The sequence below is a fragment of the Desmodus rotundus genome, chromosome 6, assembly GCF_022682495.2.
Source record: "Desmodus rotundus isolate HL8 chromosome 6, HLdesRot8A.1, whole genome shotgun sequence".
In the NCBI taxonomy this organism is placed as follows: Eukaryota; Metazoa; Chordata; class Mammalia; order Chiroptera; family Phyllostomidae; genus Desmodus; species Desmodus rotundus.
In genome coordinates, this window is record NC_071392.1 from 41,530,489 (window position 1) to 41,674,667 (window position 144,179).

At 36.8% G+C, this 144,179-nt stretch overlaps 1 protein-coding gene across 1 annotated transcript; it reads right to left on the reverse strand.

Annotated features, from left to right (window-relative positions):
- Positions 1 to 30,039: 30,039 nt before the first annotated feature.
- Positions 30,040 to 111,819, reverse strand: GNAI1 (G protein subunit alpha i1). The gene is made up of 8 exons (XM_024559025.4): positions 111,101 to 111,819; positions 60,716 to 60,758; positions 60,480 to 60,621; positions 51,706 to 51,863; positions 47,753 to 47,881; positions 40,925 to 41,054; positions 39,701 to 39,854; positions 30,040 to 32,141 (listed from the first exon to the last, which is right to left on the reverse strand). The coding sequence occupies exons 1-8, from the start codon at positions 111,216 to 111,218 to the stop codon at positions 31,951 to 31,953; spliced, it is 1,065 nt and encodes a 354-aa protein (XP_024414793.1). The 5' UTR covers positions 111,219 to 111,819; the 3' UTR covers positions 30,040 to 31,950.
- Positions 111,820 to 144,179: the final 32,360 nt, after the last annotated feature.

Consider the following 144,179-nt stretch of genomic DNA (forward strand, 5'->3'; position numbering starts at 1 on the left):
TTGTCAAACTCTTAAAGCTCAAAGTAATAGAGAAGAGATGGGTTGAAAAAAAGAAAAGGACGGGGAAGAACTTGCAAAAACCTGTTCTAAATATACTCACTATGTCCTTACAGATGTTTAAGGGGGATGGAGCCTCTCAGCAAATAAGTATAGAAAATGCAAAAAAAAAAGTGCTTTGTTTTGTTTCAGAGCAGAACTTAGAGTATTTAAAACTTTAAGAAGAGTCTCTAGTATGCTGTTAATTTCCAGATTTGTTGGAAAAAATAGTTCTGCTTCCAAATGCCTATCTGATGATACTGTGCTCAGTGGAAAAATTTTATGGGAAGTACTGTGTTTCAGTTATGACCATGAGTGTTCTCATAGTAAAAGGAGAAGGAGATAAGTATTGTGTTTTTTTCAGTATTAAATATTGCTAATACAATATTTTATTGAATTTTCCTGCTTTCTACAATAGGTTTTTGACTGATATAAATATGACATCCTCTGTGGTAAATGTTGTGGTTTAATGAATGTTCTCTCAACATAATCACCTTTAAAATATTTTTGCATTGTGCTTTCTCCCCAGTACTGAATGAGTGTCTACTATATATCTGATATTATCTTAGTGTTACGGACCCAATAGTGAACAATATACTGAACAATATACATAATTGCTGACCTCCTAGACCTCGTGTGTAAGAAAAAAATAATTAGACGGCAATCACCTCTCTACTAAATGCACTCAATATAAAAGTAAAATAATGGACAAAATTTTAAAGCAACTTGAATGTGATTTTTAGCCCCAAGTTATTTTTTTCCAAATTATTACAACTTGTCATGGGGAATGTAAGACTTAATGAAATTAGTAAAAATAAGGATAAAAAAATATTGTGATCAAATCCCATAAGAAAATGAAGATCTGGCAGAATAATAATGGTTAACATAAAGAAAATATTTATTATAATAATAATAGAAAAGATTATTCAGAAGCGAATCATTAAGATTTAATTAGGATGGCAGGGGAGTAGGTGGAAGCTACACTGCCTCCTCCCACCCCAGAAATGGATTCACAACTAAATTTTAGAACAATCCATCCAAGACAGAATAAACAATGGAAGACCAGAACAGAAGTCTTGCAGCTAAGGATTTATAGAAGCCACATCAAAACTAGTAGGAAGGGTGTCATAGAAGTGACATCCAGACTAGAAGGAAGGGCAGAAGACTGCAGGAGGGCCGGCCCTTTGCTGCACGGATGAGTATGTAGAGGGATAGCTAAGCAGCAGAAGTCCCCACTGAGAAAAGTGGGATCTCAACCCTGAGCCAGGCTCCCCAGCCCACAGTAACAGAGATGAGAGGAGGCGCTCACATAACATCTGGTGGTAGAGATCAGTGGGGATTCTGTCCACAAAGGAAGGCAGGTGGAAACTGCTAGAGACTCCATATCAAACTACCCTACAAAGCCACAATAATCAAAATGACATGGTACTGGCATAAAAACAGACATATAAATCAATTAACCAAAACAAGTCCACAGAAATAAACCCAATTAATATTTGCCAAAGGAGACAAGAACATACATGTAAAAAAAATTAATTTGACCATCTCCTTATAGTTTATAGAAGAATAAACTCAAAATGGATAAAAGAATTAAATGTAAGTCACAAAACCATAAAAATCCTAGAGGAAAACAGACGTTAAATTCTCAGACTTTTCTCATAACAATATTTTTTCTGATGTATCTGCTCAAGCAGGGGAAACAAAAGAGAAAGTAAACAAATGGGATTACATCAAACTAAAATGTTTTTACACAGCAAAGGAAACCGTCAAAAAAAAACCCAAAGAGACAACCTACTAAAGGGAAGAACATACTTGGCAATGATACATTAGATAAGGGGTTAATATCCAAAATTTATTTTTTTTAAAGATTTTATTTATTTATTTTTAGAGAGAGGGGAAGGGAAGGAGAAAGAGAGGGAGAGAAACATCAATGTATGGTTGCCTCTTGTGTGCCCCCTACTGGGGACCTGGCCTGAAACCCAGACATGTGCCTTGATTGGGAATTGAACCAGCAACTCTTTGCTTCACAGGTTCGCACTCAATCCACTGAGCTACACCAGCCAGACTAATATCCAAAATTTATAAAGGACCCTTACTACTCAACATCAAAAAAACACCAAACAATCCAATTCAAAAGTGGGCAGAGGACCTAAATAAACACTTCTCCGTAGAGGACATATACATGGCCAATAGACACGTGAAAAGATGCTCAATGTCATTGTCAAATGCAAATTAAAACCACAATGAGATATCACTTCACATACGTCAGAACTGCTATCATTGGTAAATCCACAAATGACAACTGTTGGCAAGGATGTGGAGAAAAGGGAACCCTTGTGCACAGTTAGGGGGAATGAGTGCTGGTGCAGCCACTGTGAAAAGCAGTATGAGGTTTCCTCAAAAGATTAAAAATCGACCTGCCTTATGACCCAGTGATTTCACTTCTGAGGACTCATCCAAAGGGTCCCAAAACACCAATTTGAAAGAATATATACATCCTTATGTTCATTGTAGCATTATTTACAATAGCCAAGCTATGGAAGCACTTTAAGTGCCCACCATAGATGGGGGGATACAAAGTGGCACATTAGAGGTCTGCCTGGAAAACATCCAACCATTGTTAATATAACAGGCATGGTTTGTGCAACACCAATGTCCCCTGGCAGCCAAGGAGAGTAGATTGGAATGCACATGTGTGAACAATGACAACTTCACTATGGTAGTCAGTGGGGATGGTAAATGCCACTGAGTAAGCACGTGTACTGTGTGGCCATCACATTCAAAATGAACAAGTAATGAATCTGCATCAAATTTTGCGTTAAGCTTGAACATTCCTTCACGGACACTATTCGGATGATTCAGAAGGCTTTCAGGGATGTTGCAATGAGTGCAGCACAAGTAGAAGTGTGGCGCAAATGCTTCAAAGGTGGTCAAAAATCTGTTGAAAGTGATCCACATTCTGGAAGGCCTGCAACAAGCAGAACACCTGAGAATGTTGAATGTGTACGGCTGCAATCAACAAAGATCAAAAACTGACAGTGTGAGAACTAGAAGCTAGTCTGGGGATTCCAAAAACTACTGTGTCCAAGGTTTTGACACAGAATCTTGGCGTGAAATGTGTTGTGGCAAAATTTGTTCCTTGGCTTCTGCTACCAGAGCGGAAGAAACATCTTGCTGCGGTTGCTAATGACTTGATTCAAACTGCTACAAATGAACCAGATTAGGTACCCCATGACTTCTTGACTTCTGGCTTTTCCCAAAACTAAAATCACCTTTGAAAGGGAAGAGATTTCAGACCATCGATGAGATTCAGGAAAATACGACAGGGCAGCATATGGTGATTCCAATAAAGGATTTTATAGAATGTTTTGAATAGTGGAAGAGATGCTGGGAGAACTGTGTGAGGTCTCAAGTTGCCTACTTGGGGCCTGAGGTGACTGAGGTGACTGAGGTGTCATTGTCCTATGTACAATGTTTCTTGTGTCTTCTTCAATAAGTGTCTATTTTTCATAGTACCTGCTGGATACATTCTGAACAGATCTCATAAATACAATGGAATATTATTCAGCCACAAAAACAAATGATATCTGGCCACTTGTGACAATATGGATGGACCTAAAGGTTATTATGCTCAGTGAAATAAGTCAGAGAAAGACAAATACCATATGATTTAGCTTATATGTGGATTCTAAAGAACAAAAAATGAAAAAAGAAAATTGAAAGAGACTCATGGATATGGAGAGAGAGCTGGAAGTTGCCAGAGGGGAAGGGGAATGGGGAATTGCAAAGAAGTGAAGGGACCAAGAAGCACGTATTGGCAGCTACAAAATAGTCACGGGAAAGTAAGAAAAGCATAGGAAATATAGTTAATAATATTGTGATAACTATGTATGGCACCAGTTGGGGCACCAGAAATATCAGGGGGAACACTATGTAAAGTATATGATTGTCTAAGCACTTAGCTGTACACTTGAAACCAAACATAATAAAAATATTAAAAAGGGAAAGGACAAAATTGGCCAACACTAAGAAGGAAGAAGATTTGTTCTTGAAGACAGGCATGCGGATCAAGGTATGAATTTTAGACAGGAACAGCTTCATCTGAGAAAAGAAAACTTGGTAATATGTAGTGCACTTGCAGTGTCAGAAAAAAATGAAGCGTTATGTTTCAACTTCAGAAAAAGAAGTAAATAACTAGGAGAGGTATTTGAGAAAGTTGGGAAGCCTTCAAATATATTTTTAGAAATAACTCTCTAAAGTCATTCCATAAAAACCAAATATGGAGGCAGTCATACTCTGTAGATTTTTTTTTGAAAAATACTATACAAAAAGACTCAATTTGTTTTACTCTTCCTTCAACACATTACACATTACACATTGAAATGTAATCTAAATTTTATTAAACACAGTATACACATACGTAGAATTTTAACTTCATCTGTCAAAAAAACATCTAGTCAAGCTTGTTTATCATTATTTATTATGGATTTTTCTCTCTATTTTAAAGGGATTTACTTTAAAAATCTTTTCCATTGTCAATTATTTTTAGATAATTGAAGATTTCCTACACTGGTATTTTCCTAGTTTAAGTGTACATCTGAAAGTTTAGCTCTATATTCTTTCTTAGGCCTGATAGCCCCAGGGAACCCTCCCTTTCCAGCACATGGCCGCACCCACCTCTGGCATTGTCTCAGGCTTACGTCAGGGAGGGAAGTAAGACAACCAAGAGATTAGGAGACTTCTTGCAGACAGAATAAAGACTCAGGCTATGTCAAAGCCGAGGGGTGAAGGTCCATCATCCTCTTTTTCCATAGCCCCCCAAGTCCTTCCCTGAGGGCCATTTGTGACCGTGCCTGTTTTGGGTCATCCCTCCTTTGAGGAATCTTACCCTAACCGGTCATCCACTCAAGGCCAGGCAGGGTGAAGTGAAAGAGGGCAGAGGTGGTGCCCCTGCCAGGGAGATAAGCTTTGTCTCCTAAGTGGCTTATGGTCCTGAGGCCTTTTTACTCAGTCTTAGCCACCGGGAGTTTACAGCTTATGAAACCAGGCAGGGTGGTTCCCAACACATAGACGGATTCTGAAGGTACAGTGGGACAAAATTAATAATAAGCCAGGAAACCAAAGGTAAACTGGATCTGTGCTGGGATGGATAGTCACTCTGCTTATATTTCTTCTGCAGATCACACTTTGTTTTCCTTTTGAATTACAATGAAATATACTCACTTGTCTCTCTCCCATGAATCCTTCTTTCTGCCAGAAAAGAAATTTTCCTCTTTGTCTCTATTCTCCATAATATATTTGTCATCATCGTTACCACCATCATCATCACCATCTCACTCATGATCATTATAATAGCTAAAATTTCCATCTTCCTGTGTGTTGGGTACATCATGTATATTATGTGTAATAATTGATTCAATCCTCGCAATGACTATAGGAACATAGTACTAATGGTATCATTTCATGGGGAAATTATTGTGGTGTGGAGACTAAATAACATTCTCTGGGTCACACGATGGGAGTTGGCAGGACTGGAATCCAGTTTGGGTCAGTTCTCTGTCACCATGCCTCCCCAAATAGGACTTTAACACAGAAGGCGTAAGGAGTCATTTAAAAAGTCACATGCTTATGCTCCTAATTCTAAATATTAATGGGAAAAAGCCTTTGGAAACAAACAATGATCTCAGTACAATGAGTTCTATTTAGACCTCTATGGGAAACCAAAAGCAAACAAAAACAACTATCCACATAGTATGTTGTCCCTTGTCTTTTGAGAACTAAATTAAAATTATTAGAATTGAATTGGAGAAATAAGAGTTAATGGTAGGAAATATGCATTTTTATTTTACTTCCAGTTTTATTGAGATACATATGATTGACATATAGCACGATAAGTTTCAGGTATACAGAATAATGGTTTAGCTTACATACATTGTAAGGTGATTATTACAATAATTTAGGAAGTACAGCCTAATGATTTAGTTTGCACACACTGTGAGATACAATAAGTTTGGTTAACATCTGTCATCTTATATTGAAACAAAAAAACCAAAAGAAAATAAGTTTCCTGTTACGAGAACCTTTAGGATCTACTCTTAACAACTATCAAACATATCACCCCACAGAGTTAATTAGAGCTATCATCTTGCATATTAAAACACCAGTATCTATTCACCTTGTAACTGAAAGTTTACTTTTTGGCCACCTTCATCTAATTCCATCCCCCAATCCCATCTCTAATAACCTCAAATTTGATCTCTTTTCTATAAGTTCGGCTTTTTAATTTTTGTTTTTGTGTTTAGATTTCACATATAAGTGATGTAGTATTTGTCTTAATCTGCTTAACTTTTTTTACTTATCATAACAGACCTCAAAGTTCATCTATGTTTTTACAATTTTCAAATGGCAGGGTTCCTTTTTTATGACTAAATAATATTCCATTGTGTGTGAATGAATATATATATAGACATACACACATATGTGTATATATGTGTGTGTGTATACACTTTCTTTATTCATTTATCAATGGCACTAAGTTGCTTTCATGTCTTGGGTATTATAAATAATGCTCTTATGAACATGGGGGTGAAAGTATCTCTTCCACATAGTGATTTCATTTTATTCATATATATTCCAGACCTGGAATTGCTAGATCACATGGTAGTTCCAGTGTTTGAGGAATCCCCAGCTCTTTTCCATACTGGCTATACCAATTTATAATCCCCCCAACAGTGCATGTTTCCCTTTTCTCCACATTCTCACCAGGATTTAGTGCTTGTTTTTTGATGGTAACTGTCCTAACCAGCATTAGGAGATACCTTAATTGTGGATTTTTTTTTTTGGCATTTCCTTTATGTTTAGTGATGTTAATCACATAAAATATACCTGTTGGTCATTCTATTCAGGTTCTTTGCTCATTTTTAAAATTAGATTGTTTTATTTGTTGTTGTTGCTGTTGTTGTTTGCTATTGAGTTGCATGAGATCTTTATATATTTTCAATATCAAACCTTTATCACAAACATGGTTTGAAAATATTTTTCCACTCCCTAGATTGTCTTTTCACTTTGTCAATTGTTTCCTTTGCTGTAGTTTGATGCAGTCCCATTTGTTTATTTTATATATTTTTGTTTGTGCTTCAGGTGCCATATCAAAAAAAAAAATCATTGCAAAAGCCTGTGTCAAAGAATTTAGCACCTACATATTTTCTAAAAGTTTTATGGTTTGTGGTCTTACATTTACATCTTCAATCCATTTTGAGTTAATTTTTGTGATTGGTGTAGGATAGGCAGTTTAGTTTCAGCCTTTTACATGTGAATCTCCAGTTTTCCCAAAATCTTTTATTGAGGAGAATATCTTTTCTCTATTGAGTATTCTTGGCTCCCTAAGTCAAATATTACTTGACCATATATACATGGGTTTATTTTTGAGCTCTTTTTTCTATTCTATTGATCTATGTGTCTGTTTTTATGCCAATACATTACTGTTTGATTACTATAACTTTGCAATATAGTGTGATGCTTCCAGCTTTATTCTTCTTTCTCAAGTTTGCTTTGACTCTTTGAGGTATTTTGTGGTTTCATATAAATCTTAGAATTGTTTTTTTCTATTTCTAATAAAAAGTGCCTTTAAAATCTTGATAGGGACTGCACTGAATCTATAGATGGCATTGGGTAGTATGGACATTTTAACAATGTTAATTCTTTTGATTCATGAATATAGGATTCCTTTTTACTTATTTGTGTCTTCTTAGGTTTCTTTCATCGATGTCTAATAGTTTTATGGTAGAGATTGTTAAACCCTTGAGTTAAATTTTTTCCTAAGTATTTTGTTGTTTTAATGCTTTGCAAATGGGATCTTTTATTCAGATCATTTGTTATTAGTGTAGGAAAATGCTCTTTAATTTTGTATGTTAACTTTTTATCCTGGAACTTCAGTGAATATATTGATCAGAGCTAGCAGTTTTCTAGTTGAGTCTAGGCTTTTCTGTATATAAAATCATGTCATCTGCAAATAGAGATAATTTAACTATTTTTTTTTAATTTGGAAGCCTTTTTTTTTCATCACTAATTGCTCTGGCAAGGACGTTTAGTACTGAGCTGAACAGGAGTTGTAGGAGTGGGCGCCCTTGTCTTGTTTCTGATCTTAAAAGTATTCAGTCTTTCAACATTGAGTGTTATGATAGATTTGGACTTGTCGTATATGGCTTTTATTATATTGAGGCATGTTCCTTTTATACCTAATTTATTAAAAGTCCTTATCATGAACAGATGTTGAATATTTTCAAATGCTTTTTCTGCATCTCTTAAAATGATTATATTTTTTTTTCTTTCATTCCATTAATGTGATATGTCACATTGATTTGCATATGTTAAACCATCCTTTATCCCTGGGATAAATCCCACTTGATCAAGGTAATTTGCTGCCAAATTCAATTTGTTCATACAGTTGACCCTTAAATATCATGAGTTCGAGCTGTGTGCATCCACTAATATTCAGATTGCCTAAATACGCACTTAAGTGAACCATTTCAACCCACATTATTCAGGGTCAGCTATATTTTCAAGCTGAAATTGTAAATCCACATATTTGCAAGCTGACTTAATTTATACATGTATTTTCAACTGGGCAAGTGGTTGGTTTCCCTAACCCCCAAGTTGTTCAAGGGCCGACTATATTTTATTAAGAATTTTGTCATTTATATTCATCAGGAATATTGCCTTGTAGTTTTCTTATTTTATCTCACCCTTTTCTGGCTTTGGTATCAGGGTATTGGTGACCTCATAATATCATTCTCTACTTTTCAAATTTTTTGGAAAAGTTTGGAAGAATTAATTTTCCTTTAAATGTTTGGTAAAATTCATGAGCAAAGCCATCAGGTCCTTGGCTTTCCTTCACTGGGGATTTTTGATTACTGATTTAGTCTCCATATTAGTAATTGGTCTATTCAGATTTTTTATTTCTTCCTAATTAATTCTTGGTAGAAGATATGTTTATAGGAACTTTTTTCACTTCTTCTAAAGTGTCCAGTATCTTGGCATATAATTGTTCATAGTAGCCTCTTATAATAATTAGTATTTCTGTGGTGTTACTATAATGCTCCCTTTTTCATTTATAACTTTCTTGATTTGGGTTTTCTCCTGTTTTTCCTTAGTTAGCCTAACTAGGTTTGTCAATTGCATTTATCTTTTCAAAAAAACAGCTATCATTGGGTTAATCTTTTCTATTGTTATCCTATTCTTTTTTTCTTTCTTTCTTCCTTTCTTTTCTTTCTTTGCTCTAAGATTTATTATTTTCATTATTTCTTTGTTCTTTTTCTAATCCTTTGTGGCATATTTTGGGGTCTCTTGTTTCTTAATGTGGGCATTTATTGCTATTTACTTCCCTTTTAGAACTGCTTTTACTGTGTCCCTTAAGTTTTGGTAAAATGTGTTTCCATTTTTGTTTGCCTCAAGACACTATTTTATTTCCCCTTTAATTTCTTCTTTGATCCATTGTTTGCCCGGGAAATATTGTTTAATTTCATGTACTCAAGAATTATTGTTTTCCTCCTGTTATTGATTCCTACTTTCACACCATTGTAATCAGAGAAGATACTTGGTAATTATTTCCTTGTTCTGAATTTACGAAGACTTGTTATGTGGACTTACATATGGTCTATTTTAGAATACATTCACGTGTACTTGAAAAGAATGTGTACTCTGCTGCTGCCAGATAGGATGTTCTGTGTATATCTGTTAGGTCTACTAGTCCACACTGTTGGTAAAGTCCATTGTTTATTGATTGTCTGGATGATCTATACATTGCTCAAATTTCTCAACTATTATTGTAATGCTATTTATCCTTTTAGCTGTTTGTTTTTGTTTTATATATTTACTTGTTCCAATGTTTGGTTCATAAATATTTATAATTATTATATCTTTTTGATGGATTGACCCCTTCATCATTATATAATGACCTTATTTTTTTGTTTTTTACCATTTTTACTTTAAAGTCTATCTTACCTGATATAAGTTTAGCAACTCTGGCTTTTTTAAATTTTGGTTATTATTTGCTTGAAATATTTTTCAATCTTTTCACTCTGTACCAATGTGTGTGTGCCTTTAAAGCTAAAGTGAGTCTCTTGTAGGCAGCACATTGTTGGATGTTGTTTTTATCCATTCAGATATTGTTTTATGGTTGGAGAATGTAATCCATTTAAGTAAGAACTTACTATTACCTATTTCTTAATTATTTCTAACTGTTTTGTAGCTCTATTGCTTATTTCTCATCCTGCTGTCTTTCCTAATGTTTTCATATATTTTGGTATCAGTATGCTTTGACTACTTTTCATGTTCTGTTTTATAATAACTATAAAACAGAACATGAAAACATGAAACTTAAATGAAATATCTTAAAATTATAACATCCTGTTTTAAATTACCAATTTAACCTCTATAGTGTTTCTAAACTTTATACTTTTCCCTCCTGCCTCTCAAATTTTAGGTTGTTGCTGTTACGATTTATATATATTATTATATTTTATGCAATAACAGATTATTGTAACTATGGTTATTTTTACTACATTTGTTTCTTAACTTTTATACTAGAATTGTAAGTGAACTATCCACCACCATTACCATATTAGAGAATCTACGTTTGACTCCGTGTTTATTATTACCTGTGAGTTTACAGTATCTTCTTATGTTTTTATGATGTTAATTAGTGTCTTTTACTTCCACTCAAAGAGCTTCCTTTAGCATTTTCTGTTCGATACTTCTAGTGATGATAGCTCCCTCAGCTTTTGCTTGCTCAGGAAAGTCTCTATCCCTCCTTCTCTTTTGAAGAATGACATTGCTGGATATAGAATTTTTAGTTGCAGTGTTTTTTTCTTGCGATGTTTTGAACATACCATTCTATTCTGTTTTGAACTAAAAAGTTGCTGCCTAGAAATCTGCCTATATCCACATGGGGGATTCCTTCTGAATAACCTATCTCTTTTCTGTTTTCTAAATTCTTTCTTCTTCTTGACTTTTGACAATTTAATTTTTTTATACTGTGCCTTTGTGTAATCCTATGTAGGTTCAACCTATCAGGGTCCTTTGGGCCTTGTGGATCTGGATGCCCTTTTCTTTCCCCAGGTTTGGGATGTTATTTGTTAGCCATTATTGCTTTAATTACACTTTCTACCACTTTCTCTGTCTCTTCTTATTTTAAAATTCCCATACTGTGGACATGTATTTTTTTAACTGTGTCCCACAGGCCCCATGGACTTTCTTTATGCTTTTTCATTATTTTTCCTTTTTGCTCCTCTACCTGGGTAATTTCCAATGTTCTGCCTTTGAGGTCACTGATTCTTTTTTCTACATATCAAGTCTGTTTTTGAAGTTCAAGTGAATAATTCAGTTCAGTCATTGTATTTTTCAACTCTAGGATTTCTCTTTGCTTGTTTGTTTGTTGATAGTTTCTATTTGTGAAACTTCTAATCTTGTCATGCATATTTTCCTAATTTTGCTTAGTTTTGTAGTTTACTAAGCTTCTTTAAGAGCATCATTCAGAGTTCTCTGACAGCTCATAGATCTCTATTTCTTTAGTGAGAGTTATTGGAGCTTTATTAATTTATTTTGGTGGTATCATGTTCACTTGATTTTTTGTGACCCTTGATTTCTAACATTGATATCTGTGCATTTGAGTTAGTTGCCTTCTCTTCTACGTTTTACAGGTTCACTTTGCTAGAGACAGTTCTTCATCACTGAGCTCAGTTTGGTGTTCTGGGTGTGTCTACTTGTAATATTCTTGGGCAGATGAGGCTTACTGTTAGGATTTACTTTTGGGAGAAGCCATTGCCTTAGCTCTGAGGTCAGTGGGAGGAGGGGGAAGTGGGTGCTGCTGACTGAGAACAGTTGGACAGGACTGCTGTCTTTGTTCCCTGCCCAACTGAGGCTGTAGGATGCATCCTACAGTTACCTAGCTTCTTTGTCAGGTTTACCAGATGGTTGGGCCTGGATACTATGCTCAGTAGTAGCTGGGCATATGAATCAGCTTCCCTGCTGTGGAGGAATAGCAGAACAGGCTGAAGGGCTTGAATGGCCCATTGTTTGAACCTGAACCAAGCAAGACTGTGCCTTGAATTCCCTGACCGGATGAGGCTCCCAGTTTTTCTTTGCAAGTAGACAAAGCCCGAGCTGTGCTCTCTGTGGTTCAATTACCACTGTAAGCAGGGATGGTAGATGAACTCTACAGTTTCCTGTGTGCTCTGTTTAGGTTCCCTGGTCAGGAGGGCCCTAGGCTGTATTCACCAATAGACGGTTCTACAGACTAGTTTTTCTCCCTGGCCTAAGTGGGAAAACTAACTCCAATCTAAGAAGGGCTCTTTGATTTTGACTCAAGCTGACCCATGCCCCAAGTTCCCCAGCTAAACGGGGGTCCTGGCTTTCCTCTGTGGACAATCAGCTTTGCTTGGCAGAATCTCTGCTTGAATGTTGCTGGGCTATACAGCTTTCCAGGAGTATCAGTCAGGCTTTCTGGTCAGGTAGAGCTGGAAGCTACACTTAGCAATGAGCTGAGTTACGATTCAGTTGCCCTGTCTGGGTGGGGCCCCAGACTTCAGGTCTTTATCTGAAGAACCTGCAACAGACAGACCCACACCCTGTTAAGTTCCATGATCAGATTGCACCACCATTCTGGCTCTGCAGATGAACAAAGCTGCTGGCTCGGACTTCTACTTGGGCACAGGAAGTAGGACCTTGGTCTGCCAAGATCAAGTACTTGTTGCTGCAAGCTCCTCCCCCTTCTCTATTACAATCAGATTCTACTGGTCAAGCCCTGTAGTTTCCCCATAATCTCCCTGGGGAAAAATTGGAATGGGAGCTTCCAAGAAGTGACCCACAATCTAAGGGAACAGAATGTCTATCCTGGATGTTTGTTTTTCACCGGAGGAACTGTTTGCTCTTGGGAGACCTCAGCATGGCGCTGCGCTGGCCTGGGGGCAGGGCAGTGCAGTCAGCTTGTAGCCTCTCCTCTTACCTTTCTAATCCTGTCCACCTTGGTCTCTGTGGTGCCAGGGGTTGCTGCAGCATCACCCTGATGTTCTAGGACCTTCTCATTGGTGCCTTTTCCATGAATAGTTGTTAGTTGTTGTTCTTGTGAGGAAGAGCGTAGTCGGGTATGACCTATGTTGCCGTCTTGGTGACATCAGTCCTGCACTTAAAAAAATTCTTTTTTATTAGAGATTAACCACATTGTCTATATGTGGAGCTGGGAGCTCTATTTTTCTTAAGACGTTAAATGCTTGCCAACTGTCTTTTACAATAACTAAACAGAAAGGGCATTTTTGTCAAAGTTTTAAGAAAAGGAGGGATAACATTTAATTAGAAAATAGGGAACATTTATATACCCTGTTAGGTATATACCCTGTTTGCTAAATCTGAGACAACTCGTGGAGAAGGAGCCCTGGACAGGGGCTGCCAGCTGAGGAGGTGAAGTCTCCTGTTGCTCAGTAAGCAGAGTGACTATGGATTTTGATTATTAGCACACTCCTGCCAAGAGAAATCACAAGCCTAAAAGATAAAGGTGGAGTTTAAAAAATTAGATAGCAAGATTGATGCTGCTGCTTCTTCATGGAAAAGTACTGCTCCAATGTCAGCCGTGGTGTAATTAAGTAAAGTTAGTGTATTCTACTGATCTAGTGATATGAGGGTTAGAAACAGGTAGAATCACCAGAATGAAAATAGAGCTTGTATTAGTATAAGCATGATGATTTAATTTTAATAAATTGATCCCTTCAAAATTAGATGATTTGATATAAAAATATGGATATAAATTTATATGACTCTTAATGCCTTTTTTGAACACAATCATTTAATCAAATAATAAGTTGATATAAAACCTAGTCTTATTCTTCAAATTGTCAGAGTGTCTAATAATTTAGGCTCTTCCAAGCTTAAAAAAGAAATTAAGCATATTTCTAAAATGTGTCTTGATAATTTCATCTAATTACAAATGAAATTATCAACATAGTTCAATATGCTCGATAGTTAACTTTTATTTAGCGCACATTGTGCCAAGTAGAACATTTTCATGTTTCTCGTGGAAAAATTTATGTATATATACTCTCATAAGTATATCAAAAATATGCACATACATAATAACCTTTCTCAGATGGTAATATTAAACTAATGAACTCAAATCCTGAGGGAAGTTTAAGACTCTAGAAAGCTTAAATTTTACAGATAAACAGATGTGGTTTCATTAAACCTTAAAGAACAGATGTAATTATATTGCAATCTTCTGTCTTTATCAAAACCCAGAAGATGAATCTAAGGCCTTGGAATATTTGGTATCCTGTCCTGACCTCAGTTCTGCAAAATATAAAATTCCTGTCCTCCTCCACAGCTCCAGGGAGCCGCTCGTTCTGAAAAAAGTTTGGAATCTTTTTTAATGTATGACTGCTCGGTCAGTCCTGTGGGAGGTGTGGAGGAAGAAAGGAATTTGGCTGGGGGAGGTGAAACATACTAGAAAACAAAATACAACACAATAACAACATTAAAAAAACAACGACTAATGTGATTTGGCTAAAGAACACTTACAGAGATCAGTTAATAATTTTCTAGTGTTCTGATGGATCTACTCTTACTTCGTGTATTGGAACTAAAAAATAAAGATACCGCTAATTAAAAACTCCAGTTTTAGAGTCTTTATTTTTAAAAGTATATCGCCCTCTCTTATGACAGCTGACAGACTTGAAGTGACAATGAAACAGCCCCGTGCCCCACACAGTAAGGACCAAGTCACATCAAACCGAAGCATAAGCATTTAGAACTGGAACAGTCTTCAAATACTGGGTTTTTGTCCATGAAATTTCCTTCTCTAAAACTTGGGGGCTTTTCCATTAAGTGCAAATAGAGTCGTAGAAGAAAAAAACATATTTCGCTTTTCAAATACAAGTATAATGAAAGATGCTTGAGTATTTTATATAGTCCAGCAGCCAAAATGTAAGAAGACACAGGTGAAATAAAATACATACATATATATATATATATATAGTTTAACCCAATAAACCCAAAATAGTAGTTTAATATGTGCACTCCTTTTTTCTACAAGTCTTTGTATCTCTGTGTGCATTTTGCACTAGCGGCAAGTCTCTATTTGGACTAGGTAGTGACATTTCAACTGCTCTATAGTCACACACAGGTAGAGGCTGCTGTGTTAGCACAGCTCTAGTTGGTAAGACAGCAGATTAATACATACACACGCTTCTTTACTGAAGGATCTTCATAGCCCTTGACAGGCTGATATACAGCAGGCACAATGAGATCAACATCTGCTTACACAATACCATTAGGGACCTGCTGAGCCACACATGTGGCACTCTTAGGTATAACTTCTTTAAGCCACAGGATTTTGAAAACATAGCTAACAAATGATTTATAGCCCTGGATTTTACTTCCATTTTTACCATTTGCTAGCTACGAAATATTGTATCACATACTTAGCATTTCTTAATTTGTCTGCTCATCTGAAAAATCAAATGTTGATGCCTAAATGAGAGCATTAGTAAAATGCATGAGGAGAGCCTGGCACATGGTAGGCACTTGTATGCATTTTCTCTATATAGTTATGACATTAGAAGGGACATAGTATCTGTAATACATTTGAATCTATATGTGAGTTTATGGTCTTGAAAAAATTCAGTAAAAATTTTCAGGGTACCCAAGTGAGAGCTATGTTCTATAAGTGCACATAGGAGCAGGAGATCTGGGCTGGGGGTCTCAGAAAGAAGAAAGGAAGAATGGGCACTTTATACCAGCTCTACGCTTTCCTCTCTGCCTGCAGTCAGAGAAACTCTTCAATTATTAGACTTTAGACGAGCTGCCCTTTTAAGAAAATATACACAGTTAAAATTAATTTGTAACCTACTATATTATGAAATTTAAGAATGCAATGAATTGTGTACCTAAGCCTGAAAAAGTTCTATTTATTCGAGGTTAATTGCCTTATGAAGTAGGTTGGTATGAGGAATCATCCCTTATATTGACAGGTACTTATGTTTGTAAAAAAAAAAAAAAAGAAAAAGGAAAATGTATGTTATACTCCAGTGGAGAGCTGAAAAATTAGTTCTGTATAAATAAGATACATTTTTCCTGGAAAGGGCCACATTTGACAGAATTGACAATTCAGAGCTATTTATTTATTTTTTTCTTAAATGAGAACATTTTTATTCATAGAAAAATAGAATTTTAAAGCTGAAATGACCTCAGACATATATCCTTCTTCCATTTATATTTTTATTGAGATAAATTTGCATACATTATATTAGTATCAGCTGTACAACATAAAGATTTGAGATTTGTATATATTAAAAAATGATTACCAGGAAAGGTCTATTTAACATCAATCACCATACATAGTTACAAAATTTATTTATTCTCATGTTGAGATCAATTAAGATTTACTCTCGGCAACTTTCAAATATGCTGTACAGTATTATTAACTATAGTCACCATGCAATGGGTTACATTCCTAAGACATTTATTTTATAACTAGAAGTTTGTGCCTTTTGATTACCTTCACCCGTTTTGCCCAGTCCCCATCCTCTGCCTCTGGAAACCATATTTTGTTCTCTTTATGAGTTCATTATTTTGTTATTTTTTTAAGATTCCATATTCAAGTGAGGTCATATGGTATTTGTTTTTTTGTTTTTTTTCTGTCTAACTTACTTCACTTAGAAAAATGCCCTCAAGATCTGTGTTTTCGTAAATGGAAGGATTTCCTTCTTTTACATGGTTGTTAAATATCCATAACATGGATATTGTTATGAACTTATCATACATCACATTTTCTTTCTTCATTCATCCACTGATGGACAGTTAGGTTACTTTCAAGTTTTAGCTGTGATAATGTAAATAATGCTGCAATGAACATGAGGGTATACCTGGTTTTTCCACACAGTGTTCTGTTTCCTGCAGATACAATATTCGCAAGTGGAATGACTGGATCACATGGTACTTCTATTTTAAATTTTTTGAGGAACTGTCACCTTGTTTTTCATGGTAGCTGCACGAATTTACATTCTCACTAACAGTACACTGAGCTTTCTCTTCTCCTCATCCTCCCTGATAGTCATTATTTGTCTTTTTTGATAATTGCCATTTAAACAGGTGAGAGCTCTTGCGGTTTTGATTCACATTTCCCTGATGATTAGTGAGGCTGAGCCCCTTTTCATGAACCTGTTGACCATTTATATGTCTTTGGAAAAATGTCTATTCAGAGCCTCTGCCCATATTTAAATCACATTGTGTGTGTGTATGTCTTGTTGTTGTTTTTGCTATTGAGTTGTGTGAGTTTTTAAATATATTTTGGATATTAACCCCTTAGCAAATATATAGTTTACATATATTTTCTCCCCTTCCACAGGTTACTTTTTTTCATTTTGTTGATTGTTTCTTTTGCTGTGCAGAAGCCTTTAAGTTTGATGTAGTCCTACTTCTTTATTTTTGCTTTTATTGCCTTTGTTTTTGGTGTCATTCCAGAAAATTATCACTGCTGTCAAGGAGCTTACCACCTACATTTTCTTCTAGGAGTTGTAAGATTTCAGGTTTTATGTTTAAATTTTTAATACAATTTGAATTAATTTTTGTGTACCATGTAAGATAGTAATTCAGTTTCATACTTTTGCATGTGGCTGTTCAGTTTTTCCAATAGCACTTACTGCAGAGACAGCCTTTTCCCCATTGTATATTCTTGGCTCATTTGTCATGAATTAATTGACCTTATAAGCATTGGTTTATTTCTGGGCTCTTTACTCTCTTCCATTGGTCTGTGTCTGTTTTTATGCCAGTATCATACTGTTTTGATTGCAATAGCTTTGTAACACAGTTTGAAATCAGGAAGCATGATGCCTCTAGCTTCGTTCTTCTTTCTTAAGATTTCTTTGGTTATTCAGGGTCTTTTGTGGATTCATACAAATTTTAAGATTGTTCTATTTCTGTGAAAAATTTCATTGGAATTTTGATAAGACTTGTATTGAATCAATAGATTGCTTTCAATCGTATCCTTGCCTGAGGATGTGTTTACTGATTTTTTGAGAGGGGGAGACACATCAGTGTGAGAGACAAAAATTGATCAGTTGCCTCCCATACGCTCCCTGACTGGAAATGGAACCCACAACCTAGCTATATGGCCTGACCAGGATCAGACCTGCAACCTCTGGTATACAGGATAATGCTCCAACCAACTGAGTCACCTGGCCAGGGCATGGATATTTTAGCAATATTAATTTTTTCCAATACATGAGCGTAAAATAGCTTTCCATTTATTTGTGTATTCTTCAATTCCTTTCATTAATGTCTTAGAGTTTTCATTATACAGGTCTTTCATCTCCTTGGTTAAATTTATTCCTCAGTATTGTATTCTTTTTGATGCCATTGTAAATTAATAGGAATTTTTAGTTTCTCAGATAGTTTGTGATCAGTGTATATAAATGTGACATATTTTTTAATATTGATTTTTCATCCTGCAAATTTACTGAACTCATTTATTAGTTCTAATACGCAATAACACTTAAAATATAAAACTGTATATGACTTCTGGCCAAGATGGAGGCGTAGGTAGACACACTGTGCCTCCTCGCACAAACAAAAGAAGGACAACAATTTAAAACCAAAAAACAACCAGAACTGACAGAAAGTTGAACTGTATGGAAGTCCAACAACCAAGGAATTAAAAAAACATTCATCCAGACTGATAGAAGGGGCAGAGATGGACAGCTGAATACAGAGAACTTGTGACAAGGCAGTGGCTGGTGACCAGGCAGTCCCACATTCGCATGCAGATAAACTGGGAGGAACAACTGGGGAGCAAGACAGACGGCGCAACCCAGGGCTCCTGCGTGGGGAAATAAAGCCTCAAACCTCTGATTGAAAATACCTTTGGGGGTTCAGGTGGCAGCAGAAGAAACTCCTGGCCTCACAGGAGAGTTTGTTGGAGAGACCCACAGAGTCCTAGAACATACACAAGCCCACCCACCAGGAATCAGCACCAGAAGGGCCTAATTTGATTGCAGGTAGTAGGGAAGTCACTGAAAGCCAGCAGAGAGCAGAGCAAGCACCGTTGTTCCCTCTTGGACCCCTGCCCCACATACAACATCACAGTGCAGCAACGTCGGTTGCTCCAACCTGGTGAACACCTAAGGCTCCACGTAACAGGTGCACCAAGACAAAAAAAAAAAAATGGCCCAAATGAAAGAACAGATCAAAGCTCCAGAAAAAATACAACTAAGCAATGAAGAGATAGCCAACCAATCAGATACACAGTTTAAAACACTGGTAATCAGGATGCTCACAGAATTGGTTGAATATGGTCACAAATCAGATGAAAAAAATGAAGGCTATGCTAAGTTCAGTAACGGGAAAGGTACAGGGAACCAACAGTGACAGGAAGGAAATGGACTCAAATCAACTGTGTGGACCAGAAGGAAGAAAGAAACATTCAACCAGAACAGAATGAAGAAACAAGAATTGAAAAAAGTGAGGAGAGGCTTAGGAACCTCTAGGACATCTTTAAATGTTCCAACATCTGAATTATAAGGGTACCAGAAGGAGAAGATGAAGAGCAAAAAATTGAAAACTTATTTGAACACATAATGGAGAACTTCCCAATCTGGTGAAGGAAATAGACTTCTAGGAATTCCGGGAAGCCCAGAGAGTCCCAAAGAAGTTGGACCCAAGGAGGAACACTTACTAAGACACATCATAATTACATTACCCAAGATGAAAGATAAGAAGAGAATCTTAGAAGCAGCAAGAGAGAAGGATAAAGTTACTTACGAAGGTCTTCCCATAAGACTGTCAGCTGATTTCTCAAAAGAGACCTTGCAGGCAAGAAAGAGCTGGAAAGAAGTATTCTAGGTCATGAAAGGCAAGGAGGTATCCAGCAAAGCTATCATTTAGAATGGAAGGGCAGATAAAGTGCTTCTCAGATAAGGTCAAGTTAAAGGAGTTCATCACCACCAAGCCCTTATTATATGAAATGTTAAAGGGATTTATCTAGGAAAAAGAGGATCAAAAATATGAACAGTAAAATGACAACAAACTCACAGTTATTAACAACCACACCTAAAACAAAAACAAAAGCAAACTAAGCAAACAACTAGAACAGGAACAGAACCACAGAAATGGAGATCACATGGAGGGTTATCAGCAGGTGAGTGGGAGGGGGAGAGAGGGAGGAAAGGTACAGAGAATAAGTAGCAGAAATGGAGGTACAAAATAGACAGGGGGAGGTTAAGAATAGTATAGGAAATGTAGAAGCCAAAGAACTTATATGTACGACCCATGGACATGAACCAAGGCGGAGGAATATGGGAGGGAGGGAGTGTGCAGGGCGGAGGGGAGTAGAGGGGGGAAAATGGCACAACTGTAATAGCATAATCAATAAAATATATTTAAAAAATAAAAAATTGAAAAAAATTTACAATGACAAAAAATAAAATAAAATATAAAAATATATACTGTTCTGTAGGGTCACATGCTTAAGTCCCACTGGCTACCAGAGCCAGGTGATTTAAAGGTGTTTCCTAAGGTTTGTAAACCCTAGTAGGAACAGATTTCCAGCAGGTAGTTGGAACTTGTTGTGAGGGAGAGGGTGAGCACAAATATGGCATCCACCAGTCTCCCTTCCTACAGAATACCTCAGTCAGCCCCAAGATGTGTGTCAAATAAGGAAAATGCTTCTTAGGTTGAAATTCCAGGACAGGCAAAAAGGCCCTTTTACGGAAAGACTGGGGTGTATTTATTTTGCTTTCTCTGTTGTATCCTGGAGGTGGTGTTAACAGGAGAAACCTGGGCGTTCTTGCCAACACAGTAAAGAATTACAGATCATCAAGTCTATTAGTGTGTAAGCTGGGTTCATTAGTGTTACGTTCTCATGGAAGAACATGGGCCTTGCTGAGGTGGGGGTGGAAGGCATAGGTAGGTTCAGGGCATAGTAAGGGCAGCAAGAGCAGGGGTGGCAAGACTATTGGGTCCTTTGTTCTGAGGACTTATAGTTGGCAGGATGGGGGTGAAGAAGTTACATATTGATTGACGGGTAAAGGTGGTACCAGCTTTCCCGCAGTGGGGGGACACGACTACCCAAACTTAGGTATGTGTTGGGGTCTATTTGCCCAAGTCCTTATCTTGCTCCAGACTCTATTTATTCATCTTGTTGTAAAACACATATGTGACAGGAGGCAGTTATTACAGTTGGGGCTTACCCAGAGTTACTTATGGGCTCTTTCTGTAAGCATTAGGAATATCGTAAAACAGATAGTGACCAGAGGCATGCAATTAACCAAAGTTGTTTTATGGGCTTCTTCGGGCACTACGGACCTCCTCCTCTTCCTTCTTCCAGGCCTTGGTATGAATACACAGCTTCAAAGGCTTCTTTCCCACATAGTGGAAATGATGCATAGAATTTCAAGGACTTCCCTCCTCCTTGCCTTGGTTTACTATTCATCTACCTCAGTGATAAAAGGCATTTCCTGGCAACCAGGACACTAGACGCTGGCCAGCAACAGCAGCGCTGTCTCAGAGTTCTTCCTATGCTGTCTCCTGCCTAAGTGGTAACAAGCCAAGATCTGTCTCTCCCATTTGTTACAGCCCCATGCAAGCCCTGCTGGCCACAAGAGACAGATGATCAAGCAGGCGTCCACTGGATGCCAACCACAAAAACTGCAATAGCAGATGCCTATACAAGCTTCCAGCTGGGAGATACTGTGACTCAAGAGTTCAGGGAATGGAGAGTGCAGAGAAAGAGCATGCCTTCCAAGCAAGGTCTGGAGAGGATTACAATTACCCCTTAGATATGTGTTTAATTAGAAACCTGTCCCTAAGGATACAGCTATGAAGACGAGCTAATACGCCTCTTTCACTGAAAGACAGGACCTCAGTTTGTTCTCTTGCTGTGCGCTGGGCAGGGTAGCAGGGTAAGAACTCTTTCTGTTTGTTACAGTGTTGTGGAAACCGTGAGTATAAGCCCCACTGGCCACTTCTGCTAGGTGTTCTACAGGTGTCCACTTGGTGGAACCACAAAAGTTAGGGCTCCAGATAATGTATACACTCCTTTCCTGGAGGTACCAGGCAGTCTGAGCGAGGCAGAGGCAGAGCACCCCCTGGCCTCCCTCCATCCCTGGAGAGTCCTTCATACGTGTGTTAAATTAGATGTTTGCCCCTCAGGTCGATGCTTTAACATAAGCAAATAAGCTTCACTGAAAGTCCAGGGGCTTTTCATTCAGCTGCTTCTGCATTGGGCCCTGGGCTGAGTGAGTCAGTGCACTTGAGCCTTTTAAGAAGTGTTTCTCAGGTCTTGGGGGTCTCACAGAGGCAAACCCTGCTGGCTTTCAGTGCAAGATTTTTGGGGGGCTCATCTCTCAGATGAAACTCTTAAAAGTTGGAGTGTCTGATGTGGGTTTTAAACCCTTTGTTCCTTAGGAGAAGTTCAAGGTGTTGAGTTCTCTCAGGATTGTAGGTCACTGGGCTGGGGATGTATTATGGTGAGATCGTGTCTCGGTTTCTCCTGCCCATCTCTGTGTGGGTTTTCCCCTCATTCACTTAATGTGTACAAGGCACTTAGCTAGTACCCCCCTCGCCTGAAGGCAATTGTTCCATTTGTAGCTGTAAATGGGTGTCCATGGGAGGAGCTGAGGTCAGCATCTTCCTACATTGCCATCTTGAACCAGAACCCAGTACTATTTAACTTAATAAAAAATTAAAGCTGAAGTTGTCTTGAAGTAACTTTGACTTCACTCCTTTTTGATTTTCAAAAGTAAGAAAAGAGTCACAGCTGAAATTACTTTTACAGAACAGAAACAGTTCATTTTCCTGGCACTCGCAGAGCCAAACACCAGACACCGAGAATTGCAGTGGAGAACTATTGACTATTTTGTTATGAATGGTGCCACCCAGGAGAATGGAAAGCTAGTGCTCAAAAGCCCGAACTTCCTGATGGCCTGTAGGTTACAGATTAAGAGGGCAAAATCCCAGGACACTGTGAGTTAGGGTTTTGCTGGGAGCCGACTGGCGGGAGACGAGAAAAGGGTAATGAGTTATTTCTTCAGGTCTTCAGGACAGTTTAGAAGTCAGTTCCAGGTCCCTCTGTCTGGTTTCATGGGAGAGTAGCCAGGGGGTTGTTTCACCTTAGGTCTCAGGAGCTTAAACATAACTTAGGTCGAGATGTTATCCTTAGCCTGCCAGAGGTCCGGACCTTGGGACCACAAGCCAGGTCCTGGCTACTGTCTCTCACTGCTTTGGGGGTTGCTAATCGATTTGCCAGGAGAAAGGCTAAGTCTTTCTGAGGTATACAGACACAGAGAGAAATGATTTCTAGAGAGAGAATTTAAAGGTAAATTTAATCAAAATCATAAGGCCCTTCATTTTCATTAAAGTTTTCACAGAAAATAATTAAAATTCAAGAGTGCGTGACAGAAAATTCTAGGTAATAGCCAATTTCACGTTGGCTTATTTTTCAAGACTAGATTTACACTACAATTGCACAAACATCTGTCAATTTAGTAAAGATTAACTATATAGATCTAAATTAAATTTTTAAATGTTGGTAAAATACAGTATACATATTTAGAGTTTGTACAAGAATAAAAATAATTGTAAGAACCCTTTCATAAATACTGCAGAGGCAAAGGAATTTCTTTGGGTTTTGTTCCTTAGCCTCCCAGGAGTCCTATCTCAGGTACTTCCTTTAGGTGAAGCGTCGCCATGAAATTCAGGAGAAAGCAGCACTTTCTTTTACTAGAACTGGCACTCTATCACCTGCTAAAATAGTAGCTGACATCTGCCTTGGTTGATCTTCTAAGCATGCTTGGCTCCTCACATTTTAAGTCAATTAAAATGCACTCTTTGTTTAAAGAACTACTTTGCAATGGCAGTGTTCCCATTCACTTTGTTGGTATGGAGACCCAGGAAGATGGCCGGTACATCAAAGAAGCTGGAAAGATTTGGACTTATATATGGTGCTCGAGAAGATGTATCACATGGTAGGACTGACTGCCCCAGGCCAGGCCTCCTCCGTCCTGGTTTGCACGATTGCAGCAAATTCATACTTGTGCATATTTGGGTGTTTCTGGACTATTTGAAATGTGTTTCATAACTTTGAAAGTCACTAAAAAAGTCAAAGTAAATAATAGCAGTCACAACAGACACCAAAGCAAGCAGTCACTGGTTAAGAGAAAAATGCCCGGGAAATAGGCCAATGGAGTTGTGAAACATACAACTCTTGATATAAAGCCATTTTTAAATGGAAAGATAGACTTTTCAAAAGAAACTGCGGAAGAAAATTTCCAACACTAACTTTAAAATGGCATAAATTTTCCATATTTTTGGTTATATTTAAATAACCGACAAGTGTCTTGATTAAATGGTGCATTTTTTCCTCCTTCACATTTTCCTATATTAGTATCAAAGTGAGACACTCAGAACATTTAACCGCAAGTTATGACAGATATTTTGTTTTTGAGGCATTTCATCTAAAACTCATATCAACAATTGTTTCAGCCTGATTGTGATTTAAAGGCACCCCCCAAATTAAATAATCTTTATAATCAAATAACAGTAAAAGTTATTGTTTACCACAGGCCAGGCTCACTTCTAAGTGCTTGGCATGCAGTGTGAACTTACTAAATACTGATAAAAGCCATTAAGATTAATGGCCTGATTATTTCCTAGTTTTTCAGATGATAAGAAAGGAGGCAGGGCAAGATTAAACAACTTGCCTGAGGTTACTCAATTAATAAGAGATTAGAGTCAGAACTTGAACCCAGATTGGATGCAGAGCCTAAGCCACCACCACTACTGTATATGTCTGTCTGAAATAACACCCTGAGCAATGACAATGCAAACATCTGTAATATGGCTACAGTAGCCATTAAACTCACTCACACAAGGCACCATGCGTGGTTCTACATACAACGGATCGTGTTAAAAAGTTCATGATAGTTTGTCCCTTAAGGAGCTTCAAATCTAATGGGTGTTAAAATAACATTAATAGCTTTGAGATAGAACATAATAAGTATCATGTGTTTTCAAAGATTTTGTATATTTTTTTAAAATTTTTTTCTAATTGAGATATAATTGACATATAACATTATATTAGTTTTGGGTGTACAACATAATGATTCAATATTAGATATTGTAAAGTGATCACCACAGCAAATCTAGTTAACATGTCGCCATACATGATTACAAATTTTTTTTCTGGTGATAAGAACTTTTAAAATTTACTCTCCCAGAAATCTTCAAATATACAATGCAGTATTGTTGACTGTGGCCACCGTGCTTTGACTTGTTTTGTAACTGGATATTGTACCTTTTGACTACATTTACCTACTTTGCCCACCCCCAACCCCCACCCCAGCAACCACCAATTTGTTCTCAGTAGGATATTTTTTTTGGAAATTCCACATATAAGTAGAATCATACTGTAATTGTACTTAGTTTTCTGCTTTATTTTACTTAGAAAAATGTCCTTAAGATTTCCTTCTTCTTAAGCTAAATTATATATATATATATATATATTCTGAGTAGAAGTCCAGCCATTGTTTTTTTTTAATTATTATTTTTATTGTTTTTCAAGTACAGTTATCTCCAATTTCCCCCATCCGCTACCCCCACCCGACCCACCCCCACCTCCCACCCTCAATCCTACCCACCTTTGGCTTTGTCCATGGGTCCTTAATACATGTTCCTTGATGACAAGAATGGTTTGCGTGACATAGATGTTACCTGGCAGCCAAGGAGAGTGGATTGGAATGCGTAGGTGTGAACAATGACGACTTCACTGTACTAGTCAGTGGGGGGTGGTAGATGTCCTTGTGTGGCCCTGGTAGTCAAAATGATGGAGTAGAGTCCTGGCTGTTGTGGCTTAGTGTATTGAGCACTGGCCTAAGAACCAAAGAGTTGCCAGTTTGATTCCCAGTCAGGGCACATGCCTAGGTTGTGGGCTAGGTCCCTGGTTGGGGAGTTGTGGGAGACAACCAGTCGAGGATTCTCTCACACATGAATGTTTTGCTCCCTTTCTTTCTCCCTGTCTTCCCATCTCTCTAAAAATAAATAAAATCTTTTTTAAAATGAGTAGAGCAATGAATCTGCATCAAATTTTGCATTAAGCTTGAATATTTCCCCACGGAAACTATTCAGATGATTCAGAAGGCTGCAGCTATGGGCAACCGGTGATTGGCAGCTTCATCACAACAAAGCACTTGCTCACGCATCACGTCTTGTGTAGTTTTTTGATGAAACATTAAATCAACCAGGTGACTCAGCCCCTCTGCAGCCCAGATTTGGTGCCCTGAGACTTCTGACTTTTCCCAAAACTAAAATCACCTTTGAAAGGGAAGAGATTTCAGACCATTGATGAGATTCAGGAAAAAAAGAGGAAGCAGCTGATGGTGATTGGGAGAAGTGTGTGAGGTTCCAAGGTGCAGTTTGAAGGGGGCTGAGGTGTCATTGTCCTATGCACAATGTTTCCTGTATTTTGTATTTTCTTCAATAAATGTCTCTATTTTTCATGTTACATGGCTGGACATCTTCTGGACAGCCCTCGTATCACATGCTCTATACCAACTCATCTATTAATGGGCACTTAGGTTGTTTACATGTCTTGGTTATAAATAATGCTGCAATGAATGGGGATGCAGATATTTTCTCTACATAGACTTTTTGTTTTCTTTGGATGTATTACCAGAAATGGAATTACTGGATCATATGGTAGTTCAATTTTAAATTTTTTGAAGAGTCTCCATACTGTCTTCTGTAATCGATATACCAATTTACATTCCCAACATACTTGTACTTACTTGTTTTTTGATAGTAGCCATTCTAACAAGTATGAGGTGACATACAGTTCATCGTGGTTTTCATTTACATTCTCCTAATGATTAGTTATGTTGAGCATCTCATGAACATATTAGACTCAAGTCTTTTTTAAAAAATTTGTTTTTAGAGAGAGGGGAAGGGAGGAAGAGAGGAAGAGACACATCAATATGTGGGTGTTTCTTGCACACCCCCAACTGGGGACCTGACCCACAACCTAGGCATGTGCCCTGACTGGGAATCAAACCGGCGACCCTTTGGTTTGCAGGCCAGCACTCAATCCACTGAGCCACACCAGCCAGAGCTGGACTTTTGTCTTTGAAAAATGTCTACTCAGATCCTCTGCCCATTTTTAAATCTTTGCTATTGAGTTTTATGAATTCTTTTCATATTTTGGATATTAACCCCTTAGCCTATACATGGTTTGCAAATATTGTCTATTTTGTATTTTGCCTTTACATTTTGTTGAAGATTTCCTTTACCGTGCAGAATTCTGTTAGTTTAATGTAGCCCTACTCTTTATTTCTGCTTTTATTGCTTTAGCTTTAAGTGTCATTCTAAAAAAAGCCATCGCTAAGACTGATGTCAGGGTGCTTACCACCTATGGCTTCTGAGTTTTGCGGTTTCAGGTCTTCTGTTCTAATCTTTAATTCATTTGGATTAATTTTTAATCCCTTAATTTTTGTGTGTAAGATAATGGTCCAGCTTTCCAATAGCATTTACTGAAGAGGCATTCCTTTCCCCATTTGTGTTGTTGGCTCCTGTGTCAAATTAACTACCATGTATGTGGTTTATTTCTGGGTTCCCTATTCTGTTCCATTGATGGATATGTCTGAATTTACACCAATACTGTACTGTTTTGATTACTATAGGTTTGCAGTATTTATGTGTATTATACTATATTCTTACAAGTATGCTAGGGAAATTAGTAAGGAAGTTATAAAGAAAATATAATACTTATTGAAAAAAATCCATGTATTAGTAGACACCCAGTTCAAACCCACATTGTTCAAAACTTAACTATAATCTAAAGAAAGTACTATGGTTCAGATAAACTGAGAAGCTGGGAGTCAGGGTAGTTAAATGGCTATTTTAGATATTTTCTGGGATTAAGGTGACATTCTTTGGAGTTTTCCAACAGACATGAAGTCACAAGCCGTAGGTTTAAAACCTTGATCTGATCTTGTCCCAGCAAATTATCCTCTCTGAGCCTTTTTTGATCTGTCTCACAGTTACTGTTGGTTTTCAGCAAGAATCTATGCATTTTAGCCAGGACTTTTCAGTAAGAGGTCGACCTAAACAATGACCTCAAGCATAAAAGGAGTTTTTTAAACCGGTACTGAAATTAAGGGAATTTTAGAAACCAGAACAGCTTTATAAACCTTAGGAATGGGAATGGGGACTATGATTGCTTCTGTTTAGGTCATTTGCCCAGTGACAAAACTGCAGGAGTGGTCAGGACTGAGCCTGTGGGCAGGAAGGTGAGAACTGATTGGCAAGCTAACCAGAATCGTGCAGTTCCCAAAGGGCAGACTAAAGGACAGATGCCATTTGAATCTAAAAAAGATATCACAAACAAAAGTGCTCATACAAAAAATAATATTAATAAACAAATGAATATTCCATGTTCCAGGCATTGTTTCAAGCTTATCAGGTAGTATATAGTATGGTTAGAAGAAAGTGCAGGCTATGTGTTGGGAACCATCCTGCGTGGTTTCAGGAGCTATAATCTTGCCAACAGGCGAAAAGGCCCCACAGCTAGGGGACCTTGGGACCATACTAAGGAGGTAAAACTTACCCTCCCGGCAGGGGCGTGGCCTCTGCCCCCTTTACTTCACCCTGCTTGGCCCCTGGAGGATGGCTGGATAGTCAATGATGGGTAAGATTCCTCAAGGAAGGAACAACCTAAGACAAGCACAGTTGTGAAGGGGCCATCGGGAAGGACTTAGGGGATTATAAAGGAGGGACAAAAGAGTCTCACCCCTCAGCTTTATCATAGTCTGAGTCTTTCTATCCATAAAAAGTCTCCTAATCTCTTGGCTGCCTTGCTTCCCCTGTCTGAGTCAGGCCTGAAACAATGCTGAAGGCAGGGGTTGCAGCCTTGTCCCACAAAGGGCGGTTCCTGGAGAGGGAGCGATCAGGCCTGAGAAAGAATGCATCAAGCCCTGTGAAACCTGCTTTGCTAAGAATGTCAATTTAAACATTAAGGGTCCAAGCACAAAATGTTTCTTTCCCAAGGTTTTATGGCCAATTGGCATCACTCCTTCTACCAGACCCTGATTCAAAAGCACCCCCGTGATCCCAGAAATGTTATCTGTAAACCATACCTCCTTTCTTTGAAATGTATCCCTATGCAAGCTGAACTCAATAAAAGCCCATTTAGACAGAGACTTAACACCTTTCTCCTCTGAAACTGGTCAGCCTTTCCTCCCCAAGCAGATGGCGTCTTGGTAGAGATTCTCATCAGTGGCAGCAGGGGAGCTCTGTGGGTGGAGTCCCCCCTCCCTCCACAGCTATGCACAGAGCACTATTTGGATGTAGTATGGGAGAAAAGTGGGTATTGTATGCCCAGATGATGAAGGGCCTTGAATGGGAGACTAAGTTAGATTTGATTTTGACAAGTCAGAGCCTATGCAGGTTAACACACAGAAGATACCCAGGCACAGTTCTGTATTAGAATAACTAACCTGGATTAGAGAAGGGAGAAATGGGTGGTGGGGGATTTCCTTAAGAAGCTATTCAAGTCAAAGTTATGCAAGGACCTGAACTCAGTAGGTGGTCATGAGAATAGATAGAAAAAATAAACCTACCAACCAGTCAACCACATGTCAGAAAGTGGAAGAGTAAAACTGTGAGCAATGGTGGCTGATTAGAAAGAGAGGTAAGGGCTAAGAAGAGCTCCCAACAGCTAAAAAGCTCCACAGCGAGTGATTACATGAATGATGGATGGTACAAGTAGGTAAAATGGCAAAGTCAGGGGGTGAGAAGGAGAATTCCGGCAGGCAATTCCAAATGTGACACCCTGTCTCATCAGAAAACTTGGGGCAGTGAAAAATTAATCTTCTAGAATAGATGAAATTGCAAAAAGCACAGATAAAAAACAAGTGAACATACTACAGACTGATACTTAAAGACTAATGCAAAAATGTGTGTTTAGCCAACAGGTTTATAAAATTTTAAAAATTTAAATTTATTAGGATTTATTAGTAACACAATTACACAGAATAAAGTTTAGGAATTCATCAATTATGATCACCAATATGTGCTTCTTTGTGGCTTTTTAAACTGTATTCCTCATGATTCAAATTTATTCAGTACAGTTGAATTTCATACATAGCTTCACAATATGGGTATTACAGTTCTCCCACTGGTAAAATTAATAAAAACGCATCTTTCATGAAAGGCACATAAAGAATCTAAACTAACACACTTAAGGAACTTTGATAACTTTGAATTTCTTTACATTAGAAAGAAGGAAAACAAATACCCAAGATGAAACATATAAATGTACTTTGTGGTCACCCACCCACACACACGTACACGTACTTCAACAAATATACTTCAACAAAATGACAGCACATGACTAAACTCAGAAACTACTTATCCACGGAGCTTACTGAAAGGCTTTTTCAAGATGAGTGAAAAAAGGCAGGGAGGGTGGGGAATGATGTTCATTTTCAGAAACGAGGTCACAGGACATCATGAATAATCAAAAGAAAAATGACTACTGAAGTTCAACAGCTAGCTGATAGGTAACACTTATTTGAGCATACACACAATCACTGACTTCATTAAATACTGGTACTCATCTTCTAAGTGTAATTGCCTGTTTCACTCTCAGAAATAACAGCAAGATTTAAAAACAAGTAATATCAACTCAAGCAAGGAGGATATTTGAATTATTGAAGGGAAGAAAGTAATTTTAATATAGTGTGATGATTAAATTTGAAACTAGTTACGTATGAATTAAAAGCTTGCATTATATCAGCAGCAGAACATTTAAAGATCTTTCTTATTATCTTCCAAACAAAGAGCTATCATATATGCTAGGTACAAGGGACTTCCCAAAGGAAATACACAAATGAATGTCTCAAAATTCATTATGCTGACATATTTTTTACCCAAAAATGCTCTCATCATCCACCTAAACTTAGTTATAAATAAAAAGGTAATTATTTAAATTGTATAAAAATTAATCTGGCACCACCTTTAAGGCAATGCCCGAATACCATCCAAATATTAAAATTCAAAGTGAAAACAAACCAACTGAATAAAAATTAAGTATTTATAAGTCTAAGATAGTATATCCTCAAAATATAAAATTTTAGTTTTTCAAACCAAATCTAACGTAGAATCAGATTAGCATGCAATCTTAAAAGAAAAAATAAAATGCCTACAATGTTTAAATAATCCAAAGGCAGATATATTCATCCTCTTTAAGAACATTTCAATAAAGCATTAAATTTAAAGAACAAATCATGTTATTAAAATAGTCTGTGCAATGTTTGTACAAATAACATTTTTATGATTACAAGATTATCAAGATAAGGGCTTCAATGTTCCCTAATATTAATTACTGTATTTAAAAACTTACAGGGCATGAACATAAATAAAGCTGTTTAAAACTGGAAAACATGGTAATAGTCTGTCACTGACTACAAAGTACTTAATATTTCTGTTATTTCCAAAGCAATCACACTAGAATTGTAAGTTGCCGCTCTTAAAACCTAAAAGCAACGTGGAAACCCATAATGTGGAAAACCAAAGTTATAAATACATGTAATACATACATTTGCATATTTACACTTACGCAGAAATCCTCAATATACTAGAGCCCAGCTTTAACACTGCCCTTAGTCTCACACTGCAGGACCACGTTTCACACTTAAGAAAGGCCTTTTTTTTTTTTTTTTAATTTCAGTTAAAAAAGAACAGAACAGAACAACTTTGGTCAGGTCCAGATGTGTTTGCTGTATACTAACTACATTCTGTGTTGCTGCAAGACTCTAGTCTAAAGAGATCCACATGTAAGTACTCATTTGGTTTGAAAATACATTTAACCATTCACTGCAACACTTAGAAGAGACCACAATCTTTTAGATTATTTTTTATGATGACATCTGTTACGGCATCAAAAACAAACTGCACATTCTTAGTATCTGTGGCACATGTGAAGTGGGTGTATATTTCTTTTGTGTCCTTTCTTTTATTGAGGTCTTCAAACTGGCATTGAATATATGCAGCTGCCTCTTCATATGTGTTTGAGCCTAAGATGAGAAAAGGAAAAGAACAAGTTAAAATGAATATACCGCTAAGAAAAATGGACCTTATATATTGAACTCAATATATAATATTTGGACTCTATAATTGTATTTTTCCTTATAGAATAAGAGAAACTACTTCTTCTAAATGAAAAATACCCAGTGTGAACTACCTTTAACTGACTCTATGTTACCTTTAAAAAAAAACTAAATCTCTGCTCCTGCTTCAATCTCCAAATGCCAGATCCCCTCCTTTTTCATATTCCTTGTATTCTACTTCCCAACCACTCAGTTCCCTGATGGTGGCATGCTATTTCAGATGTAGTCTAGTGCTGATCAAAAAATGCTGGTTGACTGCGGATCAGCATTTTTATTCCTTTTTCTATATATACATTAATGAGCATTTCTCACCCATTTTTCATTATTAAGAAATTGTACAAAGGCCCTGGCTGGTGTAGCTCAGTGGATTGAGCATGGGACTGAAAACCAAAGGGTCACCAGTTCGACTCCCAGTCAGGGCACATGTCTGGGTTGTGGGCCAGGTCCCCAGTGGGGGGTGTGCAAGTGGCAACCACACATTGATGTTTCTTTCCCTCTTTCTCCTTCCCCTCCCTCTAAAAATTAATAAAATATTTTTAAAAATTGTACTAGGGTCTACAGTGTAGTTTATGGCTATGAGGTTACAAAAAGTGAATGGTATGTTCCTGCCTTCAGGTAACTGACTAAAGACTTCTGAGTACAAACACTCCAGAAATTCTCTGGCAGCATCTAAAGGTAATCACACACACACTCTGTGACCCAGCAATTCAGTTTGTAGATGTGCCCTTGACATATAACATATAAAGACTTTTAATAACAGAACTTCTATCTAGTTTAGGCAACAACCCAGATAATAAATTCCAGTATATTCGTAAAATGAGCTGCTGTACAGTAATGAGAAATAAGAATGAAAGCACTATTGCTACACACAACAACGTGGATGAGCTTCATTAACACAGTTAATCACATAACGCCAGGTACAAAAAGACTATATACTGTATGACTCAAGTGATGATTAGAAAACAAAGTTGTTTGATAACCATCAAGATTAATCAATGAGGGTAAGTCATAATAATGGTTATTGTGTGTAACTGGTGGGAGGGGCATGATGGGGCTTTTGGGAACCTCAAAATGACCTGAATGGTAAATATATCAGCATTTTTACTTTTAAAAACTCAATAAGCTTCACATTAGTGTTGGTTGGTTGTGTATCTATGTTTTTTTACGTACATATATGTTACTTCATATGAAACAAAATTGTTAAATCTCTCTTTTGCAGTAACAACATTATTTGCCTGGCTTTCAAGGTCTCTAGTGCCCAGCCTGCTCAGAGGATCTGCACTCTGAGACCCTCTCGTCCACATCCCAGGCTCACCTCATGCCATGAGAACCCAATATTCAAACTGCCACCTGTGTTCCTGCAGCCCTTTCCTCCAGTTAGTTTGCCAGCTGTTTCCAATTATCCTAGCTACAGTAAACACGCTGTAATAAACACGGGCACGCAGATAGCTTTTTGAATTGATGTTTGTTTTCTTCAGATGAATACCCAAAGGTGGACTTGGTGAATTATGTGGTACTTAAATGTTTTTAATTTTTAAAGAACATCTGTAATTTTTTCCATAGTGGAGGCACCAGTTTACATTCCCACCAACATAACAGTGTACAAGGATTCCCTTTTCTCCATATCCCTGACGACCCTTGTTGTTTCTTGTCTTTTTGACAAGTGGTGCAGGTATGAACTAATAGTTCATTGTGGTTCTGATACGCATTTCCCTGATGATTGGTGATGTTGAGCACTTTTCATTGGGCCTGTTAGCCAGATGTATGTCTTCTTTGGAAAATATCCACTCAGGTTCTCTGCCCATTTTTTAAATTGCTTTTGAATGGTTTATTTATTGACTGATTGTTTTATGCTATTTAGTTGTATGGGTTCTTTGCATATTTTGGATGTTAACCCCTTGGCTGATACATGCTTTGCAAATATTTTCTCATTCCATAGGCTGCTTTTTCATTTTGTTGGTTTCCTTTGCTGTGTGTAAGCCTTCTAGTTTGATGTAGTCCTACTTTTTGCTTTTGTTGCCTTTGCTTTTGGTGTCAACCTGAAAAATCTTTACTGATATCAAGGTGCTTACTACCTGTTTTCTTCTAGGAGTTTTATAATTTTAGGTCTTATGTTCAAGTCTTTCATACACCTTGACTTAATTTTTGAGTACAGTGTAAGATAGTGTTCCAGTTTTCTTTTGCACGTGGCTGTCCAGTTTTTCCATCACCATTTATTGAAGAAACTGTCTTTTTCCTAGTGCATATTCTTGGCTCCTTTGTCACAAATTAATTGAATAGATATGTGCTGGGTTTCTGGGCTCACTTTTCTGCTCCACTGATTTCTGTGTCTGTTTTAATGCCAATACCATACAGTTTTGATTACTATAGCTTTGTAAGAGTCTGATTATCAGAAAGCATTATGCCTCCAGCTGTGTTTTTTCTCAAGACTGCTTTAGCTATTCGAAAACTCTTGTGGTTCCATACATGTTTTAGGATTTTTCATCCTCTTTCTGTGAAAATTCCATTGGAATTTTGATAGAATTGCATTGAATCTGTAGATTGCTTTGGGTAGGATGAACATTTTTTAACAATATTCTCCCAATCCATGAGCATGCAGTATCTTTCCATTTATCTGTGCCTTCAATTTCTTTCATCATTATCTTACAGTTTTCAGTGTAAACTCTTTCAGCAACTTGGTTAAATTTATTCCTAAGTATTTTGTTCTATTTGATGCAATTGTAAATGGGGCTATTGATTTCTTTGACAGTTCATTACTAGTACAGAAATGCAAGAAAATTTTGTATATTAATTTTGTATCCTAAAACTTTACTGAATTGTTTATTAGTTCTAGTAATTTTGTAGTGGAGTCTTTAGGGTTTTCCATATGTAATATCATGTCATCTGCAAATAATGACAGTTTTTCTTCTTCCTTTCCAATTTGGATGTCTTTTACTTTTTTTCCTTGCCTAATTCCTCCTCCTAGGACTTCCATTACAATATTGAATAAAAGTAGCAAGAGTTAAATTCCTTGTCATGCTCCTAATCTTAGAGGAAGTAAAACTTTTTAGCTCTTCAGCACTGAATATAATGTTAGCTGTGGGCCTGTCATATATGGCCTATATTATGTGGCAGTACATTCCCCCTATCCCCACTTTGTTGAAAGTTTTTATCATAAATTGATGAATTTTGTCAGACATTTTTCTGCATCTAATTTTTACACTTTTTTGTTAAGGTGGTATATCATATTGATTGATTTGAAGATGTTGAACCATCTTTGCGTCCCTGGAATAAATTCTACTTGATTATGGTCTACGGTCCTTTTAATGTTCTGTTGAATTTGATTTGCTAATATTTTATTAAGAATTTTTATATTTGTGTTTATCAGGGGTATTGACCTGTAATTTTTTTCTTACATAGTTCTAGTCTGATTTGGGTGTCAGGGTAATGGTGCTCCTTTAAAGTGAGTTTGGAAATACTCTGTCCTCTTCTACTTTGGAAAAGTTTAAGTAGAACTGGTATCAATTCTTCTTTAAATATTTGGTAGAGTTCACCAGTGAGGCCATCTGGTCATGGACTTTTTGTTTGTTGGAAGGTTTCTAATTACTAATTCAATCTTTTTTACTGGTAATATGTCTGTATAGATTTTCTATTTCTTTGTGATTTAGTTCTTGGGAGGCTGTACATTTTTAGGAATTTACCCAGTTTTTCTAGGTTGTCAAAATATATTTTAACTCTTTTAAGTTGCTAATAGACAACCATATATGTTTACAAATAAAATTCTAGTTTATTTTATAAATCATAATAAGGTTGGTATTCTGAAATTCTAAAGCACCAGTGTTTTGTTCAAACAGAAGGTAATGCAACCACCATAACAAAAATACAGGGATGGGCAAAAGTAGGTTTATAGTTGTTCATATGGAAAATAATATAATAATTAATAATAATACAAGAAAGAACTCTATGTTCTGTATAATCGCAACTGTAAATCTACTTTTGCCACACCCTGTATGTTTTTGGAAAACAGCTTTCATTCAGCGCCTAGCTCAATTTCATGTACACATGAGGCCTGTCCAGAAAGTACCCAGCCAGCCATAATATTAAAAAAACAGACATTTATTGAGGAAGATACAAGCTATAAGAAACATTGTACACAGGACAATGACAACTCAGTCCCCTTCAAAGTAGGCACCACAGGACCTCACACAGTTCTCCTGACGTCTCTTCCACCATTCAAAACACTACAAAATCCTTCTTTGGAATCATACCATCAGTTGCCCCGTGGTATTTTCTTGAATCTCACTGATGGTCTGTAATCTCTTCCCAAAGTTGATTTTAGTTTTGAGGAAAGCCAGAAGTCATGGGGCACCAAATCTGGGCTGTAGGGGGGCTCAGTCACCTGGGTGATTTGATATTTTGCTGAAAAACTCTGCACCAGACATGATGCATAAGCGAGCATGTTGTTATGATGAAGCTGCCAATCACCAGCTACCCATAGTTCATTTTTGTCATATTACATCTCTCAACTGATGAAGAACATTGAGGTAGTACTCCTTAATGTTTGGCTTCGGGGGTATACTCATGAGGAGTAACACCTTCCCAAACAAAAAACACAGTTAACATGGTTTTGATCTTGCTGTGATTCTGCCACGCCTTCTTCAGTTGTGAAGAATCAGGCAACTTCCATTGGGATGACTGGGCCTTCGTTTCTGAATCAGAGCCGTAGACCACAATTTATCTCCGGTTATGGCATTCTTGAGGAAATCTGGTTCACTGGTAGCAGTTTGGATCAAGTCATTAGCAACTGTAGCATGATGTTCCTTCTGCTCTGGTAGCAGAAGTGGTGGAATGAATTTTGCCACAACACGTTTCATGCCTGCGTCAAATTCTTGTATACAGTAGTTTTTGGGATCCTCGTATCAGCTTCTATTTCTCTGTCAGTTGTTGATCTTTGTTGAATGCAGCCCATACACGTTCAACATTCTCAGGTGTTCTGCTTGTTGCAGGCCTTCCAGAACATGGATCGCTTTCAACAGATTCTCAACCATCTTTGAAACATTTGTGCCACACTTTCATTTACGCTGCACTCACTGCATAGTCTCCGAAAGCCTTCCAAATCATCCAAATAGTTTCTATGGAGGAATGTTCAGCTTAACACAAAATTTGATACAAATTTGTTGGTTTACTCACTCAGTCATTTTGAATGTGATGGCCACACAGTATACATGCTCACTCAATGGTGTCTACTGCCCCCACTGACTAGTACAGTGAAGTTGTCACTGTTCACGCATACGCATTCCAGTCCACTCCCCTTGGCTGCCAGGTTATATCAATGTCATGTAAACTGTTCTCATTATATTAACAATGACTGGACTTTTTCCGGACAGACAGACCTCTGGGTTTGTCCCAAGAGCAACAAGATTTATGAATGAACTAATTAAGCACATTCCTCAATCTAATATGATTTTAAGTCTTAAGAATGGTAAGGATAAGGGCTGGGGGAGAATGTGATAGTCATTTTCTAATGTGTGATAGAACTGTCCTAAATAAAGCTAAGTACAGATGATAATGTGGTTCAAAAATGGAGTATGAGAGGTTGATGACATAATTCAAAGGGAGATAGAGAATTGAGAAAAACAAAATACACTGAGTTTAGGTTGAGTTTCAGGTACTAAAAACATGTACATTCTGAACAAGTAGTTGGAAATGTAAGCCTGATGCTCTCGAGAGAAGTTGGAGTTGACGACAGAGTTTAACATAGTGAGAATAAATACGACCGTGGAAGAACAGAGTGTGAAAGATTACAGATCTGCAGCTGGAATGTGATGAACTGCCAACATACAGATAAAAAGGAGAGAGATGCAGAAAGGAAATAAACTGAGTAGTTGAAGGCTACATTGGGTTCTTCTACAAAAAACAATAGTCATAGGAGTTAAGAGTTGAGGCTGAAGCAAGAGGTAACTGAGCCACTAATTAGGGCATGCAGTGAAGATTAAACTATTATACCAACACTGGGAATGTGAGGGAATTACATGACATCTCTTTTTGTTCAAAAATTCTGAGGTTAGTGATTCCTATTAACTTGACAACATAAGGAGAATTCTCACATATACCTGGTAAAGAGCGAGCTAACAAGTTTATTCCTTGTTGCTCTGAAATCCCTGTAGGTATGTGGTATTTATGGATTCATTTGGGTACTCTGGTAATATTAGCACAAAATGGCTACTTCGTAATAGAAAATGACAAAAATAAACTGAAAGATGAAAGGAAGGGCAAAAACTAAGCCACCTTGATTCTGGATAACTTTAATCTTGGAATTAATACTATAAATAATTTTATTCCTAATAAGCTCTAAAAATGCTTCTGAACAAGGTGACTCAGGATACTATGACTTTCAAAAATAAAACAAAAGTTTTAAACTAAGAAACTATGAAAGTATTTGAAGTATACCTTTGCAATATACAAAAGAGGGCTGTAATAATTAATGTGCTTATATTTATTGAAGAACTACCTCCCAGCCCCCGGTTCCAATGAGAATTTAATTAAAGTTAGTCTGCTGGTTAATGATTCGATAGACTTAGGTCTTCTCTTAAGTCACAGGGTTGTTTTAACATCATCTATGAAAAGGCAGTAAATACTTATTGTACAATTTACTCAATACAAGACTAAATTTTTGTTTATAATCAAATTCTTGAGATTTATTTTAAAACAGCAAGGATGGGGATAACTTGTATAAATTAGCTAAATTAACCAAACTCTTCAGAATATTTAGATTTAGAGATATGATAAACAAGTAGTAGTCAAACTTTTTTTTTAAAGCACCATTCTCTTCATTAAAATCAAATCTTACTCAGATGAAAGCTAAGTTACTCTGCTTTAATGAGAGAGAAGTTGTGTGAGTGCGTGCGGGGCAGACATGTATCTTCATTCCTTGCACCCACTTTCAGTAACAGCAGTCCAGGAAATGTCCAAAAACTAAACTAAACCATAATAATATTTTAGAACTTTTCTGATTTTAAAGACAACGTAGTGAGACCCAGGTAAATTAACTGCCTTGTTCAAGATCAAAGAGCTAACTATGGAAAAGCCAGGACTGTACCTCAGGTCTCTTTTTTCACTGCAGACCACTTTCCATAGTAGTTAAATCAAAGTACCATTAATCAATATTTCTTATTTCTTGTGCATCACACAATACTGGACACAAGATCTGTTAACTAGATGAAGGAATCAATATTGTAAATTTACGAAGACATGAAGTCATCATAGAAAATTACGTGACAGCTTCTCCATAAAATGTTATTTTCAATAACTTAATCCACACCTCAAGTAATTACTTGTGCTTGAATGTAGTCTGATAAGTAATTTCTCTTAGAGGTAAGAATTATTAAGCTGGGGGATTCAAATCAACAACTGAAATCTTGCCATAGGGGAATTTTCACTTGGAAATTATTATTGACTTGATGAGTTATTTACAGAGAGTAAAATACCTGCATATTCTGGATAGCATATAGTGAGAGGGCTCTTTTTGATTTTTTCTTCGAAGAGATCCTTCTTGTTTAGAAAAAGTATGATAGATGTTTCTGTGAACCACTTGTTGTTACATATGCTGTCGAACAACTTCATGCTTTCATGCATTCGATTCTATAATAGAAAATATACAATCAGCTTATCATAATGGCAAGGATTTTGAGAAATACTACTTTTAAAAAATAACAAAGGTTGTAACAAAACAGAGCTTAACTGAAAAATAGATGACATACTAGAAAAATCCGTTTCTGGCATTAAAGAACAAGCACACTGTGATTTTAGGAGATGACATCTACATCACTCATTACTTTGGGCCTGCAGCCAGTGTTCGCCAAGTGCCCGCCATGCGTCACTATGCCTGGGCCTCTCCTGCGGTAGGACCTTGCAGTCTAGGCAGGCCAAGCGTAAGTACTTGAAAACATCTCATTATTACAGAGTTTAACGAAGCTTCCACTAATTGATAACTAGAGGTTTTAAAGGTTAATAAATTAAACTGAGTAAGCTGAGACTCAATTAGCCCAACACCCTAAATATAAAGGTATGCTAGGGAAGGAAACCTCCACTCCTGTTTCCTCCTTCTAGTGTCTGTGGCTTCAAAAAGGGCCCTGACGTATTTCATAGTGGCAACATGAGAGCAATGGATGTACGATGATGCACTGAACCTGCTACACTGTGGCTACATATAAAGGATTTAAAAAAATAGGAAACTGACATTTCTATCATCTTTCTCAGTTTGTACTAAATTTAAGACAACAGAGTTTTAAGTTTCTCCTTAAAAATATTTCCCCCAGATGAAAGATATACTGAAATATATCTGAAAACTACATGGTGGTGCAATTTATAACATGGATCAAAGATTACTGAGCTGGAGTTGGCAGAAGTAGTATGAAAATAACTTCATTTTCATTCAGTATGTAGATACTATCGGATATAGAAAATGCACAGTTAAGCATATAGGCTTGAGATGAGATTAACTCTTTATGTTTTTCAGGATCCACCTGTGCTTCTTTAGTGTAATTCCCATTTAGTATGGAAACAGAAAAGTTAAGAGAAATGAGCCAAAACTTTCAAATAATTCAAACATTTAGCAAGAATTTCTCAAGAATTTTTTCTTAGAAAACCCCCTGGCAACATCTCCAGCTTCTCATATTTCACGCCCAATCTTTAAAAGCAGTTGTACTTGCCATTTCTTCATCCTCGGCTAGAACCAGGTCATAGTCACTCAGCGCCACACAGAAAATGATGGCAGTCACTCCTTCGAAGCAATGAATCCACTTCTTCCGCTCAGACCTCTGTCCTCCCACATCAAACATTCTGTAAGAGAAACATAATGAGTTGGACATCACATTAAATGTCCAAAAGCTCTGACTTCTACAATTTCAACAAAAATTGCAGAGAGAATGTGGAATGGGAAGAAGGATAAAAGGGCTTTATGGGAGGAAAACAATTTCAGAAATTGGCTTTCACAAATAGAAAGTCTGCTGATTTTTAAAATTTGTTATCAAAGAGAGGGTATCTAAAACAAAACCAAAAACCCTAAAATACCCTAAAAAACAACATATTAACATATAAGAATACTTAGAACAGACAAATGCATATGAATGGACTGCACTATGTATAAACACTAGGAAGTCACACAAAGCAACTAGGAAATGCAGAGAGAATACAGTGTATGGACTTGCCAACGTCACAAAACAATAAAGGCAGAGGACTTGATCCCCTCTTTCCACTACAAAATGGTGTTTTCTCCCTGAGGCAATATGAAAGAGAAACCATTCCAGGTAAGAAAAAGCTGAACAAGCAAGTCACATTTAGAGGGGGGCCAAGAGGTTGACTAAATTAAAAAGTAAAACCAGGGTATAAAAGAAAATGAGAAGAAATATGAGATAAATGGGTAGTCCTAATGAATAGTCTTAAAATTAGAGTAAAAAGTCAATTTTTACACACTATACTATGTAGACCATTGTTGGTTAGTGTACAGGGTAGCAACACAATTAAACAGTATAAAGACAATGATTGTTTCCTCTTTTTCTGGTAAAAGTTTAAGTCAAGCAAAAGTTGAAATGTACATAGAGTATGTTATGCAACCTAGCAATGACCACTTATGTAATGGAGACACTGTGCACACTGGTACATTTTTAAAGGCTCCATTTATCTAGATGGTGCACTAATTAAAATAGTCCCTATTTAAATCTCACGCAGCAAAAAGAATTTTCTCTGCAGAGCAGTACTGGCCTATAAACTAGTATTGTTAATTTTATCATCATTTAAGTGGCCTTCATTCTACTGGTTTAGCTACTAAATTGTTCATTAGGTTTAAGAATGCTATATAAAAATGATTCTACCATATGATAAATAAAATGGGTAAGGTACAAAAAGAACAGCTGGTAATAAAGATCAAAGAAGAAATAATACTAAAATGATTATACATTTGTTAAATTGTGAAGGAACACAATCTGAAAGAAATTTACGAAAAAGGTAATATATTTTAGGTAACTTCTCTGATCAGATGTCACCTATTTCCTGACCACTCAATATACCAGAACAACCAAATGACACCATCCCACATTTTCCCTCTGTGATGGTGAGTTGTATGTGCCTATTTGGCTAGGCTATCACACTAGTTACTGAATCAAACATGAATCTAGGTGCTGCTGCAAAGGTATTGTATAGTTCTAGTTGACATCTATAATCGGGTGACTTTGAGTAAAGGAGATTATCCTTGATAATGTTGGCAGACCTCGTTCAAGCTGTTGAAGGGCCTTAAGAGCAAAAACTGAGGTTTCCCAGAAGGAAAAGAAGTTCTGACTCAAAACTGCAGCATCCGTTTCCGTCAGAGCCTGCTGTCTTATCCTGCAAATTTTGGACTTGTCAGCCCCAGAGTCATGCGAGCCAAGTCCTTGAAATGAACAGAATCTACTAGTTCTGTTTTTCTGGAGAACCTTGACTGATACAATTTTAATACCCCGAGTGGGGTGCTGCTATACGAGGTCTGTCCAGAAAAGTACAGCCATTGTTAAATATAATAACAGTTTGCATGACATTGATGTTACCTCACAGCCAAGGAGAGTGGACTGGATGCGCATGCAAGAACAACAACAACTTCACTGTACTACTCAGTGGAGACAGCAGACGCTCTTGAGTGAGCATGTGTACTGTGTGGCTGTCACATCCAAGATGACTGAGTGAGTACAGCAATGAATCTGCATCAAATTTTGCTTTCCACTTGGATATTCCCCCACGGAAACTATTCAGATAATTCAGAAGGCTACAGCTATAGGCAATGGGTGATCGGCAGCTTCATCATGACAAGGCACTTGGTCATGCATCACATCTCATGCAGAGTTTTTTGACAAAACATCAGAACATCTATGTGACTCAGCTCCCCTACAGCCCAGGTTTGGCACCCTGCAACTTCTGGCTCCTCCCAAAACTAAAATCACCTTTGAAAGAGAAGAGATTTCAGACCGTCAATGAGATTCAGGAAAATATGACGGGACAGCTGATGGTGATTGGGAGAATTGTGTAAGGTCCCAAGGTGCCTACTTTGAAGGGGACTGAGCATCAACATTTCTTGTATCTTGTATCTTCTTTAAAAAAGTCTCTATTTTTCATATTACATGGCTGGATACCTTCTGGCAGACCTCTAAAAAACATAAAAAAGTGGAAGTGGCTTTGGAATTTAATAACAGGAAGAGGCTGGAAAAATTTGAGTTACTTGACAGAAAAAGCCCAGATTGCCTTGAAAAGATGATGGTTGGAAACATGGTCATTAAAGGTGATTTTGATGAGACTTAGATGGAAGTGAAAAGGGTAGTAGAAAAATTTCCATCTTAAGAGAATTTATATATCATCATGAACACAATATTGGGGGAGAGATGAATGTTGGGAGATATTTTTGAGGATTCTCTGAAGGAAATGAGAAACACGTAAAAAGACACTAGACAGGAGATAATTCTTTTATTTTTTTAAAGCGGTAAAAACCTTGCTTAACTGTTTTCTAGTTGTGGGTATAAGGTAGAATTTGTAAGAGATGAACTTGGGATATTTCACTAAGGAAATCTCCAAGCAAAGTGTTCAAGGTACAGCCTTGTTTCTCCTTGCTGCTATGGCAAAATGCAAAAAGAAAGAGGGAAACTGAAGAATAAACTATTCAGCAGACACACACACAGAAGAGAAGGCCATGTGACAAAAGGCAAAAATTGGAGTAATGTGGCTGCAAGCCAAGGAACACCAAGGACTACCAACCACCACCAGAAGCTAGGAAGAGGCGAGGGAGGTTTCTTTCCTAGAGCCTCCAGAAGGAGCAGAGCCCTGCTGACACTGCCTGCAAATGCCCAGCCCCCCACAACTGTGGAAGAATACACTCCTGCTGCTTTATGCTGCCGACTTGGCGGTATTTGTTACAGCAGCCCTAGGAAACTAATACATCCCCTCACCTTGCTTTCTTTTTCACTATAGCAGTTATCATCTCCTGAATATTAAATATTTATTTATCTCACCCTCCTTAACAATATAAAGATGAAAAGGTTGTTTATTTTGGTCATTTTATAGCACTACACTGGGCACACACACGTACTTCATAAATATTTTTGAGTAAATAAATGAACTGTCTCTACAGAATATTTTAAAACTTTCAAATAATAACAGACTAGCTTTACCATTTTAAGGACCCAGGTCTTCCAGTCATGCTACTGGAATAGTAAATATGAGAACTTTAACTTGAAAATTAGGTCATCTGACAACAGAAGACATCCCTTCAATTTATTTAAATGAGACAATTTAAATGAGGGTCATTCACATACTGGCCATAAAGAAAACCGTTCATCCAGGCTGGTGCTTGTCAAACTTCAGAGCACAGCAGGGCCAGTGCTGGAGGACGCCAGTGATGCTGCTCTGAGGACCACACTTTGGAGTCACTGGTCTAATTCTTCGGCAAGGGGCAAAAACGACTAAGAACTGATACTACACATGATAGGACTGTGCATACAGCATTACTCATTGTTTCACACACATAGTAAAATTACCTTCAAATTCCAAACTTCTATTTTTTAGAAGAATTAATCAAAACCAGGACAAAATCATATGTTCTTCATATGAAAATATGAGACTTCTGACTAGCACCCAACAGGGACTGAATCTGAGTTTTCTTAGGTGTCTCTTTTGGAGGAGTGGTGGAAGATGGAAGGAACACTGGAGATCCTGAGATGTGCTTGCTGGCTTATCCTCAGACTGCCATCTGATACCATCCCTTATGACCAGGACTGACTGGTACAGAGCTGGTTGCCCATCTAAGGATATCAACCCCATAAAATGTGACATTGCACTCCAAAACCTACTACACATTTATATTACTGTAGAAAATAAACAGGTATTTGTCTTATAATATAATCATTTTATAGTAGAAGGGATGCTTTAATTCTATATTTGGCAAAAATATCATAGTAAAATAAACCTGTTAATTCTTTAAAGCAAAACAATCCATGTATGCCTGCCTAGTCACAGAATTGATAAGATAAATTCTTAAAGAATAAAGTCTTATTGCTTCATGTTGGATTTAATTCCAATCATCCCACAAAAGAAGTGAAATTTAGATTTTACATGAGCAGTTAAAATTAGACAATGAATTACAACACAAAACACACACATGGTAACCACATCCAAGAGTTCCCAGTAGAACTATTCCATTTCTGCCTTCATTCTTCTGAGGCTCATTTAACATATAAAAAGCAAATCTGGAACCCTGTGTTAGCTACGATAGTAATTTAAAAGAATTTCCAAATCCAAAATAAGACCAAGTTTATCTGAAGTTCTTGACAAACCTATGTTTAAGTCAGCAAGTGAAAACAATAACTAAATACACCCTGTGGCATTCTACCTCACCTGAAGAGACTAAACAGAATGAGATAAATGGACTTCTGGAGGGATCATGGTGAGAAACAACTGATCGCAGTACTTGCCTGATACTGAAATGACAACTAAGAAGCTCAGGCTAGCAGGGAAGAGTATGGTCTGGAGTGAACTTTTAAGGTGAATCTAACCAGATTGAAAGTGAATTTACAGTTAGACGGCCTCAGGTACCAAATGACTGACTTACCATTTACCATTGCCATTTCTTACCATTTATAGAGCTCTCACTTTTACATCTTCTTCATAGGAAATAACTCATTTTATGTTTAAACTTCTGACAATAGGCACGATGGTAACACTCTCTGTTAAGAATCTTAACCAGAGATTAAGTGGTTGTGGCTCAGTGGACTGAGTACCGGCCTGTGACCCAAAGGGTCACTGGTTCGATTCCCAGTCAGGGCACATGCCTGGGTTGTGGGTCAGGTCCCCAGTAGGGGACTCACAAGAGGCAAACACACACTGATGTTTCTCTCCCTCTTGTCCCTCTCTAAGATTAAATAAATAAAATCTTAAAAAAAAGAAAAGAATCTTAACCAAGCTTGCCCATTTACCTAATAGCCGCATAGGTCTAAAATTCTTAACTTGCTAACTCAAAACCCTTGCATTTTTCTCTTTGAGCTACATGGTTAGATTAAAACCATTATCTGAACATAATTTAAGTTTGCTACAGAGCATGGTCTTTAAATTGAGATAAATAAATAAAAAGCAAAAAGATCAAAATCTGAGATACACTAGGTTTTAAAGAACCTTAAAGTCTCATTCTAACAGTGAACTCTGTGTAATTAAAATCATTTCATAATTTTAAGATAAATAACAACAGTTCTCAGATAAGCATCTCAAATTATTTTAAATGATATTTTAATGTTCCTGAGTTTGGTCACTTAATACTCTAGAAGTAGTAAGCAAACCAAAAGAAGGTAAATGATTTCAATAAAAGACAATGATAGGCAACAAAAAATGACCTCACAGCTTAAAATATAGGAAAACAGAAAACACAAGCATATACAAAACTGCACCATGTGTTAAAGAGCAAAGTTTACAAGGTCAGATAAAGTCATCACGATCTGCACCTCTGTTTAAGAAGCAGGGCAATGTTTGTTTTTTGAAGGGAAGCTGCCAAGGAAAGTTGAAATTAAATTTTCGTTTTCTGGAAAACTCAATTATATGAACCACTGAATGTGGTATAAATTAGTGACAAATGATAATAACAAGTGTATTTAAAATATGGGAGGGAATCAAAGGAATAGTTGCATATACATAACTATGTTTCCCACAACTTGTAACTGTCAGCTTCTTTAAGCCGAGAGCTGATGATTATGATTTTATTTATCTTTGATTTGGGACCTTTTTATAAGATGCTTTCAGAAATTCTGCTTTATCATCATTACTTCTCAGACCATTAGAGTTAAATGAGGCAAAGTCCAGTAGTATTGGACATACTTTGGAAATTGTTATTGGAAAAAGAAAAACACAGCTCTGTAAATTTGAATGTAATGTTTACCTAAACTCCCCGGAGCCTGGTTCGTTGTAACATGAGCAAACTGGACAAAGTTAACTCCAGCATCCCTCCATTTCTGAAGGCCAATACAATGCAGTGCCTCCCTGCTCAGAACTCAGTAAGTTAATAATCAGTACACTCTAAATAAATAAGCATTTTCATCACATCAGTTTGCATGAATAAAAATTTTCAAGAAAAATCTTTAAAGGATGCTCTTCATTTTTAGTATTTCCCTAAATAAACATATATTATACCAGTAAAAACCCATCTTTCTACCTAAAAATCGATGGCAGTGATTTCCCAAAATATACAGTATCAGTATTTGCTACTTAAAAGTAGAAGCCAAAAACTATTTTTATTTAAATCACTGTGAAAAACATAGGCAAAAGGAATTGGCAAGGCTATTTGTTGTCAAATAAACATAAATATTCCTAAGAATGTTTCTTGCCCTCTTTCATCCCAAAATTCTTCAGTGCAATCATCTGAGCAAATTTTTTTTTATAATTTCCAACTAAAAATTTTTTAAACTTTTTAATTATACTCCTTTTCCTAAACAATGTGTTTTATAACTTACTTATAAATCATATGCTTTGAAGTTACTCACTTAAAGTGAAGATCTTTGAAAGTAAAATGGGTTTCAACAATTCCTGTAGTTTTCACTCGAGTTCTGAGAACATCTTGTTGAGTTGGGATGTAATTTGGTTGAGCTATTCTGTCCAAGTCGTTCAAATAGCTAAAAACATAAACAATAAAACAATATGCTAGTAATTAATATAGTCAATAAATATCATCTAAATCAGAATATTTTGATGCATGCAATATTCCAAGTTACTGGAAGTTACTGGAAGTTTTTATATTCTATGTAATGATGTAATACAACCAATTAAAGTTTTATCTTACACGATTCCCCACTGAAATGAATGTGTTTATACTTCTCCACCACAAAACTCTTCTAACATTTTTTAAATGTTATGTACTTTGTTCCTGAAGGACAGTAATTAGTAATTCTTCTTGTTGGCAAAGAAAACAGACCAATAGTAACTTCTTTAAAAATATCTATATAAACTGTACACCATGCGTTTTTTAAAAAATTCTTTCCTTCTTTCCTTCCTTCCTTCCTTCCTTTTTTTTATGCAGTGCTGTGTTTATGTTCCAGGCATTACTCTTTTCTTGGGGATTTAGAAAGTTAGTTTTTGAGCAGATAGTGAGGAAACTTCTGGCCAGAGGCTAAATTCAATGTTGTTCCTTTTCAACCAGCCTTCAGTTACATATAGAAAAACACTACATGTAAACCTGTACTCTGAATTTTACTGGCTTTCTAAATCAATATTCAAATTTTACTTCTTATTGATTTTAATCACTCATTCAATACTCTGTCAATAATGCCAAATATGTTGATATAAAAATACAGTGGTGAAATACCATGCAACTATTTTGTATAATTTGCATCAAATTATGTAGTACAATCCATGTTATAGAAAGTACATGTATGCAGAGATCAGTATGAACCTGAGTAGTTAAAGAAGGATTTGTGGATAGTGAGGGGTATAAACAGAAATCTGACTGATGAGACAGAAAAAAAGGAACATCGTTTACACTGGGACAAGCAGTAAACCAGTATGGGGGCAGGAGTAGTCACATCCTGTTTCTCAGAAAATAAGGCCACTAGTAGGCTATGCACAACCTAAAATGAGAAGTCTGGAATTAATCCTAAGGTCAGCTGAATGTGGAGAGTATCCCTGCAGTGCTTTGCAGTAACTGGGGCAGAATGTGAAAGACAATTTAGAAAATAAATTTAGGTACAGAGAGGTACCACCTATTGCAACTTTAATTAATGTTATGCTCTGGAACTGTTCCTTAGCCATTTAGAATGGGGTCTTTCAAACAAAAAGAGCTCAATAAATATTTGATTCACTGGGGATGGACCTGGAAAATTACCCAAACACTGAACTGGTAACAAAAATGTTTTAGACAGTAAAGTACATGTATCTGGTGTTGACATACAGGAATACACAGAGAGACAATAGCTTGAATTATCTGTATTGTACTTAATTTAACAGAATCTTATTACCTTTTACTGCATTGGTGATAACCCCCAGTACTTTATCTGTGTTTTAAATTCAGTAGTACAGCCTTACTTATAATCAGTAATGAATATTTCTTGATATTTAATGTGTAAGACACTTGTTTATATTCAATAAATATTTTTCAAAAGGAAAACATTTTTAAAAAAATTCCACATATATAACGTTATACCTTATTGTAGAAAAATCTGACTTAATAAACAAACTAAACAGTTCATGACAAGATTTTACTAACTGTCCCTATGAAATATGGAGCTACTTTATTTAAAATGTTCTGATTGTTCATAAGTACATTTCTTTGCTTAAAACTGCCATAATTGTAATAGTCTAAAAATGATGCTCATTTATATTTCAACAAGACAAAAATAGGCACTGTGAAAAATTCCAATTGTTTTAAATGTTCAGAAATTTAAAGTGTAAATTGGTGGTTAGTCTTAAAGGGCAGCTTTGCAGCATCCCCCATCTCCAGTCAAAAACCGAGAAATACAAATGCCCTGTACTCACTACGAAGAAAAGATTTCTACGACTTCATTCATTCTTGAAAAATGACTCCATTATCTAAGGTCAGAACCACCAGTAATGAAATACTGGGGAGCCAAAGCAATATACAGGGTCCGGCACAAATAATGCTCCTTTTTTATTACAAAATCATAAGCATGTAACTCTGTAGCATAACAATATCACACTCAAGCACACCATATGACATTTTAGGTGAAATGTCCAAATTAAAACTCTAAATTATTACACCATATCATTACCTTACAAACACACTCATGCAGGCGATACTTCTGCCAGACCCTGTATTTTTCTCCTTCATGTCTAAGCATTGTACACAAGAGAGGGTCTTGGTGAACAGACGGAGGACCACCCCAGGAAGACCACCCCATATGGGGAAACATATTTCAATCTATTGTCCCCTACATTACCGAAATAGCTCCTCTTGCTGGGCTCAGCTCAGAGCAATCTTCTTGCCTTAATGGTGATTCTCATTTAGATTGTCCTGCAGGTACTTGCGGTGCCAAAGCAATATTATGATGGCCTAAGAGTTGTGTTCTTGCTCTAAGTACTTTTCCTTCAATGTCTCTTCTAGCCTCTGTAAAGTCTGGTTTATTAACTCATTCATTACTAAGCAAGGGCATATTGAGTGATGGCTGTGAGTCAGGCAATGGAGATAGAACACCAGACAACAACAGACTTTAATGAATTTATAGTATAGTGGCAGAGACAGAAAATAATCAAATAGTCTTAATATAAGTAAAAATTTGATGAATTCAAAATAAATGTAAATCTGTGAGTGTTATGAAAGAAAATATATCATGTTATGAGTACATAAAACAAGAAGGCAAGGAGCTACTCAGTGAGTCAAGGACTATTTCTTAGTAGAAGTGACACCAGCTGGAGAGACAGGCTACATAGTCAGTAAGAAATGTTATCATTCACGCTAAATCATTCATGTAACACGCACAGGGTACTCTGATGTGCAGTAAATGACACACTGTACAATAAGCAGAGTCATGTTTTTCACTGCGGCAAAACATGTATTTACAGAGAGCCTTTAAGGTCTGTTACCATCAATCTAATGCTCACTTGTGTTCCTAAGAGCCAACAGCTCTGTCAAGAAAATGGAACAAACTTGGAAAGTAAAGTGAATGCATGGCACATGTTTTAAGGCCAATTAGATGAGATCGGGCATGTTCAGGGTGGTATGGCCATGGATGTTTTAAAGCCAATTAATGCTACTCATATTATACCCGACATTTTTGAGTATATGTGCCAATTATGTAAACCAATGATTTTTTGTTCTATGTAGATCACCAAACAGAATGTTTCCCAACTAGGTTCTATCACAACTTGCTTTACAAACTTTCTGGGCCACCATCTGGAAAATCAGGCCAGACTTCTCTTCCAGAAAACTACTTAGGTATCTGTAAGCAACATCTAATGCAAAAGGGCACATACAATTCCCCATTTTCAAGTGTAGAGCTATTTACTCAGTGGGAAAATATCTTGGAATCACCATGTGTCCCTTCAAAGGGGGTGCAGTTATTCAAGGTGCCTGTCACTGGACAAGTAACTCTTCTCAGGTACCATTAGTATCATGAAAATAACCCAAATCAGTTACCCTCCCCTTTGGCTAGTCCCAGGCAAAGCAGAGATACACCCACATTCAGACTGAATTTCGGGAAGTTCCAATTACTTTATTGGAAGTATACTGGAAACAGTCTCATTCTACATGTTTCAGTTACAGTTACATAAAGCATAAGTCTCTTGAGACACTTTTGAACACAAAGGAAATAACAACATTGCTATCTGCAAACATACAGAAAAGAAAGTTTTAAAACACTGTCATTCTGAATATCCTGAACTGTATAAGAACGTGTCAGCCAATTCTGCGATAAAATTGACTTGGAGGTATATTTGACTTGTAAGTAATTATTCATGATAGTTTAGTTCTGAAGTTATGACTACTTACTATGCTGCAGAATCATTAAGCTGGTACTCCCGGGATCTGTTGAAGCAGGCTTGTACGCCACTATCTTTCCACAATCTCTTTATAACTCCAGCAAGTTCTGCAGTCATAAAACCTTCTTCAGCAGCTCCAGCAAGCACGAAGAGTTGACGGGCATCATCCTGAACATTCAAGACCATTTAAAAAAGAAAGTAAAACAGGATATTTTACAGATAAAAGGTACAAAGTGGGCATTATAGATAACCAAAAGGGCAAATAAAGTGAATTTCCTTTTTTTAACATTTTTATTTATTGATTTTAGAGAGAGAGACAGGAAAGGAAAGAGAGAAACATCAATTTGTTGTTCCACTTATTTATGCATTTATTGGTTGATTCTTGTATGTGCCCTGACTGTGGGGAATGAACACGCAACTTTGGCATATCAGGGTGATGCTCTCACCACCTGAACCACCTGACCAGGGCAGGAATAATTTTTTTTTTCTCTAACACACCACTTTAAAAAGTTGGCTCATCCAAAAGAGCATAATCTTCAATCAGGGGAGTACATTTTGTGGTTTTGTGATAGCTATCAAGGCACTGGGAGCTAGAAGTATGACTATCCTCACCGTTATTAACCAACCGTCCACTGATGGTCTGTTGTACACTAACGATTATCTCTTTCGAGAAAACAGAAGGAGAATGTATGCTTTGCCACCCCTCCCAAAAATGTGTCTAATGGAATAAGCAAAAATAATTTCCTGAGATTTTCAGAAGATACTAAAGTATGTATACAATAGTCTCCCTTATCTGCAGTTTCAGTTACCCAGGGTTAACTGGGTAACTGTGGCCTGAAAATATTAAATTTTCCCACCCACTGACATAGTCATGGCTCCATGATCCAGGATCACCCGAAGTAGATGATCCTCCTGAAATATCATCAGAAGGTCAGTAGCAGCCTAACGCTGCATCACAACGCCTGCATCATTCTCCTCACTTCATCTCACCACACAGGCATTGTATCCCTTCACATCACAAGAAGGGTGAGTACAGTACCATAAGACTTTGAGAGGTAGAGAAAGAGACTATATTCACATAGCTTTTAATACAGTATATTGTTATAATTGTTCTATTTTGTTACTAATTATTGTTGTCAATTTCTTACTGCACCTAATATATGTTAAACTTTATCTTAGGTATGTATGCATTGGAAAAACAGTATAAACAGGGTTTGATACAATTTATAATTTCAAGTATCCACTGGGGGTCTTGAAAAGTATCCCCCGTTGATAAGGGGAGACTATCATCCATTAAAATCAATGGGCCAGGAGGATGGGGCAGGTGTTTGCTTATGCAGGTACAGGAAATAAGCACAGCTTTGGAATGCAAATAATCATGATGCATATAGAAACAGAATGTAAAATAATTTAAATAAATACTATGTATACAGAGTTAATTAAATGTCCTTAAAATCTGAGATTACAAATATGTGCAGTTATTCTTTGCCCACAGGTAATCAAGTTCATTGGGCCAGTGCTGCCCGAAAAAAAAGTATCATGAGCCGCTGATGAAATTCTAAGTTTTCTAACAGGCACATTTTAAAATATTGAAAAAAGTTAATTTGATAATATATTTTATTTAACCTATACATAAAATACCATTTCAACATATTGGCAGTATAAAATTATTGAGGCATTTCATATTCTTTTGATACATATCTAGTCAGTTTAGACTAGACACTTCTCAGATACTCAATAGCCAGACACATGGGAGTAGCAGCTACAGCATTAGGTAACACAACTCTAGTCTTTGGGTAATCACATAGTTAATCCAAAAATAGGGGAGGTGTGAAGTTGCTACCTTCAGAGATTCTCTTTAGCCTGAGACTTGTAGCTCTATGTTAACTGGGTAGACAATCCCTAACTTTTCTCAAACAACATTTCAGAGTATTATAGTAAATGTTTATAAAATGATGGCACACATTATGATAAGGTGTATAGAAGAGAATTTGGTGACACAGACTAGTAGAGGGTACTAGCTGACAGTATAAATTCATTCTGCTGCCAATTTCTGAAATATTTTCAGATGGAACCATCATGAAAAATAATGAAGTCTCTCGGCATGGGAACATATTAGTAGAGCATATGTTTCACTTTTTAGTAAATCGCAAGAGAAATGGATGTAAGCAACACATGTTATGCAATACACCTCAACATAACATGGTTTCAAGTCATTCTTAGCGCTATTTACTAATTCCAGTAAACAGTTACTCACTTTCCCTAATAATTACATATATATGAGGAATTTCTAAATTTGGTGATTTTTATTAAACATAAAACATAATTTTTCCATCTATTTTAGAAAATTACTTTTCACTTAGTGAGTCTTTAAAGGACTTATCTGTGATGTTAAAAAAAGACATGTTACTTGCCAGGCAACTGTGAATAGCAAGAAAAACCCTTGGATGTAGCCAAGTAAGTGTTTCCAAATTACTAAGAACTAAATGAAAATCAGGTAATTTAGAGAATGTAAGTTCCAGTTTATATAAGGCATGCTTTGGTAATTCAGCAGAAGAAATATAAAATGCTAGCATGTCAAGGGACATAATATGGGGGACACCTGACACACAGAATTTATTCAGTGACAGTACATTTTATCTGAAGCTGTTCCGCACTTAATAAGAATTCAGAAGAGTCTGCCCAGGATAAGGAAGAGACACTTTGAGGGATCATGATGGCCATCTTCTGACATATTAAATAAGGATCACTTAAAGTAAGAAAGCGAAAGATATATCAGATTTCAATTCCAGAAGAACACTTAACAAGGAAAGCTATCTAAAACAAAGGAGGGGGAGTGAGAGATTGCAGTTTTAAGCACAGGCTTATCGATTTTTTCTTGTAATATAGCAGATAGATTTATTAATGAGATTGAGTTTAAACAGAAAACACCAGAAAGCACTTCTATAATAGAAACTGAAAAATATGATAGAGTCTTAAAAAATAGTGACATCCCTGAATTTTTGTACACAAAGATAATATATTGATGTCATGATTGACATATGTAAGGGAATCTTTTGTTTTAATGGTTGAACTCAATTATTTCATTGACCCTGGACAACACATAGGAAAACAGCTATCTGCTTTCTTCAAAGTTAGTGTACCCTTAAGTAAATCCTGAGAACTTCAGAGGAGTCACCAATTCATGGTGGCAATCCCAAACACGAAAGGATTGCTTTGCCTAAGACATACATTAGTGCAAAATGTTTTTTTCTAAAGACACAAATGTAATGAAAGTAAAAAGTAAGTGAAGCAAGGAAATAGGAAGTCATTTTCCTTTTTTCCCATAGCACTGTTTAAAAGGGGTAAAAAGCCTAAAACTAAAATAATCTAAGTTAATTTTAACTAAATTGCAGATGGCAAAAATTCTAAATAAATTGCAGTGAGTATCAGCTTCATTATGTAAAGAGAAATTATGACAAATGTGTTAGTCAAATACAATTTTTATGTATACATTTATAAATCTTGTAAATGTATATTTTTATTTTCAATTAATAAAATAAACAATGTTGAAGTGTTCTTTATATGGACAATTGAATCTGATGTTAAAAGAGATATAGAAATGTGATAATCAATACATGAACTGCAGGAAATAGAAAAATACTGTGCTAGAGGCACATGTTACATTTCAAATGAAAGTATCACTTTGCCACATACATCAATCAATATTTCTCAGAATGAAAAATAATAATCCTATGTCATCTTAGTTCTCAAACATAAACCAGAACACAAAATCGAACACTCACATGGAAAAATAAAAAGTAGAAATAACTAGAAACATTTTGAAAAACCCTACCAGAGAAGGAGAGCTAAAATTATCAATATTAAAAGCCCACAATAGTCTGGTATTAATGCAGATCAACAGGGAAAAATTCCTAAATCTAAACTTACTATATGATACAGGTGGCAAGGTAAATTAGTAAAGAAGAATATGACTATTCAAGAACATTAATAAATAATTAGACAGACATCTGAAGAAAATAATAATGTAGAACAAGGGTGTCAAGCTCATTTTCACCAGGGGCTCCATCAGCCTTGTGGTTGCCTTCAAAGGGCCGAATGTAATTTCAACTCCTTAACAGTTCAAGAGTAGTTACATTTATATAGTCCTAAAATTATTTCAGCCCTTTGCAGGCAACCGTGAGGTTGATGTGACCCCTGGTGAAAATGAGTTAGACACCCCTGATGTAGACCCTTAATCCATACATACAACTAAGTAAGTTTCAAAGGGATTAAAGAACAAATGCAAGAAATGTTAAAATTCACTCCCCTAAAATACTTCTAAAACAGCATGAATGTCTTGTAAATCTTTGGTTCAGAGAGTTTCTAAATTTAAACATAATTCTAGAAATAATAGGGAAGGTTTAAAAGAAATTGAAAAAAACAGATTAAAGGCGAGCAAAATGCAAGAGAACATATAAATTAGTGGGGAAAAGGCTAATACACATGTACTTCCAAACAAGCAAATAGATAATAGAAGCACCAAGGCTCCAACAGGTAAATGAATAAGCAATAGAATAGAGCACTAACATAGAGAAACAAAATTATAGTCAATAAAGATATGAAAAACTAGACAACTATACTAAAAATTGAAAATGTAAGTTAAATTGAAATAAAATTTACTAATAAATTGTCCAGTATTTTTTAAATATAACACTCCTAAATTTTGGCTACTTAGAGTGCTAAGAAAAGGCCCTGCCCTAAATTGCTGCTAGGAAGATAAATTGCTACAACTTTTCTCCAAAGCAATCTGGAAAACCTGCAGACAGACACAAAACTAAGTGAAGAATTAAATTCCAAAATCAGAGGACCAGAAAAGCAGTCATTATGCAGGAACATGCTGAGGCACTGGGGAGAATCTGCTGTTCAGCTATGTCAACTCAAGGCAAGGTTTTTCTGCTCCCTGTAGCCTAAATTATTCCAAGTAAGTACTTGTCAAACTACCTGTGATTAAGGACAGGTCTTGTGTTTGGATTTATTTTCTTTTGTTTCCATGCTATTTCAGAACTAATGCTATTAGAATAATAAAATGGAAATGACATACAGTATAAACCCACTTTCTTAAACTATCAGAGTTAATGTATGAATTACTCCGTCAGAGCTACAAATCTGTCTAAATGCTTACTTTTCTGTACTCATCTTGTGCTTAAGGGCAGAAACTGGTCCATGGCCCATACTTGGAGCAACACTTTTAAGCAATGCAGTGCCTTGGACACGTTACTATGCCCATACATAATTCTTCCCTAATTTCACATTATCAGAATCTAATTTATCAATATGTTATCACTCCGAGATTTAATACTCTAATTCTGAGAAAGTTTTGAAAGGATATTAGGCACAAAATTTGATTGCTCTAAGCCATCCTTAAAAACAATTTTGTTTTCTCTCATTTTAAATGATGAATGTGTAATGTTTTGCAAATCTGGTAATTGGCAAATATAAAGCAAACCACAGCAAATTAGTCAGCATCTCTTAAAATTTTAATTCTTTTTAGTCAATTCTCACTCAATTAACCTATATATTAAGATATAATTCCAATCAAGATACCAACTGGCTTTTTTGGGGTGTTTTGTCTCAACAGAGATGTGGGGAAGCTGATTCTCAAGTTTATAGTAACCTTGATAGTTTGATAAAAGAACAACAATGGGATACACGCTCTTATGCTATCAAATATCAATCAATGCCGAGAAGCAACAGAAACTAAAATAATGTGATTCAGACAGAAATAATAATAGTGGTATAGTTATTACAAATAACCACAATAGCAGCTACAAACATTTACTGAGCATCTATTATGACCAAAATGTGGTAAAAATTGATACTCATTATGTCATCACTCTTCATAACCTTCCAAGATAGATGTTATTATTATTTCTATCTTATTATATGATAAAACAAACTTATAGAGGATAAATAGTGAGTGAGTGATCTGGGAAAGGAAAGAACATATCAATGGGAAAAAAACAATGGAGCCCAGAAATACACCCAATTTAATGATATGGTCACAATTTTCATGTCACTAAGAAATGGAGTATACATAGCATTTGTCTTTCACAATTAAAAAAAAAAGAAATGGAGTATATAATAAATGGTTGTAAGGCAAGAGATGACCAGATGATCAAAATATACTTAGATCCCATGATCTAACCTACCAAGAGACACAAATAACATTTCCAAGTGGGTAAAGGTATAAATCTAAAGAAATTAAACATTCTAGAAACATTCACATAAGAGTAGTTTTAAAATGATTTTAAGGTGAACAATATCTCTCTAAGAGACACAACATAAAAGTCAGAATCGACTGCAAAAAAGATTAAGAGTTCTGTAAGAAAAATACTATTTCGAAAAAGTAAAATAAATATACTCAGAAATATTTGCAAAATATAAGAGGGCTTAATACCTTTAACATTTAAAGAGAAACGATGTGAACAGGACAAGTAATTTAACAGAATTGAATGAAGAATATTAAGAGGAGTTCATAAAAGAAATACAAAAAGAAGAGATTCCCTACTTCACTAAAAATCAGGAAAATAAAAACTAAAAGAGGAACATTTTTCTCAAGAGGTATTAGAAATTAAAATCTTGATAATATCTAAGTTGGTGAGACTCGGTAGACGCTGATGCACAATTTCTAGAAAAGACTATTAACATTGATTTTCTTCTGAAAGGAAATCTGTGGTACCTATCAAAATAAAATATCCAGTTATACTTTAACTCAAGGATAATACTCCAGGAATTAACACTTTATAAATGGAAATATATTCACCCTTCGAATATATTGCCTCTTATTTGTATTATGCTTTTTCCCTGTTTTTGTCTAGAAAATTCTCACATATGTTTCATTACCAAGTTCCAATGCCCTTTCTTCATGCCCTGGACATGTTTTATCCCTCTCTATATTTCTTAGCACAATTTCAAGAGCTTCACAGTATTTGAAAGCTGTGTAGAGGCAAGTCAACAAAACAGAGAGTAGACTATTCAAAACCAAAGTGGGAGCACAAATACATTTGCATGAAGAAGTTAATAACAATGGCTATAGTACACAGAATAGGCTGAAGGTAAACAGTTACTAGGCTACAGCTACAGCCCAGAAAGAGTTGTGTTTTTTCCCCCTAAAAAGCAGAAAATGGCAACATTCTTTGAGAGAAAAATAAAAAAGACGACTTCATAAAAAACTGCTTGTATTGACCTTTCATTACCTCCTTGAGGCTACAAAACCTTCCTCTCTAATCGCATGTAAGATATGAAGCACAATACTGTATATGTGAACTTGATAAAAATTTAAACTATCATAATTGGAATTTGTGTATATTACAATTTATACAAATTCCTTGACTTTAAGTGTAGTTGCATTCTGTGTAAGACTAAGAGCTCAAAAAGCATTTGTTGAATGAATAAATGATAAAAGTTACATACTGAATGGATAGTAGATAAGGCAAAGTGTCTGGATATGATCAAATCTTATTTCATAAATGACAATTTAGAAGAATGTTATGAATTATTAATATTGAAATCTACTTGAAAATTTTACTTCATTATACTAAGCTTTTAAATCTTTGTTTAGAAGGAAAAGCTTAGAAAATTAAAATGGCTCAGTAACCTATAGAGAAATACTAGGTTAACTTATAAAAGCTAAACTATGTTTATTTTATAGATCAATGTATATTTTCTAATGTTGCCTTCATTCATTTTTTCCCCCTATTAAGCAGTAATTGAGCCTCTATGTAAAAAAAAAAAATCAAGCAGACATTAAGAAGACAAAAAGGAGAAGTTATAGCCTCTGACAAAATATCTTCACAGTATTAGTAGGGAGGCAGCACATACCCTTATTGAATTCATAAAATTACAAAGGGACTATAAAAAAGTAGTTGTGGCAATAATAATAATACATCTACTTTGTACAAAAAGTTAAAAATTAAGCCGGAGATTCAGTTAAAGTTTTCTGGGAAGATCAAGTTTTATACCGGTTATTTAAAAAACAAATCAGCAAAGAAAAAACCACACTGAAAAAATAAAACTTGAAATAAACAGATTAAACAAGCAAACAGGGTGGGTGAGAAGAAGAAAAGGAGGCCAGGGCTGCTTCCAATCAAACCGAACACAAGCTGGGCCAAGTGAGGAGGCACAGGCCTAGGTCACCACCAACTTGCAGCACTCTCTCTCATCACATAATCTCCTGGGTTCCAGCGTCTTTACTGATAACTAGTGTGTCTCCTAAGGTCCCTGTCCTTAGCTTTGATTTTCTGATATGTACTTCCTAATAACCAATATTTTCCTATTCTAAAGACATGCAAACTTTTCTGTTTTCATTTGAGATTAGATTGCTTTCTAGCCTGGGCATGAATACAAGTAATTAGATCATTTCAGCATTGCAAATTATAAAAAGCAAATTTTGAAGAAGAGTGCCAGTACAGGCAGTTTACTAAACTCAGTAATGATGACTAAAATTGTTATGGAGATACGGAGGAACCCACTGTCACATGATTACAGAAAATAAAGCAATAGTTAGAGTTGTCCAGATCATCTGCTGGACACGGAGAATATTCCACCTGTAAAGGGATGATTATACAACCTGTGTATTCTTATTTCCCTCACTTCTAAAGCTTCTGATTTTACTCACTATCCTTCTGACTCCTTTTATAAAATGATCCTTAGATAGCTGATAAATCTGTTTGTGGAATGGCATTATTATGCAAGTTGTTCTTTTTACTCATCAGGCCTACTCCAAAGAATTTAATAACTTACCGCCCGAGCTGAGTCACCAAAGTCTATCTTCAACCTTCCCATGGCCCTAATGATAGCAATAATCGACTGAATGGTGTTACTGTAGACCACTGCTTTGTACTGTTTACATTCTTCTTCCGAATAACCAGCTTCGTGGATAATTCTAATGAGACAAAATGAAAAAGAAAATATTTCTTTTGATGGAAGGTTACACTTAAACATAAAAAAACAAATATGATGTTTTAAAATCTACTTACTTCATTTGCTTCACAATTGTACTTTTCCCAGATTCACCAGCACCTAAAGAAAAAAGGAAAATAATATAGAATATGGGAATTTCAACCTCATCACATGTATATCCAACTGCCAACACAGACACACACACACACATTTTATTTCTTTTTCTGTCTCTTACAGTTCAATTTTGTTTGATATCAAAACTATTTTTGTTTTCCAAACACATAGATAACTTGTCAAAATAAGTCCCATTTATTACTTCATAATACTTAAATTCACTAAATAAAACTCAACTGAAAAAAATGTTTTCATTGTTGTCTGTGTATATTCTCCAAATAATTAAAAATTTCAATCTTCTACAACTTAAATTGAAGCACTATAAATTAGTTTTTTTCAAGATTTTGAGCTCCTAATTGGAAGATATTTTAACTGTTTGGCTAATTATCATACTTTAACTTTTGCATCTTGTGATGTAGATGGTGGTGATGTCAGGAAGCCACATAAAATTTTTAAAATATGATATGTTAAAATAGCCACATATCCTGCAATATATGTTCAACCACCATTGTTAAACAACTGAAACACAGCCTACATGATCTGCTGCACCAGAGACAATAGTATACACAGGACAGAAATGTGTCCCCCTATGTTTTTCTCTTTGTCACTTAAGTGACAAGCGTTCCTTAAGCTCATTCTCAAACTTCTCCTCTACTCTCTACGTATACAGGGTCTCTGCCCATTTGAGTTCATACCAGTATGCCTTCATAATGTGGAAGTATTACTAATGAAATGTCCTTTATAAAGTAGAGCCCTCTTATCCCTCACACTTAACAGTTGCTGGTATCTTTATATGAATTAGATTATTTTTTATGCTTATCCTGATTGGCAGACATTGAGAATATCTGTGTATAGGACATAAAACAAATAAGATATGACAAGTCTACTGTTTAGCTCAGTGATTTTTCAACCGGTGTGCCACAAGAGTCTTTAAAACATGTATTACCTGATTATTTAATCAGGGGCACTGACCTCTTTTTCATTAGATTGTCAAATAAAAAAATGACAACACCCAAAGCAACAATAGCCGCCTGGTGTGAATGAATAAAAATTACACCTATTCTTCATCATATGGACAAAAAATATATTTTTTGTGTCCCCAAATTTTAGTAATTTGTTTATGTGTGCCATGAGATAAAGAAGATTGAAAATCACTGTTGGTTTAGTTTCACACTGTCTTTGGCAGAGCTACATACATGGACATACTTATTACCGTTCGACAGACAAGGCTCAGGATTTTCATTATCTGGGCCATATTCCCACTTTCCCAGCCACTACTACAGCGTTTTATGCTCCCAGCATTACTGAACACAATTTGGAGTTCAAAGAAAACCTACCACTGATCATGCTACAAATCTTCACACAGTTTCCATTGTCAGAATCTAATTTGCTCTTCTTCCTCTTGCTACCCTTGTGATCCTTTATCAACCATCAAACTTATCTCCATCAGCCTCTCCTGACCCACTCCCCATGTGATCCTTGTTGCCTCTCTGCACATATTTCCATTTGAATTTTCAGCAGCTAACTTCTACTACACACACAATCAACCAAAAATGCATTTGAATTTATTAAAGCCATTTATGACTGATACAACTGGAATGCCAAACTTCTGGGCTTCAATCTCTTCGCCCCTTTTCCCTTCCAGCTACACAAAGACATACATGCACCCAAATCATCAGAGGAAGTTTAGAACAGGTCATAGTTAAATGTCCTATTTGAAATTCTGTGTGAAAAATACTGCTTAAATTTGACTTTTGATTTGGTACTCAAAATTTTTTCCCAAGATAACAGCACATTAAATAGAAAAGCAGGAGCTGAGTAAGCAATGAGGGTGTTCCTCACCCACAGACAGCTTTGAAACTTTCAGGGCATCTGCCAATGAAAATAACTCCAAGATAAATAACTGGCATTTATTAATCAACAACAGTGTGCCGGCTCTATGAAAAGCACAATTGTAGGCATTACAGCTCACACATTTCTCTCCTCCGAGAGGTCCACCCACGTAACACACCTAGGAAACACCGAAGCAGTTCCCAGCAGGGCATCTCCAAGAATGTCCTGTGGGTTTCTAGGGCACTGTAAACTGAGTCAGCAGCAGGCATGCTGTGATAATGGGACACTATAGGTCCCAGTATCCATACACAGTGGTGGTGATTCCATAGGCATAGTGAACATCAATGAACAGCCAACCACCCACGATCCATTCTGGCAATGAAACAACTCAAAGGCCTAGAGGAAGGCTTCCTACATGAGATAAGCTGGTAAGATTTGATAGCCATACAAGAAGAAAAGATCAGAAACAGTTAAGAATGTGATTAGTACCAGTTAAACTATATATAACACAGACGAGACTTTTTAAATCTTAATGAGAAAAAAACAGAATTTTCCTAGTGTTAGACATTATCTTTAAATTCGAATTCACTTCATCTCTCTTAAAATAACTGGTGGCATGAGACATTTAGCTTACTTTGCAATGAGCATCTGGTTGAAGGCTTGTGGTTCAAAAAATCCTGCGATCTGTTTAATGTTAAAGTGTGGGGATGCTGGATTTTGCCGTGTATAATGTGCACCATGTTTCTCTGTGCATTATACTTGAGATTACTATACCCATGGTGTATAATCATCATACCCATGTATAATGTGCATCCTTATTTTTCCCTCGGAAATTTGGGCAAAAAGTGAGCATTGTACATGGCAAAATTATGGTAGCTTTCTTATTAATCATATTTCCACCGAATTTCTTGCTAGTTACAAGGTCCTCTCTGTGAAATACATATCCTACAGGCAGAAATGCTACAAAAAGAACTTTCAAATCTCAGTGATTTATGTAATTAGTTTTTAATTCTCACTTCTATGCAGAGTCCCAGCAGGAAAATTACAAATGCTGCAGAGTTACGGCTCCACCATTCTAAATACTAGCATTCTTTGCACACAGCGTACAGGAAAGCATTAAAGGTTGTTCTCAAGTCAGCACATTGATGTTTGAGAGACTGGCAGGAAGCAATATTCTAAAAAAAACAAAGCAAGACAAAAACCCTCATAGGTAGTAGAGAGGCAGGGAAGGAAGAAAAGGCTGAATTTTCCTAACAACGATCTGCTAGGCAGCTATTGCTTTTTACCTAAGTCCAGAGGTGGGTTTAAAATGGTGGGAGCAACCTTCTTTCAAGAATAAATAAGGACTATGTAACATATATTGGTCAGGAAAATCAAAGTGTGTGACCACTGCAGTCACTAGGCCAGGCCGGTCAAGGTGACTAGCCCATAAAGTAACTGGCAGCAGCCAGTCACCGTGAAGTGAGTGAGACTTCCGAAGAGCAGGAAGGGAGAAGGTAACTCCCAAGGAGTCAAGAATGTGCCCGATGTGGTCATGGTACGGCAGTAACTATAAAGGCAAAGGTGAAATCACCAAGGGTCCCTCAGGCCTCTACGGAAAAAGTGACTGCTCTAAAGCTAAATCTCTGAGAGCACATATTGAGCACAGCAGGTGCAGAAAGTGGAGCTCAGCATCTGTTGATAAGGCATCACAGAGATGGTGGAAGGGCACAGGAGCATCCCACAGTGACACAGAGGGCACTCACCTGCAGTTAGGGGCCACTCAAACATGGAAAGGGAAATGTATGAAGTTTGGAAGGAGGGGGGTGGCCAAAAGCAAATCAAGATATAAGTAACCCTTGGCTAGATCCTAAGTCTTTAAACAGAATTATGCAATTTACCACTATAAAAATGATAATCAGATTGTACCTGCCCCTGATTTTGTTGAGGAAAAATAAAGAAAATTTAAACTTTTAACTTTTGACCTCTGAAAACACATACTATTTCTTCTCGCAAGAAGATTTTTTATCCAATTCTCTGCTTAGGGTTCTATGTGTCTCATTTATTTCCTGCCGTCAGGGTTGTGAGCTGCCCAACATCATAGGCTGTCCAGCAGCTATTAAAATGCAGATTTAGCCACATTATGTTATGGTGAATTCCTAACACCAGTAGCCTACTTTTAAGATATCCTACTTTTTATGTAGAATTAACAGATTAAAAGTTTGTCATTAAATAAAATTAAGTTACAATTTAGTTTTAATTGGAGTAAAACCAAATTACAAATGCAATTAAAGTCACTTATATTTATCATAGTGTTACTATAGGATTAACAAGATCAACGTCCTCATATTTAAGATAGAAGCAAATACAGTAAGAGTAAGGGTAAGAGTCAGAGTAAGGACAAATATAAATTTAAAATAAGGGGCTTAAGTATCCCTATTTAAAGAAAAAGACTTTCCTTCTTTCCTTTAGAGCATTTATTTTAGAAAAACTGTAAGTAGTTTCTCCACTCTGAAATATTCTTAGGTGTGTAGATACACACACACACACACACACACACACACATACCCACACATGTTTACTTTTGGAAATAAAATAGACCTTTTTCTGTCAGATTTATGATCCAGAATGTCTTTCTCTAGGACCTGGGAGCCACTTCTTTGAAACAAAATCATCAAGAGAGGAGATGGAGCCCCCACCTCCCAGTTTCTGTGGTAGAGCAGATTCCTAACTTGGGAGGACGTCTGCTCTAAGCTGCAAAACTACTTCCTCTCATACAGATATGAGAAGTGCCTTGTCTCCTCTGGATCAGGCCAATTAGCTAACACAGGTGGTCTCGGGGCTCCCTCTTAACAGGTAAAGTCAGGGTGAACTATAGGTGTGACATACGGTGTTATGAAGCCTCTTACTTTAGGATTAGTTATTGTTTATCTTGAAAACACGCATGTAATAGGTTCTATCACCTTGGCTATATAAGGGGATGAGATTCCTTTCTGTAGCCGAAACCTTCAGCGAACTGTCTGAGATGCACACCACACCCTGCTTCAATGCTTATTCGACTATAAAAGTGTTTTCTTTTTCCCATTATCTTTGTGAAGAGAATTTCTGGGTTGGGAGAAGATTTTGTTTCTAATTATAATTCCCAACAGGGGTAAGAATCTAAAAATCTTTTTTATTTAACTACAAGAAGCTCTAAAGTTATAGTTAAATGAATATTCAGGATGGGGCAAAAGTAGGTTTACAGCTATTAATATGGAAAATGAAATAATAAATAATAATACAAGAATAAACTCTGTGTTTCGTGTACTCACAACTATAAACCTACTTTTGTCCCACCCGGAATATATAATTATAGGATATATCTCACATTCTGGGATATAAGAATAATGTGATGGCTGCAAACACCAGAATCCAAATCCTCCAAATGACCCACTTTCTCCAATCTTAACTCCCCATTAAAAAAAGTGACCACCTGAGTCCTAACTGGTATACTTCAGTGGATTGAGCGTGGGCCTGTGAAGCAAAGGGTTGCTGGTTCAATTCCCAGCCAGGGCACATGCCTGGGTTGCAGGCCAGGTCTCCAGTAGGGGACACAGGAGAGGCAACCACACACTGATGTCTCTGTCCGTCTCTTTCTCCTTCTCTTCCCCTCTCTCTAAAAACAAATAAAATCTTTTTTTAAGAAAATGACCGTCTGGGCCATTTATGCCCGAGAAAGGTATCATACTATTAGACTGAGCAAAAACTGTAGAAAAGTCAGTTGGACAAAACAAAGGAGAATTGTGGGCTCTTTCCTGGAAGCCCAAAGAAACCACATACATCAGCTACCTAAACAGGGAAATCAGTGTTTCTACAAGTCTACAGATTCAAAAGGTGAAGGTGAGGAAGGATGGAGGACTGAAGCCCACAAGCATATTTTTGGGGGCCTACAGGTTTTCTGTAAGAATTATTAATTCATTGTTTTTATTTGTATAATGACAAATAATTTAAGAAATTCTGAGTCACTTAAATGAATCCATATGGCTGAACAGAGCCTTTCACAGTCTATACTTGAATTTGTGTTATAGGTGCCTAAGACACTTAAGTACTAAATATTGTGCCTTGTTGGGGACCCATCCATCCACCACTGTATCTGGTTTGGGTGTCCATCACTAGACCCCTCACCACCAAAGAAAGGGTCCTGTGTTTCCAGCTGGCCAGAGTATGTCATAGGGAGTAAAATTCTTTATGCTTATACATCTTATATAAGCCATCAAACAAAATATTTTACATGTTTACATATAATATATATAAAACTTACAAAATAATCACTTTGAATCCCCTCCAAAAAGGGAATGAGATCTAGGCACCAATCACATACCTTCCTTGGCCTTTTGTGTAAAAGAAAAATCACAGCATTAAAAGGATGATGTGAAATCTCCCCCACAGAAGTCCTTTCCCATGACCACATCATGAAAGACCCTGTTTACAGAAGGCGCCAGAACAGAAGGAACCAGCACTGAGAGACTGACAGAAAGCTGGATGAGAGGAGCCTGATGGCACTACTTGAACGTTCAGATGGAGTCATACTCAGAGAGAACATTGCAGTTTACCATCCAAATTGGAACACTTTGAGAGTTAGAGGAGGCATGAGCAAAAACCAGGACTGACCTGGGCAAAGCAGGAAATACATCTCTCTCCACAACTGAAGACAATTACACCTTGATTTCCAAGTGATGAGAGCCAGTTCTAAGTTTGCTTTCTGTGACATGGATCCAAAAAGCATTTGCACTAACCCTGTGCCAAGCAGTATTACTTTAATTATCTTGAGCTAATGAGGGGAAAATAAAGGAAGTTAATGATGCATTTGGGCCAAGTGATGGTCAAATGATAATCACTTTATGCTTTACAAAAGTTACAGAAGTTTAGATAGAAAAAAAATGTAGAAAACATAGTCACACACAGCCCAGTGTGAGAGATATATACTAAATCCAAAACAGTCATACTGCAAGTGCAATTTACTGTAGCCAATATGTCATCATTTATCATATTAAATTAATCTTAATTTTACTTCTGAAGTGATATGTTTATATATACATGGTGTGGCAAAAGTATGTTTACAGTTGTTCATATGGAAAATAATACAATAATTAATAAATAGTAACACAAGAATAAACTTTCACATACAACTGTAAATTACTTCACCCCACCCTATAAATTTATAAAATTGCCTTATTTTATAGTTTATACAAACCCTATATACATGAAGAATTTTGCTCCCAGTGATAGCTACATGCACTTATGAAAATAATTTAGTCACACAAGGTTCTCCTTCATTAGGGAACCAGGTATTGCTTTGTCTAAAACTCAAGTCCATTTGTTCTCATGTTTTTGCCCACCTATTTATGATTTATCACTAGTAAATAGTTAATATATACAAACTTTTAAACTTTTCCTGTGTTGACTTGCAATTTTCCATGGCGCCCTCACATTTCTGAACACATGTGAGCAGAGGCACTGACCAGCTGCCTTTGTTCTCAATCTTCTTTTCAAGGATGTTTCAACAGAGAACAGTCTTGGAAGACAGAAACAACGTCTCCCTCTGGAGCAGAGGGCAGGTCTGTTTACTGCCCAGTATAATAAAGATAATGTATCCTCTGGGACAAAGATCAGGCAGGCTTACTGAACATTATGAAAAAATTGGGGATCCCTAAGTTCAAGGATCTATTGCAACATTATCCACTGCTTGCATAGCTATCGCCGCACTCTCTCTATATTGCCATCAGGGAATTGGGGCTTGGTATATCACCATAATAAATGCCCATTCTCTAGAAAGTGCAATTGTTGTAATAAAGTCCTTTTTGTCTTTGAACCAGAAATCTCATGTCCTCAGACAGCAACCATGAAATTGTTGTAGGCTAACTTGTTAGCTTGTTAGTAGGGTAAAGCCTCAGACATAGAATAGTTCTTAAACATGCTGTTCTGCTCCATTTATAATGTACTCCCAAATTTCTGGTGACTAAGGACACTTTCAGCCATTGTCTCTGTACCTGTACCCAAACTTTTAATGTCTTCCCCCAAATGGCAGTTCAAATAGGTTTGTCCTGTAAATCCAAAGAAACAGAATAGCGGTTCTCAAAGTATGATCTAAGGACCAGCAATATCAGCAACACTTAAAAAATGAATAAGAAACATCTGTAAGTGGAACTCAGCAATCTGTGCTTTAACAATCCCTCCAGGTGATTCTGATGCAAGCCTGAGATTAAGAACCACTGAGGCATCAGAAAAGTCAACTCTTTTATCTTGATTAGTGATCAGAATAATTATAATCACTTAGTTGTCAATCAGCTATAAAAGACAATATATTACTTTTATGAAAAAAAGTGCACTTCCTCCTTTCCCCCCAAAAGTGAGACAGGTAACACTGTTTTCCATTTCTGCAAATTGGTTATTAAAAGCCAGCTGGACTCTCCTATCTACTCTGCATTTAATATGGTGCAATGCATTACTTTGGATAAAATATATGAAGAAAATCCATTTTCACATAATTATGTAAGTTAGGTTAAGGGAGATCATTTCAATAGCACTTACAGATAATTGTGGATAGCGTTCTTTGATTCTACAACAAAATTTGAAAAGAGTACCATAAAGTCTGGTCATAATGCATTTCTATACACTCTTCATACATTGACACTTTATCATCCATTGGTCTATCTTGTATTTGGAATGGATCTCTGACCCACATCCAATATGGAAACTAGTTTACTTAGTTATGCAGAATTGAATGTTGATATGATTTCAATATATAAAAAACTGCCTTTTAATATTATCTATAATTTCATCAGAAGAGGCTTTAAGACTCGGGAGGATGTAAAGCTCCCAGTAGTAGAGGCAAGTTCTTAAAACCTCTATTTATTTATTCATTTTTGGGGGTGCAAAAGCTCGTATTTTATTATTAGCAACAAATACGGTTAGCTGTTTTCCTTGAAGCAATGGACTCTCTGCCAAATTCTCAAGTTCAACAAACCATAATTTATCTACCAGTCATTCTTTCAAGTAAATATGGTATTCCAGAAAAAGAGCGACTAGTTCAATTCATAACTCAATCATACAACTTCTTTTCCTCAAGATAACCAGCATACTTTGGCATATATCGGCACTTAGGGTGTACTTACCATTTGGCCACACAGAGTATTAAAGAGCTATGTACCTAGTGATCTAGATTTAATAAAAATAATGACTTTGAAAACTTTAGCATGTTTTAATCACAAGTACATAGTAGCAAAGAATACAATGAAAACCCATACAATTGGGTGCTACAGACTTGATAAATTGGTCAGTTTGGTCATGATGTTATTCCTTCTGAAGGTACCAAATAATGGAGTCATGACAGAAAAGGCAAACATTTTTGTATTACTATGAAAATAGTTATGAGGGAAGAGAGCCCTTGGTTTTTATCACCATGACATCCCCAAAGCTTACTCCTACACTTAGCAGGTAACATAAGAGCAATAAACATTTATTCACTGGCTGGGTAACAGGAAGGGAGAGCGAGAGTGAGGACCATGAAGAATGTTTAAGAAAAATGTATGTGAAAATTTATATGAACTGTGGAAGAAGGAGAATTCTATTAGAAGACCATGGGAAATAAAGAAAAAGTTGGTGAAAGCTTGTGATTGCCCATAAAACAGGTTCTCTCCTTCTTCCACTTTAATAAGAGTAGTGGCTGGGAACATGGCACCTAGAGACAGTATCTCACCCTCCCTTGCTGCCAGGTGTAAGCCACATCACCTCAATTCTCATCAATGCCATGTACGTGTAAAAAGAAAATGCAGCCTTGGATTATCTCTGTCCTGATGCTTGTATGAACTGCAAAAGAGGAGTGCCTATGGTTTTGTTCCAATGATACCTGGGGGACGGTGGGACAATGAGAAGGCAAGAACTCAGGTCCCGGAATGCCCATGTGAGGCAGAGCAGCTCAGCACTATTTAATCTTAGATTTGTTACATGGGAGACATAAAGTTATCTTCTTTAGGCCACAGTCAGGTTTAGGTTTCTTTGATACAGAGGTTGGCATTTACTCTGATATTTTTAAAATATTGATTAGATAAACAAAACAAACGAAAGAGCGCCCCATCTACAAATTCTTTTTTTGTTCTTTATTCAATCATTTTTATTGTTATTTTATTACACTTGTCCCAATTTCCCCCCCTTTGCACTTCTCTGCCTATCCCCCACTCCCAGTCAATCCCCACACCGTTGTTCATGTCCATGGGTCATTCATACATGTTCTCTGTCCAGTCCCTTCCCTTTCTTTCCACCATTATCACAAATGTTTTTAAAAGTCACCATAAATAAAGTGTAAAGGCAAACTACAGAAAAAGGAAAAATATTAGTTATTAATGAGTATCAAAGTGCAGATTTGCTTAGTTCATAATGAATTAACACTAATTGACAATAAAAATACCAATATTCTAAATTGCAAAAGACACAAACATAATTTATAAAGAAAAACACACATATTTAGTATTTTAAACTACACACACACACACACACACACACACACACACAGAGTTGTTGCCCAGTATCTAAGGAGGATTAGTTCCAGGGTCCTCCTTGGACACCAAAATCTGAGGGTGCTCAAGTCCCCTATGTAAAAGGGGACAGTGTTTCCGCAGGATCTGCATTTGCACAGAGGCTACAGGTGTGCCCACACAGCACTTCATTCACACGGACTCAGCACAGTGCTCAGTGCAGGGCAAATTCTAGTTCTGCTCTCTGGAACTTTCTGGAATTTTTTTTTCCAAATATTTGATCCCCAGTGGTTGACTTCATGAATGTGAAACATGCAGGTACGAAGGACTGACTGTATACATATATTCATGCAAAAAACTAAATATGAAATATACTGAAAATAAAGTGTTGACATCTGAGTAATATAATTGTATTCCTCAAGCATTTCTGTATTTCCAATTTTTTTCATCCTACATAAGTTTTATGTAAAATTGTACAATTTATTTAGAAAACTTTGGTCATATCTCCCCATGATTAAAGTTAAATGAAATCATCTTTAACCTCATTTGCTTCAATCCATGCTCCCATCTCATTACTCATTCTAATCACATGCTAACCATAGCAAATTACTTTTACTCCCAAAAGTTTCAAGATCATTCCTGCCTCATTCCTCCCCCTTTACTTTCTTCTGAGTGGAGCCCCTTATCAACATGGGCACTAAAAACAAAAAAAAAAAAAAAAAAAAGGAAAAGGAAAAAGGACCACGCCACACTTACGCAGGAGAACTCCTAGGGTTCAGCTTTTACAACCAAGGCCATTCCAATTTTCAGGGAACATGGCAACTGATTTGATAAACACTGAACCTGCTAGTTGGCCCAGTACAGCAGGTGGGACAACCACCTAAACCATTACCCTACAGACACTTAGGTAGTAAGAGATTTCAAGATCTGCACTTAGAGGCAGCTCAAGCAAGCAGTGAGATAAAACACCACAGATGTCACTGTAATGGTAGCAGCACCCAGGTGAGAGCCATCACCTCCAAGACCACAGGAGGCAGAGCACGTAAGATCTAGGGGGCTGTACTCTGTCACTGCTACAAGGATTTCAAGTAAGTCATTCTTCCCTCCCTTCCACCCTCCCATGGTGCCCTGCACCAATTAGGGAGAACAGCAGTAGGAAAGAATGACAAATGATGAAACATTTTTACTGGAACACTACATAAAAGGACTGTTTAAATGATCAGACTGGACTAAGGCTTTAGCAATGTTTCATCACTTAGAACATTTTGTAATTTTCCCTACTAAACAGCAAGTAGGGGCCCAGCAGGAGGTAGGTTAATTTTAGGCTACATTAAAATAAAAATAGTGGGAATTAACTCTTGTAACCCTCACTGTTAATACATAAGCAATGGTTTCTAAGCATATTTAGAAAGAGACATGAACATTATACTTTCCCTAGCAAGCACCCCAAATTTTACATACAATCTCCATCTCCTGTTCCGAGGAATTATCGAACCAGACTTGGACGGCCCTGTGTTTCCGAACTGATGATGTGAGCTGATGGTATTCTCTCACGACTTTAAACATTTCCATTCAGGAAATCTCACGTATCATTGACTGACTCTACTGTACTGTACTCCTTAATGCTATTCATTTCTTTCCCTTGCTGTCTGTTCTAGCTTTAAGTTAAAAAGCTTAAAAAATGAAATATTATGCCAATCAACATATACAAAATAAAAGAGTTGGACTTGTGTTTTATTTTGTTATTTGTCTTCCTCCCAAAAACAAAGTTGGATGCCCTGGAAAGACTAAAAAAGCAAGCTGCTAAAAAGGCTATTCAAGTGTGAGACATTGTTAAACAGAGAGGAGAAAACATTTTTAAAATCTGTAAAAATTCTTCATTCATAATCCTTTACAGGTATCTTTAAATTCGCACTTGAAAGAAAGAGAAACTGGAAATTAGGGGCCCATTATGAATATGCAAAAAAGACAACCCTGAACTAGTAAATCGTACTAAAAAAAAAAAAAAAAAAGCCACGATCCTACATCAAAAAATCGCTAAATGAAAAGTATACTTATATATGTTCAACTAAAAGAAAATATTCAAGGTATGTTTGTAATATTTATTTTAAGATTTCTCCATTAAAGCAGGTAGTTTTTGACAGATAAATTCTGATCCCATCAGTAAAGAGGAAACTTACCCATGCATGTCAGCATATTCAACCTCCCAACTTTTTTACTCCTCCCAAAACTAGTTTTCCAAAATGGTTAAATGAGTATCAACTCTTTATTGCTAAGTTTTTAGCACGGCATCCCAAACGTTGTAAGATGTGGACCCAAATGCCATTCATCTTGTCTCTTTTACATACCTGCAGCCATTCTCTAGCCAGATAAGTCTGCAAATTGTCTGTCTAAGCCAGTGGTTTCCAACCTTTTTCATCTCATGCACATATAAGCTAATTTCTAAAATTCTGCAGCATACCAAAAAGTATATTTTTTGCTGACCTGACAAAAATAGGTATAATTTTTACTCATTCACAATTGCCAGCAATTCTTGTATTGGCTGTTGTCTTTTTTTTTTTTTTAATTTGACAATCAAGAGAAAAGAGATCAGTGCCCCTGAATAGTCAGGTATTGCATGTTTTAAAAATTCTTGCTGCACACCAATTGAAAATCACTGATCTAATCCATACAGCCAGAATTCTAGCATTTTTGTATCAACAACTATGTTAGGCAATCAAGTCAAAGTTAAGTAAGACATGGGTCCTGATTCTACGAAGCAGTATCCAAAAATATAGAGTCAAGGAAATAAACAATCATAACATTTTTTTCTTTCATTCAAAGAATATGTATGAAGCAAGCACCACACTACACACTGAGGGCAGAGCAAGTGGGAGTAAGAGTTATCACCCCTGTTGTAAAGAGGGGGAGGAACAGGTGGCAGGAAACACTTCTGATTGGGTGGTGAGGAAGTAAAACATGCAGACAGTTTATTTAAAGTATCAACACCTACTTGCTACTAATGCATCTTTAAAAAGTAATGTATCTAATGAAAAGGAGAAAGTGATAGTAAATGGTTACAGAAAAGTTAATACAATCACAAAAGGCGTACCAGTAACTAACATATAACTCCAGTGTTCAAAAACTACAGACCTCCTATACTTTCAATCGGTCCACTAACCCTGGAATATCCTCTTTACTTTTCTAGGAGAGACATTGAGAAGTGGGATTATGTCTAGAAAGGTGGCATGGGGACTATCAACTCTCCCACTCCATTTGAAGAAAGGCTGAGTGAGGGAAGAATGTTATGAAAGAAAAAGACAAGGAGAAAAAGAGAATTTCTAATAAATACTTGAAGTGTCCTCACATGGGAAGAGAGGTTATACTGTATGACACTCCGGATTGAATTAAAAGCAAAAACAGATAATAAAGGAGCAAATCTGACTCACCAAAAGGAAAAATCTATTAATAATTCAATGCCAATGTTCACTGCAGCACATTTTACAATAGCCAAGTACTGGAAGCAATCTAAGTGCCCATCAGCAAATGAGTGGATCAAAAAACTATGGTACATTCACACAATGGAATTCTACGCAGCAGAGAGAAAGAAGGAGCTTATACCCTTTGCAATAGCATGGATGTAACTGGAGGGCATTATACTAAGTGAAATAAGCCAGGCGGTGAGGGACAAATACCATATGATCTCACCTTTAACTGGAACATAATCAACAAAAGAGAAAAGCAAATAAAATATAACCAGAGACATTGAAGTTAAGAACAATGTAACAATAGCCAGAGGGGAGCGGGGAAAGGATAGTGGGGAGAGGGGTTTTCAGGAACTACTATAAAGGACACATGGACAAAACCAAGGGGGAGGGTGGGAGCAAGGGAGGGAGGTGGGTTTGGCTGGGGTGGGGTAGAGGGGTGGGGGGAAAATGCAGACAACTGTAATTGAACAATAAAATAATTTAAAAATTGAAAAAAATAATCTGATGCCAGAATCTACAAAATATCCTCATCTGTCAATAGAACTGTTATCCCCTCAGTCCTTTACCGTAGCAGGCATATGTATGTATATGTATGTATATATGCCTGCTACAAAAAAATATACTTTTTTCACTATATCTACAGATATATATAGTTTCACTTTATCTATAGATATATCTGTAGATATATATCTAAATATAGTTTCAATAAATGTCATTTTACATCAAGAAGTTAAAAAGCAATGGGGCAACTCTTCATTTCCAACAGTTAACAATATGTTACCATACAACTGACATTTTGTTAAGGGAAGATCTGATATTAGGTGCTCTTACCACAATAAAAGGGAGGAGTGAGGGAGGAAAGGGGAAAAGGGAGGGAAGGAGTAGGAGAGGGGAGGAGGGGAAGGAGGAGGGAGGGAGGGAGGAAACGGGGCAAATACAGAACTCTGGATTATGCTACTAAAAATCATTAGACTAATCTGTACTATCCTGATTCATGCAATTGTGTGAAAAGTGGGTTTCTTGTAAACAATAATTAAAAAAATATAATGAATTTATACATTCTGGCAACAGGCAGTTTCTGTACAAGGTCAAAGTCCCATGAAGATCAATACAAGACAGGCCTTCACTGTTTTTATCATCAGCTCTCTTCACCAAACAAGAGTGAGTCCAAAAATAATAAATAATGGGGCAGCTTTAACTAAATCCCTGCATTGTTCATGCAAAATTTACACAGACACCTAAAGTTTATAAATAAGAAAATAGGGAAAAAATATTGAGCAAATATCAAGTAAAGAAATTTTTCACAATAGGGAATTATTTACTAAAAATGGGGATTAAATAATGCATCAAATCCCACATGATTGTCTAGGACATGGTAAAATGGGTTGGCAAGTAATTGGCACACTAATCAGAAAAAAAATTATGTTAAGCAAAGAGTCTTTATATCATGAGTTATTTAAAAAGAAGAGGAATTATTTGGTCCTAATTTGAGAAAACCTTAGTTTCTAGTAAAACTAGTTGCTCTATCACTATGGAACAAGAAAGAGTAAACTTCTTAAATGCCACCTGGATTTTCTTTTTTCAAAGTGTCTTTATTAAAGCCCTATTATACTTACTATAAGATGCGCCAATTTCAGTGATGTCAATGTTAAATATATTTATCTTAGAATTTATGAAATACATGTCCCCTTGATTCATCCTCACTAATGGATCTAAATGTCAGGGTAGGACTTTCATTAGGGATTTAATTATCATACACTTATGTTTTAAAAGTTCAGAAGACTTTCAGGTTTCTTTACATATATTCCCAGAAAGGGAATCCCTGGGTCATAAGGCAGTTCCATTTTTAATTTTTTGAGGTAATTACAAACAGCTTTCCACAGTAGCTATATCAATCTGCACTCCTACCAACAGTGCCCGAGGGCTCCCTCTTCTTCACATCCTGGTCAGCACTTGTTGTTTGTTGATTTTTTTTTGATGATACCCATTCTGACAGATGTGAGTGAAGTGGTATCTCACTGTGGTTTTAATATGCATTTCTACCCAAAAACCTAATCAAAGGAATACATGCACCCTTTTGTTCACTGCAGCACTGTTTACAATAGCCAAGATTTGGAAGCAGCCCACGTGCCCATCAGTAGATGAGTGGATAAAAAGATGTGGTATATTTACACAATGGAATACTACTTGGTTGTAAAAAAGGTATCTTATCCTTTGTGACAACATGGATGGTTCTAGAGAGCATTATGCTAAGTGAAATAAGCCAGTCAGAGAAAGAAAAATACCATATGATCTCACTCATATGTGGAATCTAATGAATAAAATAAACTAACAAACAAAATAGAAACAGACTCATAGATACAGAGAACAGACTGACAGCTGTCAAAGGGGAGTGGGATTGGGGAACTGGGTGAAAAAGCTGAAGGGAGTCTTTTACCCAGTAGCCCAACCAAAAGATGAAACAAAGAAAAAAAACCTTATAGTCATAGACAACGGAATGGTGATTGCCAGAGGGAAAAGGGGTCAGGAGGAGGTAGAAAAGGATAAAGGGGGGATAAATGGTAATGGAAGAAAACTTGACCTGGGTGATGAACATACAATACAATATAAAGATAATGCATTATAGAATTATACCCTTGAAACCTATATAATTTTATTAACGAATGTTATCCCAGTAAATTCAATAAAAAAGGAAAGAGGGAGGGGAGAGAAAGGGAAAGGGAAAGAGTTAAGACTTAATAAGCATGAAAAGCAACTCAACATCTACAGTCATTTGGGAAATTCAAATCAAAACAACAATAAGATACTGTACTTCACATCTACTAGGAGGGCTAGAATCAGAATCTCAGATATTGGGAGATAAAGGGTTTTGTGGGGGGAGGTAATTAAAATGTTCTAAAATTGAGTATTGGTAATGGCTGCACTACAGTGAGAATATACTAAAAAACATTGAAATGTATACTTTAAATAGGAAAATTGTATGGCTGATGAATTATATATCTCAATAAAAATATCTTTAAAAGTAAATTAAAATTTGGTAATCAATAATTATAATTTTAAAAGTAATTTAACTATGAGATTTTAAAAGCCTGATTGGACACTGCCTTTACCTCCTTCCCATGAAATCATCCTGAAACCCTGCCTAACACTTGGCTCCCTGCTCAGACAAGACCACGCTGTTCTAAAGGAACTTCCATTCTACCTCCCCATCTCTTGTGTAGAACTTCTGATTGCACACTTTGCTGAAAACTAGTGGTTTTATCTAAAACAGGAGTCTGAAGAGTTTATATCTAGCTGACAGTGCTATGAGACAATAATACATTTCTTCTACTTTAGTGGAACTCTAGACCCTCAAAATATTCCCTCAGGAGGAAATTCTAGCCTGTACAGGTCTTTAGTTGCAAAAGTTAGAAGCTTCTCAACCATTCCCACAATCATTTTAGGCTTCATTAGAGAGAGCCAAGAGGGTTGCTGTTTTGGCAAGAGGATGGAAAAAGCCAACCCAAGTGCTGGGTATAGGCCACTGGATCTTCCAACACTGTCCTCACTCAAGTCATGATTCTTGCTCCCTATTTTAAATCTGGGAATATTTTTAAAGAGAAAAATTATTTTAAATTCTGACAAATAGTAAAAATAAGATGAAAAAAGAGGTAAAAAAACTGTGAAAAGAGGATAATGAGAAAACTATTATTTAAAATATTTAAAATAGATAAGCTGAAACCAATACACTGATACAGAATAAGGATAGAAAAAACAATAAACAAAAATAAAGCACAAGAACTGCAACAAAGGAGATACACAAGCCTATAAACATAAAAAAAGATGGTCAATCTCACTAGTCATCCAAAAAAAAAGGTAATGAAATATTTTTAGCCAAATCAGCATGGTGAATTGAGAGAATGGTGCGGGGGTGAGTACACTGGCGTGCTGTTACCGAGGGTAGAACTGTTACAGCCTTTCAGAGGGCAACAGACAGTATATTTCAAAAGCCTTGAACAATGCCCTTGAATAAACCCTAAATCTAAAAACTATGGTTTTTTATAGATCTGTCCTACATCATTTATGCATTTTAACAGCACAAAAACAAACTATGATATAGCCATATGAATATACTTTATATAAGCATTAAAATTGTAATGGCTCTGCATGATTCAACACAAAAAGGTACAGGATGCATTATGTGAAAAAGCAGTCTGTATGGATAAATATATGTAATGGGGTACAGCCAGCACACCCCCAAATGAAGGATTTGAAACAGGGTCCAGAACTCGGGGTGTCCAGAAAATATAAAAATACAGAAAACCCCCCAAGGCAGGCTGCCATAAGGGATGGGACACAGGGAGCACGGGCCATTGAGAATTATCATACCTGATATACAAAAATGGTTATTTTGCATACCAATAGCAGGCTAGCTAGGGAGATGGGCGTGACTTTAACCCATGCTGTAACTGGGAGGCAGCTCCCCTTTACAGTGCCTGTGTAAGAGCTTTGAGATGGTTCACTCCACGCCTTGGGGTCAGGCCTGCCCAGGCTATCTGTGGCAGCCAAGAAAGGCTGAAAATACAGATGTGCTGGGAGGTATAGCTGATTGTGGGAGGAGTCAGAAACGGGGTTGCAGAGGAAGATTCCCACTGGGATTTACCCCAGGCGCAGCAGCCATGCTGGTTTTAACTACGTGGTTTTGGGGTTGGAACCACGAGGCTTAGGAAGTAGGAAAGCAAAATGTAGCATCCATGCAGAGCTCTCTCTTAGCAGTTTGGAAGAATGCAGGAGAGACAATGCAGGAAGGAAAGGAGTGAAAGGACTCTTGCTGCTGGGTCATGAGAAGGTACCATGGGGTTTGGGTCAGGTGATGGTGCTGGGAACCTGGGGAGGCCTGCCAGCTGAGCAGGGATTACTAGGAAGAACCAGAAGCCTGACCAAGCTACGGAATTTTATTTTTTTCTTCCCATGAAACAGTACTCTGATTGGCCTGGTTGGCAAAGGGGAGGAAGAAGGACTGTGTGTTTTTAGGTATTTTAAGGGACTTTGAGAATTTAATGGCAACATTATGCCATTACTCTAAACCTGTATAACTTCTGAATAAAGAGTTCCTTTCCTTTTGACCAAACTCTGGCATTGACAGCCATAATTCCTAACACCTGGTGGCGGGGAAAGACTCCAGTGACAGAAAGACTCTGTATCTAGGCCCCCCCACCACAGGTCCACTCTGTAACATATATACATATGAATATACACATACATAATCAATATCTAGAAGGATATATGCCAAAATGTTACTATTCCTTGAGGCTAGGATTACGAGTATTTTTTTCATTTTCTAATTATATTTACATTTTTTTGGGTAAAATCTTTTTATACTGCTATCTTTATGATAGAAATAATCTTACAAAGAAAACCAAGTAAATAATATATCAAGTCTGCAAGTGCAAAATAGATAAGCCATATGATGATTAAAAAATAAGATTAAAAAGAAAACTAAAATAATTTTAAAACAATTAAAAAATAAAATGTGCACGTATTTAAGAATAAGAATTACTGGAAAAAACAAATTATAAAATAAGGAAAATACTTAAAAAAGTTAAATATCTATTATATTAGATATCCATGTGCAAAAGAAATAAGACGCTTACCTTACACCACATATAAAAATTAACTCAAAATGCATCAAAAGCCTAAACACAAGGGATGAAAGTATGAAACCCTTCAAGGAAAACACAGGAGAAAAGCTTCATGGCATTGAATTTGGCAATAATTTCTTGGATATGACACCAAAAACACAAGTAACAACTACAACAAAAAAACTTAACTGGACTTCATCAAAATTTAAAACCTGTGTATCAGAAGACACACAAAAAAGGAAATGAAAGGCAATCCAAAGAATGGAAAAAATAATTTCAAATTATATATCTGATAGAAATTAATATCCAAAAATATATATATAACTCTAACTCAACAACAAAAAAACAACAAAAAATTGGGATATTTAAATATCTCAATTAAAAATTGGACAAAGAACTTGAACAGACATGTCTCAAAAGATATACAAATGATCAATAAGTACACAAAGACATGTTCAACATCAATATCATTAGGAAAATGCAAATAAAAACTACCTTGGGTTACCACTTTTCACCCATTAAGACGGCTACTATAAAAACAAACAAACAAACCCATAAATAACAAATGTTGAAAAGGATGAGGAGAAATTGAAACCCGTGTGCACTGTTGATGGGAATGTGAAATGGAACAGCCACTATGGAAAGCAGTACAGCAGTTTAAAATTAAGATAGAATTTTTAATTCTAAAAATTAAAATTAAAAATAGAATTACCATATGATCCAGTAATTCCACTTCTGGGCATATGCCCAAAAAATCTGAAAGCAAAGTCTCTAAGAGATATTTATATTCCCATGTTCACAGCAGCATTAGTAACAGCAAACAAAAGATGAAAACAACTGAAAAGTGTATCAATGGATGAATGGATAAACAAACTGTGGGACATATACATGCAATGGAATATTATTCAGCCTTAAAAAGGTAGGAAAGTCTGATACAAGCAACAACATGAATGAAGCTTGAAGACAGTAGACTAAGCAAAATAAGCCAAGTATAACAGACAAATACCGTATGAGGTATACAGAGTAGACAAATTTATGGAGAGGGAAAGCAGAAGGGTGGTTGCCAGGCAATGGAGAGTTACTGATTATTACACAGAGTTTCAGTTTGAAAGGATGTGAAAGCTCCAATGATAGATGTGGTGATGGTTGAACAACAATGTGAATGTACTTAATGCCACTGAACTGCAGACTTTAAATGGTTAAAGTGTTAAATTCTTTATTATTCTTTTATTCTATAAATTCTTTTATTGTGGTATGTTTTACCACAATAAAAAAAGAAATAAAGTGTATCCGGTGTTTGTATGCATGGGTGCTTTTTTCTAATGAACATGACAGTAATCTTAAAAAAAATCTAGTCAATTAGTGAAAAGGGATTAAATACATGTCTAGAGCACTTCTCACATGCACAGGTTCATGGAAGTATTTTTGACCTAGGATAGTTCCTAGTGCTTCGAGTTGCTGGTGAAGTCCCACTGGAGTCGGCACAAGAGCAATGACTCTCAAAAAGGAAGGTGCCAGAAATTGATGACAGCACATTTGGTTGTTGGAGTGACTGGGTGTACTGCTGCAACACACAAAACAATCCTATCAATGAAGCATTGTCCTGTGTTTTGCACAATTTTCTAAAGACCCTCTGGACATCCCTGTTGTTCATAGTCTGAGTCTAGAATCTCATAAATACAAAGACCTTTTCCCATGGCTTTAATATGTACTGATTTTTTTCCAGGAATTCATCTACTGCATATATGGAGAGAAGAATGTATGTTGATCATTTAGAAATTTCAGAAAAGACAAGCTCCATTTCTGATGATCACATTCTCAGCAGCACAAGTAGTTATTAGCCTATGCAGCAAACTATAAATTATTCTACATATTGAAACAAGTATCTGATTTTCATAATGACTTGTTGTAGCTGAGCTTTTACATACTGAAAAGCATATTATAACTACTTTCTTGTATTTTTTAATACATTATAGTTAGGGTATTATACTGGCTGTTTTTTATTTTAATCAAAATTCTATACATTTTTACATTCAATATTTTTTGTATTAGTTTTGAGTGTACAGGATTGTTTTTACTAAGTACACGAAGATAGGTTATTATTCGCAAATTTTGTGTCAGGATATTATGGGGCACATTAAAATTATTTGCTACAAAAGGGGTACTGGGTCTGATAAGGATGCAGACCTTTGCTCTAGGGCTTGTAAAATATGGACCTCTTCTCCTTTGCCACATACCTGACTCCATCTTCAATTCAGAAACCCAGACCTCCATATCTCAAACACAGAAAAAGAGAAGCTAACTCCATATGCTTCTTGCTGTGCTTTACAGACATTTCCCACTGAATGCCAAACACTGCAAAGAACTTGGTTCTCTTCCTTCCTTCCATCCATGTGCAATACTCAGACCACCAGTCACAGATATGGAATGACAAAGGTCATCCTCACATTAGCTGTAAAGCTCGACAAGGCTCAACTCCAAGTTTCTTTCCAATTCCAAAAAGTCTGTGAAGCTACCAATGGTTCTCACGTGACTTCAGATTATGGAACACCCCGGTAAACAGCAATCCATTAACCCACTCACTCTCACCGGCTGTTCATAATGATGCCACCACCTCATCAACTCTCACAGGCAACATGATGCCCATGTGATATACCCCGATGATGACAATAAACCTGTCATGACAAGCTTTACAGACCTCAACTTATAAATCTGAAGACTAAAAAGGAAAAAGCTCCCACAACCTGCTTGGGAAACTATAGCATATTACTTTTAAGAATCACAGACACACACACACGCACACACACACACAATGTATGTACATATATATATTTATTTATTTATAGAGCATTATCTGTAGAAAAACATCCATCTCCATCCACAACCATTGACATTAGGAATAGTGAGGAATGGAGAATGAAACTAAAAACAACTTCATAAACTTTTATAAATATTTATATACATATATAAATATATATCAAAACTCCATAGTTTAAAAATACTAAAATTAAATTATAATATGTAGAGTTACAGAAACAAAATTAGAATGAGAACTCAATATGAATAATCATAAAGTCAACCTAGGATACTAAATTAATATCAATATGCAAATATTCACAATGGGATTATATGTGAGACACTTCCTCCAACAGTGCTCTACACGTAATCTTTACAGTCAAGCAAATGCAAAATGTATTTCTATCACTTACACTATGATTATAAGGATATATCAATTCATTTAAGAAAATTTATCCAAATAGCACCCACCTTTAAATAATTTGGAAGTTTGCTTTTCCCAATGAACAAGTTATTATCCAACTTGACTTACTGGAAGACCCGCATTTCTGTGATCTGAAGTACTTGCTTCTACCTAATGTTTCCTCCCACGTAAACTTGAGGGTTCCCTCTGGAGCAAGAGGTGAATATTTTCATTCTTACCTGCTCAGTGCCCAGTATAACACCTAGTGAACAGTAGTAAGCACTACATCTGTTTTTGCTAATGCATAAAATAGTTACTCTTATTAGATTTTACTATGTGACAAGCACCATGCTAAGCATTTCTCATTCGTTTTTTCAACAATCTTAATAAGCATTATGCCATTACTATGTTATATAATAAACGGTAAAACTGGGCTTACCAAAGATTAAACAAATTGCCCAAGGTCACACCATTTGTAATCAGGGATACAGAAGTCAAAAGGTTTTACATTAATTTACACTCTATCTTTAATTCTCAGTAAATTATAAAGTCATAAAAGTCGAAGAGGATGACACTGTTCAAAGGTGCAGTAACTGTTAAAGAGATATTTGACATATTTGCTTTAATATTTTAATTGTATCAGTGATTTATTTTCAAATCAGGAAAAAATTAGGATTCCCTAATGGTGTTTGTTCTTTGGGACAGATAATAAATATGATCTGCTTAATTATATTCTAGTTTTTAAAAAGTACTTATAGTGAAAACTACCTGCAATTATAGAATAATTTAGTTAAAAGAACTATGAGTAATGAAATATTTAAAAGAGAAAGTAAATGCGTACCATATTCAATTTCACAAGACATAAAAAAAAAATATACCACTGCCTAAACTACTAAACTAGAAAATGACTGGCTTTAAAAATTATTTTTCAAGTATCTCCTACCATTAAAATTACTGAAATATATATGAAGAATTTGTTTTATATAAACATAGTTTTATTTTTATGCAGAATAGCATACCAAACTGCACAGTCACTTTTCCATTAGCAGATTCACGATGGAATGTTAACAGCACTTGAAAAGACAGAGAAAGAATAAGAGTGACTCTAACGCAACAGATCTGTAGATGTGAGGTGAGGTTTGTGAAAAGACAGAATTACTCAGCCAGGAAGGACTTCTAAAGGTCATCTAGTAGCTCTGTTAGCCTTTGGGAGCACGGTAAGACCATGTAAGCCATTGTTGAGAGATGAAAATCTGTTATTTTTAGATTTTAGGGGGAGGGAGAAAATCCAACTTCCTCTACAAAGTCATTCCAGAGATAAACAATATTTAGAATCATAATATTCCTATTTATACTATATACAAATCCTCAAATAGCCCACTTTAAATCCATTTCCTCTTGCTTGGTCTTTATGGACTATGTGAACAGTTGACCATTACAATACATCCTCACATAATTTATAAAGTCTTCAGCTTTCTCCTTCTGGGGAACAAATGCATCTTCAGCTTTTCCTATAAGCTTTATTTTCTAACCTGTTACAAATCCTTTTCTCTGATGCCTCTCCATTATTCTTATAAGTCCAAGCGAAGAAGTAGGCGGTACTCTAATGCTCTGAAATGTCAACCAGCTATTATTAAGTTTTCATTTTTGCTTTTCCAATTGCCGGTATCTTTGTAAGGTCATCCAATGAAAGCTGAGAGATCATGGAGAATGTTAAAGGAGAGATGAGCAAGGAAGAGTAGAAAAATTAGGTAAGATAAAATCAATTTATGACAATTTTGAAGACAATTCATTAAAAAGTACACCATGAGCACTCAGAAATCACTGGCATGAGGAAGTAGCACAGGTTCACTAAAAAAGGTCAGTTGGGTTTTGACAAGATTATTGGAGGAAAAGGCATGACTATCCCTGAGACCTAGGGTAGCTTAATTTCAGCAAGGCTTTAACAATGTATCTCATAACATTCTTGTGCTCAATACAAGAATACAATGCTAGACTCTAGTTCATTTAGGTGGATTTATATCTGGTATCTATTAATGAATTACTATCAAGGTGTGAATAATGTGCTACAAAATGCATACTTTAATCAGGAAGTGGGCAAAATGACAGAAGAAAAACCACTATCTCTAAATATCTCAAAATTCAGTAATAATGGACTAGAACAAATTATCTTCATATGTTAAAATAGATGTTAAGACATAGAACTTAGACTTGAAATGTCCAGTTTCTCAATTATGTGTTACTGGTCTGCACTAAGTAGTTACGTAATGAATTTCAGTGGAATAGAATTAAAAAACACAAAACAGTGATGCAGAATCTACCCTAAACAGACCCTAATACTGAGAACATGTAGAGTTCAAGCCACTGGGTACTGTGCAAATATATCTGGGTTTTGCAAATAAGTATAGGCCCATCCACAAAAGGGCTACTAGATGCTAAGATGTCTGGTGGTAATGCGATAAAGGTGATTACAGAACTAATATTATTTAGCTTAAAAGAGTGAAGAATTCTAGGGTAAGGACCATTCTGTATTTCAAATATCTAAAACCCTTTTAGATGCCCTACAGAAGAGACCTGACACATATGCAGCCAGAGGGAAATGAATATAAGGACCACTGAGACAAGTACAACCAAGTTGCATCAGCCTCCTGTGGGTAGTCTCAGCAACTCAGCTGAGTCTCCCTTGAAGCTATAGTCAGTACTTGGCCACAATCCTTAAATCCAGCTTCACAAATTATTTTTTAAGTTTAATAAAGATTTTGTGAGAAGACAAGGAATAAGTCTTATAGCATACCATGAGGACAGAAACCAACAATATTAGTGCCCCACATCCATTCTTACTTCCCTGAATGTCACCCCTCTCTCTTCCACGCACCCCCTACATGGAGTCTCAAAAATGATCAACCATGCTCAGCCACACTAAATCCTAGGGTGTAGTTGAATAAGGACCATTTATTATTTCTAGCAGGTATCCTAAACATTTCTCCCCCAAGCTCTGTGAACTGTTCAAAGTATTCCTTCAACCCAAGAAGAATTTCTTTCTAGGTGGAGAGACCTTCCCACTGCTACTAAGATGGTACCTCCAAGAGGAAAACCTCTTTGAAAACTTGAAACTGAAGAGAAGAGAATTCTACTGAGTCTGCTTGTGCATCACCAACTCTGGAAGATGTCAGTCTTTTTCTGCTGTCTACTGTGATAACCTAAGCATACAGGTGTATACCCTCGATTTGAGTCTCATAGGAAGAGTATGTGTTTCCTGTTGTACAAAATGAGTATATACAAAACCTTCCTCAGTGAGTTGCTGTAGAATTTAATAAAATACTTTAAAGAACCAGGCAAACTACCTGGCACGTAGCAGATACTCAGCAACTATTAATAAAACGAGATACTTAACAGATCCCTTAGGACAGTGCCTGGCAAATGGTAAGCACTGAATAAGTATCTGCTAATAAATAAAATAATTAAGCTCCTTTCCACAGACTTTCAACCATGGTAAATAATTCCATGATCCAGTAGGAATGTTGCAGGGATCATTTCAGCTTTCTGAAAATGACGATGAACTAAGGGACATCAAAAATCTCTTTAGACTCAACTTCCTATCAGTCTATGATTCAGAGTATTTTGGATTGCTAAATTCACATTTCAGAAACAAACATACCTGACTTAACAAAGAATAACATTATAGATTAACTTGTATTTTTTAACTTAATTTAATAAGAACCAGAGAGTTTATACTACACAGTGATAATGTACTCCTAAAAATATGACATTTAAAGAAATTGTTTCTTGTTCATACAAACATAATTAAGGAGTGGAAAATTTCACTACCATGCTGAGTAATAAATAGTTGACATTCTTAAACTTTCATTCTCTAAATCAATGTCTTCTAACAGATTTCTCTTTTATCATCAAAGCTGTATTCAATTAACTTCTCAAATACTTTTTAAAACATACTGTTGCTGATTTAAGATCTAATTTCCTGGAGGTTAGGGGGTAGAAGGATTGAGTAAAAAGGAAAAAGGCTCATGGACATGGACAACAGTGTGGTGACTGCTGGGGAGGAGGGGTGTAAGGGGACTAAAAGGTAATGTGAAAAAATACAATAAAGATTAAATTTTTAAAAAATGGAATGGCAGGCTTAAGTCATAATGTATCAATAATTACATTAAATACAAATAGCCCAAGTCCATCAATTAGTAGACAGAGACTGGCAGAGTGGATTATAAAGCATGAAAAAAAAAGATCTAATTTCCTTCTCAACATGAACTAATCAAACTAGATAGATATGTGCTTTCATAATGCAGACACAGTTTCTCCCCAACACTCATGTACCTGACCAGTAAAAGACTGCTAACAAGGTTGTAAGAATCAAATGAAATACTAATGTAACAATATTTTATAAACTGTGAAGACCCTCATATATGAATGAGGTTCTTGCAAACTGTATCCTTGGAACACTAATATTATGAAGAATGCCAATAGGCATAATTTGAATACCAGACTACATAATAGAATGAGGCGTGTATTATACTTTCTTTTTCAGGTTACGCAATGCACATTAGCATATTGAAGTATCAAAAGTGCTCTACATTAAAAAATCTGTTAACTTTTAATTCAGCACTTCATTGTAATTAACTGGGGAGATATTTTACTTGGTTTATAGAAATTGAGTATTCTGGAGAAAAATGTTCACAAGATATACTATAGACTATTATGTTAACTATCAAGATATTTTTTTCTGAAAATAGGATTAATAAATGGAAAGAATATAAAAATATACGCCCTGCATTCCTTAGGAAATAGTCAAATTGTTTTACCAAGATATCATCTTTACCAGATTTTTTACATTGCTCTCAAAAATATAATGTGCTACAACAATTCAAGGTAATATTATTCTTCTTAAAAGTATTAACTGGTAAAATCACTCCAGATAATACATTGATGGATAACTAGAAGCCTTGACTTACAAATGTGTACCACAAGTATTTATTTTTAAACTATAATGAAAATCTTTGAGGCCCGCAACCAAAGAGGCTGGAAGCTGTCTGATCAGTTTCCAAACTCTGACTGTACTGAGTTTCTCCTGGACACTTATTTATTCCATGATAGAGATAGCAGAATAAATCCTACTTATATGCAAACCATATGTCTAAAGTACAAAGTTGAGCACAGATCTTGCCTTATAGAATAAGACTTTTTTAACCTATAAATTCTTAGAAGATTACCTACTTCATTCCTCTCGTTTTTCTTAATAATCAAACTGAGGTCAGGAGAACCACAGAGAGGTTGGGCTCTGTGCACAGCTGTGTTTTTAATTTATGCCCTACTGACTGTCGCATGCTCACACCACATGCAAACAGTTCTAATGTTTCCCCCCAACACTTAAAAAAATTGTCTGCAGTAAGCTAATCTAAAAGAGAGCTACCTACAACCTGGGAAAGTCACTTGTGAGGTGCTGGTGGGATCATTCAAAAGAGAAGCAATCATCGTCCAGGAAGGCTGCAAGAAAATGTTCTGCAACAGAGCTGCCTCTAAGCCCCACTCTGTGAGGTAAAGTAATAGAAGGGACTCATTTATTTACTCATGGTTAATGAGTGATCCAACCAACCTAGGGAGGTCAACATTAGCTATAATGTAATGAGCATCTAGTATGTGCCCAGCACTTGACACGTATCTAATCCTCACAACAACCCCTATGAGACATGTTTCCTGCCAATTTCCCAGGCAAGAAGAATCAGTTCCCCAGAAATTTAGAAATGTGCCATGGTCTTCCCATCAGTTAAAGTGTTGAAGTGAAATTCAAACTGAATTCTGCCTGCTGGAAGACCAAAATCTTTTAACATAGAAAAGTGAAACAGAGAAAGTCTATCCAGAGATAACTACAACTAAAGATTCTTGGCTATCCAAATAGGAAACAAAACATTTTCAAAATGTTAACAGCTGAAAAAAGAAGACAGTAAATAGAAATGTCTCAAGTGTCTGCTATGACCACCCACTGAGTGTTATTGCATGAACCTGAGCTGTTATCATTTAGAAGTTAGGCTTTTCTAGAAATTAGAAGACAACATTTCAAAAGAAATAGGAGGGTCAGGAGTGGTTAATCCACATGGTCTGGTTCAAAAACAAAGGACCAGCCTCAGAGGTAAGGTTCTTACTTAGCATGGTGTCAGTCAGCCAAGCCCATCTGGACTTGTGCCAAAATAGGGCACAAGGCACTGTAATAAACAAGCAAATAAAACTTAAAAAGAACTGTTTCACAAAAGTCTCTACGGGAATGTGAGAGCACAAGCACAGGAGACTTGGTTAGGCCATGAGACAGACACCAGCAAACTCAAGTCTTCACACCAGCAATCCCAACATATCTGGGGTGGCAGAAGTTCAGCCACTTCTGCCCTCAACAGCTTTGGAAGACATCACCACCGTAACCACAGCAAGGGTGGAGGGAGGGAATGATGGAGTCCATGTGGAAGCCACGAGCAAAGACAGCTGAGAGATTCTCCCTGATAAATCCCAGGATGGACTGGGAGGAATTTGAAAGAGATGGATTTCCTGAGGCTGGCAAGAGTAGCTTCATGCCTACTGAGAAAATGCTGTTTCGCCATTTGCACTGTGACTTCATATAAAGGTCACATTCTTTGCTAAAGAAAAATATAATTAAAAATCTAGAAACATTTTCAAATATTAGCATACTGATTAAGCATGCAAATACCTCGCTAAGAGTTTTAGAAAGAGAAAATAAACACATGATTTCATTTCAGTACTCAAAAGCCCTCCTTTAGAATAAGTGCACTTTTATACACTTGGGGGTTTGTTTCCCCTTACAGAAGGATACCTTAAATCTGTCACTCACCACTACATCTGGGGTACAAGAACCATCTCTTTGTTTTCTTTCACTTCTTCCAACAGGATGCATAGTACATGATAAGCACACAGTAAGTGCTTACTGAACACAACACATTTAGTTAATAAGACAAGGGTAAAGTATTTGGCGGAATCATGCAGGTGGATACAGCATCCTCCACAACAAAGGCCTGCTCCAACAGCTCTTTCCTTTTAATGTCACCAGGAAGACAGGCAGACCTGACTGCTCATGGGTACATTAGCTTTGTAATAGTCTGTTCAGTGACACACTGATTTTTTTTCTTAAACATCTACCTGAATAGGTCTGTTATCATTCTTTCTGGAATGCCAGTGCTACTTAAAATTTCAAAACCTCAACTATATCACTGATCTTTAATAATAAAGACACCAGCCTACTCAACTGACTTTGACACCTTAATGACTAAGAGAGCAAAGTCTTCAAAACCAGACTACATAAAATATATTTTAAAAAGGTAAGCACATAGGACTTTTTGTTTAAGCATGATGAAATCATTTGATTTCAGAATAAAAATAACACCCTAAAACGAAGTCTGAAATCAATAAAGCCCTAGAGACCTGCCACACACCAAAAAAAAAAAAAAATCATTGTTATGTTTTATACATGTATTGTCTGTTAGAAATACAGAATTAGAAATTACCTGAAATTGATAATACTATCAAAGGAAAGTGTGCTTTCTTTTAAACATTCAATTGTAATTAAAATACCCAAAACATGAAAGAATTCATTTGTTTGATTAATATTAACTCTAAATGGCCTGTCCTTATTCATGTAAGGACATTCTATTAAAAGCATTAAACTTGTCCTTTTACCAAGAAAAGCTAGGTAACTCAAAAGTTGCATCATCCCACTTAGAGAGTCAATAATTTTGAAAATTCTCCACACTTTAGTTAGAAATATAACATTTATAGGCAATCCACTTAAAAATGAATTTAAGGCAAAAATTAAGTAAAGAATAACTAACTTATTATTTTATTGTTTCCATAACATGTAAAAGAAATTTTTGCTACAGTGGTATTTTTCATTAAAGATAAAACTATATTTTATTTAAAAATAACCTATTTAAAATTTTTTTATCTGTAACCTAGTAAATTGTAAATCCAAGTCTGTCATAATTAGACCCCCATGCGATTATGTAGCACAGCTCAGAAAGCTATTTCTGAAGCCAAAAGCTCTAGTTACAATAATTAAAATTGAAGTCCTTGCAACTTGGAGCAAATACCATTTTCAAGAGATATTTATAGTTTTATCTTAAATGTAAATGTAGCCATCATTTGCTTTACCTATAAATAAAGAAAGCAAACCTAAAAGTGATTTAATAATTGAGCTATGGTATTTGTCAGCCATGAACCTAAATAAAGTCACTCCAGTAAAGAATATAAACCATGATAGAAGTTCATCTACCTAGAAATCTAAATAAAAAACAAAAGACCAAAATAACTCCAGTGTGGAATTAATGCATACACTAGAGTTCACAGAACCAGGTTCTGTCACCTTATTCCTGTCATTCTTTCCAGGGCAAACTCTCAAAGGTTTGGGGACGATTAGGGCTTTATTTCAAAGTCCCTGTGCACCAAGGTCAATGCCAGCTTACTGTACCAAATACAAAATTCACCATAATTGCACAGAGGCTTAAAAATACACCTTAATAAAACATTCACAATCCAGAACTCAAACACAAGACATTGTAACCATAAAAATAACAATTAAAATAAAGGTAAGGCCCTTTACTTCTTTCCTAAAAATATCAGTCTAGTAAGTATATAAACCTGATTTCCATAGAGACTTACATAAATTAACTACCTGAAATATTTCTACAAATTATACTAAAGGAAACAAAATAGAAGTCACAAAAGATTAAGGAAGCTAGACAATCTTCTAAATGCAAAAAAGAAATGTATTACTTTCAGCTCACTAAAATTCTTTTCCTCTCCTTCTGGCCATGGCACAAAGGATGTATCTTTTTTTGATGGTTTCTGGAGTGAAATATCTATGGCCCTATTTCAGAATGTTAAGAACATTAACTAATATGATCCCTCAAAATCAACTGGCCAGAAACACTTCTTTGTATGTTCACAATATTTCAGCATTTTAAGTGGAACAAGCATCCTATCCCAGTCACTTCTGACTTGGCTTGTAATCATCACTGTTTTTCTTGTACAGTATCAAAGCAAAATAATCCCCAACATATTCTTAATTAGCCTGGAGAAATGGAAAGGGTTTCAATTCCAATTCAATAATTAAGACATCAGTGTTCAATATATTTATAAAGTTACTAGAATATTACAAGCATAAACTACAACTTAACAATTTTTACGATATGCATTTTATAGCCAAAGCCTTAAACCATGGTTGTAAAACAGTGCCTTTTATGCCCATATCAAAGAAAAAATTAAAGTAAAAGTTAAAATGAATACTTTTACTCTTCTTGAAGATTACATTAGACATGACCAGCCTGATTAATCTGCCCTCTTTATCATGCAGGGCCAGGTGGTCATCATCATGCAGGGCCAGCCAGCTTGCCAATGACAAGGGTTATTTTTACGTTGTGGTACATTATTGAAAAATTATTATTTTAATTACCTTTGCTAACGAGAAAGTCACTGATGTAGAAAAAAGTCTTTCCAAAATATAACAGCCCACATTTTTTCTTTGGTAAATATGGTTTAGTAAGTATAATTAACTCTTTCTTCAAAGATTCAGGGTATTTAATTACATCAAGATTTTTTAATAATAAATATTTTTTTCGTTTGAAATACTTCAGCCCTACAAATAGGAGATATGAAAATGAAACTATACTAACCCCAGATTATATATCTTGAAGTTGGTTTCTTACTCATTAAAAAAAAAAAACCCAAAATACTGACACTATTTTGATGTATATGTATGATTTCTGTGTTCACTTAAAAAAATCCAGTTAAAATACCTGATTATGTATATCAGTTAAGACTGGTGGTGCTTTAAAGTTATAGTTATTAATATTTTCAATATAAGACATAATTCTTAATTTATTCAACCAATATTTACTGAATGTCTACTGTTTACCAGAAGCTTCGATTTTAGAGGTGAAGTGGGTGATGTGTAATAATTTAGGAAAAGTAAAGCACACGTGGTGAATTAGTTTGTTAAGCAACCTCAACAACATTAGGACATGGTGGGTAAACTAAGGGGATCAACATACTCTTAATTTCTACAGCCAAGGTAATTATATTGAATTTCTCTTCCTAAACCAAACTTTTCCAACTGTATCTCTTAAGAAGAAATACGAGACCTTCATTGGTTCTCTCTCAGTTTTAGTTTCTTAGCAACCAATTTAAAATCAACATGCTAAACACAAAACTGTGGTCCTCCTCATGCCTACTTTTGACACTTTAAATAAAAGTTTTTACATCCGCAGGCTAAATAGTAGATTGTTCCATATTTCATTGACAGAATTACAGGTGTTTTTTTTAAAGATTCTATTTATTTATTTTTAGAGAGAGGGGAAGGGAGGGAGAAAGAGAGGGAGAGAAACATCAATCAGTTGCCTCTCATATGCTCCCCAGAGATCCAACTTGCAAGCTAGGCATGTGCCCTGACCAGGAATCCAACTGTCCTCCCTTTGCTTTGCGGGAAGACGCCTAACCAACTGAGCCACATGGCTCAGGGAATAATCATTCGGTTTTGAGAGTAAGTTAGTTTAGTAAAATTGTTAAATCTTATTTCAGGAACTGGTGATGTATATGTTCTCCCAACAGGGAAAAATACCCTTTAATTTCACAAATACAAAAGCCACCTGAAATAACACAGGGATAGATGCTTTAGATCCAAGCTAAGTACTGACAGGCAGTATACCGAGAGGGTTAAGAACCTGGAATTAGATGAAGAGATATTAAAGATCTAGCTTGGCCACTTCCTAGTTGTATATCCTATCCTTAGGCAAATTATGTAGTATTTCCTACTTTGTAACAGGAGCACTTCCTAGTTGTGTATCCTATCCTTAGGCAAATTGTGTAGTATTTCCTACTTTGTAACAGGAGATTGATATTGCCTACCTTGGTTCTAGAAAATGTAAGGAAATAGGACCCACAAAAAAGAAATGGGAGAAGTAGTGAAAAGAGAAAGAAGAACATAAATATAAAAGTAGAGAAATCAACTCAAATTAAACAGACCGACCTAATATTCTTGCTTGTGCTCATGAATAGCCAAAGGGATGAATAATTAACAGCTCTAAACTTGAAACTGCCTCCCTATGCAAGTTTAAATTCTACCCCGAGCATTTATCCTTCCCATAAATGATGATTCCTTTTGCTTTATTTTGCCACTAAACTTCTGGAGGGCAGGATGCATGTTTGATGCATGTTGGATCCACACACTTGATACAGCCCATAGAACACAGTAGCTAATTTAATAATGCACTGAATGATACCTTAGATCCAGAGATGTTATTTCCACATATAAAATCAGGCTACTTGGTGGGAACATTATTGAGCCTTATAATTCATCATATCACAAATGATGCCTCAATGATGACACATTTATTCCAATGAAGGTGGCAACCACAGGAATGAGGGTTTTGCAATAATTCAATTAGAGCAAAGGGAGGAGAGACTTGAGACATCTCTGGTATAGTACAGCCATGCCAGATACAGAAGCTGTCTATACCTGATTCATGTTACAATCACCACAGGATAAGCAATGTTAGTGAGAACTGTATAGTTTGTAACTTTTTTTGGCTTTCTGGTTGTCTGAGTAAGAAATATGATTTTTACACCTAATTATGTGTTTGCATAATTGTATATATTTAAGTGATACTGCAATATATTTATTTAAATCAATACCAGGAATCTAAAAAAAACTGTTTCCTCTTTATTAAGGATCCATGTATTATTCAGTTATGATAGAAACTGTCCAAACTCTGCTCATGAACTTACGTGGGCAGGACTGAAAACAGATGAGAATGGAGGGTATTCCTGGAAAGAGAAAGGACATGAACAAGGGTATCATGGGAACTATGGAAAGGCAGGGTGAAAGCCAAACCACAGAGGCTCTTGAATATCATACTAAAAAACAGGGCAATGCTCTGTAAATAATGGGAACTACTGAAGATTTCCAAGCAGTTACTGATAAGATCAGAGCTGTCATTCAGAGGATTAATTTAGAACGAGGAGCAGAAAGTATGTAGGTAGGAAGACCAGGTAGGAGGGCACTGCAATCGACTGACTATGTGAAAACTGAACAAAGGGGACGATGGACAAGGCAAGGGAAATGGGAGTAAACAAGGCTTGGGAAATAACCGGATGTGAAAGCACAGAAAAGATCCCAAATTGACATGAATTAGCCTACGATAACAAAAATTCTGCTTACTTATGAAATATTTTAGTCATACAAAAATAGAAAGTAAGAGAATAAACATCGATGGGTCCACCACCCTGGTTAAAAATTAAAACATTAAGCACCCTGATATCTCCCCCTCCCTCATCCACGTCTGTCTCCCTTCTCAGAAATAACCAGCACTTTCAACTTGATGATTACCCTACCCCGCACTTCTTTCTACTTTTGCTAGGTATGTTTGTACCTATAAATATCTGGTATAGTTTTGAAGATTTTTGTAGTTTTATATGCATGTGTCATAGAGCATACTGTTCTGCAAACTGCATATTTAACTTAACACTGTCACTGAGATTTAGCAGGTGTTTACCTTCTCTTTTTTTGTTCTTTTGCATATATATTTCTTTCTCATAGTTGTATAAAGTACTGCATTTTTAATATATACTCCCATTTATTTATTCATTCATGATCATTTATTTATTAACTCCTGATGATTAATGATTTAGGTATTTCCAAACTTTGCTATTACTTGCAGTACTGCAGGAAATATTTTTCTTGGTATAAGTGCAACACTTTCTCTAGAGCTGGCACCTCTGAGTGGGATTCCGAGGTCCAAGGGATGTATATCTTTATTAGATATGAACAAAACATTATCTAAAGTAGTTCTGCCAACTGATGCTCCCACCAATATTGTATTAAAATTGTCCAAGTCAAAATTCAGACTAATTCTGATATGTGTGAAATAACATCCCATTTTAATTTGCACCTTCATAATAATATGTGGTATGCTTTTTGCCCCACCAGTTATGGTGCATATGTCATCAATGTTAACATGAATGAATTAATCAAACTTTTCTATTATAGTTTGCATTTGTTTTTCTGGCTTAAGAAAGTCTTATGTACTTGTGATGAAAAAATTCTTAGGTTGTATATCCTGAAGGCATTATAATTAAGTGAATATAAAAATATCATTTGTTAATAACATCACCAAAGGCACAATTATAGGGGCCAACAATTTAAACAATTGTAAATATTCTTATTTAACTTGAAGTGAAACAAGTGATGTATGCCAAAAAGCAACAAGATAAAACATTGCAAGTAGACAAAGTATTATAAGACAGGTTCTGATGAATCTCAAAGTGGACCAGATACAATTTTTAGAAGAGAAAGTCTTTAATTACCCCTTAGCAAATCCAAGGTTGTAGAGTAGAATAACAATGTGAAGCCCTGGCTGCTGTGGCTCAGGGATTGAGCGCCAGCCTGGGAACCAAAAGGTGCTGTTTCCATTCCCAGTCTAGGGCATGTGCCTATTTGCAGGCCAGGTGCCCAGTAGGGGGTGTGCCAGAGGCAACCACACATGGATGTTTCTCTGCCTCTCTTCCCCTCTCTAAAAATCAACAAAATCTTTTAAAAAAAAAAGAATAACAATGGGAAGTCATTTTTACCCATAAATTTAGTACAAATAACTGAATTGTAAGAACACTCAGTACTAATGAGAGTGAGGTAAAACAGTAGCCTCATATACCACCTGTCCAGGTGGAAAATGAACATTTGGGGAAAGCAATCTACCTGTACACATCCTAAACCTTAAAATATTTCAAACCTTTTAACCTAGTAATTTAAGGAAACAATGGAATACAGGCAGTGATATATGCATACAACATGATTATCAGAGCATTACATCAGATTGTAAAACTGGAAAAATCTCAATTTTCAACATCAGTGTGATTAAATTATGGCAAATCTATAAAATGGATTATTATGTAACCACTAGATTTGAAATTTACAGAAAATGTTTAATGATAGGTAAACATCTAAGCCAAAAAAGTACAGTTACATACATAGACAGTATCATGTCAACTATTCAAAACACAGAGAAAAATTACTCAAAGATTTATTTTCCCAAATGTCCAAACACATAAAATTTATAACTAGAGAATTAATATTTGAAAATAAATACTAGAGCAAAAGAGAGCAAATTCTATATTTTACTCCTATAATAAAATAATGCTGCATATAATTAAAGATATTCAAGTCACACTGAGATATTAGTAACATCCCGTGTATCAGCCTCAAGACTGAACAACCCAAAACACGACACAATGAACATCACATGTCATCACTGATGGAATAGTTAATACAAAGCTATTTCTTTGTTGTTTAAAAGGCAATAAACTATTTTCTGAAACCAGATATATAAAGGATCTGGAAGCACCAAAAAATTATATATTTTTTGTTTGTTTGTTTGTTTTGTTTTAGCAGTCTCACGGGCCTGCCCCTGGCTTTTCTGAGGAGCCAGCAGTTACCCTGCACTCCCCTCCAATCACAGTTGCTTGAACCAGACAGGAGGAGTACTTGATCAAAAGGTAGCAAAAGGTAGTCCAATCTTCACCTGCTGAAAGCCTAGGACTCCAGAGCCTGGGGCAAAAATTGAGATGGGCAGATCAAATTTGTCAGACTTTGGAAAACTAACTAAGCATTTGAGGCAGTGAACAGTGTGAACTGAGCTTGAATCTCATGAAGTGAGAAAACCAGAACGCTGGAGGTAATCACTGCAGCTCCAAGTCTGGGTGCCCAACTCACCAGCTTCAGAGTGTCTGCCTCAGGTTTCCTCTGAGCCTTCTCTGTAATAATGCCCCCAGGGCTAGACCTAGCTTGGGGAGTACCCCTTTCTAGTAGGGAAAGAGCTCTCCCTAAAAACACAAGTGTTCTTCACACACTTAGCATTATTTACTGTAACTATCAGCACAGAGGCCAATTTATTTTTATAAGATAATAATACATATATTAAAAGTAAATAAAAATTAAAGAAACAGATAGATTACCGGAAGAAAAAGTCTATGAATATTTTATGTGTAAGAAAGCTGCAAAATATGTCATTTATAAAGTTTCTATTCTTAAGGTGTAACAGTAGAGTAGGTGACATTAAAGTATGAAACAATCTTGGATTTATATTACATAATGATAGTAGAAGAAATGTATTCAGAAGATTACTATAATAACAAATGCTCTAGATTGAATGCTTCAATTTAGGGCGCAAATATATCGAGTCTTTTATAATTATAGTAAACTAAACCTTGAAAATGCAGACAACTGTAATTGAACAACATAAAAAAATAAACAAATAAGAAAATGCAACAAATGTAAATGATATATACATTATTAAAAACCAACCTTTCCTCAATCTCAGACTACATATATGGGGAAAAAAATGACAAGTAAACCACACCTCTCTTTTTACTCAAAATGTTACATCAAATAAGCTGGCAATCTTGGTTGCAAATTTACCCACATATTATTTATTGATTAAAACTATCATAAATATAAATACTTAATCTTAACTTCCAGAAATCCAGACATACCATTATGACACACAAATTCTATACTACGACATGATAATAAAAATATTAAAGTCAACTCTCAACTTAATCCCCCATGTATATGGTCATTGTAAGAATTCATGGCATTTTCTACCTTTATTCAGAAAAAAAATAACTTGCTCATCTGACAGACTCATGCTAATGCCTGAATTTTCTAAGGATTTGTTTTTGTTTTTTTAAAAATAACATTTACTCACTGATGAACAAAAATATATATACACACCTATATATAAATATGTAATATAAAAATATAATATAAATATGTAATTCAAAATCTACACAAGTCTATGAATTATGAAGCATAAGTATTACTGATTAATTCTGCAAAGTAGACACTATTAAGAGTCTGTTAAGAGTTCTATATTTTTCAGAATCACTGTTTTTATACTAGCTATTTCTGTATCAGAGCTTAAGTTATTTCAGATGTGACTGCTAAAACTACAATGGACCACATTTCTTGGTTGAAAAGTTTTCAGGATATTAGTTCTGAAATACTAAGCATCACCATGTGCACAGTATAAATTACTGTGCAGCTCATTACTTTTTCTTTGCTCTGAAGGGTTTTAAAGAGCTTTTGACAAAAAGCAATAAAATCCAACCTGATGTATAAAATGAAATCATTCAAAACAAATTTAAAATGATCTACTACGAAGGCATTCCAAGACAAATGGGAGAGAGAAGAAACCCAGAACCCATTTTTTTATACTTAAACTTACAACTAAACAAGCCAAAATAACCGTATCATTTTTATTGAATGGTTATACACTTAAAGAGCATTTTTTTCTACTTTAATTAATATCAGCTTCCCAAAGATTGTTCCACTCATTCCCAGATATCTAGATAATGCAGACCATAGGACTGGCATACTACACATATTTGTTGAATGAATTTACACAAGTTTCATAAGAACCAGATGTCATAACTAACTTTAAGCCCAAGCAGCAAATGATACTATGATGGAAGCAGAGGTTGTAGAACATTTATGCTTTATTTAATCACAAAATAAGGCACTTGTCAGTAAAAATTAACGTGAAAAACAGTTTTCTAAGATCAGAAATTGCTTTAAAGGCAATGGACATTCTGTTGTATGTACATATAGATTAGAAATGAGATTGTATAAAAATAGCATGATCAATTATTTCAAGTCCAATGACTATAAACTTTCTCAGAGTTTCCAATCACTTTTTAGTTACTTCTAACAAAGGAATTTCATCATGAACATTACCAGATGAAAATGTTCATAAAAACATTATTATAAGGTCATATTCAACATAACCTGAATAATCATGTCATCAAAAGAAAGAAATTCACTTCAAAAATTCTTGCTAAGTAGAAGATTCATTATTACTAATTACAGTTTTTGATCACTCTCCAGGAAGCACATGTTTCCATGCAAGATAGTATCAAATAGCTTTTGTCAAAATGCACTGTAAAACAAGGCTCCAGATTAACACAGAAGTTTAATTATTTAATAATAAATGTGATGGGTATTATATTTGTGTGTACATAAATCTGAATGTATAAAACATAATGAGTGCTTACTTTGTGCAAGACACTGTTTTAAATACTTTATCGATACAGTTATAGGAAGCTCCAAGAATGTAACAAAGATGGATAAGTCTTGAAAAATGCTCATAAAATGGATAAATGGAAAAGATCCAAGAAGACCTTTAGGAGTCCAGGACTTAGCTTCTTGAAGTATGGACTGGACTGTGGATCATAAGCAAAGATATCCCCTGAGAGCTGTGAGACATGCAGAACCTCAGTTCCCACCCCAGACCCACTGAATGAGAATCTGCATTTGAAAAGATTCCAATTATTTCTATGCATGCTAAAGTTTAGGAAGAGCTGCTTAAGGGAAGTACGATGAGCACACATGGAACATCAAGAACATATACTAAGGATAATTGTGAGAAAAACCTAATTTTGGAGCACGAATGTAAAGACAACAGAGAATGAAATGCAAGGAACAGTTTGAAAATTACTGTGTTTCTATCTATTGAATTAACATGAATAATGGGAGAAGAGGCACACACAGTGCATTAGTGCCACCAAGATAGAAATGGATGAGTACAACAAGTGGCTGGCTTTCCAGGTATCCCATGGTAGAGATCAACAACCTGGCAGCCACAGGATAATCTAATCACTTACCTCCTAGAAACTGCAGAAGGCACAGAAGGGTAAGGGAAACAGGGATTCACCACTTTCCTCTCCAATTTGTGCCAATGTTTCAGAGGTGAATGGTATGTCAGAGAGGATGAAGAGATTGCTGAAGGCGGAGAGGCCTATTTGGGACCCTGGGAGAAGAAAGGTACCTCAGCAGCAACACATCTAAGCAGCCTGGTGGAGAAGTGTGGAGAAGAGGAAACACTGAGCCCATCTCTCCCCAGCACCTTGGCACCACTGCAGTAAAGATGCAACATTTAATTTTCCACATGTTGAGGTGACCAGAAAAGGCAGAGCACTCAAGATAGCTAAGAGCTTGGCTACACCTACTGGCTCTGCAGCACAGGGCTGCCTGGGAAAAAGAGAGATTGGGAGGTGAACAGCATCCTCGAGAGACAAAGGAGGGTCAAGCAGTAAAACAGATGGTTCTGACTGCAACCAAAATGAGACACAATGGACTAACAAGGATATTTAGACTTAAGCAGTGGATGTCAGCAGACAAGAAACGAGCAGGCCACAAGGACACGGGCACGATGGAAGTCAACGAGAGTGCACAGAACAGCGATGAAGGACCGTCCCCACCCACCCACACCTCTCACTTACCTCTCATACTAAGCACAGACCTTATTTAAGGAGGATATAAACAGTTTTGCTTGGATTTTATTATTTTTAATGCTGGGCATGATGTGAGAATGTTTATGAACCAAGACACAGCAGTTTCTTAAAGAAGTGTCAGGATGGTAGAGAAAATGAGGGTGGATGGAAAGGTCCTAGAGGCAAGAGAGGATGAATGAGTGGAGCAAGTGTAGAGTGCTGGCCTTGAATCAGGGGAGCACCATCTTGTCTACCAGTCCGGACTACTTTACTGACCAGCATTAAGACCTGCTACAATCCCAACACATCTCTTGTTCACGTTTCCTGATCTGGTTGCTGATGACACTGATGTTTGTAAAAACTCAACGGATCAATTTTAAGTTGGATATAAATAAATGTAATTCTTGAAATTAGATCACTTTAGAACTACTGATAAGAAGGCAGTTTCTTCTAACTCCTGTTATGTTGATCTTAAGTGTGATTTACTTACAGGGTCCATGACTCTTAAATACCATGAAAGACTGTCAAAACCCATGTGTCCAACTGAGAAAAAAAATGCTTAGATTAGATAAGTAAATTACTGACAAAAATTCTGACCTGTTCCTTAGAAAAGCAAGGTAAACAGAAGGAAGTCTAAACAATTCAAGGCTAAGTCTTAAGGGACTCCTTTAAAAAAGTTACTAAAAGTCATACATACTATCACAGATTCAGTCCTTTATTGTTTGTAAAGGTTAGCACCGCTTTTCAAGAGATGTTGCTTCTCTCTTAAAAGTAAATTCACGGTACCTTTGGGGTTTTATTAGGAATCTCTTTGTGTCATCAGTACAGGGAATTTCAAAAAAGTTTTAAAATTTGAAGAAAGTAATCATAAATTTCCCTATGAAATGGCTCATTTATTTGAATTAACTCAAATAATGATTCACAATTTACACTAACAGCTTTGTTTTATTTTCAAGAAAGAAAAAAGGAGAGTTTGCATAAAATTATTGTATATATTTAAAAAGGGTAATAAAATGGAGACAGAATCACTTTTACATCATCTGTAAAGTTCTGCAGTTACTTAAAATTCACTCTCAATTGAATTGGTAACACAGCACGGATATTTTACCTGATCTGATCCCAGTGAGGAAACTGCTAACAGAAATCCAAGTCCCATAAGGAAGCTATGGTGGGATCAGAAACTAGTAATTAAGATTGACTTTTATTTATTTAAGCCTTTGCTATGTAACACACTGTTTGCTAAGAAGAGCCAACAAAAGGACGTCTGTGACCGTAAATGGATCAAACTGCGAGGAGACAGGGAGGGCTGACCCCGAAGATTCTCTGAAGTATTTATAATAACAGCTTGTATTTAGTAAGAACTTACGTGCCATGTCCTGTTTCTCAGTACAGTAGATGCACTAGCTTACTCTGTCCCCAGCCCTATGAGGTAGGCGCATTTATCAGCTGACATTTATAGAAAAGAATATAGAAGATTAAAGAACTGGGATAACTTGCCTAAAGCCTCAAGTTAAACATTTTGCTGCCAGTGTTCTGGGTCAACTGCCTTTCCCTATTTGGAGGGTCTCCTCACAGAGTTAAATACATCTTGGAGGAATAAAATTCTTTATTTGTAGAAAATGTAAGAAGGCTAAATGTATAGGTAGCATGTATAACTCCTAAACTGTAAGTTACCATGCAATGCAGAGCTTATGGCCAATCAGGATCAAAAAGCTCAGAAATATATGAAGGAAATGACAGATTTAGAATCACAATAATTTCTGAGGCCTGCAACCTCCACCTTCATTCCACAAGATGAACAATTAAGACCTCAATCTTAAATTTCACCTCCCTAGTATGTACTGTAATAACATTTCTTTCCTATTTGCCATTATGAGAAATTATTTTCGTGTATATATATTATTTCCCTAAGTAGATTGTAAATTCTCTTAATGATCTGGTAAACTAAGGTACAACCTGACACCAGGAATACAGAACACCCTTTACAAATGCCAGCAATAGTAATTCTTACAACACACACATAAGCAAGACATATAGAACAGACTGTGGGAGCACCCTGCTGGCTCCCAAAAGCCAAAGTTACTCACATTATCCCATGTGACAAATATGACTGTGAGAATATATTTAATGCCTCATTGTATGCATTTAAGAAAGCAGTCAAATAACATGTGAAGTAGCAATGCAACAATCCTGTTGAAAGCAAAGTGTCCAGAATATTCAAATATAAAAATCACATTTTCACTCTACTATTTACTTTGCCAAGAATCACAATATTTTTCTGATCATGCAATAAGAATCTGGTCCCCCAAATTAATTTCATTTATTAGAACTGCATTAGGAATAGTGTTGTAGGCTTTAATCACTCTAACCAATGAGATATAAAAGAGCTAAATGGGGATATACTGGACCAAAATCCACTAAAATTACCCAAGGCGCAAGAGTTTTCCCTTTAGAGAACTACCAGTCAAAATTAATATCCAGTCATTTATGAAAGGACTACCAAGTACCATTGCATTAGGTGATGAACAAGTTGGACAGATTTATGCTGTTAAGGAGCCAACCCCATAGATGCAGGAGACAATAAAAATGTAAATGCACAAGATGATTTCAAAACGGTGTAATTACGAAGGGAGAGTAAGGGAAGATTAATTCAGACTGGATGGTCAGGAAAAACTTCATTGAAGAGGAAGCAAACAAAGAAAAGTCTCATTCTTTCACACTGTGTTTCAAGTGAAACATCATGGGTTCAATACGAAGCACCAGAAATTGGTAATTTTGCTCTTACTATGACAGTCACGCAAATTACAGAGACTGAAGAATATAAAATTACAGTCATTATCCATTCTCTGAAGTTATACATGAGATATCAACAAAGATATCTGGAAGTGCAGTACTGCTGCAGCAAACATAAAAAGTGTGACAATGGCTTTGGAGTTAGGCAATGGGCAGAGGCTGAAAGAATGCTGAGGAGCGTGACAGAAAAAGCCTGGAGTGCCTTGACGTACTCTCTGCAATACAGATGTTAACATCTGTCCTGGTGAGAGCTCAGAAGGAAGTGAGGAACATGGTAGAGAAAACATATTTGATCTTAGAAAACAAATGAATTGTCATGAACAGACAGACTGTGGATAGGTATATAAACTTGAAATGTGCTACTGGTAAGGATTTGGATGGAAAAGAGGAACATGTTAGAAACTAGAGGAAAAATGACAATTATATACAGAGGAAGCAATCTTAAGTGAATTTTGTCTTGCAGTTACGTGGAGCAGAACTTCTAAGCTATAAACTTGTATTTAAACAAGAAGATTTCCAGGCAGATTGTAGAGGGTGCAACCTGTTTTTTTTTTCTTCCAGGTTATAGTAAAATGGGAGAGAAAAAAAGATTAATTAAGAGAGAACAAAATGAAAAAATGCTGTCAAGCTCACCATAATCCTACAGGCAAGAAACAGGCTATAAAATGACTCAGCTGCAAACAAGTGCTACCTCTCATTGAAAAGACAGAATGACTCCCAGGGTGGAGTCCAGTGCGCAGAAAGTAAAGCACAGAGTCACTGAGGATTATTCCTAGGCCTTGAAACCTAATGTAGTTTGCATGGGACTGATGACTCCTTTTCTCTTTCCACTTTCTCCTTTTGAACAAGAATGTCTACACCAATGTCCTCTACCTGTCACACCATTATGTACCGGAAGCAGACAGTATGTTTTCTAGTTTCATAGGGTCATAGATAAAAAGGAAATGTGTCCCATTGTGGATTATACCCAGAATCTCACCCATACCTATGTAAGAACAAGAGATTTGGATGAGATTTTAAACATTAACATCACGCTGTAATGAGTTGAGATTTATGGCGATGTTGAGACAGAGTAAATGCATTTTACATGCAGGACAGACATGAATTTTTGGGAACGAGGAGGGCAGACTGTGGTAGGCAGAATAACAGCCCCCCAAAATGCCAGGTATCAATCTCTGAAACTTGTTGCCCTACATGGCAAAAAGGACTTTGCAGATGTGATTAGAGATAAGAATCTTCATATGAGACTGCTATCCTGGATTATTTGGGTGGGCCCAATGTAATCACAGGTTCCTTGTAAGTGAATGAGGATCGCAGAAGAGTGATGCTACATGAGAAAGACTCCATCACCCATTGTTGGCTTTGAAGATAGAGAAAGGTCCCATGAGCCAAGGAAAGCTGGTAGCCTCTAGTTAAGAGGTTGGAAAAGGCAAAGGGATGGATTCTTCTCCAGAAGAAAATAAACCCTGCTGGCATCCTGATTTTAACTCTGTGAAACCCATTTTGAACTTCTGGCCTCCAGAAATATAAAATTAATAAATTTGACATTGTTTTAAGCCACTAAGTTTATGGTAATGACTATTCATTTTTTAAAATTATTTTTGCCCTATTTTTCTTAAGGTTTTTAGTTAGTATTTAACATGTTATGAGAGAAAGCAGCCTAAGCACTACAAGATCATGTACAATTCGCCTTACTTCATATGGCTCAAATGCCATCTGGGATCTGAGCTTCACCAATGTCACATTCTGGGAAGTCACACATTGGGTAACTGCAGTCTTGAACATGCGATCAAGAAATATGTGACCTAGAAATGTGACAAATACATTCAGATCCTCCTATGTGAATCTGTGGTCTCTTGACTTTTCCAAAGCAGAGAGATGTATTACAAATTAAAAATTAAGATTGTGATTGGATATTCAATCTTTCTTTAAAAAATTACAGCAATCTTTTGCAGGTTTAAATAAAACCTCCCACTAAGTACTATAAAATAAGCATCATATTTCCTAATATCTTTCATTAAAATCTATGACATAGGCATTATATTTGCTATCACTGATAAATTCAACAAGACACATGCTCTTTCTTTATGTTTAAAAGAAATCAAAAAATAAAAACTAGAAAATGAGATTTATCATAACAAAAAAAATGTTTTTAAGGAATACCACTCCAACTGCAACAAAGGAAACCCTCCTCCAAAAAAAAACTATTGTCATTTTTTAAATTTATCTAATTTATGAAATAATGTAATGACTGTTAAAGATCTTATAAATATGGATAAAAATTCTTAAACCAAACAATTTGCTTTTAGAAACCATGTGCTTATTTTGTTCAACACAAATCATTACTACTCCTTTTTTGTTTACATTGTTTGTCTGGGTAGTTTTTTATTCCCATGGCAACTGAAAATGAAAGAGTATAAAGTTTATATTCTAGGTAAATCCTAACCCCACATAAGATATGAACTTAAAACAATTAAGAAATAATTATGCATATGCCAAAGTAAATGGGTTGTGAGGAACACAGGGTGACTTATTACTAAGATTCTGCCCCTAAAGTGCTCACATTATTAGCGGAGGAAACAGGCAGGGCATAAGGCTAACCAACACTAGAAACCAGAGTAAAAATATGCTTTATCATAGGCCAACCATTCCTGCTTGGAGGGGGAGAGTGCCCTGAGGAAAAAAGTACAAGGGCAGAGGGAAGCCAGGTATAGAAGAGTTTTTATTCTACAGAAGTCAACAAAGATTTCTGAGCAAAGAATTCATATGGTAACTATGGTAGGAAGAAGAGCTATAAGAAAAGACCAGAAGCAGGAAAGCCTACAGAAAAATCAATCCTTTTAAAACACTTTAAAACCACTTGTAGCTTCTGTTAAAGTAATTGCTATTTGCTAACATAAAGCAGGTAAAGTGAGCAAGAAGCACATAACCCATGTTGAAATACCAGGTCCATTTATTCAAGGAAACAAGCTTTCTGACATCCAAGCTCTGAGCCAATTCTAAAGAAATAGCAAAAGTAATGCAAAATCCAAAAGTTCTGCAATACCAGAATTTCTCAACTAAGGAAGTCATAGGGCAAGTTTAAAGGGAGCAAAAAGGATTAATGATATAGCTTCTCAAACAGCTGGTTGATTGTAGCAATGGAAAATTGTTCACCAAGCAGAAGAAATCTAATCCCTCATGTTTTCACTCCACCTATAATATTTAAACCGAGCTAAAGAAGGAGATATGGTATGAATTTTCATTTGGGATGTTTTTGTTTGTTGCGGGGGTGGGGGGGGCAGTTGTGTGAGTGGTCCTGTGAAACAGAACAAACACTCGAAGCTTTAGAGTGAATTGACTTATGAAAAATTAATGCATGAAAATTTCACTCATATAATCTAATCCCTTATATCTTTAAAAATCATTTAATAAGTACCCATATGTACAATATAGCCTCACTGAAATAACAGTCTAGGCCTAATGACGCTGCCCTTAGAAGCATGATAAATGGTTAACATCCTCAAAGATACTTAAAAAGTTTTCCCTGAGAAAATTAGCCATGTGTAATGTAAATAAAACTGTCCTTATTAAACTAAGTTTATCTATTTAGGAGTGTTGTTCTAAATACTAAAGTCTGAAAACTAAACCTGAAGATTTGAAAGAGCCAAACCCTGACCTAATTCCTTGAGGTCAACGATTAGACTAGGTCTTCTCTTTTGTAAGGCCTAATTCATTGCTCCTAATAAGAATAGTGAAATATCTCTGATTTTTTAAAATTATAATAAATACTACCAAAATCTTCTTACTAATATTGTGCATCTCATACCTGAATCTCTCAACCCAGATATCTAAAAACATGATACATGTCTTAAGAAAATATTCAATATAACAAACTATTTAATACACTGTTTTAAATGTACTTTGGAGGCTTTCTGCCTTAATTTTTTTTTTAAATCATTTGATGAGAAAAACAAAATAACTCAAGAGGAATAAGACATAATGTAAATGGAACTGACATTGGTTATAGGTTACCTAGAAACCATTTTATATTTCTAGTTGATTCAGTTGCTGTGCTTTATAGGGAATGATTTCACTGAGCTGCTTATACACTTTAAACATCCATATAAGAACCAAAGGTCAACACTTCACTGCTAAAGTCAAATTAGGGGGAAACAATGTTTTCAAACATTCCAAGAATTAAGATTTATAAAATAAGCAAGCCATCATTCTGTTTATAGGAACCAGGGTACTGGAATTCTGGGCAAAAAAGGTAGAAGAGAGTGGGAGTAAGATAAGGAAGGAAGGAAGGAAGGAAGGAAGGAAGGAAGGGAGGGGGGAATGCTGGGCCAACAAGATGATTTCTACAGAGAGAAGAGATGTAGGGAAAAGCAAAAGATTAAAGCTAGAAAAGCCAGCTGATGGACTTCAGTTACTGAAGACTTTAAAAAATCATTTGGAAATCTTTCTAACATTATTGATATGGAGAAACGAAAATTCCATAATTTCTTTTAAAAATTATGACTCTGCTACACCTTTCTCATAATTCTCACTATAGATGGCTGTAGAAATGCAACTTTTTGTTTTACATTACACATTCAACTACAGTTTAATTGTTAATCTAGAACAGTGGTTCTCTGCCGATGGTTATTTTTTGCCCACAGGATACATTTTGGGGACAGCTGGAGACACTGTCGAGAGTCACAGGTCACAGGTTGGAGACACTGTCCAGGGTCCCACTGTTGAGTGGGCTGATGTTGGCATCTAATGGGGTGGAGCCCAAAGATGCTGCTAAACAAACTACAAAGCACAAGACAGCCTGCAAAACAAAGAATTATCCTGCATGAAATGCCCATAGTGCTAAGGTTAAGAAACACTGATCCCTTCTGAATGCAAGCAAAAACTAACTCCTTGGACCTTTATCCTAGTCATCTGTCTTTAACAGACATCTAATTAAAGCATAAACCACACCAGAGGACTCATTTTTCAACTGCTTTAAACATGGTGGATGGCTGGCTCAACTGGGAGTCACTCTACAATACACTGAAACAATATTATCAGAGCAGGAGTGCAGAAATGCAGGAAAAGAACTTTTTAATTCTTTTGTTTCATTTTTGACTCAGGCACATTCAATTCATAAAAGGAACACCTAAATGGTTCCTTATCAAGGTGTTCTTTTCTATGCCCAATCCACTAAAATACACTGACCTTGGCAAAGTATAGTATTTCTCATTAATGTAAAAACTTTTGCAAACAGCATTAACTGAGAAGGATTTATGTTGGGGGCGAGGGTACAGATAGACACCCAGGTCTTTAAAATGCAAAGTTATTTCACAGCTTGCTTGCTAAATGACTCAGATCGTTATTACTTTTAGTCATGCCAAGTTTGCTGCTTCCAGGACTTAGAAGTAATGGAGGGGAAAAAAAAAAAAAAAAACACACCATTTTTCCTGCAGTCATCAAACCAATGAAATAAAGCTTTCTGAAAACAGGTTTGTGCACTATTTCTTTTTTATTATAACTTATAAAAATAAAAGCAATCTCTGGGAGTGCAAATGATTCTGGGAAATCTTTCATCCTCCTAAATACCTACGGGGTGTGGGGGGGTTGAGGGGGGAACAGGCAAACAAAAGAAAACCCTAACTCAGATATCCACAAATCCTATGCTGTGCATATTTTCCCGACGTATCCCTCAGGCAAAACCCTAGTTTACTCTTTTTATTCTCCTTGGAAACAACCGGAAAAGACCTCCACACAGCGTTTCAGCAAGAGAACAATACTAAGAAGTAAGAACCGCCGCCGTTGTACCTGGCAATTCTCATTCATCAGAAACCCCGGCAAAGGAGAGAGAATCCAGTTGCCCAGCGAGACCCTTTCGTACCTTCACACTGGGTTTTCCCCAATCACGTATCCTACTGGAGCAAATGTAACACCCAACTTTGGAGGTGTCCATGTCCCCACAGTAATAAAAGTCAAGCACCCAGCGCAGAAACTCACTTAAGAAAATATAATCAGGTAAATATAATCAGCTCCTTTAAAACTTTTACTGAGTCGCCAAAGGAAGTTTCCAGGAAAGACACATTTCAATCCCACGGAGGCCCCCAAAATGGTGCACGAATTTAACAAACCGTGACACTCTTAGAAGGGGAAAACCACAAACGCGACACAGACACCTTGTAGGAAGGGTTTCGGGGTGGAGGGCGGGGCTTTTTCTGGTCACGAATTGCCTTTCATCTTTATAAAGCTGAGCTAACTTCAAAGAAAAGGGGCTACTCGTGATCCGCTCGTCGGCTCCCCGCGGGGTCCACACCTAAGCACGCGAGTGAAGCTCCCGCCCCAGCGCGGGCGAGTTCGCACCCGCCAGGAGGAGGGAGGGACAGGACCAGAAAGGAGGGAAGGAGGGAGGGAGAGGACCAGGGTGAGGGCCACCCGCCTCGTCCCCGCGTCGCAAAAGACGAGCTCTCGCTCCCAAACCCTCCGGGGCGATACCAGGCGCGCCCTCCGCCGCTTTGCAAGTCCCCTTCGGGTTTCCAACGCCGAGGGGCCCGACGCGACCCCTGCGCCCAGCACAGCGGCCCGACCCCGGGCTCCCGGGGCGCCCCCGCCCGCCCCCGCGTCCAGCCCGGCCCCTCACCGAGCAGCAGCAGCTTGACCTCCCGCGCCGCCTTCTCGCCATCCTCGCGGAGGTTCCGGTCTATCATCTTACTCCGCTCCACCGCCGCCTTGTCCTCGGCGCTCAGCGTACAGCCCATTGTGCCAGGAGCGAGAGCTCGCCGCCGCTCCCTCCAAGTCCTACGCGCTGTCTCGAAACAGGTGAATTTTCTCCCCGGACGCGGGTGTTCGAACACCTCGCGACGCCGGCCACACCGCCCCCACCCACTTCCTAAATGGAGCGAGGAAAGCGAAAGAGCCAGCGGCACCGCGCGTTTCTCCCCCACGGCCGGGCTCCGCTCCCGGGGCTCCTTAGCTCCCAGAAGTCCTAGGTCTCGAGGCTCTGCGCACAGCCGCTGCCGCCCTCCCAGCCGTGGCCGCACAGCAGCCTGAGGAATTCCGGCGGAGCTCGGCGTCCGCGCGCCGCCGCGGCCCCGCCCCTGCCTGCCCCTCCCTCCGCCGCGGGACCACTCCCAGAGCGCGCGCCCGCGCTCGTGCTCTCGGACATCTCCCCTCGGCCGGGCGCGCCCGCCCGCGCTGCCGCGGCCCTCGGAGCCGCGCGGCCCAGCGGGGACCCGGCGCTCCCCGGCGGGCTCGCCACCCCTGCGCGCCCCTCGGCAGCGCCCGCGGAGTGCCGGACTGTCCAGAGAGCTCCCTTTCCTGGCTTCCTCCGCGAGAGTAGGACAATTTCCTCCCTTGCACTCACCCCCGAGGGATCTGTGTGGACCTGCCTGCCCCTTCGGGGTGCGGGTGGGACAGTTGCCAAAGTTGGGCGCCGAAAAGAGCCGGTCCGGGGCGTTTGAGCATGTCCGGCTGCGGCAGCCACACAAAGGTTTTCGCGACGTAGAAGCCCTGTCCGCTGGCCTTTAGGGCTGTGGGAAATGGAGCTGCGAAGGGAATGGAGCCGTGTGGAAAGCAAAGATAGGGACAGTGGGAATCAGAAAAGTCTGGAGAGGGGGTAGGAGGTCAAATACCTACCTTTCCTCCTCCTTCGCTTCCTTCCGTTTTTCTTTCCTTCCTTCTGTTTTTCTCTCCTTCCTTGTACTCTACCCTCCTTCCATCCTCACATTTCTTTTCATAATTAGATAACATTTTGAGGGATTTTCTCATAACCTAATAAAATGTGAGACAAAGAATCAAAGAGTGTATTTTAAAATAACACGAGGAATAAAACACCCACAAAAAAAAATGTACTCCACACCATAACCGTCCTCCTCTGGGGCAGCATGTAAGCTTCCGAGTCAAGTTTTGATACAATTTTTATGACCATGTTGGTAAATCATAAGCCACTGAGCATGCCATTCCTTTTTGCTGGCCTTAGCTTCCGAGCCCATAAAATCAGATGGAGTTTACCACACTGTCCTCCATCCTTCCAGCCCTAACTAATCCGGGGGAGGGGAGCTCGGGGGCTGCAGAGGCATTTCACCCAACGGCGAGTGGATGAGCCTGGGAGCAAGGTCTGGTCTCTGCCTGCCCGTTGCACTACATCTTTCCCTTACAGTCATTGCAGGAAATGATTGTAGAAGGTGGGGCTGGTAGTAAAAAAAAACATTTTATTTGATGTTTTAAAAATTACAAAATTGCTCTTTGGTTTACATCTGGACGTCTTATGTTCTAAAAACTGGGAGAACTGGGTTTGAGGTTTTTTCTGTGAAGACTGAGTTGATGCTACAGGCAGTGGGCCACTTAAACCACACCTGTGCCCTGTTGTAGTGTAACAACAGAAAGAAGCAGCTTTAAATTGTGCTCAATCACCTTCTTACTATCTTTGTATTTCTTGGGATTGTAAATGTTGGTGCTCATCAGAAGCTCTGAATTAAAATTGATAGAGTGAACTTTCAACATAGTGTTTGTGTATTAACCATTTTGAATTATCTGTTTTTGTGAGTTTTTCCTATGACTTCAGGCTATATAGAGTGTGGGACCAACAATGGCAGGAAACGAGGAAGCAAATGATCATGACTGAGTACTGGTGGAAATGTCTACAAAAGATGAGTTTTGGAGGGAAGGAGGTATAACACACCACCCTTCTTTCATTTGAAAAGCTTGTCAAGTAGGTGAGGAGTGGAAGTATAATACACGGATAAATAAGAAAGAAAAATTATCTATAAAGCTAAACTTAGCTATATGAAGCTAAACATCTGAGAGGATGCAGAGTAATGGAGTGATCAGTATGGTGGGAAATTCCAACAGAAGAAAGTTTCAACAAAAACTTTTGACGAAAGTCATGACTGGGGTTTGGTGGGGAGTTTCAAGGGGCATGTATTGGTCAGCTCACACTGCCATAACAAAATACCATAGATCGGCTGGCTTAAGTGACAGGAGTTTATTTCTCACAGTTCTGGAGGCTGGGGAGTCCTAGGCCAAAGTTCTAGCCCATTCAGTTCCCAGGTGAGGACTCTCCACCTGGCTTGCAGATGGCCACCCTCTTGCTGTGCCTTCACACGTGGAGAGAATGAGCTCTTTCTAGTCTCTCATCCTTTAATTCTAAGGACACTAATCCCATGATGGGGGACTGACCGTCATGACTTCATCTGAACCTACTTACCTCCCAAAGTCACCACCTCAAAATATTGTCATATTAGGGTTAGGGCTTCGACATATGAATTTGTTAGGGGACACAAACATTCAGTCCATAACAGGGTATATTGTGTCTGAGAGAAAAAAACCAGCTAGAAGGGTTAGTATACAAAGTACATGTTGAAGAAAGCAATTGTTTGGTAATTGAAATGTAGTTTGTCTGTAAAGAATGATAGAAACTGTAGGATGAAGTTGGGACTTTATACAATGGATACTAAATGATCCTTGCCTTCTCTTGAGTAGAGTAATAGGTATTTAAAAAAAAAAACCTTACCCAACAAAACAAATGAGTTACCAGCAAGTGGATTGTGTTAGCAACTCAGATATGAGGTGATAAGAATCACTCAAATTAATAATTTACATAATTATGATGTCATAAAATGTGATTCAACAGCCCTATCAAGATGGCAGAGCACTCATCTAATTTATAAATAGTGAAATTGAAATCCAGAGGTTAAAACAATCTGCTTCAGATTACTGTTTACCGATCATTCACTTCTGGACGTTGTATTTTTTAAACAACTATATTGAGATATAATTCACATACCATAGAATTTATTCACTTAAAGTGTACAATTCAATGACATTTAGTATATTTACAGAGTTGCTCAACCATCATGACAATCAATTCTAGAACATTTTCATCACCCCAAAAGAAACCCATACCTCATAGCCATTATTCTCCAATCTTTCCACTTCCTCACCCCTGAGTCCTAGGCAGCCACTAATCTACTTTGTGTCTGGGTAGATTTGCCCATTCTGGACATTTAATATGAAAGGAAACATATAGAATGTGGTCTTTTGTGACTGACTTCTTTCACTTAGCATAATGTTTTCAAGGTTCATCCATGTTGTAGCATATATTAATACTTCATATTTCTATTGCTGAGTAATACTGAGAATCATATTGTTAGAGAGTTAGGGACATGTGTTAAAAGACAAATTGGAACACATTCAGCTCAGAGCATCCAGGCCATAAAGGAACTCCAAACTGTGTCATAAGGAATATCAACAAACTGGGGACATTCAATATAGGAATAAGAAGATAGAAAGTGACATGATAGCTATTTCCAAATGACTGAAGAGATATCACAAATCAGAGGGAAGAGAAATTTTCTGTCTGGATTCAAGGTGGTAGATTTAGAAGAATTGGAAGAAATCTACAGCAAACAAATTTTACCTTGCTGTGAGGAAAAATGGTGTACAAATCCTCCCAAAGGAAATAAGAAGTCTCAAAGATGCATTTATTCTTGGCTAAGATACAAAAATCTGGACTGGATGACTGCATAGTGGGAAAAAATCTAGAGACAGATGAACTTTTAGAATTCCTCCCAACCTTGAGATTCTATATTATTCAGAAGTCAATGGGATAGTGTCAGAATTGAAATTCAGAAATTCCTTCTGGCTTCAAACGTATCCCTATTCATCCTTCCATCAGACACATAAGCACATGTGGGAAAGGAGAGTGTATCTGAGCTGTGTTAGCTGAGCGTGAGGATGGTTAGTGTGGTGATAAGGAGGAACTATAGAAGAAGATAGAATCAGAACAACCTGTCATGTACACACACACACAGAGACTGATATCTTAAGGGTAGTGTGTATTTTTGGCTGGCTCAGTTGGGAGCAAATGTAGCAGGCAATGTGGACACCTCCCCATTGTCTACACTGAGGTTTTTGCTTTCTAAAGAAGGAGAGGGTGTGGTTTAGGGAGAGGCTAAGAATAGGAGAATAGAGGCCTAGCATAGCATCTGTACCATTCTGTAGTTATAGATCTAAGGACCCCAACCCAAACCATTTTGTGAGATTCTGGGAAAAGTTTGAAAAACAAAAATCCATTGAATTATTACTGAGAGACTTTATAAGGCAAGCAACACTCTTTGAGTGGGACGGGGATAATGTAGAGGCCATCATCTCTGCATGAAAAATACCACCACTCAGGCACCAGAGCACTGATGGACCGAAAGCATCTAGAAGCAGAATTTGGGATGTGGACACGTGCATCTTCCTGATGGGCATCAAACTCTTGATAATATTCAGTGTCCCTCAAGTAGCTTCACAGACAGTGACCATGACTAAAGGCAACTGGAAAAGAAGAAGAAAAACATGAAGGATGTTAGGCAGTGACTTCAACAAACAGACTGGTTTGTGAGCACATGTGAATTTGATGCCACATTGGTGGACTCTCAGAAGTATTTGGAGAACATTTTTAAGAGGCTTAATTTCCTGCCGAAGCAGGTAATTCTTGAAGTTATTGTTGATGAGGCTGGAGGACAATGAAGAATATAGTAATATGTGAGTAAAGGACAGAGAAGTTTAAAGAAAAAAAGGGTAATATATGATTTAAAGTGCATCAAAAATATCCCCTGGTATAAGTACAATAAAAAAGCATTGGCAATAGTGTATGAGGGGGACAAAAAAAAAAACCAGAATTATCTTCTCGAGGGTGGGAACCTTGTAGTACAGGCTTCCCCTGCTAGGTGAGTGTTCTAGGAATTCATCTGTATCAGTATATACCAGCTGGCGTTGTTGTGAGAGGCTGTGTTCCACTTCAGTGATTTTTTTTTTTGAAGGCTGTTACAACATATTTGCCCATTTCATGATGGGTGATTTGCAAGTGCACCTGCCCACAACATGCTGAGTGTTCAGCAGTTTTTGACCAAAAACAGCATGACCCCCATGCCCCACCCACCATTCACTAGATCTCACCTAAAACAACTCTTTTTTTGTTTCCGTGGATGAAAAAAGTCCTTAAAGGGAAACATTTTGCCAGTGTGGAACAGGTGAAACAAAAAATGGCAGAAGCACTAAAAGGCATCAAAATCGACAAGTTCAAAAATGGTTTTGAACAGTGGAAAAAATGTCTCTATAGGTGTATTGCATCAAACAGAGAGTACTTTAAAGGTGACAAGTTTAAACACATAAGAATAAATACACGATTTTCTGTAAATAAATTCTGGCAATCAGATAACCTTATAGCAATTCAAAACTCTGCTTTCATCTGCATATTTGTCATTGAAAGTCCCTTAATGTCTCTATATTGCAATATCTCTATCTATAAAAGTGAGTGTGTTGCAGTAGATCACCTGCAACATACCAATAATTCTGAATTCCTGTGAGCCTATCATTTCAATGAGAAATGGTTGGCAAATACACCAGAGCACTTTGACATATTCTTGTGAATGGAAATCATGCCACATAAATGCTCAGAATGCAGAGCTTAATGAGGAAACTTTCAAGAATTGTGCCCATGAAGAATGGTAGCTGTATGAGCTGGTGGATGGAGAGATGAGTGTGGGACTGTTTTATTGTTTCATTTTTGCTGTGGCTCTTCTTCTCAAGCACTATGCAGGGGTAGAAGAGGAAATCATTAGGAGACAAAGAAAAGAGCAGGGCTGCCCCACTTTCTGACCTCTACCTCTGATTTTCCCATCTCCTGCTCTCTGATACCTCATCAGCATTAATTCTTCAATCCCACAGAGGCCTTCCATGCACTGACCATATGTCTTTTCCCTGTCATTTGCTAATTTCTCATCTTCTGCAACTCATGTTCTCTCTTCCACCAAGATAATCATTCCTTTGCTTATACCCTCAAAACACTCCCATGATTGTATTCTACAGGAAAAAAAAATCTCAAATTTGGTTAAATCAGCTCTTGGCCTATATGTGTCTGAACGTGTACAACGAATTTGACTGGAGGGAAACACAGTAACTAGCAACTCTATCCTTCCATTTGCTCGGGCCAAAAACCTGGAGTCATCTTTGATTCCACCCCTTGCCTCAAACCCTACATATCCAATTTGCCAAGAAATCCTGTTAACACTACCTTCAAATATATCCAAAATTTGGACGAATATCACCATCTACTGACATACACTAGATCACAATAGCTTGCTTTCTAGTTCCTCTGCTTCCATCATTAACCCCTTCTATTTTCTACCTAGCCACCAGAGTCATCATTTTAAAATGTCAATCAGATATATTATCACTCCTCTACTCAGAACTGTCCATTCATTTTCTGTTTTACCCAGAGGAAATTCCCATCTAAAGTTCTTATGATGACGTACCAGGACTTAACTGATTTATCAAGTCCACATCCTTCATCTTTTTTATTGTTTCCTATCACTCTCACTCTCTGTTGTTCAGCCTCACTGACCTGCCAAACTCACTCCATCATTGGGCCTCTGCACTTATGTTATCCCTGCCCGGGACACCCCTCTGCCAGATATCTGCTTGTTTCACCCCCTTATTTCATTCAAATCTCTGTTTAAATACCACCTGATAAGAGAGATATTATTCCCTACACCCCTGCTTGTCACTGTTCATTCCCTTACTATGCACTACCATTTCTTTATAACTCTTGACACATAATACATATTTTTGTGGTTGTTTATTTCCTGTCTTCCCTCACTTGAATATAAATTCAAAATAGCAGAGGCTCCGTCTCTTTTATTTACTGCTTTATCTCCGATCACTACAACAATAAATACCCATAATCAATGAACAAAGGGGAGGAGCTGGATTTAGAGTATAAATCTAGTTTCCTGTAACTGAAGGCCTGTCATGAGCCAACCACGAATAAGATCTACTGCATTGGGTTAGGGATGGGGGCAGTGGCAGGAGAGAGATGTTGAATAAATAGGTAAGTGGACAAATTAAATAGGATATTTAAAAATAGTTGTAAGTGTCATAAAGATAATGGAACACACTCTATTACAAGACAGTGCACTAGGTCAGGGCTTCTGAAAAGCCAATAGGTACCAAAACAATTAGACGTGCAAGAGACTTATTGGTAGAAGTGCTTGTGAATGATAAAGGAGAGAGGGGAGCAGGAGGAGATGGGGAAAACCTTTAAACTGGATGCAACTCTGACACCTGGGGGAGGAGAGAAAGAAAGAGGAAAGATTGGGTTCAAAGAGCCTCAGACTATGATGCAACTCCAAGAAAATCTTGCAGGCAGATAGGCACCTGCCCATTAGAAATTTGCCCATTAGAGGACTCCTGCCTTGGGCAGAAGTGGCCTTGGTCTAAAGCCCCACCACCACCACTACCACCCCTGGCTCAGCCATAGACTGAGCAGCCTTGGAAGAGTAAGGCCTCAGGACTATGTATGAACACTCAGTGGATCTAAAGGTGGGACAGTTGGAGGCAATTAGCCAACTATTCTTCATAGCCCCAGTCTGAGTGTTATACCTCACCCCAACAGGTAGTTTCTCTGAAGGAAGAAGTAGGGACTTTCACTGAGTGTTGAAGAAGATCATTCTGTGGAGAAGAAGCTTTTGAGCTGAGAACTGGAAGATAAGAAGAAGCCAGATTTGGGGGAAGAGGATTCCTATCTCTCTCACTGGCAAAGTGCAAGAGCAAAGTCCCTAGGGTAGAACTGAGGTTGGCCTAATCAGGGAACCCAAAGTTCATTTCAACTGAAGCCTAAGAGTGAAGATGAGAGAGGTAGGACATAAGAGAGCCGAGGGCTGCAAGGCTGGCAGGAGCCAGCTCCCATAGAGCCGTGCACCGTGCTACCGTGGTCAGAACTGGAATTTGTAAGCCTCCATTTCTCCTTGAAAACTGGATCAATCAGAAATGCTGTGATAATTAAATAACATTATTCATAACACAGTTCCTGGCATATCGTGTACTCATAATACACTTTTGTGACTTCTATCTGCCTTGTCTTTTTATGATTCTCAAGCTTCCTATTTTTCATTTTGAGAACAGGCTGAAGAATGCTGTTCTAATAAAGGATCAAGCAAACCTTGGCCCAAGCCTGAAGTGTAGGCTAGCTTCTCAAGAAAAGAGCTACCTGGCTGAATTAAAGTCTATGTGTTGTTTTAGTACATTGGATTAAAAGATAGCTACATTGCCACCTCCCCCCTCAGTCTGAGCTTCCTCCTGGCTCAGCTGTTAGTCTCTCACTGTAGCTCTCTGTTTAAGCTGAGAAACTGACATTTGTGTCACTTGCTCAGCTCAGCAGGAACTGCAACAGCAGGATTGATTGATCCAGAACTGGGGGTAGGAGCCAGGCCAAAGGGATTCAGGAAAGCGCTGAGTGCTTTCCTCTGTTAATTACAGTTATTGACAATATTCTTCTAAATAACGGTAGTAATGAGTTTAGCGAGTATTTGACTATCGGGACTTTATTAAGCTATATGGATTAGGGGCTAAAAGGGGCAACATATGTTTTGTATTAAGTTCTTAAGAACCCTTTGTACGAGTTCAACGTCACCAAATGGGGGAAAAATAACATATGAGGGCCTTTAAGGTATGAAATTATTTGGATTTTCAATATACCCAACCACAGCAGCATGCAATATGGAGAGTCAGTCAGTCAAATGCTGAAGATCACATCCTAAATCTCCTGTGAGAAAAGTGACTGGGGTAAAAATATATGCATGACAGAAAATCTTTTGTCACCTTTCCTTGTGCCTGGCTTATCCCTACCCCTTATTCCAAGCTTATTGGTACTCTCCCCATACTAATTCAGTAGTCCAGAAACGTGAACAGGGATGGGTTCCAGTACATTGATTTCCTCTTTAAGGCAGGCTCCTGGAGTCCATGTGCTCCTTGCATACCCTGCTTCTAATCTTCATGGGGTAGGCAAATGCTGGCAGGACCTCTGCAGAGTTCCTAGCATTCGATGCCCCAGGTTGGGTAAATGCAAGGCCCACCTAGGGCACACTGTTTTCATCAGTAAGCCTGAGCACATTGGCCCGCAAATTTTTAATATGTGTTCACTGAGAGGTGCTGCTTAATTTAACCCTGACGCTTCAGCCACAAGTTCACCCTCGTCCCTTTATAAAGCTCTACTTCGGATGTCAGGATGCACAGCTACTGACACAGTGGGGCCTCCATTCACAAGGTGCTCCTGTCCCTCTTCCAAACAGGTCTTTGGGAACTCCTGGATGAGAAGGAGCGCTTCAATTGGCAGGGCACTTTCCAAGCATTTCTTGGTCCTATAAAGTAAAATGTAAAATAATTACCAAAGCTTTGCCCTTCTCCTCTAACATTTCTCAAAGCAGAGATGGACAATTGATCTATACTAAGTTGAGCCAGTAGCAATTGCTTTCCAACAACAAAACTTTTTTCTAAGAACAGGAGCTGAACAGTCGGCTTGCATAAGATTATTGAGGCTCCTAAAAAAGAAAGATTGTTGAGACTCTTGTAACACAAAGTGCCTAACTGAGGACATTTTGGATAACACAGGAAAACACTGAAAAGGAAAATGTAGTAATGGAAGCACTATGATTGCAATATGGTTAATGTTCATTTTGATAGTGATTTGATCATCCTGAATTTATACACAAGTATAAATGTAATGTGGTTATGTTTTCATAAATTGGAATATAATTCATGTTTAAAATTTATTATTTTAAAGTGTATAATTCAATGGCTTTTAATATATTCGTAAGATTGTACAATCATTACCACTAATTCCAAGACATTTTTTCACTCCAAAAAAAGAAACCCCATATACTTCAGCAGCCATTCCGAATTCTCCACTCATCCCAGCCTTTGGCAACTACTAATCTGCTCTCTGTCTGTAGGGACTTGCCCATTCTAGACATTTCATATAAATGGAATAATCCAATACATGGCCTTTGTGTTTGGTTTCTTTAATGTAGCATTATGTTTTCACATTTCATCCACATTGTAGCCTGTATCAGTGCTTTTTCAGTCGCTGAATAATATTATTTCATTTCATGGGTATGCCAAGGTTTCTCTTTCCATTCATCAGTTGGTGGACATCTGTGTTGTTTCCACTTTGGGGCTATTGTGAATAATGCTGATGTGAGCATTCAGGTGCAAGTGTTTGTCTGAGTATCTGTTTTCATTTATCTCAGGTGGGCATATACCTAGGAGTGGAATTGCTGGGTCATATGGTGAATCTACATGTAACTTTCTTGAGGTATGCCCAAGCTGATGTGGTTAGTTCCAGATTCTCAACTATTCAGTTTTGCAGCTGAAACCAGATCACATTTTGTGTGACAGTCAATCTCAAAGAGTACAAAAAAAAATCAAGAACACTGTGAACTGCATGGTCCTTCATTACAATTTGGTCTTTTTCTCTCTCAATTTGAAGATTTACTTTGATCACACTATCCTTACTCATAAGCAAAGTGCTACCACTTACCATACTGTTGGTCACAGAGTAGGAATTCAACACATACAGGGGTGGACAGAAGTAAGTATGCAGTTGCAAGTATGCAAAACACAGAGTTTATTCTTGTATTATTATATATTTATTATTTTTCATATGAGCTACTTTAAACCTACTGTAAACCTACTTTTGCCCGTGCCTGTATATGTTAAATGAATGGATAAATGAATTAAAGATAATCTTAGTGGTTTCAGTAAATGCATTTCATTAAAAGAAATGTCTCGACTCTTGTCACAAGGTATGCTACGACTGTTCTATTATTGTCACAACAGTTGAAGAAAATAAATTCAATGCAGTAACGTGAGCCCAGGAGTGAGGACACACATAGGCTTTAGTTCCATTCTGAAACTGATTTTCTGTAAGACCTTGGGTAAGTGATTGTCTTCACTTTCTTCACCTGTCAGATGTTAATGATATCTGCTTTAATTACATGACACGTTGTGGGGTGGGGGATCATAGGCGATAATGCGTTTATAACTGCGTCAGCTGCTGCCTCCCTGCCCGTGAGCCCCTGGGGGTTGGATCTCTGCTCTGCCTCTACTACTGCTTTCATACAGTGTTCCTTTGTTCTGTCCTGAATCAGTCCAGACACAGTCCATTCTCTCTCTTTCTCCGTGCTGCATCTCATTCACATGATGTCCACAGAGTGGACATATAACCCAAATTACTAAGAAACTGAAAATCACACACTAGTTATTTTCTTCCTAAAGCTTTTTTTTCTTTTTGCAGAAGTGGGTAAAGAGGGCCCCTTTTTACAAGTTCTTTACTCCATGCAGCTTTGATGGCCAGCATTTCTTGGGCTCTGGCTCCCAGTCTCCTGTCGTTTTTTTCCCTATCCAATCCTCTTAGGAACAAAAATGAAATGCCTTTCATTTTCTGAAGCAGAGTACCATTAAGCACTCTTTTGTCTGTGACATCCACATCCTCAAGACCTCACTTCTCTCTGAAAAAGCTTCCTGGCTTGTATGGTTCAGTGGATCGAGCACCGGCCTGTGAACCAAAGGGTCTCTGGTTTGATTCCCAGTTAGGGCACATGCCTGGGTTGTGGGTGAGGTCTCCAGTAGGGGACCCATGAGAGGCAACCACACATTGATGTTTCTCTCCCTCTCTTTCTCCTTCCTTTCCCCGCTCTCTAAAAATGAACAAACAAAATCTTTTTTTAAAAAAAGAGCTCATCAAGATGTTTTTCCCCTCAATTACAATAGTTCAATCATTCAGAGAAATTCTTTGTATCTGTTAATACTTTTTAAAAAAATATTCACATGTAAAAGTGCTTTGTAAATTAAGGAGAGTAGTGGATACGTAAGGAATTTTATATTCAACAATCCCTTATCTAGGGAGAAAAACATGGTCTCTTTTTCCAGTCTACTGAGAATAGCAGCATTCACCAAAGAGCCTTTTTGTTTATCTTGCCCCCGATCATTCATCACAATACAGCACTATGGGTAGGCACATAATTCAAGCATAACCAGATTCCCTGTGAATTGGCAGTTGGAAATGAAAGAGATATCAATAGCTTTATGTGGCTGGATCTGTAAATATATGCTCCGGATTCATGGGGTAGCCACATTTTCATTCTGGGGGAAGCAGAAAAAATTGATTTTCAGATACTTTTTTTAAATGCTTCAGACAAAGAGAGAAAAAGTAGAAGAGAAAGGAGAGGAAAAGTTACTGGTTCTATCCTTTCCTGAGACCTTCATGTGCTTCTGGTACCAGGAGATACTTTTATATTCTTATAATGCAATTCTTTCTCATATTTAACCCCCCTTAAGCTACTTTAATTTCTATTGCTTGCAATCATAGGATTCCTAATAAAAGAAATATTTGCAAAATGAGGGCTTGTTATTAAAAATTTTCTAAACTTCTTAGAAATATCTTTTTTGTTTTCAAAATGTACTTATGGTTTAGCTAATTTGATTCTCATGACAACCCTGTGACGTAGGTATTATAAGATTTATTGTCCCTATATTATATGTGAGAAAGTTGACTTGCAGAGAGATTAATTGACATAGCCTTGGTAAATATTTAATAGCTGGAAGAGCCAGAAAGAGAGGACAGAGCTTCTAAGTGCTGCATCTATGACACTACAGAAACGATGTAGAAAGGAGGGAATGTCCAAAGTATTTATATAAATAATGTAACTGTTACAAATTTAACAATGCTTAGATCCACTTATTATCCATTTAAATTGTTTGAAATTGTAAAATTTTAATGTGGAACATAGAAGGCAAAATCTTTGGTGAGGAAATGAACAAAGGAAAAAGACCCAACTGTACTGTGCTTAATTAACCAAGAAAGTTGTATGACTTTATTTGTGAAGTAGTACAACTGGTTTAAATTTTCAAAGGCTTTTTCTCCCCTAGAAATCATAAATATGGTATTTATCTTTTTTGTCCCTATAATACCACAAAATATTCCCTGTTCTGTATTTGTAATTTTCACTCTTTAAACTTGAAGTTTTTGCTGTCTAGGAACCTACAGTGGCCTGAGAACTCTGGAATATGTAACTCACACAATGCTGAAACACTGAGCACATGGTGTGCTCAAAATCTTTGGAAAAGCAAGAGTCCTGCTCTGTTCACTCCCCCTAATCTGGAGGATTGTAAATTCTCTGGAGACAACGTTATTATTGATTCTGAACACCTTGGAGTGGCTCTAACAGGGTGTAGCACAGAGGATAAATGCCTCCGTAAACTGTTCTAAAAATAATTCCATTTCACATTCCTTTGCAAACCCTTGCAGCTGGCAAGGTGAACATCAGAAGCGAGACAACACTTTCTCAGGAGGGCTGGTCCTGGCTCCTGGCTACCCGTCCGCATAGGCTCTCTGTCTTTGCAGGTTGTACTCAGGGCATCTTCTCAGAGACAGGCAAGATGACAGACATGGGCCAGAGCTTCGGCCCTGATACCCACGTCCTCGTATTCTATATTGTTAAACGGCAGTATTTCTTTTAAATTATAAATTACTCTCAGAAAGGTAAAATCATCATATAACATATTTTTCCAGAAAATTAGAATTAACAAATATAATTGTTTAAAAAATTTAGTTTTTGATAGAAATCTTTGTATGTTCTTTACTTTCTTAATAAACAGAAGGTATAAAACATTTAGATATCTTGTGTATTATCCTAGAAACATCCGTCTTTTATGACAATATGTGTAGGAGTTGGGTCAGATCATTTGGACCAAATGTCTTTCGACAGCTCTGACATCCCTGATTTGAGCCACTCTGTCTTCTGTTCGTCACCAAAAACTCTCCTTCCCCTGCTTGTGCTCCTCTTAGAACCCCACTGTGACTGATTCTCCATCCAATTCTGTTACCTCTACACACAACAATCCATTATTGTTTTGCTTTTCGTTATTCCTATTACTTTAACGATTCTATAAAAATTTTCTCGGGCCTTCTCTAATTTTAAAATTTAGTTTACAACTGGCCTTTATAACTATCCCTTACAAATAAACATACACCTTAATGTGTTTTCCCTAGCATTTCATATAAAAGTGAAAATTTAGAAACTATCTATATGTTCAGTAATAAAGAATACAGTATATCGAATATTCCTCACAGTGAAATACTGAACAATCATTGAAAAATGCTGAATATACCAAAATGGCTGTCATTAATAAGTCAACAGACAACCAGTGCTGGTGAGGATGAGAAGAAAAGGGGACCCTGGTGCACTGTTGGTGGGAATGCAGACTGGTGCGGCCACTGTAGAAAACAGTATGGAATTTCCTCAGAAAACTAAAAATGGATCTGCCTTTTGACCCAGCAATTCCACTGCTAGGATTATATCCTAAGATCCCTGAAACACCAATCCAGAAGAACCTATGCACCCCAATGTTTATAGCAGCACAATTTACAATAGCCAAGTGTTGGAAACAGCCCAAACGCCCATCAGTAAATGAGTGGATTAAAAAACTGTGGTACATTTACACAATGGAATACTACACAACAGAAAGAATTCTTACCTTTTGCAGCAGCATGGCTAGAACTGGAGACTATTATGCTAAGTGAAATAAGCCAGTTGGTGAAAGACAAATACCATGTGATCCCACTTATAAGAGGAATCTATGGAACAAAATACACTAATGAGTAAAGTAGAACCAGAAGCATAGAATCATGGAATAGACTCACAGCTGTAAGAGGGGAGGAGGGAGGTAGGAACTGTTTAGAAGAGGGTGAAGAGATTAGTCAGAAAACATAGATGAAGGACCCATGGACATGGACAATGGGGTGTGGATTGACTATGGAAGTGGGGGAAGCGCTGGGTGGAGGGAGGTGAAGGGGGAGAAATTGGGACAACTATAATAGCATAAACAATAAAAAATGCTAAATATAGACCTGTAATTACTAAATTCAAAGGATGTTTGTGTCATATCACTAATTCAGGAAGTATTTTATGAAAGATTATGATTTATAAGGAACCTATATATGTGTATGTACAATATATATATGCACATGTATATGTATAAGTATAGAAATAGAAATATTAGAAATATTTCTATTATATTTCTAGTATAGAAATATTTCAACAGAAATAGAAATATAATATAAGCCACTTATGTAATTTAAATTTTCTGACAGCCACTTTAGAAATTTTAAAAATAAATAGATTAAATTTTAACATATATTTTACTTAGTCCATTTCATCCAAAATATTATCATTTCAACATGTCATGCATAAAAAGGTTGTTACTGACCTTTCACATTTTTTTCTACTATGTCTTTAAAATCTAGTGTATCTTTTACATTTACAGCACATCTCAGTTCAGACATAATATTTCCAGTAAAGCAAAATATGGTCATACCAAATAATGAAGTGGTGTTTGAAAAAAGTTTTTTTTTTTAAATAAGATCTTATTTATTTATTTTTAGAGAGAGAGGAAGAGAGAGACAAACAGAGGGAGAGAAACATCAATGTGTGGTTGCCTCTTGCGCGACCCCTACTGGGAACCTGGCCTGCAACCCAGGCATGTGCCCTGACATGAACCGGCAACCCTTTGGTTCACAGGCCCGTGCTCAGTCCACTGAGCTACACCAGCCAGGACTGAAAAAAAGGTTTTATACTGCTTTAGTTTTAACTTTTTAAAAAAATCAATAAGTAAATAAGTAACTAAAAATTCAATTCCTTATTTCCACTAGTCACAAGCTTAATAACCATATGTAGATCTCATTGGAAAAAAATTTGGAAATTATGTAATAAAATATCAATTGAGGTTTTATTCAGTTGATTGGATAGCAGGTAATCTTAGATTATTTTTATATATATTTGCTAAAATTTCTGCAATTATATACACTATTGTTGTAACTTTTTTAAAAAAGGAAAAATAGTGTCCCTGTAAACTTACTTGTTTTATTATTATTCTCTCAACCGTGCTGCTACTCCATGTCTTATTGGGTTATTTACATAGTTGACTTTGAACAGCGTGGGTATGAACTGCATGGGTCCACTAATAAGCAGATTTCGTTTGCAACAAATACTGTAAATGTATTTTCTTCTCCTTATGCTTTTCTTAACATTTTGTTTTCACTCTTACTTTGTTATAAGAATACAGTATATATAATACATATAGCATACAAAATATGTGTTGATCAGCTGTTATCAGTAAGACTTCCAGTCAACAGCAGGTTATTAATGTTGGGAGAGTCAAAAGTTATATGTGAATTTTCAACTGAGTGGGATGTCAGCACTCCCAACCCCTGCACTGTTCAAAGGTCAGCTGTATTTTCTGAGTTTTTAGACAGTTGAGGGTGTTGGATCATTTAGCTGGGTTAGATTGCAATGCTATGCAATTCCATAACCCTTGACCGTTTTCATATAAAAATATACTTTGTAAATATTCTATTCATTTAGTCATATATTTATTCAACGATTACCTATTATCAAGTGCTATACAGAGCACATACAAGCCTAGGCCTAGGAAAAATGAAAACTGATTTGCAAAGACAATGTCCATGTTCTCCAGGATCTTCATTCAAATGGACATTCAAATGAATAGATCGGGAACGAGAAACCGAATAGGATAACTCAGGTGGAGACAGCATAGGGTAAAATAAACAGAGTGCGATGATAAAGAGTAGTAGGCAGAGACCACTTTAAATGATACGGTGGAGGGGAGATTTCTTCAAAAAGGAGACATTTGAACTGAACTACAAATGATGAGCATGTGCCAGGTGAAGGGTAGGAGTGGAAGGAAGATAGTTTCAAGCAAAGAAAGGTAATGGATATTGGAAGAGCAGAATGAAGATCAGGTAGCTACTGCATGGAGTATAGCAAGAGGTGATATGGAGGACCTGTGTTTGCCAGGGTAAATAGGAGTTTGATCATGGAAAGACACAAAAGGGGAAAAATTAGAGGAGAATAAACAGAGAAGTGATGTGATATTTTAAAAGATTCCTTGCCACACAATTTGCAGAATGGGAGAACTGTTCATGAGAGCAGGGATTATAATTAAGAAAAAGTTTTTGCAATATTTTAGAAAACACAGGAAGATAATTTAGAACAGAGCAGATGCAGTTCAAAATTAGAATTGACATCTTTCAGATAAATTCAAGAAATATTTTTAAATTAGACCAACAAGACTTGATAATCAATCGGATGTCAGGGATGATGGTGCGGAACAAGAGGAATCAAGTGTGGTTTTAGTCTATTTTTTTTTTTTCCTTGAGAAACAGGTAGAGTCATTGCATAAGACAGGAAAAGAGGGAGAGAATTAGGCTAGTGGAAAGAATAATCAGCTACCTTTTGAACATTTCTGCTCAGATAGTCAGGTGAATATAAGAGTTAGAATTCCTGAGTTAAAATTCAGGCCTAGGAAATAGGTCTGGTAGAGAAACAGATTTTGGATGTAAGAGCAGAGGAATGCTATCTAAAGCTATCAGGAAGAAAAGATAACCTAGGAAGATGTGGATAATAAAGAAGAGGAGGCAAACAAACCTTGGGGCAGAAGTAGCAAGAGGAACTAAATTGAAGATAAGGAGATAGTGAGGTAGGATCAAAAGTTCAAAACTATTAGGTCAAAGAATCTAGGAGGGAAGGTTTTCAGATCAGCATTGTCAATGTGTTGAATACTGTCAAGAGGCCAAGCAGTTTAAACAGAAAAATTCCTATTGGAATTGGCAACTCTGAAGTCATTGATAATCCTGAAAAGGACAGTTAGTGGAAAGGGAGATAATGTCAAATAGGTGTAGTCCGATGGATGAATTGGAGAAGGGAAGTTGGAGAGAGTAAATAAAGCAAATAAATAAAGAATGTTTGTGTCCTGGCCAGACGCTCAGTTGGTTCAAGTGTTGTCTGTGTGAACCAAGTTTGCAGGTTTGATCCGCAGTCAGGGCACAAAGAAGAATCAACCAATAAGTGGAACAACAAATTGATTTCTGTCTGTCTGTCTCAAAAATCAATAAATAAAAATTAAAAATGAACATTTGCTAGAAAGAGGAGCAGAAAAATAGGGTAGTAGCAGTAGCTAGATGAGATGACAGGTTAGGAGAGGGATTTAAGGATGGACATACTCTAGTAGAGAATATCTGTATGTTGATGGAATTATTCCAGCAGAAGGGAAGAGTCTGATAATGAAGAGATGAAGACATTGAGGAGGTAGGAAAGAGGAGGCAGGACCGAGGAAGTGAAGTCCTTGAAAAAGCAAGAGGGGATGCAATACCGTGCATACAAAAATAAATTTGATAGGACAGGTAGTTCCTTTGTGGAAGTAGGAGGGCAGAGAAGATGAATAGATTTGCTGCTGGGAATGTGAGGGAATTCCCCTACTGCAGTCACTTTATAAAGGTTCAGGAAAATACAGTCCCATGTAAATTTTAGAATTAACTTTTGAATAATGATTCAACTTTAACTGATTTTGTTTCCATTTAGTTCATTTCTATTGATCTGGGGAGTACTTTATTATTTACAGTTACTGCCACCTATCCAGACTAAATATCTATCTTCAATAAATAATATTTGAATACAGTCCCTCACATATGTTGAGGAGTATTAGAGTTACCATATACCCTCCTATAAATTCATATATTATATTGCTGAAAATTCTACACCATATTTTCCACAGGATTTTCCAAAATATACACAGGCACACATGTAAAAATTTCTTTACAAATATTTCTTTTCAAATGCATAAGATAAATTAAACTATAGCATAATTTGAGGTCTTAAAGGATAGAAATCACAAAAACATAGATTTTAGGAACCATAATAAGATTGCATAAAAAACCTAGTATGTACTAAAGCAGTATCTAGTGTCTTACTAAATATATACAATGAATAAAATTAACGAGGTTAAAATTTAAGTCTTTTTTTAACACCTTAAAATGTCAAATTGCCCTTGCTTTATATGTTGTATTTGTACATTTTCTTTTTTTTAATTTTTAAAAAATATTTCATTTTTGAGAAGGGAAGGGAGGGAGAGAAACATCAATGTGTGGTTGCCTCTCAAGTGCCCCCTACTGGGGAACCTGGCCTCCAACCCAGGCATGTGCCCTGACTGGGAATCAAACTGGCAACCCTTGTGGTTTGCAGACAGGTACTCAGTCCACTGAGCCACACCAGCCAGGGCTGTATTTGTACATTTTCAACTGGGATATAACATGGGCTGTGATTTCAGTATATGTATGTGTATGTGTTTGTACACAGCAGAACAGTTATTTTTTCATGAGTATGTAATAAAATAAATCAATAGAGTGCAAATATATTAATTTTTAATTTTCTTAGTATACCGAATTTCAATGGATTTATTGTTTAGTTGAGTTATGTATTATGTTTACTGGGTAAATAAAATTGTAGAATTACCTATATATTGTTTCAGTGGAATCTTAATTGATTTGCTTAGGTCTCACATAAAAGTAATATGTAATGATAGTATTTTGCTTTCTTGCTTATTAACTTGTTGCTACTTTACAACCAGTTTTCTGATATATGATGACAGAAGCTGGAAATATAAAGAGCAGATCTTACAGATGCATTCCTGATTATTGTAATTTAAATATTAATACTTCAATAAAAATGAAAAAATTTAGGCAAATGCTAAGTAGGGATAAATGAGACCTTTTCCAACCAAACTGGGACACACACACACACACACACAGACACATTTTGGAGCAATTGGCTCCCAATTGAACTGACCCTCCTTCCATCCATTCTTCCTTTCATTCCAAGCATTTCTCCAAAAGAAAGAAAGAAGAAAAGGATGAATCAGAAAGGCAAATAGAAATAAAATATCTCTGTACTTAAATCAGATAAAAATTTTCTCTAAACCCAGAAAATCACACATCTATTCTGTGGGTTTACTATATTCCTATGGTAAAGAGCTATGTATTAGTTTTTCAGGCTTGATAGCAGTAGCCATTATAATCACCCATCTAATGTCTGTAGCTCACAATAACTTTCTGATTATAATATTGCTTCCCACACATATTTGCCCCAGGAAGAGAATGTGCTGATCAGCAAACATGAGAATCCTTTCTTTTTGATAACATAATTCTTATTTTGAAATAACAAATTGCTTTTCTGGTTCTATGAACTGTCAAATGAAAACATTTTGAATGTATCTTCCTTTTGGATATTTCTCTCTATATTTTTGTTATAGTCTGTTCTAGGAAAAATAGTCTTTGTCTCTAATTTAGCACCAATTCATTCATTCAATAAACCTTTGTAGAGGACTCATTACATGAAGAGAGGAAACTTAGTAATAGAGTTAGTCATATTGAAATAGAACCAAATCCTGTGTACTTTTCACTCTATTATAGGTTCTTTAGATTTTGAAATCTTTTTGAGTCATGCAAAGAAAGTGAATAGCCTTGCTCAATCACTTGAATGCTTAAAAGATTTTTACACTTGGTTCAGTGACATATTGAAATCATTGAAATTATGATTTAAAATGATAATGAAATTAACCAGAAAAAATATATCACTAATAATAACTTAATGTATTTCCTATTTTCTTTTACTTTTCCAACCCAGAGTATTATGCAAATAAAATCTCTTATTTCCACCCAGTTCTGGACTATGCCTAAACTGACTCATTCAATTGCTATTTGTAATATATTGATTCTAAAAGAAAACCCAGAATATGAAAAAGTAAAGTTGAGTGTAATTGATCTATAGTTCTTTCCACAGCATCTAGGACTTTTAAAGCTTCCATTATACTAGGTTTTTAATCCCTGAGTATTTCAGCTGAAATTCTAATGTGCATGCAAATTACCTGAGGATCTTGTTAAATGAAATTATGATTCTGCAAGTCTGGGGTGGAGGCTGAGATTCTCCGCTGCTGACAAGCTTCCCGGAGACATGAATACTGCTGATCCAGGGACCACATTTGAGTAATAAGACTCTAGAAGACAAACCAAGATACTAATCACCTGTGATGTTTTATAAAGAGAATTCTTACAAATAAAAGCATATGCAAATTGTGATAAATTATCTTGGTAATATATATTGATGGGTCCTTGGGGTCTAAGCATTGGGCCAAATATTGCCCGGGAGACAGACCACAGAAGTAAGTTTTTTGTTTTGAAAACTGAGAGTTTACCTAAATTACTGCAAACTGGTAAGGTAATCATGCTATGTTTTATCATAAATTAGCTATGTACAACTGTGTTAATGAGTGTAAGTGATACATTTATAGCTTATCTAGGTTTCTTAGCTGCAAACACAAAACTCAGTTTGCCTACCATGCTTGTGGAAATTTTCTTAAACATAGAAAATAGTCAAAATTCTAGAACAATAGCATTATTAATCTCTTTTGTGTGTGCTCTTGTTCTATTACAAATGACTTGACACATTACTATTAATACTTGTTACTTTTCCCCTTGGTTTAACTAATATATATTTAAAAGAAAATTTCTGTTGTTCTACATAAATGTTTTAAAATGTTTAAAATCCTCTTTTTAAAGAAAAATAAATCTAATAAAAAGTACAAAATATAAACTATCATGAATATAATGTTTTATTATCAATTGATTATGTTGAGTGAAGTATATAAGGTCTCTCATGCCACATACTGCTTTTTCTAACTCTCAATAAACCTTGAAATACTTGTTATTGCCGAGTTGTATTAAGAAAAGGGGCATTTTAAAAAAGCAGTTATTCTATTTCTATGGTAATCAGAAACCTCAATTTCTATCTGAGTTTTGAATTACAGAAATCTCATTTACATGAACACAATAAACATTTTTAAGTATAGTTAGAATCATTTCCAGAATTCTATATTTTTTATCTTCTTTGGTCTTCTTGAACCTGATGTCATGCTATAATTTGCCAAATGAAAATCCATTCAAAAATAAAAATCCTTGGTAGAAAATGTAAAAGCCAAAAAGACAGGCACCACCTTTAATGCTGCTTGCTCTTTCATCATTAACTCAATGGGCAGGAAGAAAAGCCTCACAAAGTAGTTCACCATAAGGGCAGGATTGATTAATTTGCTAGAAATGGACTTCATTTGCATCCACGTTTAGATTGGCTCATACTGCGTACTGTGTGATTTCACTGGCAGTGGATCTGGCTACAGTAACTATGAACCTGAGCTGACCATGGAAACTGTACCTGTGCCATCACTCCCTTTTTGACTGGAATACTCCTTTAAACAGAAGGATAAAAGCAAAGAGAAATGTTGCAAATATTAACGATACTAACATACTTTAAAATTTTTCCCTTGAATTTGTGTGCTTCACAATATCTCTGTTATTTTTTTCAAACAAGAGTTTATTCTGTGTCTCTTAGCATTCTAGCAAACATTTGTGTCGTGTTCAATTATGAATATGTCCATTTAATTGAGAGGATTGAACAAATTATATGTTTAGCTGAGGAAACCACTTTCTTTTCCACATAAGCTGACTGACATAATATGCTTCATTAAGTTACTTATCTATATTTTACTGATTTTAAAATTTGTATCAGAAACTTTCAGTGTATGTACACTGGCTACATACTGATATTTACCAGGGGTTTTTTCCCCCCTAAAGTAAGGCATTGTTACCAGATGAAATCAAATACAATTTCCATGCAGCTTATTCTTACACTCTGAAAAACAAGCACTTAGGCAACTAAAGTAAAAGTGTGCCTCACAAAGCCACATCCTTAGTGGACGTCTTTTAGAGGAAGCACTTTTTATGTTTTAAATCGAAACAGGATACTTAGAGCCTTCGGAGACAAAATAGCAGAACTTACCAGTCTCTTAGCATCTGAAACCACAGCCTGTACCTGTCGTTTATTGTTTTGTAAAGAACTAAAAATAAAAGATCGATGGGCTGTGTGAAGTCCGTAATTTCTGTTAATGGCCCACTAAGAAGCCCCCTGTTTAGGACACTTGGCATTATTCAATGATTATCTCTCCATGTTGTTTTAGAGCTCTTGTCTATTTAGTCTTTTTCCCCCCTATTTTGACTTTGAAGCAGAATAATTTTAGCATATTACATTTAGTTTCTTTCTATAAGTACACTCAGCACATGATTTTCCTTTGTAACCTCACAGGGAATCAAGTGTTTGCAATTTCCTTTTCCTCCCCACTTAACTCCTTGAAAACAAAGCTGCATCCATGTTCTTTTTTTTTTTTTTTTTTTTTTTTGTCATCTCAGGGGCAGTGTTTACCTCCATAGCTACTGCTAATTTACATTGTTTTCTGGATATTAATGCTCCCTCCTGCTCAAGAAAATATCTTCATTAGTTATTTTCTATCTATCTATCTAGTCCATCATCTATCACCTATCTATCTATGTCCTTTTCTGTAACTATCCCTATCTCTGTCTTATCTCTATCTTTCCCCCTCTTTCCTCTTGGACTCTCCTTTTTGAATCAAACACTCCTAGTCTCTTGTTCTAAAAATAACATCTGATAATGCCCTCTCTCTTTCCTTCCTTTCAAAACGAACCTTGGTAGAGCAGAGAGTGCTCTCTGCTCTATTCCTCACCTCCCGTTCAGTCATGAGCCTACCACAGTTTGGTTTCTGCTCAAAGAACTTACTGAGGCACCAAAGATGTCAAGAACTCTCCCCACACAAAACAGTTCCCAGCCAACATTTTACTTGGAGTCTGTCACATTTGATAGAGTTGACTCCTCTTTTGTTGAACACCTTCCTTCCTTGACTTATCTTTTTTGTTTATACATTTCCTTCTATCTCTTCTGTCATCTTGACCCAGAAATATTTAAATAAAATTATATGCAGAGCTGAAGAAATTATTAGGTATAAGAGAAAAATGAATGCCAATCTGATTGTATAGATAAGGGCATCACACAACTCCATTCTAAGAAGACAAGCAACCCAATTAAAAAATGGGCAAAGGACTTGAACAGACAGTTCTCCAAGGAAAACATACAGAGGGCCCAGAGACATATGAAAAGATGCTCAGCATCACTAGCCATCAGAGAGACACAAATTAAAACCACAATGAGATACCACCTCACACCAGTCAGAATGGCCATCATAACCAAAGCAAAAAACAACAAATGTTGGAGAGGTTGTGGAGAAAAGGGAACCCTAGTACACTGTTGGAGGGAATGCAGACTGGTGCAACCACCATGGAAAACAGTGTGGAGTTTCCTCAGAAAACTAAAAATGGATCTACCTTTTGACCCGACGATTCCATTGCTAGGATTATATCCTAAGAACCCTGAAACACCAATCCAAAAGAACCTATGCACCCCAATGTTCATAGCAGCACAATTTACAATAGCCAAGTGCTGGAAGCAACCTAGGTGCCCATCAGTAAGTAAATGAGTGGGTCAAAAAACTATGGTATATTTACACAGTGGAATTCTATGAAGCAGAAAGAGAGAAGGAGCTTATACCCTTTGCGACAGCATGGATAGAACTGGAAAGCATTATGCTAAGCGAAATAAGCCAGGCGGTAAGGGACAAATACCATATGATCTCACTGTTAACAGGAACCTAATCAACAAAACAAACAAACAAGCAAAATATAACCAAAGACATTGAAATTGAGAAAAGGCTAACAGTGACCAGAAGGGAGAGGGGAGGGAATTTCAGGGGAAAAGGGTGAAGTGTTTGTAGGAACAATTATAAAGGACACATGGACAATAACGTGGGGGGTGGGGTGGAAAAGGGAGGGAGGTGGGGAGGGCTGGGGGTTAGGCTGGGGTGGGGGAAAAAGGCAAAGAATTGTACTTGAACAACAATAAAATTAGAGGAAAAAAAAGAAGAAAAAGAAACAAACAAAAAAGTATCAAAGTGTCCAGACCCTAAAATTATATCTGAAAAGGAGATATTCTTTACAGTTTTAATTAGCTAAATGCATAAAACTATAATTGTAGTTCAGTTACCAGCATATTTTGTTCTCTGCACTTATCACTGGGACAATGAGGAGGAAGGGACAACACTGCCTTCTCTAAGTGAGTGATTTTAGGGAATAGGTGTTAGATTCCGCACCATATGGGGTTTCTGTTTCTCTAAAAGGGAGGTTTAAATGATACTAATCTGAAACAAGTCTTTAAAATACAGCTTCAACTTTCTTCTTCCGCTAAATTCTCATTCATTTTAGTGGGGAAAGATGTATTGATTTCCTGGGGCTGCTGTAACAAAGTACCAAAAACTGGGGGAGTTATAAGAATACATTTAATCTTTCACAGTTCTGAAGGCTAGAAGTTTAAATCTAGGGGTCAGCAGGGTCATGCTCTCTCTGAAGGCTCTCGGGAAGAATCCTGCCTTACTTCTTATACAGCCTGGTGGTCGCCAGCCATCCTTGGTGGGCCCTGGATCTTACACACAATGCTCCAATTTCTGCTGCTGTCTTTACATCCTTTCTTTCCGTGTGTTTGTCTCTGAGAGAAAATTTCCCTCTGCTCATAGGGACACCAGCCATACTGGATTTAGGGCCCACCCTAATGCAGTAATGACCTCATCTTAAACTGATCACATTGCAAAGGCCCTGTTTCTAAATAAGGCTGCATTCCCAGATTCTAAAAGGACATGATATGACTATAAATTGTGTGTGTATGTGTCTTCAGGAATAGCCCTTGCTATTGCTAGGTGTGATTGTTTTAAACAATTTCAAGAAATAATGATATTAGGTTCTTCTGTGGCTTCTTATTTTTTTTCAAAGCTGATATTTTTCATGTACCAATAAATTTTGGATTTATTGTGGTGGCATTGGTTAATAAAATTGTATAGATTTCGGTTCTATAATACATCATCTGTAGATTGCACTGTGTGTTCACCACCCCAACTAAGTCTCCTTTCATCATCATTTATCCCCTCCTTATCTCCTCTTCCACCTCCTCCTACTCCTCCCCCCTTCCCTCTGGCAATCACCATACTATTGTCTGTGTCCCTGAGTCTTTCTTTTTTTCTTTGCTTAATCCCTTCACCCCTCTCACCAAGCCCCCAACCCCCTCCACTCTGACAGCTATCAGTCTGTTCTCTAAAACCCTCCATATTCATTCTGTTTGGCAGAGGAGTTGCTGGGATAACCAGGTATTTAGCCTAAGATACACTCTAAAACTATAACAATTATCAAACAAATAAAAGTCATAGAAGTGGATGTTTTTAAAAGAATGTTAAAGTTCCTTTAAAAGAAGGGGAAGCAAGGGTATGTATGCATGGTCCAATCAGTTCTCAGGTTTGCAGGGTTAGTCATTCCACAGAGTTATAGTGTATCTATTCTAAGACAAAGTCATAATTGTATCAGGTTACTCAGAGATTATTAGGATCTTGGGAAATTATTTCATATGAATCACCAGAGATAAATAAAATAAAATGTAAAAGTTTTTATTTTCCCTTTCTGAAGATAATATTTCCCTTCCTTCAACCCAGACCACAGCTTGGGGAGTTAAGTAACCCCCAAAGGGTGAAAAACAAGCCAATCAGTGGAATTAATTATGGGACAGGAGATAACAAAGCCAGATCTCCCTCACATTCTAGTTTATTAAGAAATAAAGCTGTTTAACAATCATTTTAAGGGGACTCATCAGGAATTTCCATGTTATTCAGAAAAATAGACAAATATTTAGACAGCATTGTAATAGACCATCACAGTGCCAAGATTATATTGCTTGTATGTACATAATATATAGAGTTGTGGCGAAGAGTGTTCAGTGATTTCAGGAAACAATGTCACCAAACTATTATATCCTAATTAGTTATTTACTTTTGTTAGTCAAGGAAACTGTGTAGGTGGTATGAAGATACAGTGACAGAATCAACTCACTGCTTCTCTTTTATAGACTCCATGAAATTAGTATCTTTGTGCTATAACAATATTACTTTGAGTACATAAAACATTAAACTAATTATGAGAGCTTAATAGTCAACCTCAGTTCTGGAAAACATTTTAGTCACTTTAAGAGATACTTGTTAGGTGTCTTAGATTTGGGTGTTCGTTGATGTGGTAGGCAGCTTGCAAGGTGATGATCTCTAACTCCAGGCATTTGTGCCATTGTGCAATTGCCTCCCCTTGATCGTGGGGTGGACTTAATGACACACGTCTAATGATTAAGATATGAAAGAAATAATGGTATGTCACTTCTGGGACTTGGTTATAAATAGACTGTGGCTTCTTTCCTGGGTGCCAAATCTCTTTCCTATTGCTCATTCCCAGGGAAGCAAGCTACAATATTATGAGCAATACTCAGGAGAGGCCTACACAGTGAGAAACTGGAGTCTCGCCAAGAGGCCGAGAGAAACTGCGGCTGGCATACAACATGTGTTTGACTGCAGCCCTGGCTGACCGATGAACTCGAACTCCTGTGAGAGAACCTGTGCTGGGACCACTCAGCTCAGCTACTCCTGGGCTCCTCAGAAACGGAGATGACAATAAATGTTTGTTATTTTTAATTTGCTGACTTTGGGATAATATGTCACTAGCAATAGATAACTAAAAAAGTGCATTGACAATATTGTCTTGGATATTTAAAAATTAAATAGATGACAGCTTATTAGACAGTTGTTTAATAAGATTATATCTTATTCATAACATTAATGGCTATAATTACCTTGTTAGGTAGGAAAAACCCCTAGTCTATTTAAAGGGACACTTTAAAAATATCTTGGACTTCAGAGGTATTTGGAAGATTAAAAAACTCATCTATTTACAACTTTCCACCAAATTTTCATAGGTATTAAAATACCATGTTATAAGCCTTGGGAGCAAATAGTCGTTAAAACTCAGCATATAAATAAGAAAAGAGTCGTCTGTGTTTGGATATCTATGGGCTGGTGGGTTACTTGTGAAGATAATCTTATCCTCCTTATTTTTGATGCTGGTCCATTTATGTCCAATTTTGGGTCAATGCCAATTGATGGATTAAAGACAGTTGCTTTAAAGAAATTTTCTTACATTAACTTATATGTGATTTTATTTCTAACTGTCTCTAAGCAATCATGTAGGAAGAGAAAATATTTTGGAACCAAGAGATTTGCCACAGTATAAAGATACTTATGCAGCCAACTTATTACATATATTCCAATCACTTAGGTTTTCACTTCACAGATCCTTAGATTATTGCTCAATGATGATTTAGCTCTTAATAGCCAAAGATGTGTATTGGTAATAGTATTTTTTTGTTTTATTACTTCTTTCAAATATTATATTGCTTTTATTTTGGCGAGGGTTTGACTAATCACAGGCAAAGAAATATGCTCATTGTAGAACTATGATATGCCAATACTGTATCCCAATTCAATATGTCACCTTTTTTAAAAAAGAAAGAAATGTGCAGATCAATTATATCATTTAATGAACTTTTTCACAAAAACAGTGGCACCTAGTGGTCTATGCTAATTCTCCCCTTAGCTATTTCTATCCCGTCTGCTATTAGTTTGACTCTGGAGTTAGTTGCCTACAGCTGGTTCAATTGTTGGTTTGGGTTACCAGGATCTGCTGCTATACAGATTCGAACTTTTGCAATACTACATTGGTCTTTTACTTAGCAGTCGCATACTCAGCATGATGTACACAGTGCTATTCTTCTTACTGAAGAAGTTATTCTCCCATGCATCTTCATATGTAGATGGTGCTGATAAGTTACTGCTCTTAAAATAGATAAATTACTTTTGAAGAATTAAACAAAAGACTACCTTAGAACAAAGGGCTATAAAAAGAGGTACACCTTTGCAAGTAATATTTTTTTATTTCTCAAGCAGAAAAGTATAATAAAAGGTATCTTATTACTAATTTGTATTAATAGTATATGAATGTTCTTTTATCTATTGCCTAATGGTGTGTAAATCTGACCACAACATCAACACATTAAATTAAAAGAATTATTGCAATCTCATTTGAAAAATCAAATTTTCTCTATCAGTATAATTGAAAAACATTTATTATTTATTTTTATACTTCCCTTTTAGGTAATAACTCAATTGTTTATATGGAAAATAATTTTTAGGTGATTTAACATTAATACATCCCTAGAATTTAAAATTATAGGACTCATTTAGTTACCACCAGATTATAACCAAAGTTTGAGGTTTTGAATGAGTTAGGTAAGTGCATTTATTCTTGAAGTAACTTTAAGGTAAGTGACATTCCCATTCAGCAGTAGCTACAATAAAATTAAATGCCAAAATAAATTTTTTGCTGATATTTTCTTTTCTTTTTTTATAGTTTATATTGTATTGCATTTTCCCCATCACTATTTATCCCCTTTATACCCGCTTGTACCTCCACCCACCCTTCTCCTCCCTACCCCCGCAATCACCACACTGTTGTCTGTGTCCATAAGTTCTTTTTTAGAAATATACTTTATCAGTTATGCTATTAGAGTTGTCCCAGTTTTTCCCCCTTTGCCACCCTCCATCCAGTACCCCTTATTTCCTCTGGCAATCTCCCCCTTTAGCTCATGTCCATGGGTCATGCATAGAAGTTCTTTAGCTACTCCATTTCCTATACTGTCCTTAATATCCCTGTTTATTCTGTACCTACCAATTTGTACTTCTTAATTCCTGAACCTTTTTCCCCATTCTCCCCTTTCCTCCTACCAACTGATAACCCTCCTAAAGATCTCCATATCTATGATTCTGTTTCTGTTCTGTTTGTTTACTTAGTTTCTTTTTTAGATTCAACTGTTAATAGCTGTGAATTTATTGTCATTTTAATGTTCATAGTTTTGATTTTCTTCTTTTTATTAAATAAGTCCCTTTAACATTTCTTATAATAATGACTTGGTGATGACGAACTCCTTTAGCTTTACCTTGTGTGGGAAGCACTTTATCTGCCCTTCAATACTAGATGATAGCTTTGCTGGATAGAGTACTCTGGGTTGTAGGTCCTTGCTTTTTATCATTTGAATACTTCTTTCCAGCTCCTTATTTTTTTTTAAATTCTTTTTTCTTCTTGCTCTTCTGATTGAATGTGTTTTCTCTTCCTTATGTTCCAAATCATTTATTTGATTCTTGGTTTCATTTATTCCATAGTTGATTCCCTGTAAATTCTTCTTTATTTCACTTACTGTAACCTTCATTTCTGCCTGGGCCTGTTTTATGCTGTTTGGGAATAAATATCCAATGAGTTCCTTGAGCATTCTAATAACCAGTGTTTTGAATTCTGCATCTAATAGACTGCTTATCTTCATTTTGTTTAGTTCTTTTTCTGGAGTTTTGTTTTATTCTTTTATTTGGGCTATATTTCTTTGTCTCCTCATTTTGGCAGCCTCCCTGTGTTTGTTTCTATGTATTAGGTAGAGGTGCTTTGACTCCCTGTCTTAGTAGCATGGCCTATTGTAGAAAAGCTCACCAGTAAGCTGGATGGGGTGGAGCCTTAAGTAATCACCACAGGTGGGCCAACCCATGTGAACCAGGTTAATGCAGTCTCTGATATGATGTAGCTGCTCTGTGACACTGTGGGGGAGGGCTTAGAATGGGGACAATACCACTGCTTGGCCTCTGAAATTTTGACTGGGAGGAAGCTCTCACCTTGATGCCAGACACTTCAGTTTCTCCCCGTATGCCACTAGTGGCCTTTCAGCTGCTACCTGGGTGCTGGAGCCCAGAGGGACTCTGCATAACTCTGAAGTCTATTGCAGGCCCTTTAAGAGGACACTCCTGAGAATCCCACAGTTTCTTCCACCAACCCAACCCCCACTGGTTTTCGCAGCCAGAAGTTATGGGGACTTATCTTCCTTGCCCTGGAACCCTGGGCTGGGTGGTCTGGTGTGGGACTGGCATCCCTCACTCCCTAGGTATCCCTCCCAATTTTTATCCACCACACGTGGGTGTGGGACTGTCTATTCCACATCTCTTCCCCTCCTACCCATCTGCATGAATGTGACTTTTTTAATTCCTTGGTTGTTGGACTTCCATACAGCTTGATTTTCTGATGATTCTATGTGATAGTTGTTTTGTAGTTTAATTGTAATTTTTGCCAAGGTTGTGAAAAGAGGCAAGTCAAATTTACCTACATCTCCATCTTCCATAAGTTCTCTCTTTTTAAAATTTTTTGCTTGATTCCTCCACTGGCCAATCCAGCCTTAGAGCTGTCACTCAGCTGTCTATGAGTCTGTCTCTATTTTGCTTGTTAGTTCAGTTTGTTCATTAGATTCCACATATGAATGAAATCATATGGTACTTATTTTTCTCTGACTGGCTTATTTCAATTAGCATAATGTTCCCCAGGCTCACCCATGCTGTCACAAAGGGTAACATTTTCTTCTTTTTTTTGTACAGCTGAGTACTGTTCCATTGTGTAAATGTACCATAGCTATTTTATCCACTCATCTGCTGATGGGCACTTGGGCTGCTTCCAAACTTTGGCTATTGTAAATACTGCAATGAACATAGGTGTGTATATATCCCGCTTTTGGGAATTTATCCCAAGAAACCCAAAATACTAATTTGAAAGAATATATGCAACCTAATATGTTTCTAAGAGTGATATTTTATTTGTAAATCTGTGTAGGTGTTAAAAGTCATTTACATAAAACTATTCTTCTGTTCAAATGGTACCAAAAATAGTAGAAACCAAAATGAAAAGAATCCTTGCTGCAGGAGTTCCAAATGAAAACTTTGAGAAAAAATGTTACTTTATGATTACATACAAAAAAGTCATATAAAAAGATGCTCAACATTGTTAATCATCTAAGAAATGCAAATCAAAACGACAGTGAGATATCACCTCACACCTGTCAGAATGGCTACTATCAAAAAAGTCAACAAATAACAAGTGTTGGTGAGGATGTGGAGAAAAGGGCACCCTGGTACACTATTGGTGGGAATGTAAATTGGTGCAGCCACTATGGAAAACAGTGTGTTTCCTCAAAAAATTAAAAAATAGAACTACCATATGTCCCAAGAATTAAAAGGCCAGGGAAATGAAAGGACCATTTACATGGATATTGCAGCCAACAAAACATTTGATAGGAGTGATGACGGAGAGCCTGACAGTGATGAGCGATCCTCATTCTAATTGGATAAGGGGGGATGACCTGATGTTGGAGGTTATAGATGACTGCAGCAAAGACATAAACTGAGGTCCCAGTTCTGAAAGCAGAGTGCTTTCATAGAAAAGGAAAGTGGGCTGAAAGCGACAAAGAGGAGCAAGGAACAGACCTACCTCTTCTCTAGGCCCATTTTAAGAAGAGAGTGGAAAAGAAATTAGCCATCATTTGAGAAGACTATATATAAATAAGGTCCTCAGGGATAAAACAGGTTTCCATGAAAGTATGACGGTAAAGTGAGAGTTCACAAGAGATATTGAGGTTATAGAAGAAATTGTTAATAGCCTACCATGAGTTTCAATGGGCACAGTGAGGAGAGAGGGGAAGAGTGGAATATGTGCTCAGACAAGGCACTAGGCAGTTTATAACCCAGATAATCTAGGGATATTAGGTTACTCCAGATGATTGACATCAACAGGTATAAGAGGCTTAATGAGTTTAGTCGTAATATTTTCAAGTCTGAGAATGGTGGCCAGACTGTGAGTAGAAGGAATGGGATAGGAGGGAGATCTTATGGGTAATATGACTAATTCTTGGCTCCCACTTTTCCTCTGCCATGGCAGCATGAATTTCTGCAGATTAGAGTCTTACTCTGAGTACAATGTATCCCTTTTGACTTGTGTAGAAGAAAGCCTCCCATCTGGCATTGAAGCAGTGCTGCCTTGGGCACAGGGCATCCACCATTCTTTGACCACTGTCAATCACAAACTACAGAGGAAAGGTCTTCCTTCAAGCACACAGGCTCCTTCTTGATTTGCCCTTTGCACAGGACCATGCAAAGATCACAACCCCCACAAAAGAACCAGGAACTTGTTTGTTTCATGAATTAACAAGCTTTCCCTTTTCCCTGTTTCATGCAGTTACTGTTTTCATATGCAAAGGTCTAGAAAGTTGGTCAGTAGCTTTCTTTTGTTCTCATTCCTTGGAGATCTTTAT

What these genes read in the sequence shown, in the direction of transcription:
- GNAI1 (XM_024559025.4), bottom strand. Translation starts at nt 111,218, where the DNA reads ATGGGCTGTACGCTGAGCGCCGAGGACAAGGCGGCGGTGGAGCGGAGT. An exon ending in TTGGTGACTCAGCTCGGGCG is followed by an intron (nt 51,864 to 60,479) that starts GTAAGTTATTAA and finishes TTGAATGTTCAG; the next exon opens with GATGATGCCCGTCAACTCTT. An exon ending in ATGCTATCCAGAATATGCAG is followed by an intron (nt 32,142 to 39,700) that starts GTATTTTACTCT and finishes TTCTCATCTTAG; the next exon opens with GCTCAAACACATATGAAGAG.